This window comes from Staurois parvus, unplaced genomic scaffold (assembly GCF_062004578.1).
Source record: "Staurois parvus isolate SC_StPar_1 unplaced genomic scaffold, SC_StPar_1.0 ptg001146l, whole genome shotgun sequence".
NCBI lineage: Eukaryota > Metazoa > Chordata > Amphibia > Anura > Ranidae > Staurois > Staurois parvus.
The window spans coordinates 46393-185689 of NW_028318942.1; the positions used below are offsets into that span (position 1 = coordinate 46393).

The 139297-nt window shown below is 41.5% G+C and overlaps 2 protein-coding genes across 2 annotated transcripts; both read right to left on the reverse strand.

Annotated features, from left to right (window-relative positions):
- Window positions 1-2206: 2206 nt before the first annotated feature.
- LOC149439206 (uncharacterized) lies at window positions 2207-33788 on the reverse strand. The gene is made up of 6 exons (XM_089659311.1): window positions 33654-33788; window positions 28957-29292; window positions 18364-18672; window positions 8221-8358; window positions 5417-5451; window positions 2207-3543 (listed from the first exon to the last, which is right to left on the reverse strand). Exons 1-6 carry the CDS (start codon window positions 33694-33696, stop codon window positions 3517-3519), a joined length of 888 nt encoding a protein of 295 aa, XP_089515437.1. The 5' UTR covers window positions 33697-33788; the 3' UTR covers window positions 2207-3516.
- A 44735-nt stretch (window positions 33789-78523) lies between these two features.
- Window positions 78524-117347, reverse strand: LOC149439207 (uncharacterized). The gene is made up of 7 exons (XM_089659266.1): window positions 117314-117347; window positions 109794-110129; window positions 104814-105116; window positions 100868-100987; window positions 99482-99501; window positions 79010-79079; window positions 78524-78669 (listed from the first exon to the last, which is right to left on the reverse strand). The coding sequence occupies exons 1-7, from the start codon at window positions 117345-117347 to the stop codon at window positions 78524-78526; spliced, it is 1029 nt and encodes a 342-aa protein (XP_089515392.1).
- Between the last annotated feature and the right edge of the window lie 21950 nt (window positions 117348-139297).

Genomic DNA, 139297 nt, shown 5'->3' on the forward strand with positions numbered 1-139297 from the left:
AGAGAACAGCGATAGTAAATTAGAACTACTTGCAAAATTGAGTGATAATGATTCGTGGGGAAATTCATCATCAGACACTGAAAACGATTCTGCGACTGAGCTCAGTGATGGGCTAACTTGGCGCTATAATTCAAATTTCAGTGTTTTTGGTTTGATTACATATTAAATAAAATGTATTATTATTATATTATTATTTTTTATGATTATTTATTATAATATAATTTATCATTTCGTGTTTCAAATTTTATCATACCCGAGATGTTTACTAGACTCTTGTTAGGACAGATTTCAGTAAGTTATTCCTAAAAATTACAGGCCTACAATAAAAAAACGACATATTTCCATGCAAAAAAATGTACCGCTTTGAGCATAGAAATACTGACATAATCAGACCGCTAGGGAGGTTAATGAGGCTTTCCATCTGCAGCTATTCACAGAAAACCTCCTCAGGGTCTCCCAAAGCTAATAACAAATGGCACCATTCACAAGTGTGAATAGGGTCTTAGCCCTAACCTTTTGTCACTTCTTACACAGTCTGCTGCAATGGACTAATAAGTGATATTAAACCCTTGAAGTGTGTTACTGGTAGGAGTTTCAGAGGAGTTTCACACTCCGTTGGCCTTTGCGGAGTGTGCGGCACTGGATAGGTTTCTGCTTTTTTTCCAACACAAAATGCATCTTAATGCTTGTATAAGTATCTTTATTCTACTTACTCCATACATTGTATCCTTTGTCTGTATGTGGGAATAAATGTACCCATAGACATACTGCACTATTGGCCTCCTTTGCTTTTTTCTGAGCTCCTGCGGGAGCCAGGTTTATTCGGAGAGTGGTGATCATTTAAGGAGAAGGCTGATCGCAAGGTGTTGGAGAAAGAAGGAGACCTGACCAGATTTGACCAGACCCTAGTTGAATGATTGGAGGTCCTTATGTTATAGAAAAGCGCACAAAGGTTGCGCATCTGGTGAGTGCGCAATTTGTACCCCCATTGTTTCACCGTGCACACAGTCGGTGTCGTCTGGAGAGCTATAGATTGTTTGAGACTTTGTTCACATCCTCACGCTGAACTTACCTTTGGATGTAACAATCCTTCCTCACGTCCTATTAGCCACAGTATAGTGGCGTATATCTGTATGCACAATGACACCTTATACTGCATGAGTTTGTACATGTATATTTACTTTTATCTAATTTTGTGTTAGCGCTGCACCTTTTTATATACTATTGTCTGTTGGAAGGTCTTATATGGTGCCTTTGGTGTACAGCTGCTGCTATTTTGGAAGGCGCTCGCTTATTTATATGTTTTAGAAAATTAACACAGCCACCGCATCTAAGGACTGGCAAGCTGCAATAAATTACATTGATGTTCTTGGGTTTAGATGCAGTTTACGAAAATCAGTTACACTTGAACCAATGTACATTGACATAATAGTAACTCATTTTGGCCTTTTTTTTCTGTTTGTGACAATCTAGTCATTTTTAACCTAATCCCTTTAGGTTAAATCTAGTTACATGCTAATTTCACCTAAAGGGATCTGCTGTAATAGAGACATTCTCTGCAGGCTATAGCAGCCAGAGAAACAAGATTACACATATTAGCTGGATAACGAACTTGGGGAGTGAGAATTATTTGAACTGTTGTTATGAAAGTTTAGAATGCAATTAAAAAAATTTTCAAAATAATTTCATGGTTGTAATATTCAATCTACCATGACTGTTAAAAGTTCTTATACTTTAAGGGCATTATAAAACCTAAATAAAAATGTATTGAAACCAAAAAAGGTTATAATAAATTGGAAAGTCAAATATTCTGTAATTCCTATAATGAAGGGGTCTCCAAACTTTCTAAACAAAGAGCCAGTTTACTGTCCTTAAGACTTTAGGGAGGCCAGACTATGGCCATTGGGAGTAGAAAATATCCCAACACCAGTAGGAATTAACCATGCCCCTTCTTTGGTGTCAATGAGATGAATTGTGCCCCATCATTGGTGTCATTAGGCCCCATTGTTGGTGTCATTGGAGGAATTGTACCCCATAAATGGTGTCAGTGGAGGGAATTAAGCCCCATTGATGGTATCAGTGGATGAAATAGTTCTCCAAGAGCCAGATAAAAGCAAGCAAAAGGCTGCAGTTTGGAGACCACTGCTGTAATAGAACATATTGTGCAATTGACTACAAATCTAACCAAAATAAACACACATGCAACTTTGTAGTATATTTTATGTAAGTTTTACCAATTGAAGAATATACAGTATGATTGTTGTATATGTTTATAAAAGCTAAACTTCAGGCAGATATAAAAACACCATAAATGTAGGCATTTACAGGATCTATTAAAATAATGAAATGTACAGTATTTTAAATTCAACTATTGTAAGAGTCTATGACTTGATAATCATCAGGTTCTTGTAATCCTCCATTTAGTAGAACTAAGTCTAAGAAAAGAATGGACTATGGGCCAAGGCTTGTTGAATGCACGTGTGCTAAAAAGAAGCATATTGACTGGCGTAGTGAAAAGAGGGATAACCTTTTCAGTTTGGTGCTGCTCCATCACTGGCCAACCATAAGCTACGGGCGGTAAGGAGACTGAGCTGCATTGTTTACAGAGACTTTCAAAACTACTAACGAGTATGAACTGCAGGCACCCAGCAGTATACCAGCTTTCAGTATCCTCTGCTTCACCTTAATGCCAGGCCATTTTCACTGAGCATTACTTCAGCACAGTGTTCCTCATCTGGGTTAAAATTTGGGGTTGAGCATCTGTTGTGACAATTGGATACAAAGGTGATTACCATTTACAATGCTATCAACAAAAAATGCCTTGAACCAATGCCAGATAATGGAGATGCTATTCCAGGTTCCTATTTGCTCAGATTCAAAGACTCACGCTGAAGAGTGCAAGCTGAAGAAGAGCTTGTCCTGGCTCAATTAACACAGACATGAAAAAAAAGCTGAAGTTTCCATGTGCCGCACATACCGCAAAGTCCAATGGTGTCTATAGTTAAAGCAGCCCCAGACCAGGCTCCATCCAGGCCAATTCCTCCAAGGCTTAAGTCCTGTGGGCAGGGTGAAACATGTTGGGAGTGTGGCCTGGATGGAGCCCGGCCTGAGGCTGCTATAGGCACCGCTGGCCTTTGCGGAGTGTGCGGCACTGGATAGGTTTCTGCTTTTTTTCCAACACAAAATGCATCTTAATGCTTGTATAGGTTTCCAGTTTTTGACTTTTATATCCGGCTAATGAATAATCTCCTTATTCCTATAGCAAAGAGAATTTATTTTACACAAAGCTCTTTGTAAAGGTTTGAGTGGCCTCAGTGATACTTGGGAAATCTCCCATTTTATATGATAGATGAGAGATCTGCTGTTGGAACTTGTTGAGGCAGGTTGAATTTGGAACTTAAATGTCCCCATAATTTGTCTATTTGTTGAGCAGTTGAAAATATCACAATGCAAGTCTGAACATCTAAAAAATGGAAACCCTGCAACCCCAAAGGAACTTCTAGAGGCTTCGAGTGATCATCCTTTCACGGGTGCATAAGTGACCTGCAAAACAAACACAGCAAAATTAAACGAATATGTTAAACAGTGTGCACTGGACTTATGTTCACTTGACCCAGGTAAGTCTGTAAATGTTGAGTGATATTGAACATAATAAATAATACAATATGAAACAAATTGTTTTTGTTGGAGTATTATGGTCGCCACATTTAGTAAATAACATAATTTAGAAACCAATTCTTCAAAAACATACAGGAATTCATATACAACCATTGAAGCCAGGTCCTTGGCAGTACCATCCAATGTTCCGTTGGAACCCCATACCTGCCACCAGCCATTCACAACCAGCACGGTTAATACACAACAGTAATTTTACACCATTATTCACCTGGAATAAACCCTAATAAGTACTTCCTTAATGAAAACCCCATAATCATACATATTTGCGATCATTAAGGTAAACCAGCCATTCAAACATTACAAATGGTCTTACATTTTGGCACCATCAAGGACCTGCTGATGCTACGACAACAGTACGACATATCCCTCAAGACCCCTATTTTCTTCCTGTAACTCAGTTCCCCCAAACATATAAATATAGGTGCAGTGCTAATAAATAAACAAAAACAAATGTGTGAATATTATTCAATATCATAAAGTCCAATATTGTAGTGTCCAATAATGCTGTGTGAATCAATGGTGACCAGCGATATAAAGTGACTTCTGTGGCAATCCTCCACCACTATGCACTCACCAGAAGCAAGATTTAAACAGGCTCTGTATAGAAATCCCTCCAAAAGATGTATCCATCCACTGCAGGAAATAGAGAAATCCCCAGATGACATCCACTACAGTATGGGCTCTTATATGTGCATTCTTGCAAATGAACCTCCCCTGTGCTGGTCAATGATCGATCCAAATATGGCACATTCTAGGAAATAGCCAGGCTGGTCTCTGCAGACTCAGACAGAGGAATCAATCCTGAAGCTACCATGTAGTTGGCTGCAGTACTTCAAAATTTGATTAATTGGTTAATTTACAAGAATGCACATATAAGAGCCCATACTGTAGTGGATGTCATCTGGGGATTTCTCTATTTCCTTCAGTGCAAAGGAGGGATTTCTATACAGAGCCTGTTTATTTCTTGCTTCTGGTGAGTGCATAGTGGTGGAGGATTGTCACAGAAGTCACTTTACATCGCTGGTCACCATTGATTCACACAGCATTGTTGGACACTGCAATATTGGACTTTACGATAATGAATAATATTCACACATTTGTTTTTGTTTATATATTAGTGCTGCACCTTTATTTATGTGTTCTATATAGTGAAATAGGAGGGTTTGCCACTTTGTGCTAGATGCTTGTTTATTTATTATTTATTATTTTATTTATTTCAGGTACTTATATTGTTTATATCTTTGTGCTCACTACACATTTATATTTTTTGCACGTTCCCCAAACGTATGCAGGGTTAATCATATCCATATTCACACATTTACCAAGAGGGTGGGAGGGTGTTTCAAATTGCTCACTATGTCTGTTGCTCCTCAAGGTTTCCTTAAGTTATGACCACCTCCTCACTGCTCCTTATATCATATCCTTAAAACATTCCCCACCCATTCTTAACCCTTCTGCCTTCCAGCCCACCCTGTCCTCCTCCCTTTTTACTATGTGCTGAGGGTAGCCCTTTTTACTGATAGAGAGATAAGGGGAGGTAGAGGAGAGAGAGAGCAAAAGAAAGTGAGAGAGACAAGGAACTAGTCTAAAAAATAGGCACAAAGGAAAGGATAGAGGGCGGTTAAAAAGAATGAGAAAAGAAAATAGAGAACAAGAAATTATAAGGACACCAGCCTCAATTTTTTAATTGTATCTGTTCAGGAAATGAAATACCATTTAGAGATGCTTCTTGACTTACCAATTCATCCTCTGGACAAAATCTCACTGCTCGTTCTAGAAACAAAATTAAAGAAGAGCTTTAGTTAAATAAATAATATTATACAAGTATAAAACCTTACAACCATCCCATCCATCTCTCTACAACTCTATTTAGTAAAAATCATCTGGTCTAGATGCCCATTCTCTATAATACAGTGAACCATTTAAAGTGGTACCTGCACTAAAATGCAAGGTTCGCTTATTATTATTATATCAGGGCTCCCTAAAACCAATTTAAATTGTATGAATGTTTTAGGCTTGTAAAAGGTGATATCACTTTTCTTCTGGTGAGAGCCTGAGAGTTCTGAGGATCCCAAATCTCCTCACTGTGTTGAAGCATTTATTATGGGATTTGGGATTCCCAGGATCTGGAAGGAAATATTTGAAGTTCCTCTCAGACCGTGCTAAAGCCAGCTGTAAAGTAAGTATATTTTCTAACAAACAATAGAGGGCATAGAATTCCTCCAGAGAACAGTAGTTTGAAAGAGAACCAACAGCAGTGTAAATAAAACCAATAGCTTTATTATACTTCACAAAAATTGGTAATAGACCTGTTAGGTCAAAGGATACTCCATTCACATCAATAAAATGGATAACGTTATCACTTTAAAATGGCCCGTGCCACAGATACTCTGAATATAACATAATACTACTACCTTCTGTCTTAAATGAGCATTATTTAGGGGTCAATATACCAGAGTCTTGCATAGTGGACTAGCCACTCTGACCAGCATTGCAGAACCCAAGAGTCTAGGAAAAAGACTCTCCAACTGGGACAAGGTCCACCATGGATGGATGGCCCTTGTAAATGAACAAAAAATTGGGGCAGAATAACTCATTGTGTTTGCCCAGTATATACCACCAACTTGGCAATTTACCTCCCATAAAGAATGGCAGCCACAAAAATGGTGAATATCAAACACATTAGTATAATATCTCGCAGTTGAATACTACATAGTTGGTGACTTAATGGTTTGTTCATCCAGTAAATCCACTTCACATGATCACAGATTAATTGAGAACAATTAAGCATCCAGCTTCAATGGACATCAGTAGGTAACAATGTCAATATTATATGATGGAAAAACGAGGGCTAATGCCCCATTTAACCTGATCACAGATATAGGTGATTTGATTATCTCCAAATCACTATGTTGACATAAATGACATTGATTTCCCACTTGGAATAGATACTAATAGCCTTGTAATGATGAAAGTAGAAGATTGATAACTCTAAGGTTATGAGACCAGTTCAGTCCCATTCAGTCCCAGGTGTATAAATCTCATAGATATTCAAATGAGGTAAAGGCTTGAACAGCCTAATATAAGATGGTTGAAGGGTTTCTCAGTTTTTTTGGCTGAGTCAGGTGCTGCTCCAGACTCTGGGGTGAATCCCGACTTTGAATACGGGTTGCATTAACGCAGAACAAACTGCACTCCTGTGATCCACAGAGGAAGTACAGTCCAAAAAAACATTGGCTGTACTTCTTCTTTAAAGTTGTAAATTTTAGGAATCAGCTTAAGGATCTGAAATAGGTTAGCTGCTCATGGTTATTTACTTGGAATTTAAAGCATATGTAAAGACATTTTTTTAAGTTAGAATATGGAAGGGAGAATCTGTGTCAGGTATTTTATGCTATGACCCCATGGGGAAGATTCACTGTTTCCTTTTGTCATGGTGATTTATGCAAAAAGCAATGGGAAGTCCAAAATTTCAGTTGTCACAGGACAGGAGTTGAAGGGAAATCATCCAATGGGGAAACTTGTTCTGGTGACAGTGATTTAAGCAGGAATATACCCTATCTTTGGGGAGATCTTTTCACTCTCTCCGAAATTAAAAAGTTTTGGCATTACATTTAATTTTTATTGGGTGGTTTAGGTTAGGTGTTAAGTTTAGGGGAAAGGACAGGTTAAATGATAGGGAGACAAATGACAGTGATAAGTAATAGCTTTGGGGAGGGGGGGAGGGTCAAAATGTGTGCAAAAAGTGAAATTTATGTTTATTCTCAGTGCACATTTACCCACTGACAGTCTAACTGGAAATCACAACTTCAGGAAAACAGTTCAGAACACAAAAAAAACAACTTGTGTTTAGCTTTCCAAAAAGCATCCTGCTCAGTGAAGTCCAGGGTAGGTTCTTTAAAAAGGCTGGATGAATCCCAGACCCAAGGACACAAAAGGACCACCCTATTGAAACTAAAGGACTATGGTAGCAATTAGGGAGGCTCTTCCACAGTAGCTGGGTCTTCTAGAGAAACTGGGTGCTATTAGTCTCCTGCCTGGCTGCTCACATACCAGTTTTAACAGAGGGACTATCACCTGGCTTCAGAGAAACATGTCTTCCCTGGACATGTTGAAGAAATTGTGGGAAAATATGGTTTGCAAATAGGCACTTTTTAAACAATTTACTTTTTCAAACAATTCACATGAGCGGTCCGATCAGGTCCACCTGTCTGTTTTTCAGATGGAGCCAATTGAACCCTCTATTCTCCTTTATGGATGAAAATGGACTTGAATCTATTTACACCCACCTACCTCCAATCCGATCCACTGAAAACAAGCAGAAGGGGATCCATTCCCCTCTATCTGGACTGATTGGAGGGCAGTCAAGTGTAAATGAACAGCTGGTCTGTGTACATTCAATCACCCATTGAACTGTCATCTGCCCACTCCAGATTCCCCAGCAAGTGGATTGCAAGCGAATTCTGCCCTGCGTGAAAGGGGCCTTAGTCTCAGTGGCTGCATAAAGATAAATCTAGGTATCTATATTTGGCATAAACTCACCAGATCGAGTCTGCTTGTTTGGACGCTTTTTACACAAGCTTCTCCGTCTTTTGGCAAGGATGATCTGATGTATCACTAGGAGAAGGACCGCAAAGCCTAATCCCACATACAGGATAATATAACATTGACTCTGGTCATCTTGAAAAGTAAAGAAATATAAAGATTACACAGGATGAACTTTGTAGAGATCAATGCTACAGATGACGTGCTAAAACAATGATTGTTTTAAAGAGTTTTTGGATTAGCATACAAAAAAAATAAAATTTAAATTAGAGGTTTAAGTGAGGAGATTGACATATTTATCAGCACAAATCTACTTAAAAAATATAGTGGTAAAAATGCACTGTTTTTACAGTAAACAGCATATTTATGGATAGCAGATAACATTTGCAGGGCTCAGAATTATGTACATTTACTGGCTGTTCACCACCATGATAGTGAAAATCAATGACAGTTCCTAAAAGTGGATGCTAACAAACACAAGACTAATATTCCTGTTTGTAAAGTAGAAACAAAGAAACACAGCGCCTCTAAGTGTGTATTGTGAAGCAGGGGCGGACTGACAACTCATGGGGCCCCCGGGCAATAGGGGATCATGGGGCCCCTGTGTCCTTGCCCAAACACAAAAAAGCCTATGAAAAAGGTACCAGGGGCATCTCATGGGGCCCCTCACTGATCCCTGGCCCTCGGGCAGTGCTCGAGTTTCCAAATGGTCAGTCCACCCCTGCTGTGAAGGTATTTAATAGAAAGATAAGTAGTAACTCACATCTTAGAATTTAAAAATATCAGGCCTGATGAAAGAGCGCGCCTGGACTCATCTCGTCCTGCACATGTTCCCCAACATGTTGCATTTTAATGACGTCAGACGCCACATGTGCTGATCCCGGACGTCTTGGAGACTCTGCCAGGCTCCACCATCCATGCTGCATATGCACAGCACCATCTGCTGGCAGACACTTTAGAGATTCCGCCAGGCTTACCATCCATGTTGCACATGCACAGCACCACCTGCTGACGGACGCAATCAATCTCCTCTCTGGATCATACACACAACAACATCTGGCTACAGACGTCTCACCCTCTTACCCATGAGCCTGTTTTTAAGTTCTAAGATGTGAGTTACTACTTATCTTTCTATTAAATACCTTCACAGTACACACTTAGAGGCACTGTATTTCTTTGTTTCCCTTCTACAGAGTTATGCTTCGCTCCTACTCAGCTTGCCCTTAGTGCCTACTGGACTACCTTCACTCCTGCCCATTTGGAACTCATCAAACATACATGGACTGCCACACCATGTGCCTCTTATCCCTTCTGTTTGTAAAGTACACCAAGGGTGCCTATGGCTGTAATACCCCTGAAAAAGCAAACTGTGACCTAAATTTCTGTTTCCAAAATGGCAAATGCAGATATGCAGTAAACTATATTAATCTGGTGATAGCACAGATGGCAAATACACTTTTGTACACTGGTACTGGCTAGTATTCCAATGTTTTTCCTCTCCCTCAGTTTTTCTCCATCACTGATCTAATGTGACCCCAGCACTGACGGAGAGGGGCAGGGGATGGTCAAACTAGGATGCTGCACAGGCAGATTACATCCTCCTCACCACCTGAAGATGTCATGGGTTGTCAGGACGCCGACAGCTAGAAAGTCAAATGCACATTGAAAACCTATGACTTTATATAACTTGTTCCACCCGTTGGTTTGTATACCTGTTTTGGGCAATTTTTAGCCATTTTGCCAAGGTACCCCTGAAGAATCCTCCAGGCACCCTGGATGAGAAAGGCTGATCTAGATGCTTTCAACTGACCACAAATGTAAGGAGCATTTTCCTACTGACTTCCACACTAACATTTGATGAGCTGTAGATGTAGTAATTATTACAAGGATTCCCTGAGACTGGAAAGTGATTTCAAGGGTTCCTCCATGTTAAACAATGAATGAGGTAAAGGTCTTCTGACTTCCCTCATCCAATCATGTGCAAGCAAAAATGTTCTATCTGCCATGCATGTGATTGGGCATTCTTTGCAAAGTTAAATTTCATCGCATTCACATCACATTTGCATTTATTCAGTCAACCCATAAATGTTCATAATATCTGTGAAGGTTCACAATTACTTCTCATTTTTAAAGGGTAAGGATCAGGGACAGACTGACAACTCATGGGGCCCCTGGGCAATAGGGGATCATGTGGCCCCTGTGTCCTTGCCCAAACTCAAAAAAGCCTATGAAAAAGGTACCAGGGGCATCTCATGGAGCCCCCTACTGACCCCGGGCCCTCGGGCAGTGCCCGAGTTTCCAAATGGTCAGTCCGCCCCTGGTAAGGATATAGTTAGGTAGTCAATTTCAACTTCACTTGTTCTAAAATATTGAAGATATTTCGGCACTTATCCAAGTGGCTTCCTCAGTTCTGTTGAAAGGTACAGTACTTAGATGAGTAGTTAAATGTCCTCCACATAACAGAACAAGTCCAGTTGAATGTAACTACTTGAGCTAACCTTTGTGAGCATTTTATTTATGATTTGTGTCCTCATTTGGGGACATTTTCTTTTTTTATGGGACAGGATATGATGGGAGAATTCTCCAATGGGGACAGAACATCAGCAAAACACATTTTTCAGTACAATGAAGAAAGGTTGGAACCTCTATCAGGCTATAATTACTGTTCATGTTTTCTTGTTCTGGTGCAGTTACAGGGACAGGAAGTGAGGTTAAGTCACCGGTGAGATTTATGTGCAATTTTAGCGCAACTTCAGGAGCGATTTCTGAAGACTTTATTGCTACTTATGAAGATTTTTAACGATTTCTTGCAATTTGTAGTGCGATTTCCATTGTATTCTATGTATGTGAAATCGCAACACAACTGCAGAAATAGTAATGCAGGAACTACTTTAGAAATCACACTGCAGCGTATTGTACATGTTAAGACACTGACATTCACATTCATTAAGTGTGATTTCAATTCACAAATTGCACTGGTAAGGCAGTAAATCTTTGTTACAGTTTGGTTACAGGCTGCAAAAAAAATTAACAGAAGTATTAACCGTAATTTTCACTCCATAAGACACACTTCCCCCCCCCCCCCAAAAAAAAATGTGGGAAACTGTCTGTGCATCTTATAGAGTGAATATAGAGCGGCCAGCCTGGTATTCCCGCCACTGCCATGTCAGATTACCAGGCCGGCCACTTGGCTCTTCTCTGCAGCAGAACCTTACCTGTTCCTCGGTCCAGCTCTGTACTCAAGGTCTTCTCTCCCGGTGCCGGCATCTTTAGTGTGGGCACCCAGCTGTTAACCTTACCTATTCCGCAGTCCAGTGCTGTACTCACGGTCTTCTCTCCCAGCGCTGGCATCTTTAGTGTGGGCACCCGACTGTGTCCGCAGTCTCTGGTCATCTCCTGTACTATTTCCGCAGTCTCTGGTCATCTCCTATAGTATGTCTGCAGTCTCTGGTCATCTCCTGTAGTATGTCCGCAGTTTCTGGTCATCTCCTATAGTATGTCCGCAGTCTCTGGTCATCTCCTGTACTGTGTTCGCAGTCTCTGGTCATCCCCTGTACTATGTCTGCAGTCTCTGGTCATCTCCTGTACTGTGTCCGCAGTCTCTGGTCATCTCCTATACTGTGCCCGCAGTCTCTGGTCATCTCCTGTACTGTGTCCACAGTCTCTGGTCATCTCCTATACTGTGTCCTCAGTCTCTTCTCATCTCCTGTAGTATGTCTGCAGTCTCTTGTCATCTCCTGTACTATGTCCGCAGCCTCTGGTCATCTCCTGTACTGTGTCTGCAGTCTCTGGTAATCTCCTATACTGTGTCCATAGTCTCTTGTCATCTCCTGTAGTATGTCCGCAGTCTCTGGTCATCTCCTGTACTGTGTCCGCAGTCTCTGGTCATCTCCTGTACTGTGTCCGCAGTCTCTGGTCATCTCCTATACTGTGTCCGCACTCTCTTGTCATCTCCTGTATTATGTCTGCAGTCTCTGGTCATCTCCTCTAGTATGTCCGCAGTCTCTGGTCATCTCCTGTACTATGTCCGCAGTCTGTGGTCATCTCCTGTACTATGTCCGCAGTCTGTGGTCATCTCCTGTACTGTGTCCGCAGTCTCTGGTCATCTCCTCTAGTATAAATAATAAAATATGGATGAAGCGCTCTGCTATAATAGTGCTATATACAAAATCAAAATATTATACACATATATAAAATATAAAAGTGACTAGTGCCTAAATAATATATGTGTTAAAGATATATAAAAAAAATTTATATATAAATTGTAATATAACCAGTCTGCCCTCAAGTGGCTAAAACTGGTTATACATGTGCACACACAACTGAATAGAAAGTGACCAAGTGCTTAAATACATAAATAGTGTCTTATTAAATATAATAAAAATCACAGTGAATAATCTTAAAAAGTGCCAAGTGTTTAAACAGCAATCAATATACATAAAGTATAATCATGTGCAAAAAAACATTCTATCACTCTTCTGTGAGGTAATAAAAGTGCTTCTTCATTCAAATAGTGCTCAGACCAAGGTGTCACTCCAGTGAATCAATCCTAAATATCCAGAGTGCCTCCTCACCTCCAACATTCGACCCCTAGAGATCACAAATCATTTATTTAAATGATGTTCCAAAAACGACACCAGGATATAACTTGCCCCACGATTCAAAATCTCAATATATATGATGCCTCAGCCATATGTCCATGGACCATGGAAGATTTAAGCACAAAGAGAGATCTCCATAGCGCAATATGTAGTTTTATTAGGAAAAAAACACAGAGATGGAAAACTCTGGAAAACACAGAGATGGAAAAGTATACAGGCGGTTCCCCCATATCCTATGGGTGTGATAGGAAATTGCGTTTGCCGAAAACCGGAAGTACGTCACCGGAAATACGTCACCGAGCTCCACCCGGAAATGACGTAATTTCCGGGTGGAGCTCGGTGACGCATTTCCAGTGACGTACTTCCGGTTTTCGGCAAACGTGATTTCCTATCACACCCGTAGGATATGGGGGAACCGCCTGTATACTTCTAAGAGCATGTGGGTTTTCCATCTCTGTGTTTTTTTCCTAATAAAACTACATATTGCGCTATGGAGATCTCTCTTTGTGCTTAAATCTTCCATGGTCCATGGACATATGGCTGAGGCATCGTATATATTGAGATTTTGAATCGTGGGGCAAGTTATATCCTGGTGTCGTTTTTGAAATATCATTTAAATAAATGATTTGTGATCTCTAGGGGTCAAATGTTGGAGGTGAGGAGGCACTCTGGATATTTAGGATTGATTCACTGGAGTGACACCTTGGTCTGAGCACTATTTGAATGAAGAAGCACTTTTATTACCTCACAGAAGAGTGATAGCATGATTTTTTGCACATGATTATACTTTATGTATATTGATTGCTGTTTAAACACTTGGCACTTTTGAAGATTATTCACTGTGATTTTTTATTATATTTAATAAGACACTATTTATGTATTTAAGCACTTGGTCACTTTCTATTCAGTTGTGTGTGCACATGTATAACCAGTTTTAGCCACTTGAGGGCAGACTGGTTATATTAAAATTTATATATAAATTTTTTTTATATATCTTTAACACATATATTATTTAGGCACTAGTCACTTTTATATTTTATATATGTGTATAATATTTTGATTTTGTATATAGCACTATTATAGCAGAGCGCTTCATCCATATTTTAATATTTATCCTGTGTGTCCCATGGTATAGGGTGTAGATGATAGCAGCTAGCTATATGTAGGCAGTCTGTGGAGCGCAGGAGGATACTTATATTGTTTATTGTATCTCCTCTAGTATGTCCGCAGTCTCTGGTCATCTCCTGTACTGTGTCCGCAGTCTCTGGTCATCTCCTGTACTGTGTCCGCAGTCTCTGGTCATCTCCTGTACTGTGTCCGCAGTCTCTGGTCATCTCCTGTACTGTGTCCGCAGTCTCTGGTCATCTCCTGTAACGTGTCCGCAGTCTCTGGTCATCTCCTGTACTGTGTCCGCAGTCTCTGGTCATCTCCTGTACCGTGTCCGCAGTCTCTGGTCATCTCCTGTAGTGTGTCTGCAGTCTCCGGTCATCTCCTGTAGTGTGTCCGCAGTCTCCGGTCATCTCCTGTACTGTGTCCGCAGTCTCCGGTCATCCCCTGTACTGTGTCCGCAGTCTCCGGTCATCCCCTGTACTGTGTCCGCAGTCTCCGGTCATCTCCTGTACTGTGTCCGCAGTCTCCGGTCATCCCCTGTACTGTGTCCGCAGTCTCCGGTCATCTCCTGTACTGTGTCCGCAGTCTCCGGTCATCCCCTGTACTGTGTCCGCAGTCTCCGGTCATCCCCTGTACTGTGTCCGCAGTCTCCGGTCATCTCCTGTACTGTGTCCGCAGTCTCCGGTCATCTCCTGTACTGTGTCCGCAGTCTCCGGTCATCCCCTGTACTGTGTCCGCAGTCTCCGGTCATCTCCTCTACTGTGTCTGCAGTCTTTTGGTCATCTCCTGTACTGTGTCTGCAGTCTCCGGTCATCTCCTGTACTGTGTCTGCAGTCTCTGATCATCTCCTGTACTATGTCTGCAGTCTCTGGTCATCCCCTGTACTGTGTCCGCAGTCTCTGGTCATCTCCTGTACTGTGTCAGCAGTCTATGGTCATCTCCTGTAGTATGTCTGCAGTCTCTGGTCATCTCCTGTACCATGTCCGCAGTCTCTGGTCATTTCCTGTACTATGTCTGCAGTCTCTGGTCATTTCCTGTACTATGTCTGCAGTCTCTGGTCATCTCCTGTACTATGTCCGCAGTCTCTGGTCATTTCCTGTACTGTGTCCGCAGTCTCTGGTCATTTCCTGTACTGTGTCTGCAGTCTCTGGTCATCTCCTGTACTATGTCCTCAGTCTCCGGTCATCTCCTGTACTGTGTCCGCAGTCTCTGGTCATTTCCTGTAAAATGTCTGCAGTCTCTGGTCATCTCCTGTACTGTGTCCGCAGTCTCTGGTCATCTCCTGTACTATGTCCGCAGTCTCTGGTCATTTCCTGTACTATGTCCGCAGTCTCTGGTCATCTCCTGTACTATGTCCGCAGTCTCTGGTCATTTCCTGTACTATGTCTGCAGTCTCTGGTCATTTCCTGTACTATGGCTGCAGTCCATTGGTTCAGAATATTTTTTTTGCTTGTTTTCTGCCTCTAAAACCTAGGTGCGTCTTATGGTCAGGTGCGTCTTATGGAGCGAAAAATACGGTACTCTTCTATTTACAGAAGATTATTCAAAACTAACGTGAAGTGAAATTAATAAATATATGTGAAAAAAACGTTCACACTAGATGCGTGCAAATTATACAAAATGAAATAAATACAATACAATATACCTAAATAAAAACTGCTGCCACCTTAAGTGAAATAAATCCTACAAAAAACAAATGAACCCTAAGTTATTCAGTGGCGCTGATAATAAACAAATTAATAAGTGACTAATTAATGAAAGTCCATAAATTCATTCCAACGTGATAATCTTCTATTTTCCCAAACTGGAATCACCACGTGTTTAAGAAAAAGCGTTCCCCTTTCGGGTGTACACTCACCAAATTTCCATGCCTCCCACTCTCATGGTCGGCTTATATAGCGCTTTGAAAAACTCCAAGTAAAAAGGAAGTATGATAATATCAGTATATCCACAACCCTCTTGCTCCTTTCTCCCAGAGACATTACCATGAAAGAGTAAAAAGGTAAAACTCCAATGGTGCAGTACAAATAACACCTTTTAATAAATAAATGAAGACAGCCACTCACAGAATAACTGAAAAAAGCACGCCGGTAGGTAATGCATAATAGTGTGATATGGTGGGTTACAAGCAGTGCTCTCACCACCGCCGGATCCCAAACATTGGCGCTCTTGCATCACTTCAGGCCCCAGGCGTCACTTCTGGTCGCCACACAGCCTCGGTGCATTTATTTAATAAAAGGTGTTATTTGAACTGTACCCCTGCAGTTTTACCTTTTTACTCTTTCATGGTCATGGAGCAAGGAGGATTGTGGATATATTGATATTGGCATACTTCCTTTTTACTTGGAATTTTTCAAAGTGATATATGCTGACCATGAGAGTGGGGGGCATGGAAATTTGGTGAGTGTACACCCAAAAGGGGAACACTTTTTCTTAAACACGTGGTGATTCCGGTTTGGGAAAATAGAAGATTATCACGTTGGAATGAATTTATGGACTTTCATTAAATAGTCACTTATTAATTTGTTTATTAACAGTGCCACTGAATCACTTAGGGTTCATTTGTTGTTTGTATTCAAAACTAATGCTTTTATTTTCTTTTGAATGTTTTGCTTGCACAATAAGTAGTAAAGACTATTTTTTTTAAAACACAGCTAACTACAAAATAACTTTTTTATGTTGCTTTTTGCAAGCACAAAGGCAATAGTAGGGATTTACTAAAACTGGTGCACTCAGAATCTGGTGCAGTTGTGCATAGGAACCAATCAGCTTCCAACCTCAGCTTGTTCAGTTAAGTTTCAGCAAGAATACCTGAAAGCTGATTGGTTTCATTGCAGAGTTGCACCAGATTTTGCACTCTCCCGCTTTAGTAAATAACCCCCATTATTTTTTTATAGCTATCAGTGGTTGTTGGCATTTACACCCGAATACAACTGTCAGGGATGATATAGGTATGTCCTAAGTTCTTAATTGGAAACTCACAATACTTTTAATATACATTCTGGGAAAATTAAGGAAATTTTCAAAACTACCCTAATGGCAGGGCTATCTCCAGATTGCAAGGGTTAAATGCTGTTTTTGTCTAGGGTAGCATTATTGCAGTTTTGCTTTCCCTATCCCTTGCTCTTGCAGATTTCATTCTCTCCATCCAACTGGTCCCCAAAGCCCCTTCTCTTCAGCATTCAGTTGCACTCTTGATGTCATCATGTACAAGAAAGAAGAATAAAGCAACCAAATGCATGTGCTAATGCGCTGGACAGTGGACTCCTCAATGTCAATATCCCCACATGAGTAAGAAAAGAATGCAAGTCTTGCTGCCCTCAACGGACCAGGGAAATCCAAAGAGAACTATATATAAGAAACAAAAAGAGGGCGCACAGGCCTAGTGCATTACCTTTAAAAATTAGATTTATTTATAAATTGTAAAATACTCACAAGAGAAATAAAAGCAGATCAAATGGCAATGTGGTCCAAAAGCCCCTGAAGGTGGACTGGTGGGGGACTGTGAACCTCTGGATAGCTGGTGGCTGACACGTTTCAAGGTCAAACCGCTTCCTCAGAGCCTCGAAACGCGTCAGCCACCAGCTATCTAGAAGTTCACAGTCCCCCACCAGACCACCTTCAGGGGTTTCTGGACCACATTGCATCCTTTGTGACATGCTTTCCATTTGATCTGATTTTATTTCTCTTGTGAGTATTTTACTATAAATAAGTCTAATTTTTTAAAGGTAATTTAAAGAGGCCAGTGCGCCCTCTTTTTGTTTCTTATATACAGTCATCATGTACAAGGCAGAACCAGCAGTCCTATATTGTAAGTGAGGAAGCTGAGGGTTCACCCACTACCCAGCACAATCAAGGGAAGAGAAGACTGCTGATTGGCAGAGAGCGAGGTAAGTAAAACTGTTTCTTAACAGTACCCTAAAAAAAGGTATTTACCCTTGAAGTGCGAGGTAAACCCCACTGCAAGGGCAGTTTTAAATTTTGAGTTTCAAGTATTTTTCTTGGGGTTTCATGGGTTAAATGCTGTTTTTATCTAGGATAGCTTTTAATGCAGTGTTACTCTCCTTATATTGTGAGTGAGGATGATGAGGGTCCACCTACCACTCAGCACATTCAAGAGAAGAGGAAAGCTCTGTCTAGCAGGGAGCAAGAGGCAAGGTAAGTAAAACACTTTTTGAACAGTACTGTAGACAGAAATGAGTATGGGTATGGGGCTGCATTTCAAGGGTAGATTTGAATTTAGAGTTTAAAGTTTTTTTTTCATTTTGGATAGAATGAGGAATAGGGCCTTCTTGTCCTGCTGACAATGCTCTACAAGACAGCACAAACATTATTTTCTAGTGAAGTAAGAGCCGGCTAAAACATCTAAAAATTAACAACAAACAAATAAAATTTAAATATCTGTGACAAAAACCTCTTCGGTACTTACCTTCTGTTGCTGAAGATTCAGACACAGTAGAATAAGAGGCAGAAATATTTATGCTTTCATGAGGGTTTTTAATGTAGCAGATAGCATTTTCAATGTAACTCTTGTGTACAAAAATTAGATTTCTCAAAGTGCCATCTGGATCAAGGGTCAGCCAACCATCACGTTCTTCTCCATTGAACAACCACTTAAGCAGGGTCCAGTTGTTGGACCAGTTAAGTGCAATACACAGTAATACTGTTGTCTCAGGCTCTGCATTTTGTTCTGCGACTGGAGCAAGTAAGGTTAGAGTTGGCTTCTCTGGGTTGGGATCTGTGAAATAGACCACAAAACACATCTGCTACTGAGACCGCATGATAAGTGTCAGTTAATGGGTCATAAAAAAACTTGGACACACATTACAAACTTCCAAAAAATACCCAATGTGCAATTTTTATGTTATATACTGACAATTTAGAATAAAAACAATAAAATAAATAATATATAGGGGCAATGTGTATATAGCTAGGGTTCGTTGCTTTCAACTAACAAAAAAGTCAAATTTTTCATATTAAATTATTATTAATATTAATAATAGCAATAATTTTAGTAGTTCTTGTTTCCTTTTTGTATCAGCCATACACTATCTACTACACTATTATCTACTACACTATTATCTGCTGCTTTTTCAAAATGTATCTATATAAGTGGACTTGTGGTGAGACCATGTGGTGAGACCATAGTTATGCTTTTTTATTAGTATTTTACATATACAATTTATGAATACATTAATTTTTTACCTAGCCTATGCTCACTTTAAATAAATAATGATGGTTTTCTCAAATAATTTAAAAACAAAGTAAAAATGACCCCCTTATAAGTCAACCCTGTAGTGAATTTTATTTAATTTTATTATCTAATAGTTAAAGCGGTTGTAACCCTAAAAAAAAAAAAAAAAAAAAAAGCTTCTGTTCCCTTAAAGCATGATCAATGATCACAGCACTTCTGCAATGTGATTTGTCCAATTCTATGTTCTAAAATACCTGGTTGATTCTGCCTGTTGCTATGTTCCCCTTTCTGTACTGACCACGGTAATTATGGTTGCTGGTCCATGATACTGTGGTCAGTTTACGTATCTCTGTCATCAAGCTCTCTGTTCTGAGTCTCTCCCTTTCTCTCTCCCTCCCTGACTCTCATTTCCTAGTCTGTGTGTGTGAGAGCCAGTCTCCAAACCGCACCCCCCCCCCCCCTTCCCTGTGGCTCTAAAGTAGCATTTACAAATAACTGGCATCCCCTCTGTTTCAATGCCAATCAGCTTTCAGGTATTACTCATATGGAAGAAAAATATATTTTAAATATATTTTAAAAATATTCTTCCCAAATATATTGATATATATTTGAAATACCACTACTTTGGCCATATTCAATATATTCCAATATATATATATATATATATATATATATATACTGTATGTTGAAATACATTTTTATTACAAAATATATGAGAAATATTTTCACAAAAATACATTTCAAATATACTGTATGCCTTTAAAAATACAAATCTACATTTTTGGAATGCATTTACAAATATATTTTCTATGTTAAAAAAATCTGAAGAAAAAATCTATATTAAAAATTTTTTTTTTAATATATTTTGTAATATATAATGAACGCATTTCAACATGCAGTATATATATATATTTATATATATATAAAATGCATCTGCGTTCCAGACTGACTTCAGGCAGTCATTGCCAGTAAAGGATTCTCAACAAAATATTAAAAATTAACATTTTATTTATGATTATTTTAATTTGTCCAATTACTTTTGGTCCCTTGAAAAAGGGGGATGGCTACTCTTAAGAGCTGTAATTCCTAAACCCTTCCTCCAATTTGGATGTACATACCCTCAAATTAAACCTAAGAGTGTACACTTTCAACCCATATCCATTATATAACTATAGCATGAATACGTTTTCATAAATACCTGAAAAATCTAAAATTGTGCCTGTGTCCAAATATAGATGGACCTAACTGTATATATATATTTATTGAAATATATTTTGAAATGTATTGAATACGGCCAAAATTGTAGTATTTCAAATATATGTCAATATATTTGGGAAGAATATTTTTAAAATATATTTCCAATAGATTTTTCTTCCATGTGGGTATTGCCTAAGCTTAACTGAACAATCTGAGGTTAGAAGTTGATTGGCTGCCATTCAAAGCTGCACCAGATTCTGCATAAACCAGTTTTGGTAAATCTACCCCACAGTTCTATATATCTTGCTACAACAGAGAGGATGCCAGTTATTTGTTAATCTGACTTTACAACCACTTTAAGGATTTGTTTGTAGCATTGTGGGTAGAGTAAGCAATACAACAGTTAATGTGAACACAACATGCAAATTATTTCACAGGAAAAAAACTTTTTCAATTAATCTGATGAGGGTAGGGCTGATGTAGAGCATGTGTTTGAGTGGGGATGCACTGGATGCCTTCAGCTGTCATTGTGCTCTTGCTGTGCTTCCATGGCATCCCTGTATCTTTAAGAAGAGGTGGACTCCCTCCAGGCAAATGTGATCTTAATCTATCCATGGGTATATATGCTCCAACTTTTGAGACTTTAACAATCACTGAGTTAGGACCGCTGTATACAGAAGAGCCTTGACATGGGCACTGTGGCTTATGCATATATTTGCAAATGTGTGCAAACAAAACACTCTGTTTTGTGAATCGTTAGAAAGGGCCCTTGCATGTGCACCTTACTGCAAAGACTAGTTATAGGTTGGGTTGGTTGCCAAACTGAAAATTTACTCAAGATAAATATTTAATAAAGGTTATTTAGGTATTTCACAGGGAGATTCCCACCTACCATATCTACAGTTGTCTTACCGTGGACACATGAACATCAAGGCTTTTGGAGATACTTTTGTAACCCTTTCCAGCTTCATGCAAGTCAACAATTCTCGATCGTAGGTCTTCTGAGAGCTCTTTTTTGCGAGGCATGGTTCACATCAGACAGTGCTTCTTGAAACCAGTAAACCCAAAACAGGTGTGTGTTTTTTAAGGGCAGGACAGCTGTCAGCAACACATCCAATATCATCACACTGATTGGAGTCAAGGTTGGCTCACTCCTGGCTCCAATTAGCTCTGGGAGAAGTCATTAAGCTAGGGCCTCACATACTTTTTCCTCCCTGCACTGTGAATGTTTACATGTTATGTGCAATTAAACCATGGCAACATTTAATGTTTGTGTAGTATTATGTTCAGCAGACTGTGTTCTTCTATTGTTGTGACTTAGATGACGTTCAGAGCACATTTTATGCCCAATTCATGCAAAACTCCACGTAATCCCAAGGGGTTCACATACTTTTTCTTGCAACTGTATACTATATCTCTGGTGAGTATCGGCATGGCTGGGCATATTCGCCTTTACTATTCTAGTTAAAACATTGAATGACTGAGAGTGTGATTTTGCCAAAAGAGTAATTTTTATGCTAGTTGGGCAATGTGTGATGAGTGGAATATGATCTACCTAATAATAATAATAAAAAACTTTTCTTAAAACTCCAAAGTCTCAAAACGCACCCCACTTTTATAAACAAATATTCAATAAACAAATGTTCAATAAAGTCTCTTTTATTCTTCTTTTCCACGAAAAAAATCCTTTTTCTCAACACCCGTACATTCTGATGCCCATATACCTCAAAAAGAAAAAACTTAACATAGTGTCATACCTTTTTAGAAATCAAAACACACGTGCCCTTAACAGTGCACCATGCACTACTTGTGAAAACACTCAAGCAGACAAAAGAAAAAAAAAAAAAAAAAAAAAAAAAAATATATATATATATATATATATATATATATAACTCTCTATGTGAATATCAGCATATATTATTAATATAGATATCCGTGTCACCAAATATATGACCAGTGAAGCAAATACAAATCACATCCACTATGTGAGTCTGTGACACTTATGACACTGCAACTTCGTGACACCACACTTGCAATAAGTGATCAAACACACATCCCCAACCAAAACCGTGATCTCCAACTCCTTGTGTAAGATGGATAATTACCCTCTATAACCACAGACAGGGCTAGATATAGATCTCCTTAGCTGTAGAAATCCATCCAATATTAGGTCCAATAAAGTCTTATATCTTCCATTCTCCTCATAAGAAAATCCAAGTTACATATGGTAGATTCAAATAAATGACAGACTTTATTCAACAACTTACATTGCAGTAAGAGTAAAACAGCTTCTCCTCATCAAGGTGTACAAGCAGACAAGCTAGGGAACAACGCTTCTCCTCATCAAGGTGTACAAGCAGACAAGCTAGGGAACACTGGCCACATGTTCCCACTTCCAAGATGGCCGCGATCGCACTTCCTGTCAATGTTAATGCGTCTGACGTCACGTGTTCCTGACGCGTTTCGTCACTTCCGGTGACTTTTTCAAAGGATACAGACGTCTGCGCATCGGCCCCTTATATACTACCCTTCCTCCATGACTAGCGCCACAAATCGCCATCTTGGAAGCTGGAAAACAGCCGCCCATACTAATCTGCCTGCCATCCCACTCTCACCGAATCAAATAAAACATAGGGAACAGTTCATCACAGATTATCCACCTCCATGTGTGCCCTATCTCTAGAGTACATACAAATACTCCTCCACTGAATAGAGTATCGCATACAATATCCCATATCATCAGATAACAATACACCAAAAATATCATACATAACATATACATAATAATACATCTACTCAATCTCCTATATCTATATAGTCACTAGTATCTATATAGTATATACTTCTCTGCATCTAAATAGTATATACCTCTCTCCATCTATAAATACATATCAATATCCCTATATAGTATAACAGAAAAGATCCCACTACTCCCTCTACTGGTCATAATCTAAAATACCTCTAATATTAATAAAATACCCTTAAAATTACAAAACCCCCCAATCTCGTTCATAGCATATTGATATATAAATATATTATCTTCCTATCACAAACATATACATATCTAAATATATCTGACCCCTCTGCTCTTTATTATCAATCACGTTCCCTATTACTATAGTCAAACACCTATCATTTATTTCTCTTTTTTTTAAACACCATCACATTGACTTAAGATACATTACATAAAATCTTATCACTAAAATTAAAAATTAAAATTCATAAAAACAGTTAAAATATACATCAATTCATTACTCCAAGCGATTATTCTCTCACATTTTAAAATCATATTACATTACCTCCATCTGTCCAAATATAAATTTCATAATTCCATATACACTTCCCTTAATAGAAATAGGATTAATATAATTCTCCTATAAGGTAAATAACATTAGATTAGAACTTATCTATAATATTTCCAGTAAAATCTGATTAAAAATCTGAAATGAAACAGTTCAAATCTAATTCTATATTTAAACCATAAGGTCTCAAAGTATTCAGTTTATAAATCCAATAGGTCTCATTCTGTGAAATACTTTTTACCCTATTGCTACCCCTCCAATGAGCATCCACCATGTCTATACCACAAAACTTAATACCCCTAGGGTCAGAGTTATGATATTCTTTGAAATGTTGTGAAACACTATGGTCCTTTTTGCCTTTCATTATATTGGCCACATGTTCCTTTAATCTGATAGCTAGGTTTCTTTTGGTTCTACCTACATATTGTAATGGGCAAGGGCATTCTAACACATATGTAACATACTTAGTGTCACATGTAATAAATTTTTTTATATCAAAATTTTCCCCTGTATATACGGATTTACAACTTGTGATTTTCTTATCCTTAATACCAGTTACCCTACAAATCCTACATTTTTTGCAAGGGTAAAACCCCTGTAAATCAAACATCCTTGTTTTTTTAGGGGGTGAAATAACCCCCTTCACTAGCATACTTCTCAGGTTGTCACTTTTCCTATAAATAAACTGGGGTCGAGTTGGTAACACATTTCCTAATATATAATCTTTTTTCAGAATGGGCCAATATCTTTTAAAAATACCTTCTACCTCCTTATACTGACAATTGAATTTCGAAATAAACGCATACTCAGCTATATTTTTATCCTCTTTGGTCTTATTTTTAGTCTTCATCTTCATTTCCCCTATGTAGTTTTTGCTAATTTTGAATCTTGTTTTTTCCAATTCCATTGGATTATACCCTTTCATCACAAATCTTTGTTTTATCACTTCAGATTGGGAAATATAGTCCTCTAATCTTGAACAATTCCTCATTATTCTTATGAATTGTCCAATAGGGATTCCACGAATCCATTGGGGGTGATGACAGCTGGTAGTAGGAATAAAACCATTCCTATCTGTTTCCTTAAAAAAGGTTTTAAAACAAATTCTGTTTCTATATTTTAAAATAGTCAAATCTAAAAAAATGGCCGATTCCCTCTCAATATTACAAGTAAATCCAAGCCCATATTCGTTATTTTTGATGCAATCTAAAAAAATTTGTAGATTCTCTTCCGTACCATCCCAGATTAGTAAGATGTCATCAATATATCTTCTCCAAGTTTTAAGACCTTCCCATTCCTTTCCAAAAATGACCTTATCCTCCCATTTAGCCAAAAAAATATTCGCCAAACTTGGGGCGAATTTGGCGCCCATTGCCACACCCTTCTTCTGTTCAAAAAAGTCCCCCTTATACCAAAAATAATTCTTTCCCATACTAAATTCAAGTAATTGGATAATGAACTTCCTCTGTTTCAAGTGTAAGTCTGAGAATTCTCTCAGGCCCCATTTGATAGCTTCAATACCATCTTGATGCCTAATATTGGTATATAGGGAATTAATATCTATTGTCACAAAAAGGGTATTGTTTGAGATCTCTGTACCTTCCAAAAGATCTATCACATCTCGACTATCCTTTAAATATGATGGCATCGCTTTCACAATTGGTTGCAGGAAAAAATCTGCATATTCCCCAATTCTTGCATGTATAGACCCAATACCATTAATAATCGGCCTCCCTGGGGGTTTTGTCAGACTTTTATGTATTTTTGGTAGAATATACATGAACGGAGTTCTACAATGTGAGGGTCTATACATGCAAGAATTGGGGAATATGCAGATTTTTTCCTGCAACCAATTTTGAAAGCGATGCCATCATATTTAAAGGATAGTCGAGATGTGATAGATCTTTTGGAAGGTACAGAGATCTCAAACAATACCCTTTTTGTGACAATAGATATTAATTCCCTATATACCAATATTAGGCATCAAGATGGTATTGAAGCTATCAAATGGGGCCTGAGAGAATTCTCAGACTTACACTTGAAACAGAGGAAGTTCATTATCCAATTACTTGAATTTAGTATGGGAAAGAATTATTTTTGGTATAAGGGGGACTTTTTTGAACAGAAGAAGGGTGTGGCAATGGGCGCCAAATTCGCCCCAAGTTTGGCGAATATTTTTTTGGCTAAATGGGAGGATAAGGTCATTTTTGGAAAGGAATGGGAAGGTCTTAAAACTTGGAGAAGATATATTGATGACATCTTACTAATCTGGGATGGTACGGAAGAGAATCTACAAATTTTTTTAGATTGCATCAAAAATAACGAATATGGGCTTGGATTTACTTGTAATATTGAGAGGGAATCGGCCATTTTTTTAGATTTGACTATTTTAAAATATAGAAACAGAATTTGTTTTAAAACCTTTTTTAAGGAAACAGATAGGAATGGTTTTATTCCTACTACCAGCTGTCATCACCCCCAATGGATTCGTGGAATCCCTATTGGACAATTCATAAGAATAATGAGGAATTGTTCAAGATTAGAGGACTATATTTCCCAATCTGAAGTGATAAAACAAAGATTTGTGATGAAAGGGTATAATCCAATGGAATTGGAAAAAACAAGATTCAAAATTAGCAAAAACTACATAGGGGAAATGAAGATGAAGACTAAAAATAAGACCAAAGAGGATAAAAATATAGCTGAGTATGCGTTTATTTCGAAATTCAATTGTCAGTATAAGGAGGTAGAAGCTATTTTTAAAAGATATTGGCCCATTCTGAAAAAAGATTATATATTAGGAAATGTGTTACCAACTCGACCCCAGTTTATTTATAGGAAAAGTGACAACCTGAGAAGTATGCTAGTGAAGGGGGTTATTTCACCCCCTAAAAAAACAAGGATGTTTGATTTACAGGGGTTTTACCCTTGCAAAAAATGTAGGATTTGTAGGGTAACTGGTATTAAGGATAAGAAAATCACAAGTTGTAAATCCGTATATACAGGGGAAAATTTTGATATAAAAAAATCTATTACATGTGACACTAAGTATGTTACATATGTGTTAGAATGCCCTTGCCCATTACAATATGTAGGTAGAACCAAAAGAAACCTAGCTATCAGATTAAAGGAACATGTGGCCAATATAATGAAAGGCAAAAAGGACCATAGTGTTTCACAACATTTCAAAGAATATCATAACTCTGACCCTAGGGGTATTAAGTTTTGTGGTATAGACATGGTGGATGCTCATTGGAGGGGTAGCAATAGGGTAAAAAGTATTTCACAGAATGAGACCTATTGGATTTATAAACGGAATACTTTGAGACCTTATGGTTTAAATATAGAATTAGATTTGAACTGTTTCATTTCAGATTTTTAATCAGATTTTACTGGAAATATTATAGATAAGTTCTAATCTAATGTTATTTACCTTATAGGAGAATTATATTAATCCTATTTCTATTAAGGGAAGTGTATATGGAATTATGAAATTTATATTTGGACAGATGGAGGTAATGTAATATGATTTTAAAATGTGAGAGAATAATCGCTTGGAGTAATGAATTGATGTATATTTTAACTGTTTTTATGAATTTTAATTTTTAATTTTAGTGATAAGATTTTATGTAATGTATCTTAAGTCAATGTGATGGTGTTTAAAAAAAAGAGAAATAAATGATAGGTGTTTGACTATAGTAATAGGGAACGTGATTGATAATAAAGAGCAGAGGGGTCAGATATATTTAGATATGTATATGTTTGTGATAGGAAGATAATATATTTATATATCAATATGCTATGAACGAGATTGGGGGGTTTTGTAATTTTAAGGGTATTTTAATAATATTAGAGGTATTTTAGATTATGACCAGTAGAGGGAGTAGTGGGATCTTTTCTGTTATACTATATAGGGATATTGATATGTATTTATAGATGGAGAGAGGTATATACTATTTAGATGCAGAGAAGTATATACTATATAGATACTAGTGACTATATAGATATAGGAGATTGAGTAGATGTATTATTATGTATATGTTATGTATGATATTTTTGGTGTATTGTTATCTGATGATATGGGATATTGTATGCGATATTCTATTCAGTGGAGGAGTATTTGTATGTACTCTAGAGATAGGGCACACATGGAGGTGGATAATCTGTGATGAACTGTTCCCTATGTTTTATTTGATTCGGTGAGAGTGGGATGGCAGGCAGATTAGTATGGGCGGCTGTTTTCCAGCTTCCAAGATGGCGATTTGTGGCGCTAGTCATGGAGGAAGGGTAGTATATAAGGGGCCGATGCGCAGACGTCTGTATCCTTTGAAAAAGTCACCGGAAGTGACGAAACGCGTCAGGAACACGTGACGTCAGACGCATTAACATTGACAGGAAGTGCGATCGCGGCCATCTTGGAAGTGGGAACATGTGGCCAGTGTTCCCTAGCTTGTCTGCTTGTACACCTTGATGAGGAGAAGCGTTGTTCCCTAGCTTGTCTGCTTGTACACCTTGATGAGGAGAAGCTGTTTTACTCTTACTGCAATGTAAGTTGTTGAATAAAGTCTGTCATTTATTTGAATCTACCATATGTAACTTGGATTTTCTTATGAGGAGAATGGAAGATATAAGACTTTATTGGACCTAATATTGGATGGATTTCTACAGCTAAGGAGATCTATATCTAGCCCTGTCTGTGGTTATAGAGGGTAATTATCCATCTTACACAAGGAGTTGGAGATCACGGTTTTGGTTGGGGATGTGTGTTTGATCACTTATTGCAAGTGTGGTGTCACGAAGTTGCAGTGTCATAAGTGTCACAGACTCACATAGTGGATGTGATTTGTATTTGCTTCACTGGTCATATATTTGGTGACACGGATATCTATATTAATAATATATGCTGATATTCACATAGAGAGTTATATATATATATATATATATATATATATATATATTTTTTTTTTTTCTTTTGTCTGCTTGAGTGTTTTCACAAGTAGTGCATGGTGCACTGTTAAGGGCACGTGTGTTTTGATTTCTAAAAAGGTATGACACTATGTTAAGTTTTTTCTTTTTGAGGTATATGGGCATCAGAATGTACGGGTGTTGAGAAAAAGGATTTTTTTTCGTGGAAAAGAAGAATAAAAGAGACTTTATTGAACATTTGTTTATTGAATATTTGTTTATAAAAGTGGGGTGTGTTTTGAGACTTTGGACTTTTAAGAAAAGTTTTTTATTATTATCTTTAACCTTCAAGGGTGGAGGTAGACTACTTTTCTGGGTTTTATTTGGTGTGCTTTGTTTTTGAGAAATATATATGATCTCTTACCTGTAACAACTAATGTGTTGGCCGCATAAAAGGTCTGGTCCAGTCCAGGCTCGGAGCAGTAATATACTCCAGAATCAGATCTGTCCACATTTTTTATATCCACAGCAAGAACTTTATCTGTGCAGTTTGATACAATTCTTTCTGATGATGGTGATGATGATGATGAGCATGTGCTTCGTGCTACATCCTGTAACCCTCCATCTTCCTTTTCCTTATACCACTGCCAGTGAGAAAAACTACTGTCTGAAGTCTTATTACAAGTGATGGTGACTCTCTCTCCAGCTTTCACAAATTGGACATGAGGAAATTTTTGCGCAAATTCACTTGTGTGTACACCTGGAAGATGAAAGTATTCCATTTATTCATTGTAACATTCCATGTGATCAACAAGCAATTATACAATTAGTCGCTAATAGTTATACAGATAAAAAGTCATAATTCTAATCTACAGACTCAATACCTAAATTTAATTCTTAACATAGGCCCATCTTTATATTTAACCTTTAAACCCTAAATGTGCTCTTTAACCACTTCCCGTCCAGCCCATGTATATAAATGGCCAGACGGGAGCAGTGCAGGAGCATGTTGCCATTCATAAATGGTGCCCGCATTTTCAGCTTGTGCGCACTCCCTGGGAGCACGCGTCACCGCGATCCAGTGCCTGCTGTGTCCGGAGGACAATACCGATCATTGTACGGGACCTCTGTGTGAGGTCCTGATCATGTGATCACTGATTAGCCAATCAGTGATCACATGAATAGTAGTAAGCAAGATGTCACTTCTGACATCATTGCTTATTACGTGTGAAATCTGTGAATGATCACAGAGATCACATGGTACAAGGCTATTCACAACAGCCTTGCACCATGTGACAAGCTGTGACCAATCACAGCTCTCACAGTATTTCTCAATGGCTGCAAGAATGCAGGCAGAGAGAAGGAGAAATGTTTGCTTTTACAGCTTTAATGGGTGTAAAAGAAATCAGTGTAAAAAAAAAAAAAAATCTTCATCACCCCCCACAAGTAGTACAGTGTCACTATGGTGACACTGTGCTGCTAGGGTGACAGTATGTAAAAAAAAAACAGAAACATAAATAATAATAGAAAAATAAAATGAAAATGTATAAAACATTATTTGAAAAATTATAATTTGTTGTTAGAAACTAATTTGGGTTATTTTTTTTTACTAAAAAGATAGCTGAATACATTTTGGTCAAGGTTTATGAAGAAAGATTATTTATTTGCAAAATTTTATAAGAAAAACACTTTTTTTCAAAATGTTTGGAATTTTAATTTATATAGCAAAAAAAAAAAAATCCCAGTGGTAAATAAATACCACCAAAATAAAGTTTTATCTGTCTCAAAAAAATGCTAAAAAATTAATATGGGTACAGTGTTGCATGACCGCGCAATTGTCATTCAAAGTGTAACAGCGCTGAAAGCTGAAAATTGGCCTGGGCAGGAAGGGGGTAAAAGTGTCCGGACTTGAAGTGGTTAACATAACCTAACCCAATAATACTAAACTCTAAATATAAACATTTTTCACTGAGTAAAGAAATACAAAGAAATATCACTATTAGAACTTTACTAATATTTTAGCCGACAGAAGTAAATGAATGATGTATAAAAATCTCATTGTATGTACAAAAAAAGAAAATGGTTCACCACATCTTTTGCTAGGTGCTGAATTCCCATTTAAAAAGGGACTTTATATGTGCCAAAACAATGGAAGACACAAACAGATCAACAGTTTATGAAACCATATATCTTTTTTTAATGCATTTGGTTAAAAGAGAGCCATCTCTCATTAAAAGCATATAGCAAAGTCCTGCCGTTGTGTCATACAATTCCCATAGGTCATAGCAATATACAAAAAGTGTGTAACATTGAAGCGTTTCACAATACTTCCTCAGGATCCATGCTTGAAATGAACAACTAGAAATGAACAAAAATACAAAGTTGATGGGAAGAAGGAAAAAAAAGAAAAAAAAACACCAACTCCCCAATAAATCCCAGGACCTCATATCCCAATCCCATCCCCACCCCCTCCCCCCAACCAAGCCTCAGAGGGAGAAGCTTGGTTGGGGGGAGGAGGTGGGAATGGGCTTGGGATATGTGGTCCTGGGATTTGCTGTGGGGGTTTTTTTTGTCTTCCCAGGTCATCTTTGGTCATTTCTAATGTAATTTATGTAATTTGTATATTTATGTTTGTATTTCATCTCATTTCAGTTAATTTTCAGTTGTTCATCTCAACCCGAGAAAGCAAATATTGTGAAATATTGTGAAATGTATGTTACACACTTGTTGTCTATTGTATGACACAACTGGAGGTCTTTGTTATACAGTATGTTTTTAATGAGAGATGGCTCTCTTTTAACCAGATGAATTAATAAATATATGATTTTATAAACTTTTGGTCTCTCCCATTATTTTGGCACATATAAAGTTCCTTTTTAAATAGGAAACCAGCACCTAGTAATAGATGTGGTGACCCATTTTCTTTTTTTGTACTTATGATTAGTCTTTCGGGTGCCACAATGTGGAGTTGTGTTTCAAGTTCTGCTCACACATCACTTGAATGGGTAGAAAATAACAATCTTTTCATGACACTTTCTTGTAGAACAGATTTGAGGAACCCTCCAGCCGACCACCTGGGCTATCAGAGAGAACCTACCTACTGTACTTGTGACAGAGGTTTTACTCCAAGGGAAACGAAAGTAGTAATTTATATTTTTATAAAATTTTATAAACTCTGCTGTAGAATTTTTCATAGAGTCTCATAGACTGTACTGTGTGGCCACCTGGTATCATTATTGGAGAGCTTCTCAAAGGAAGCTCCTGGTATTGTGATAGTTGCATTGCCTGTTATTTGTTCTGTGCTTATTGCAAACCCCTATTACCATCTTCTATGTATTCTTCTTGAGTTTAGCCTGCATTCATTCAGAAAACTTCAAATTGCACATTGCTGCTTGTGTGATCATTTGGTCGATACATCTACATTACATACTGTATATATTTGTTAACATAAGGATGACTGTGATCGCAATACATACTTTTTTAGGCAATGGAGAACACTAGTGTTATAAAAAGTAAAAGATTTATTTAAAAGATTTGAAAGTATACTTGCTTGCCTTTTCAAATTTGATTAGCTATTGTGAAATCGCTTAGAAAAAGTCAAGTACCCAGCAGGGGCGGACTGACAAATTATGGGGCCCTGGGCAATAGGGGATCATGGGGCCCTTGTGTCCTTGCCCAAACTCAAAAAAGCCTATGAAAAAGGTACAAGGGGCATCTCATGGGGCCCCCTACTGACCCCGGGCCCTTGGGCAGTGCCCGAGTTTCCAAATGGTCAGTCCGTCCCTGGTACCCAGTGTATTATTCAGACACTCTTGGGCTGATTACTAAAGGATTTGAGAATATTCACAAACAATGTGGGAAGATTTCTTTTTCTCCAACCATGTGAACAGAACTTGCCTATTGACACATGATTGGATAATTGAAGCGAATCTTCACACATTTTGTTGTGGGAACATCTTCAGATGTTTTAACCCATTCGCGCCTAAAGGTAAATTAATACCTAAGCACAATTTTGCAACTTTGACATGTGTTATTAAAACCGTACATATCATCACAACTACTTTGTGCAACCAGATGGATTATATCTTATTTTTTCAGGACAAATTGGGCTTTCATTTGACGGTAAATGGTAATGGATATCTCCTAATTTTTATTTTTTTTGTTATTGTCAAAGAAAAACTGGCCCCACAAAAAACACTTTTTAAAAAAAATGTATCTGTATATTTCTTGCTACTACCATAACCATAACCAAAGAAGAACCCAAAATAAATTCTGTTCCTGACGATTGCAGTGATACCACATTTGTGTGTGTCAGTTGTTCTTTGTACCCGTAGTACAGCCCAGAAGCAATAGTGTGCATTTTGCTTTTTTTTTTTTTTAATCCTGCCTAAATCACACTGACATTGATACTAATTTAAAAAAAAAAAATCATAAAAATACTGATCCTGACCTTTGACACTTACCTTGACCTTTGATCTTGAACCGAAAACTAACCCTGGCAATGGTCTAGATCAAACCTTGATCAAGAGTTTCATTTATTATTATTATTATTATTATTGGTTTTTTTTATTTTTTTTTTACACATTGTTGTTTTTTTTCTCTCTGAAAGAGAGGCTATCCCAGCAGTCAGGTGACTCGGAATTGGGAGTTCCAGGTCCCGATCGCTGCTACTGGACCTGGGACTCTCGATGAGGAGTGCTCTCAACACAAAGACAGTTATGCAAATATGGAAAAAAGCCCAGTCCAGTGGAGCCACATATTTGCGTATGCTTGGCGGGAAGGGGTAAATAAATCAGTCTCATGATGATTTGCTAAAGGAGAAATGAACACTTGCATAAGGTATTTAATCATTTTCACGACTGGGTTATTAAATATGAACACAGCTACCATTTATAGTGAATATTCTCAGCCCCTTTAATCAACCCCTGCAAAAGATAGCAAAAAAAGAAAATATAAAATAAAAACTATAAGCATCACCCAATGGAAAGTCTGCAACACAAATAAAGCCACAAACATAACTTTTTCTTTTGTACAAATAGCATTTGCTAAAAGAATATCATACAATCTGTCCATTTTAAAATTCTCACTGGACACTGTTGAATGAAGAAATTAGTTACTTACCATGCAGATAAATATAAAACACTATCAACGTTTTAGCTGTCATGTTTCTTCTGTTGGTCACCAGTAGCAGTTAAGACGACTTGTGAGGTGTGTGTTTAACTTCCTGCCCTTCTCACGTATATATTCTGTGTATTGAACATCCTGTCCTTTACTGGTCACAAAGGGGTTGATTCACAAGTTCTGCAGCTCAGAAAACATAAAATGGATAGTCGCCTGATATATAAACTTACTTTTTAAGTGGCCTTATTGTGGGAAATTCTCTTCAACAACCAACAAACGGGGATGTGCTGAACCCACGCGTCAAACCCGCCATCGTCTGAAACATAACTTTTGTAAAGTGTCTAAAAAAACACATAAAGTAGAAAGTACTATAGGAAAGTCAAACGTTACTAGGTGTATGACCTTAGTGTAGCACCCTCCTAGATAGATTGCTAGGATGTTAGGTAAATTTAATTCTTTTATGGGTCCTCTGTAATCATTGGAGCAACTTTTGAATGCTTTGGGCTGTTCTGGATCTCACAGGCTGCAAATTTACCATGTGCTTTGTTTGACACATCATTACACTTTGCACTGCCGATGAAGACTTTTGAGGCAAAACATGTTGGGTTTAGGGATTTTTATGTTATTTTTCATTTTCTATTTTGATTTTAACTTTAAATAAGCACTACTTTCTGATTGAGTTTAGCTTGGCAGAAGGCTTAAGGGAGATACTTGTGTACTGGCAGAGGCAGAGATAGCATTGCTACAAGGCTGGAATGGATACTGTGGCATGTCAGGCTTTAGGCAGGCAATCAAGCACCTCAGTAGCCACAGTAACCTTTAGCATTAATCCAAGCCTGTAGGTAGAGAGGATTGGTCATTATATTGACTTTCCCTTGTACACTCCTTCATTTCAGACAATTGTATTTTGTAACAGCGGTATATCACAAACCTGCTGGTTGGTGACCTGCTACATTTTTTAGATCTCATTTTGGATGGAGGTACTTTCCAATATAACCCCCAGTATTATGGAGTTTTTCCCCTGCACCACACATATGCTTTCCTACAAGTAAGGATACCTGGCATTTTTTTACTTCCTTATACTTTCTACTTTCAACATCATGTGTTTTTTAGACACTTTATAAAAGGTATGTTTTAGGCCATGGTGGGTTCGATGCATGAGTTCTTCGCATTCCCATTTGTTGGTTGTTGAAGCTTGGAAAACATACACAAATGCCCAACTGGGTTTAAGCCTCTGAATCAGCTGTTATCAACCTGCGTTTCACGACAAGAAAGCTAGGGGTACTTAAACTTTTTTAGATAATGTTGGAAAAAGACCATTAGTGTGGGGAGTCAGGGACTTTTCCTTTACAAAAAAAGTTTAAAAAATTTGTTCTAATATAATATTAAATTATACAATGAAATACAATAATACAATTAAAAACAGCTTCAACTCTTCTGGGAAGGCTGTCCACAAGGTTTAGGAGGGTGTCTATTGGAATGTTTGACCATTCTTCCAGAAGCGCATTTGCGAGGTCAGACATGTCGAATGAGAAGGCCTGGCTCACAGTCTCTGCTCTAATTCATCCCAAAGGTGTTCTATCAGGTTGAGGTCAGGACTCTGTGCTGGCCAGTCAAGTTCCTCCACCCCAAACTCTCACATCCATGTCTTTATGGACCTTGCTTTGTGCACTGGTGCGCAGTAATGTTGGAACAGGAAGGAACCATCCCCAAACTTTTCCCACAAAGTTGGGAGCATGAAATTTTCCAAAATGACTTGGTATGCTGACACCTTAAGACTTCCCTTCACTGGAACTAAGGGGCCAAGCCCACCCCCACACATAATCCCCCCCCTCCACCAAACGTTACACTTGGCACAATGCAGTTAGGTAAGTACTGTTCTGGCAATCGCCAAACCCAGACACATCCATCAGATTGCCAGAGAAGCGTGATTTGTCACTTTAGAAAACACATCTCCACTGCTCTAGAGTCCAGGGGCGGCGTGCTTTACACCACTGCCTCCAATGTTTTGCATTGCACTTAGTGATGTAAGGCTTGGATGCAGCTGCTCGGCCATGGAAACCCATTCCATGAAGCCCTCTATGCACTGTTGTTGTGATAAACTGAAGGCCACATGAAGTTTGGAGGTAATTAGCTATTGACTCTGAAGACAGTTGGCGACTTCTGTGCACTGTGCACTTCCGCATGTGCTAAGCCCGCTCTCTCATTTTATGTGGCCTACCACTTGGTGGCTGAGTTTCTGTTGTTCCCAGTTGCTTGTTATAATACCACTAACAATTGACTGTGGAATATTTAGTAGCATGGAAATTTCATGGATTGTACAGGTGCAACCTATCACGATACCACGCTTGAATTCACTGAGCTCCTGAGAGCGACCCATTTTTTCAGGAATGTTTGTAGAAGTAGTCTGCATGCCTAGGTGCTTGATTTTATACACCTGTGGCCATGGAGGTGATTGGAACACCTGAATCCAATGATTTGGAGGGGAGTCCTAATACTTTTTGCAATATAGTGTGTGTGTAATTTATATATACACTGCTCAAAAAAAGTAAAAGAACACTTTGAAAACACATCAGATTTCAATGGGGAGAAATATCATGCTGGATATCAATACTGATATGGACTGTGTTAGGAACATAAGGATGCCCTATCATTTGAAGAAGATTAAATTTTAAAACAGAGGACTGAATTCAAAGAAACCCGAAAATCAAAGTGAAAAAATTATGCAGCAGGCTCCATTTTTCTGAAATTTCATTGCAGCAACTCAAAATGGTACTTAGTAGTTTGTATGGCCCCCACGTGCTTGTATGTATGCCTGACAATGTCAAGGCATGCTCCTAATGAGACGACGGATGGTGTCCTGAGGTATTTCCTCCCACATCTGGACCAGGGCATCACTGAGCTCCTGGACAGTTTGAGGTGCAACCTGGCAGAGACTGATGGACCAAAACATGATATCCCAAAGGTGTTCTATTGGATTTAGGTCAGGTGGGGCATTGTCGTGCACCAGGAGGAACCCAGGACCCACTGCACCAAAGTAGGGTCTGACAATGGGTTCAAGGATTACATTCCGATACCTAATGGCAGTCAGGATGCCATTGTCTATCCTGTAGAGGTCTGTGTGTCCCTCCATAGATATGCCTCCCCAGACCATCACTGACCCACCACCAAAATGGTCATGCTGAACGATGTTACAGGCAGCATAACATTCTCCACGGCTTCTCCAGACCCTTTTACGTCTGTCATGTGCTCAGTGTGCACCTGCTCTTATCTGTAAAAAGCACAGGGCGCCAGTGACAGACCTGCCAATTCTGGTGTTCAATGGCAAATGCCAATCGAGCTCTATGGTGCTGGGCAGTGAGCACAGCTAGAGGACGTTGGACCCTCAGGCCACCCTCATGAAGTCTGTTTCTGATTGTTTGGTCAGAGACATTCACACGAGTGGCCTGCTGGAGGTCATTTTGTAGGGCTCTGGCAGTGCTCATCCTGTTCCTCCATGCACAAAGGAACAGATACTGGTCCTGCTGAGGGGTTAAGGATCTTCTTTGGCCCTGTCTAGCTCTCCTAGAGTAACTGCCTGTCTCCTGGAATTTCCATCATGCTTTTGAGACTGTGCTGGGAGATACAGCAAATCTTCAGGCAATGACACATATTGATGTACCATCCTGGAGGAGTTGGACTGTTTGTGCAACCTCTGTAGGGTTCAGGAAACACCTCATTCTACCAGCAGTGACACTGACCCTAGCCAAATGCAAAGCTAGTGAAAAACAGTCAGAAAAGATGAGTAGGGAAAAAAAACGTCAGTGGCCTCCACCTGTAAAACCATTCCTGTTTTGGGGTTGTCTCATTGTTGTCCATCTAGTGCACCTGTTGCTAATTTCATTAGCACCAAAGCAGCTGAAGCTGATTAACAACCCCCTCTGCTACTTAACTGAACAGATCAATATCCCAGGAGTTTAATTGCCTTGATGCTATACTCTGATTAAAAAGCATTCTTTTAATTTTTTTGAGCAGCGTATACACATACAGTGCTCAGCATAAATGTGTACACCCCTTTTGAAAAGTAAGATTTGAATCAATACCTCAATGAACACAAGCACAATTTCCAAAATCTTGACAAAATTGAGTTTTACAGAACATTTGTTTAACTCATTACATGAAAGTAAGGATAGTAATTTAACTTAGGTTGCAAAATCTTCAGTTTTACTCAAATTAGTTGATGCAAAAATGAATACACCCTACAACAAAAACTACTACATCTAGTATTTTATGAGACCTCCATGATTTGTAAGGACAGCACCAAGTCTTCTAGGCATGGAATGAACAAGTTGGCGACATATTGCAACATCTTTTTCCATTCTTCAAGAACGACCTCATTTAGAGCCTGGATGCTGGATGGAGAGTGATGCTCAACGTGTCTCTACAGAATTCCCCATAGGTGTTTGATTGGGTTCGGATTATTAGACATACTTGGTCACAGAATCACTTTCACCCAGTTCTTCAGAAATGCAATTAGAAATGCCTTAGATGTGTGTTTTGGATCATTGTCATGTTGGAAAAGTGCACGACGACCAAGGACCAATGATGGTAGCATCTTCTCTTTCAATATAGAGCAGTACATCTGTGAATTCATGATACCATCAATGAAATGCAGCTCCCTGACAGCATCAGCACTCCTCATGCAATCCCACAGAGGGACACTGCCACAGCTATGTTTCACAGTAGGCACCATGCATTTTTCTTTGTACTTGTCACCTTTGCGACGCCATACAGTTTTGAAACCGTCCGTTCCAAAAAACATTTATTGGTTTCATCAATCCACAGTACAGAGTCCCAGTAGTCATCTTCTTTTCCAACATGGGCTCTGGCAAATGCTAGTTAGGCATTTTTGTGCATGGTCTTCAGGAGAGGATTCCTTCGTGGACGACACCCATGCATGTCATTCCTCTGCAGTGTATGCCGCATTGTGTCATGAGAAACAATCACCCCAGTTTGGCTTTCTACTTCAACTGCAGTAAACTTGAGTGGCTATTTTCTTCAGCCCTTCTCATCAGAAGATGCTCCTGTCGAGGTGTTAATTTCTGTGGACAGCCTGGATGTCTCTGTGAGATGGTTACAGTTCCATCGTTGTTAAATGTTTGTATCACTTTTGCTACAGTAATCTGACTGAAAAGTAAAGCTTTTTTGATCCTGTAGACTTCGCCTTTCTTGTGTAAAGTAATTATTTTGTTTCTCAGGCCTTGTGACATTTCTCTTCCATGTGGTGCCATTGCTGACAGCATGAAATGGGAAGGGAATTTCTTTAAGTAATGCCCTTTTATAATCAACTGTCTGCTGGACACGTGTGTAATGAATAATTAGACTCACCTGTAGCTGAATTCTTGTTAATTAGGATTTTGTTGTCTAAATTTCAGCTTTGCTCCTAAGACTTTCATTGTGGATGTATTTGTTTTTGCAAAATCATCTTGAATGAATTTGTTAGGAAAAATACTTTTTTTGTGTAAAAATGAGCAAATCTTGTTTGCAATCAATGGTCCACATTTGTGAGAGTATTTTGTAGTATAGAGTTCCATAGAAAATGTTCATTCTGAAAGGAAAATAAAGGTTTTCTGACAAATCTATTGGGGTGCACTCATTTATGCTGAGCACTGTATATATAAAATGAAAAAAAAAACTATACATTATCTTCAACCACATGCTATATCAGAACGTGCTCATCCATTTGCAATAACTTAAATAAGTCAAATAAGAAACATACTTTAATACAGAAAAGCAAATGGAGACTGTGATATGTTCAGCCTCTGTGGTCTGTGGTTAATAGAATGGAACAATTCATTGCATCATGTCCAGTAATAAACTACTTCTTTACACCAAGCCAAATGCTATTTGGCTTCTGTCATCTCAGTAACAGGAAACTAAATGATACTCTCACTTTCTACCAGTGTTAGACCACTTGTGTAGCTGATAAATAAGTAAAATGAAACCGAACTGTAGTTAAAATGAAACAATTGCTGTCTATTTGAGTTGTATATTCATTAAATCATCATTAAAGAGATTCGGCCAAAGTGACAGGTTTATTTGAAAATTCAGTCCCTCCACCACTGATAGTTATCTTTTCTGCAATCCCTTGCCTCCCCCTTCCTCTACAGTTGTGACCAAAATTATTCAACCCCCAATGCTGTAAAGGGGTTTAGGGACTATAGTGTACATTTGGAATTGTATTCAGAATCAAATCCTACAAGGACGTTGTAACTACCCAAATGCAACTAAAATGACATCAATTGTTTATGTAATACAGTAGTAAATGGTTCTTATGTGGTTTCTTCATTGCCACAATTATTCAACCCCTTAAAGACTACCACTCTGAAGAACAGAGGTTCATACAGGTGCTTTCCATCAGGTATTGAAAACACCTGTGGATGTCACCGAGCAGCAATCAAGCATAATAAGCACCAATTAGGCAGCTTTAAAATGACTGTGATACTCAGCTCCTTCTAGACATTTACTGGTGTGGTTACAAACATGGTGAAGGCAAGAGAATGGTCCAGGAAGACAAGAGAAGAGGTGATTTCTCTTCACAGGAAGGGCAATGGCTATAAGAAGATTGCAAAGATGTTAAACATACCAAGAGACACCTTAGGAAGCATCATTCGCAAATTCAAGGCAAAGGGCACTGTTGAAACGCTACCTGGTCGTGGCAGAAAGAAGATGCTGACTTCGACTGCTGTGCGCTACCTGAAGCGTAGAGTGGAGAGAAGTCCCCGTGTGACTGCTGAGGAACTGAGAAAAGATTTGTCAGATGTGGGTACAGAAGTTTCAGCCCAGACAATAAGACGCACACTGCGTAATGAAGGCCTCCGTGCCAGAACTCCCAGGCGTACCCCCTTGCTGTCTCCAAAGAATAAGAAGAGTCGACTGCAGTATGCCAAAAGCCATGTGGACAAACCACAAAAGTTGTGGGATAGTGTTCTGTGGACTGATGAAACAAAATTAGAACTGTTTGGGCCCATGGATCAACGCTATGTTTGGAGGAGGAAGAACAAGGCCTATGATGAAAAGAACACCTTGCCTACTGTGAAGCATGGTGGAGGGTCAATCATGCTTTGGGGCTGTTTTGCTTCTGCAGGTACAGGGAAGCTTCAGCGTGTGCAAGGTACCATGAATTCTCTTCAGTACCAGGAGATATTGGATGGAAACGTGATGCAGTCCGTCACACACCTGAGGCTTGGGAGACGTTGGACCTTTCAACAGGACAATGATCCCAAGCATACCTCCAAGTCCACTAGAGCATGGTTGCAGAGGAAAGGCTGGAACATTTTGGAGTGGCCATCGCAGTCACCAGACTTAAATCCGATTGAGAACCTCTGGTGGGACTTAAAGAAAGCAGTTGCAGTGCGCAAGCCTAAGAATGTGACTGAACTGGAGGCCTTTGCCCATGAAGAATGGGCGAAGATACCCGTAGATCGCTGCAAGACACTTGTGTCAAGCTATGCTTCACGTTTAAAAGCTGTTATAACTGTAAAAGGATGCTGTACTAAGTACTAAGATTGAATGTCACTTGGGGGTTGAATAAAACTGATAATGCTGTGAGCACAGAAAAGACATTTGTGGTTATTTCATTATAACTGTTATGTTATATTTGTCTGACCTACAAGTGCCTCTTTAATGTAAATGTAAGCAAGATGACTGAATGATCAAAAGCAATGTCAAACTGGCCAAAACACTCAATTTCAGTGGGGGTTGAATAATTTTGGTCACAACTGTATTAGAGACACGAGTCCAAACCCAGTGTGAGATCCATGTCAGATAGTTAGAGCTTACACAGTGTAATATCTTCCATCTCTCCCTCACATGTTTTATATATAATGCAGGAATACTAAATTTTGTAATGATTCGTTATATAGTGGCATATAATTTGGAGGTCCTGGAGGCCACTCTTTGTTAGCCAGGGTATCATGTTGGACCCTGGGAGGAGGTCACTAGCGTTTATGAAAGATGAGGGCGCCACACTGGATTGTAGAAGCCATACACTGCTTACTCTGAAAACAAAAAAGCCACTGTGTTTAGGGGGACTCACATATCCCCTTTCATCAGGCCGACAAATAAAATAAACATTTTAAAATAAACCGAACATGAGGTTCCCTATAATGTCTGATGTTCTTCAGGGAAAACCTATAGCATACAGTATAGGGCGGTCAGAAATTAAAATAAAAATAAAAAATCAGACATCTAGAACTCAACAGAATCACCATATAAACCATGATTCAAAATGAAAAAAAAATAAAATTACAGTATATAAATATCACAATTTTGTTAATTATAAAACTCTCATGTTCTATTTTTTTACATATTTGTTTTATTTGTTGCCCTGATGAAGGGAGGGATGTGAGGAGCAAAAATGTGTTGAATTTTTAGTTTTCAGAAACAAGTTATATGGCCTGTACAGTCCGGTGTGGCACATTCATCTTTCACTAACTCTAGTGATCTCTCCCTGACATGCACTCTGGTGGTTGTACATCCTCTGATGTCATCTAGTACAAAATAAAGCCCTAGCCTTGCAGTGGATTTAAGAATGCCATTGGACAGTCCACAGCCACAGCATAGGAGAGAAGAGCTCAGGCTACCAGCAGAGCAGGTATCAGGTAAATATATTTACCCGACTCGTCCTACCCAGGGAGCACTGAGTTCTAGGCGATCGCGGCGGCTGCGCATGCGCACAAGCGATCGCGGCCGCACCAATGAGAGCACAGGGCGCCCTATTTAAACCTACCCTGTGCGTCTCCAAATTGCCTGATGATCTTGTTCCCTGTACCTGTGTTCCTGTTTGATCCTGTGTTCCTGCTTACCGTGTTGCCGACCCAGCCTGCTCCTGATACTGCTGTCTTTTCCTGCCCTGACCCCAGGCTCATCCTGACTATTCTCTGCCTGATCCTGATTGCCTGATCTCCTGTTAGTGAACCCGGCTTGTGACCCGTTATTCTTCTGCCTACTGCTCCGTACTGTCTGCTCCGCTGTTGCCAACCTGGCCTGTCTGACCACGCATACCTTTTCACATCTGGCTCTTACCTGCACTACGCCATTGGCACCTGCCTCTACCACAGCTGGTGTTTCTCGGGGGTCGCGACCTGGTCTCAGGCTACTTCAAGTCCATCCCCACCATCAGGGGCTCTGGTAAACCAGCAGACTGAGGCTTAGACTCTGCGCCCTGAGGGATCCCGGCCAGTGGGCCGCCAGAGGCTACTGCCAGTCGGCTATTGACAATAGTCCATAAAATAAATACAAAATCCAACAGGGAAAGTCAAAAACCCTCAGAATGGCCACCAGAGTCATGCAGGAACTTGATGCAGAGATCTCATCAATACAGACCCAGATAGTTATTTACAGTTGTGGCCAAAATTATTCAACCCCCACTGAAATTGAGTGTTTTGGCCAGTTTGACATTGCTTTTGATCATTCAGTCATCTTGCTTACATTTACATTAAAGAGGCACTTGTAGGTCAGACAAATATAACATAACAGTTATAATGAAATAACCACAAATGTCTTTTCTGTGCTCACAGCATTATCAGTTTTATTCAACCCCCAAGTGACATTCAATCTTAGTACTTAGTACAGCATCCTTTTACAGTTATAACAGCTTTTAAACGTGAAGCATAGCTTGACACAAGTGTCTTGCAGCGATCTACGGGTATCTTCGCCCATTCTTCATGGGCAAAGGCCTCCAGTTCAGTCACATTCTTAGGCTTGCGCACTGCAACTGCTTTCTTTAAGTCCCACCAGAGGTTCTCAATCGGATTTAAGTCTGGTGACTGCGATGGCCACTCCAAAATGTTCCAGCCTTTCCTCTGCAACCATGCTCTAGTGGACTTGGAGGTATGCTTGGGATCATTGTCCTGTTGAAAGGTCCAACGTCTCCCAAGCCTCAGGTGTGTGACGGACTGCATCACGTTTCCATCCAATATCTCCTGGTACTGAAGAGAATTCATGGTACCTTGCACACGCTGAAGCTTCCCTGTACCTGCAGAAGCAAAACAGCCCCAAAGCATGATTGACCCTCCACCATGCTTCACAGTAGGCAAGGTGTTCTTTTCATCATAGGCCTTGTTCTTCCTCCTCCAAACATAGCGTTGATCCATGGGCCCAAACAGTTCTAATTTTGTTTCATCAGTCCACAGAACACTATCCCACAACTTTTGTGGTTTGTCCACATGGCTTTTGGCATACTGCAGTCGACTCTTCTTATTCTTTGGAGACAGCAAGGGGGTACGCCTGGGAGTTCTGGCACGGAGGCCTTCATTACGCAGTGTGCGTCTTATTGTCTGGGCTGAAACTTCTGTACCCACATCTGACAAATCTTTTCTCAGTTCCTCAGCAGTCACACGGGGACTTCTCTCCACTCTACGCTTCAGGTAGCGCACAGCAGTCGAAGTCAGCATCTTCTTTCTGCCACGACCAGGTAGCGTTTCAACAGTGCCCTTTGCCTTGAATTTGCGAATGATGCTTCCTAAGGTGTCTCTTGGTATGTTTAACATCTTTGCAATCTTCTTATAGCCATTGCCCTTCCTGTGAAGAGAAATCACCTCTTCTCTTGTCTTCCTGGACCATTCTCTTGCCTTCACCATGTTTGTAACCACACCAGTAAATGTCTAGAAGGAGCTGAGTATCACAGTCATTTTAAAGCTGCCTAATTGGTGCTTATTATGCTTGATTGCTGCTCGGTGACATCCACAGGTGTTTTCAATACCTGATGGAAAGCACCTGTATGAACCTCTGTTCTTCAGAGTGGTAGTCTTTAAGGGGTTGAATAATTGTGGCAATGAAGAAACCACATAAGAACCATTTACTACTGTATTACATAAACAATTGATGTCATTTTAGTTGCATTTGGGTAGTTACAACGTCCTTGTAGGATTTGATTCTGAATACAATTCCAAATGTACACTATAGTCCCTAAACCCCTTTACAGCATTGGGGGTTGAATAATTTTGGCCACAACTGTAACACTACCCCCAGTGGAGCTGCTGATTTTGACTATTTCCTTCCAAAACAGTGCAGAGGCCACCAGTCACACAAGCCTCAATCTGTTCACTCTTGTTCTATTAAACAGTCTAAAAGATTTTTTTTCTAAGGTTTATTGCTTAGAGAACTTTAACAGAAGAGGGGTAAGGGAATGGGATAAGCCAAAATGTTTGAAGAACAGAAAGAACAGTTGGCAACGGACACTCCTCTTTTAGTTAAGATAGCACGGTTTAGCTCTCATACTGTAGCTGGAGACCATGGAGTAGTTGGCAGAACAGTCTATTTTTTCATGGCTGGTAACCATGATATAGCTACAGAATAGTTAAAGTCTCATAGCCAGGGACCATGATGTCTATTCCTCCAACTTTGCTGGGGTTTTTTTGCCTTCCTCTGGATCAACTGTGGGTATAGGATTTTAACTTTTTTTATTTTAATGGTTGAACTGGATGGACTTTTGTCTTTTTTCAGCCAGACTAACTATGTAACTGCACTATTGAAGGGAGTCAGTCAGTGTCTCTACTCACAAGTCCTAGAGCAGTCACCATCTCAGATTTCATTAGTAAGCTTCAGGGGGCTGCTTGCCCCTGAGGCACCTTTGGACTGAATGTTGGTCTTCTCTATCAAAGGTTCGAGTCTGAGAAGGTGACTTGGTGATTGTGAGTGCTGCTGTCTGGGTATAGTTTACAATTTTTCACTTTAGTAGGGCGCTTTAGCAAGTTTTTTCTTTCTTTTTATAAACTTCCTTATAACTGTAGTACCCTCCTAGTATAGGATGCAGAGTAATTTTAGTTTTTGCCAATCTGTAAACAGAGGAGCAGTAATTGTTTGCCAAGTGCAGGCCATAGATGGGCTGAAAATCTCAAGATTTTTCGGCCGACAGAAAAATCGTCCGATATTCGAGCGATTTATAACTGTAGTAGCTTCCTAGTAAAGGATGCAGAGTCATTTTAGTTTTTGCCTCTCTGTAATTAGAGGATCAGTTTGCCTAGTGCAGGCCATAGATGGGCCGAAAATCTCAAGATTTTTCTGCCGACAAAAAAATCGTCCAATATTCGAGCCATATGTGGGGCAATTCGTCGTCCGTTTTTCGTGTTTTTTGGTCTTTCTGATTATCGGTCATGCTGGAAAATTTTTGGTAAACGACCGATTTTCAATTCATTGATGGTCAAACCCTACGATTATCTAAACGAAAAATTAATGCGCATGTGCGGTGACCTGGAAAGAAAAGAATCACAAACGAAATTTATTTTCGGGAAGAAATGTTAAAAAGTTCTAGCATGTAAACCAAACATTATTCCATGTATTTCTGTGTTAATAGCTTTGTGTGTGATGTACAGAATAACATGCATCCTCTATGTTTTTTGCACTGTGCTGTAGTACCCCACAAATTAATGAATCTATGTCTTTTTTTGTAATGTGAGGCCCAACCATGGTTAGGAGGAGTTCAAAAGACTGCTGTGACATTCGCAAATAATTTTTTAAGTCATCTGGATTGTTTTCTTTTAAATTAGAAAGCAGGTTCATGTGTGAGAACATGGCCCATTGGAGAAACCAGTCTTTTGACCAAACTCTGCTCTTCCTTGTTTTTTTTTTTGGTTTTTCCTCCTCCGCTGATAACAGACCGAGCATTACAATGGCCATTGTTTGTCTTGAGTTTTTTTTTTGGTGGCATTTTCATCAAAGAAATAGCGAAAATTTGTACCAACGACACGCTGCTGATGTGTACTTCCGTCAGGTTACGAAGAGAGGGAGTGCCACAAAGGTCACAAAATGACATAATTTCCCGTTAGAGAGTACGATTTTCAAGGCTTTATTTGCCGATTTTCATAATAATTAGTGGTAACGTTGGCTTTCAGACCAACCGATATTTCATTTATCAGATGAAAAAACGGGAGATTCTGAACACATCTATGGCCTGCATAAGTCTGCTCATGGTTTCACAGATTGAGAATTTGATTGTTTCCCTCATCAGTAAAAGAAACTTCCAGATCTTAGGGTGGGAAATTCAAATTACTGGCACGAATACTTTCTATGCCCTGGCCAAAATCCGGGGAGCTGTGAAAAAACATCCTAAAGTTCTCTACTAAAAGTTGTAAAATATTCCCAGACAGCAGCACTCAGAAATAACCAAGACACAAAGAGGTTTATTTACTAAAGCTGGAGAGTGTAAAATCCGGCTGACTTCTGCATAGAAACCAATCAGCTTCCAGGTTTTATTGGCAATGCTTAATTGAACAAGCTGAGGTTAGAAGCTGATTAGTTTCTATGCAGAAGGGAGTCTGATTTTACACTTTCCAGCTTTAGTAAATAAATTCTAACATGTCAAAAAAGATAAATAAATGAAATGTGTTGCACAGTCCTTTAAATCTAGGTAAGATAGTTTATCTCTTCAGCATCTACCGAACACAGAAATATCAGCTCTGAGAGGACTGAACCCGTGATATTGATATTGGGTTTCCCGCACTAAACTGGCAAATTAAATACCAAGTTAAAAATAAGTTCTAAAAATCAAATAGGTTAATAACTCAGTGTGAGAACCATAAATAGTACCCAGCTCTAACATTTAGTGAGAGTTTTACCACAAGTCACCTTCAATGTTAAGAATGCATTTATTTTTTTGGCTAACAACTCTGATGCAAATAGACCTTTGTCTGCAAACAGGATACCACGAATGACGTCCAGTATTTCCATGGGTATGTAACACACATCATGAGATCACACTGAAAATTGCATTGAAATGCTAAGAAAACAAGACCTTTATTCTCAATCCTTTTTCATTTTTAAAATGTTTTAAAAAGTATCCCTTGCCTCTTTTGTCTCTATCTGAAGGCATCATTTTTTTTTTCCCAAAAACAAATGCTGCTGTCATGACTGCCCACGCAAAGGCTTTTGGGAGATGGGGAACACAATGCTTTCGCCATCATCAACTGATGCAATCACATTTTAAAATAATGCTAACAATTTACGCAAATTTTTATTTCCTCTTTCAAATGTATCAGAGTTGATTCACTTGGATTAAAGCTCCCAAAGGAAAACACATACATTCACGTTGGGCTTTTCCATCACTGCTGTTACATAAAAGTCACACTAATGTAATATTTTTTTTTCAGACTTTGTTGCTCATATTTAGAAATAAACAGATGGAAGTGTGCAAATAATGTAAATGTTGTGCTGGGAAAAAATGACAGGAAATGCATTTTTTCCACTTTGTTCAAAATAAAAATGAAGGAAATAAATCTATATATGAGTCTGTACTGCACAGACATGGCCAGGAAAGAGTGGACTTGTGGCACTAGATGTAAACAATCCCCACAGACTGTGGGCATGAACATGGTATACTTGCATACTCTGTGCAATGGTTTTGCATTTAGCAGCCCCAATCCTCTTCTTCTGGGGTCCCCCTCTGGTGCTCCAGGCTCCTCCTTTTCGATGGGTGCCCCCATGGAAAGCTGATTTCTATGGGGGCACCTGTGTGGGCTCTCTCCCGAGCAGCCCACACAGGTGCCCCCATAGAAATCATAGAAGGGGAGGGGGACCCTGCAGCACAAAAGGTTAAAATGCACTTAGAATGCATTAAGGCTTTAGAACTACTTTAGGTGAAGAGGGTTTATGATAAATAAGTCTATGATTGAGTCCATATACTATACAAATATTTTACTTTTTCATGTTTCAGGGTAGTTGGAAGTGCAAAAAAATACCCCCCAGCATTTTAAATGTTTGTATTTGTTATTGTAAAATGAAAATTATCATGTTGTGTAGTCACCATACATACAAATAGATATTATGACAATTATCTACAATTTATTTTAGGAGGATCTCCTTTCTGTTTGGCTTCCTTGCCTATAGAAGCATATGACTCATTTTGGTGCTTCTACTCGACTTCCTTTTCAGGTGATTCAATTGTAGATATGCATATTCGGTTCTATAAAACAATATAAATAAAACATTAGCTAACAGTTGGTCATCACTTTGGAACAACCTCCCCAACTATCAAAATAGATTTGTCAATAATAAAAATGGAGGTAATGAAAAAACTAGTGCAAATATTGTGCTAGTTTTCTTTAAAGTCCTTAAAGTTTAAAGCCCTCTTCCTTCCACTTGAATTCACAGTATTGCCTGTGTTGGAGGCTGGAAGACGTGGTGAAATTACTCCTAGGTCATGTGACAGTGCATGGGCATAGTGATTGGCTGTCATGTACATGCCCTATCAATGGGAGGAATTTCTATGCTCCCCTATGCTGGGAAGCATCAGGCTTCCTGGAGCAGCATGGGATCATTGGCAATGTGGACCTACCTGGGGAGGGGGTCTCACTTTTGAAATACTCTGTCATCTTGCCTTGAAATAATAAAAAATCCCAGCATCTATAAAGTAAAACAAGCAGCTCTGGCTGCAATACCCACCCTATCTCTGGTGCTGCCCCCTGCAGTAAACCTTTTTCACCACTAGATGATGCCTCCCTTCTGGATTAAATGACACCCAGTGCCAATCAACCCAGTTTCTATGAGTCCTGAAAGACCTGCAGCATTCAGGACCAGGCCAAAGCAGGAGGTAGAAAACCCCTGATATTGCCCAACTGGACCAAAGATACCTAGAAAATGGTTATGTATACTTTTTTTTAATTTTAAATAAGGGTGCAGGGTGCCCAAAGGGAAGAGAGAATGCAGCAAATTGAGGGAAGAGGGAAGCTCCTGGGGAGGAAAGCTCTGTCTGACATCTGTCAACAAGGACGTGGTGGGAACATTTCCAAAACGGGATGAAGAAAGCAATCAAATGTCAACAGAGGGTCTACAAACTTAGTAATGTACCTCGGTCACAGAGTTTCTCTTCCTGGATCTTTGATACTTTTCATCTTAAAAGAAGAAAAAAAATGATTTTCAACAAAATACTTCTCTTGTTTTGTACCATTGTTCACCCTCACTGGTAGATGTCCCAACTTTAAATTATTCTAATAACTCTCAGCATCAGTTTGGATTTAGTTTTTGGTTTCTCCAATTAATTGGATGTATGTTTGTTTGCCAAATAAGTTTGCCTGGGGTCTGTAAACTACACTACTTCACTTCTACATATACTACTTTACTTTTTTAGCTTTACATGGCTTGTTGCTAACAGACACTGAACACAAACACATCTGGCACACAGCTGTGTCTGGGCCTTAACACATCCCTTATCTATACCCAAAAATAAAATGGCTATATATTGCAGATCACGAATCCTCAGATGTGGGGGCTGCATTATTTTTCTTTTTTTTTTACTTGTTTCTTTATTTTCACTTGTTATCCAGCCTGTAACACACTTCTTATCTTAGTGTGGCTACACTCACTCTTCTGTGGAGAAACTTTTATTGTGCGGCTCCAAGCTTGAAATAAATAGAAGTCATCTCGCTAGCATAGGGAAAGGAGGGAGCAGCGTCCCAGTATTATTCCAGTGATTCCTGTATGGTGAAGGGATGGATGCCACTCCGACCGACCTAAGGAGTCAGATGTATAGGATGGCCTCAGCCACTGCTCCAGCCAAACCGGCACCTTCTCCCTCTGTCCTGTTGACCCTTATTAACAAAAGTGAAAGGGAATCCCACATTTTGAGTGGTCACTAATGAATAAGTGGAAATCTTCCAAAGGGGACATTAGTTCAGATGACAACCCTCATTTTGGAAGGATTTCCTCTCACTCCCTGTTTTGATTATGGGACAGGAATTGAAGGGAAAGTTTTCCCAATGGGTGCAGTGGGCAAAAAAAAATCACAGGGCTTATAGCAATCCCTTACTTACCTACTACCAAAAATGAAAAGAAAAACTGTTTATCTTGGGTTGAGACAGACAGGATGGATATGTTACTCTTCAAGAAACCTACTGAACACCCATTTCACTGTAAGCACCCGACTGGACATTCTGTATCTGTAATGTGCTTGGACAAAGAAAGAATGGTAATACAAAGTAGAGAAGGTGCTTGGTATCATTGCATAGTCTGCTTGTGCAGCTACGGCTGTCCTTTCTTACGGCTGGAAAGGAACTGAACCACTCTTCAAAAGTCATGATTCGCAGAACCCCAGGTGATGACTCAGATTCTAACATTCTTGGAGTGTCGGATTCCTGGTTCACAGCTGTTTGCAGCAGTTTGATCTGCAAGCCCGTATGTCACTACCAGAGGCGGACTGACCATTTGGGTACTCGGGCACTGCCCGAGGGCCTGGGGTCAGTAGGGGGCCCCATGAGATGCCCCTGGTATCTTTCATAGGATTTTGTTGGGTGTGGTTTGAGTGTAGATGAGGACACAGGGGCCCCATGATCCCCTATTGCCCGAGGGCCCCATGAGTTGTCAGTCTGCCCCTGGTCACTACAAGACACAGTAGTGAGATAGGGGATGGTGAGAGGAGCCACAGAGTATGACAGAGCACCAGGAATCTGACACTCCAGCAAGTGTGCAAGTTTCTGAAGATTCTTCAGGCTGCTGTTTCTTTTAATTACAGTGGACATCGGTGGTTTTGTTGGTGAGAGTGGTGAATATTTACTGTTATTTTCTTTTACACAATTGGTGTTAATGGTTGTTTCTGACCTTCTAATTTATGCTAGTTAAGGCAATCCTATAGCCACATTTCTCCCTACCCTGATCCATACTACTTTTATCTTGGCAGCAAGGTCACTTTAAACATAAATTAGAACTACCTTTAGCTGGCATATCCCAGTGGACCTGAAAAGGAAAGGAACTGAACCACACTTCACAGGTTACATGATCTCCAGTGCTCCTGGGAAGAGAAAGGAGATTGAGAATAGTCCAGGTGCCACAAGGCTCCTTTACAGAAATCATCTTGCCTTTCTTGAGTGTTCCAGAGATGTTCCAGGCAGGGGCGGACTGACCAGTTGGAAACTCGGGCACTGTCCGAGGGCCCGGGGTCAGTAGGGTGCCCTATGAGATGCCCCTGGTACCTTTTTCATAGGCTTTTTTGTGTTTGGGCAAGGACGCAGGGGCCCCATGATCCTCTATTGCCCGGGGGCCCCATGAGTTGTCAGTCCGCCCTTGGTTCCAGGTCATATGGATTGCGTGATGAGCTGAACAAGACAGCTACATGGGGATTTTAGGAGGAAAAGTCTTCAGCTGTGCCTGGAGACAGATGATGCTGGTAGATGTGGAGCCCCCTGAGAATAAAATGGGTTACTAATGTATAAAAATATTATAATTTTACTAATGAAAAGTCATTTATCATATTATATTTTTTTCTAAATTCACCTTTTTAAAATAATGACTAAATGCTCATCTTTTTGCAGTTAGAAATGTTCATTTATTAATTTTTACAGTGGAGCCTGTAATGCATTAAATACTTTGTAAACCAGTGCTGCGCAATACAAAATATGCAATTTATAACATACTGTATGTGCAATCCTCAAAATAAAGTGCCTGCGCAATTTCCCATATAAGTCCTTAAAAAGTGCATACAAACATCACAGTGCGTTACATAAACAATGTGTTCATCTTGCGACATAGAAGTCCCATATAGTGTAGCGAGTCCTTCTGTAATACATACATTCTTCTTAACAGGATCACTCAATTCTTGTAAACATCTGTACACCTTCCTGCCATGTGCAAAATCACCATTATGTGTTTCTCCTCCACCAACACATATATGTACTCTCACCTCCTTATTTTGACCTATAAATGTCTAGGTCAAACAGCGCCTTTCCTTTTAACCCGGGTAGGTATAATTCCTTTATTGCTCCACCTCCACTCTCCTCCACATTCTAATCCAGAATGGTCTTCCTATTTCTTATCCAGCATATCCTGATTTACATAACTATATGTTGGTTAAAAACAAAGGCTTTACTGGCAATCCTCTGGTGTCCCGTGAGCAAAAGGAGCCCTTGGTGATCCGCATACAAAGAAACAAAAAGAGGGCGCACGGGCCTAGTGCATTACCGTTTAAAATAGAAATTTATTAATAAAAAGTATTATACTCACAAAGGAATAAAATCAAAAGCATGTCACAAGAAATACAGCATGGTCGATCTCCCTGAGAGATGTCTGGTGGGGGACCAGGGGCAGACTGAAAACTCATGGGGCCCCCAGGCAATAGGGGATCATGGGGCCCCTGTGTCCTTGCCCAAACTCAAAAAAGGCTATGAAAAAGGTACCAGGGGCATCTAATGGGGCCCCCTACTGACCCCGGGCCCTCGGGCAGTGCCCGAGTTTCCAAATGGTCAGTCCACCCCTTTGGGGACCGTAGACCTCTTAATGACTGATGCGTTTCGAGGCAAGACCTCTTCCACAGAGCCAGACATCTTTCAGGGAGATTGAACCATGCTGTATTTCTTGTGACATGCTTTTGATTTTATTTCTTTGTGAGTAAAATACTTTTTATTAATATATTTCTATTTTAATAGGCAATGCACTAGGCCCGTGCGCCCTCTTTTTGTTTCTTTGAATGCAGTTCTTTTGGATTTCCCTGATCCGTTGAGGGCAGCAAGGCTCGCATTCCTTAAACACTCCATGTAGGGCTACAGACATTGTGGAGTTCATGTCCAGCTCAGGAGTTTAGGTATTTCGTAGCTTTTTTCTTTTTATAAGCCCTTGGAGATCCCTCTGAGCAGGTGGAGGATTAGCTGCAGAGTACAAACATGTCAGTTCACCATGGCCAGATCATGCAAATGAGAGCCTTCTGTAAAGGCATTGCACACACAATCAGCAGATCACGCATGAAAAGCCAGGCTCCTGCAGACACTCAGTTGTCTACTCATATCACCCGTATGGACAGGCAAGAAGAATCAATGAACTACGAGAGCATTCACCAGTGACCTCCTAGTTCATTGAGAACTACAAGCTGTCGGCCATGGAGGCTGACAGTACTTGTAGTTTATTCATTCACAAAACTCTCTGAAAGAATGACATGGCAGTGTGGCAGAGATCTGCACAGATGCGCTTGTTTTAAATTGTGACAGCGAGTGCAAGGAGAGGATCCCCCACCTGCTGTTACATAGAAGGGGGATCGGGGGAGGCAGGAGCTGGACCATGTTACATGTTCCACCCTAAATATCGGTGGAACATGTAACATGTTCCAAATGTGAACTTATCTTTCAAACTCAGAAGTATAGTTACTTCAATATATTCCATAGGTTTTTGTTTGCTTTTTATGAAAATACATAAACGTTTTTGGATGCTTGGATTATGTGGATTGCTATTTTAGATGGCTATGGTTATGCATAAGGTTTTTGTTTGCTTTTTAGAAGGGTACTGTTGTTTTCATATACTCAAAATTTCTGCTTTTGTACACCACTACTCTGGACCGTATGCACTGTGACCAGTGGTGTATTTAGGTTTTGTGCTGCCCTAGGAAACCCAAAAAAATCTGCTATCCATGAAAATACATAAAAGTTTTGGATGCTTGGATTAAATAGATTACAATTTTACACGGCTATGGTTATACAATTGGGTTATACAATTGGTAATTTCCCTACTTTAAATTTTTTGCTACTTAAGGCAGATCTATATCCAAATGGAACCCTGTCTGTACACTGACTACGCTGCTTTCTTATATAACAAATACTAAAATAAAAAATGAAATAACAAATACTAAAATAAAAATAAAATAAAAGAGGTCTTTTAAATATGGACATACATTATGTTACTGTAGCCTGGTGCAGCCAGCTGCGTGTTCCGCCTGCCTACCCCCTAGCTACTGCAAGCTGTGAGGGGCTGAGGGGAGCATTGGGCTATGTGTGCACAGCCAGCTCTCACCCTTCCCTACTGCACCACTGAAGTGGCTCTATGTGTGATCCCCCCTCACTCCTGCTCCCCCCTCCTTTATGTAAACAGTGGCATAGAGCCAATCAGAGCACCAGGGAGGTTGTGAGATGACACTAAGGATTATGGGATATGTAGTCCTTAAAGGGGCACAGAACAACAAAAGTGAATGCAGGCTAATGGGTTGTGGACTACAAGGGACACAAATCACTGCACACAGGGGAGGAAAGCTTCACACAGCAGAGGAAAGACAGGACTTTTCCCAGGCAATCCTGGTGAGACCAGTGCTGTAAAGACCTATGGTCTTTGTTGGGACTGTGCAGAGACCAGGGATCAAAGGGGAGAGAGAGAGTGCAGAGAGAGTGTTTGTACCCACACCAGAGACCAAAGGACTGAAGCAATGAGACTCCATTTACACTTGTGTAACTCCAAAGTTGCAGAACTGCCAGTGTGATGATTTCCAGTGCAACATTAAGTTCTCTGGCACTCAAGTCGCATCAAAGTAGTAAAGGAACCTTTTCAAAGTGCTGCAACTTTAAGCCACATAGATCCAAATGGGTGCCATTGAAAACACTGGGCAGTGACTTGTCATGTGACTTTGTGTCCAAAGTCTCATGACAAGTTTCACTAGTGTGAACAGAGCCCGAGACTTCTGCTGTGCTGGAACCTAAAGCTAGATGGACCCATTGCCATATGTGCCTACAGTCATTGAGATCCATTGAGGACCTGGTTGTGAGGACCGCATCGGGAGAACCTGATTGTGAGGGCTGAGACTTCTGGAACAGCAGACTGTCCAGTGATCTGTACAGGATTCCTGTGTACCAGGAGGGTTGAGCTGATTCATCTTTGCTAACACTGACACAGTAAATGCAATAGAGACTGTTCTGAGTTTAGCAGCCCATCACCCATCTGTTGCATGCTCTTAAAGGGACAACTACATGTGTACCATCTTACAGAAGGGCCCCAACAACAGCCAGCTAATATTGACAGGTGGTAGGTAGTTGTAGTCGCCTGCAGGGGTAAACACAGGAACGTATACATCCACCCATCATTGGGGCTGTAAACATAGAGTGTACATGAGAACCTTTATTTTTCGGTTAGTTGATGCAGGTACTCTTAATCCTGCTCTCGATGGTTATAATTTGGTTTAAACCTGTTCAGTTGTCTGTTCATTGATTCATGCATTGTTACTGCATTGCCATGATACAGCTAATTCATCTACCACCAAGTTGTTTGTGGCCTATTTCATGTGTGTTGTTATAAGGTGGTAGCATACCAATGCTTAAATTGCACAAGTGTGTTGGTGGGGTCTTAGCAGCCTAAAGAGTTGTGGCAGAACAGAGCACCCATCATATCCAGCTGCTTCACTAAAAATATTGCTATAATATTAGCTATAAGGCCAATCTTCCAGTGGGGATACTTGTTCTGGTGAGAACTGTGACACATGAGTTTTCTTCTCATTTAGAGGAGATTTCCACTCAATCACTGTTGTGGAGAAAGTACAGGAACAGTTCCATGATGGGTCATATATCTATAAATGTTGCACTCCTATTATCCAACCATATAAAGTGTGTGAAATATACTATTATATATACAAACTGACAAAAAATTTTCAATATATCAATAAAGTGATCATAATAAAAAACAAAAAAAAATCCATTATCCAAAAAAAGTCCAAATTTGTGATAAAGTGATTAAAACATAATACAGTGACTTTCCGTGAATCCTTCAGTGAAAATAGATGTGCGCTCACCTCCTTCTATGCCTATTATACAGGCTTAATAAGCTTTTGGTTCACATATCCTGGAACCTACTAGGATTGCTGCAGTATATGATGGATGTTGGGTACTTCTTGCAAACACCTTTCCCCTTTAAACGCTGTATATCTCTGCAAGGATTTCTCCCTCCTTCAGCTGCTTTGAATCACTAGCACAATCCTCCTTATACGTTCCTCAGTGTGAAAGGAGACAATAGGAACATAGTGCTTTATCCTTAAAACAGACTTTATTTTATTCCACAAATCTTAATCAATGCACTCACATTGTTAAAATAAAAAAAAACGCTTTCAGTGATAAATGCCTGTATCAGCCGTTGGCATATGTACTTGCCGCTTGTTCTCTCTGAAACCGAGTGACTTCGTAGCCCCACCCCTACGCGTTACGCCATAGGACACATGGCTTCATCAGGGGGTTATGATTGGGCAGTCACTACACACAGAATCCTTTATATATGCTGTCTCCATCATTTTCTTGGAGATCGCATGGGAGCGGCCATCTTTTTGGGGTCAAACCAAGCTTGCTAACCACACAGGATTTGACACATGTTTCAGTTATAAATATTTTAAATATAACTACGTTGCACCTCGGCCAAAAGAGATACTATAGCGATATCTTACGGCTCACACAGGTTCACACATATTACAAACCCTCTCAAAACAACACAAAATGTTTTATATATTACATAAAATACACTGAAATATAAAATAAAATAACAATCAAAAATAAAAGTCCACAATACTAATATAAAACTAAATCTAAAATTGAATCCCATTAATCATATTCCTAAAATAAAGAACTAGTCTATACTATAAACTAAAAATCATTAATAAAACATGACAGATCAAAATCCTTATTCAATCCTCCTGGGGTCAGACTACCCAATTCATATATCCAAAATGATTCTTTTTTACTTATTTCCCTAATTAAATTATCACCCCTCCAATGTGGGGTATGTTTAACTATACCCCAAAATTCAATCTTATCTACTTCTTGGTTATGAAACTGACGAAAATAAAGAGATAAATGATGATATTTGAATCCAATGCTAATATTATGTATATGCTCTTTTATGCGTTCTTTTAAACTTCTTTTTGTGCGACCTATATATAACAGGTTGCATGAACATTTCAGAGCATATACTACACCTTTGGTGTCACAAGATATAAATTGATCTATTGTATAATTTTTTCCATTTTTTGGATTAATGAATTTTTTCTACATTTCGGATTATTAAACGTTCTTTTACAGCTGTAGCAACGGCCGCATTTATAAAATCCAGTGCCCTGAAAGAAACTAAGTGTACCTTTTGTTGTTTTCGGGGGTTCTTATACATTTTTAACCACACGATCTCTAATATTTAATGCTTTTTTATATATGAATCTGGGTTTTTCTTTGATAATAGTTCTTAGATCCTTATCCAATTTCAGTACATCCCAATGTTTAGTTATTATTCTTTGGACATCTTTATACTGTTTATTATATGGCATTACCACAGATATCTCATATTCTTCTAACTTACTGCGCTTGTTATTTACTAACAAACACAGTAAAAATATCCCTGGGGGCCAGTTTCTCCGCTTAAGAAGAAACTGCACAAATATAGAGGATTATAGAGAACAGAGTGAGATATTAATTCAGAGGTTTACAGCTATAGGATATAAAAAAGAAATAATAGAAAAAGAGAGTAGGGCAACAGAAGTGGTGGATAGAAATAGTTTGTTAGTAAATAACAAACACAGTAAGTTAGAAGAATATGAGATATCTGTGGTATTGCCATATAATAAACAGTATAAAGATGTCCAAAGAATAATAACTAAACATTGGGATGTACTGAAATTGGATAAGGATCTAAGAACTATTATCAAAGAAAAACCCAGATTCATATATAAAAAAGCATTAAATATTAGAGATCGTGTGGTTAAAAATGTATTAGAACCCCCGAAAACAACAAAAGGTACACTTAGTTTCTTTCAGGGCACTGGATTTTATAAATGCGGCCGTTGCTACAGCTGTAAAAGAACATTTAATAATCCGAAATGTAGAAAAAAATTCATTAATCCAAAAAATGGAAAAAATTATACAATAGATCAATTTATATCTTGTGACGCCAAAGGTGTAGTATATGCTCTGAAATGTTCATGCAACCTGTTATATATAGGTCACACAAAAAGAAGTTTAAAAGAACGCATAAAAGAGCATATACATAATATTAGCATTGGATTCAAATATCATCATTTATCTCTTTATTTTCGTCAGTTTCATAACCAAGAAGTAGATAAGATTGAATTTTGGGGTATAGTTAAACATACCCCACATTGGAGGGGTGATAATTTAATTAGGGAAATAAGTAAAAAAGAATCATTTTGGATATATGAATTGGGTAGTCTGACCCCAGGAGGATTGAATAAGGATTTTGATCTGTCATGTTTTATTAATGATTTTTAGTTTATAGTATAGACTAGTTCTTTATTTTAGGAATATGATTAATGGGATTCAATTTTAGATTTAGTTTTATATTAGTATTGTGGACTTTTATTTTTGATTGTTATTTTATTTTATTTTATTTTTCAGTGTATTTTATGTAATATATAAAACATTTTGTGTTGTTTTGAGAGGGTTTGTAATATGTGTGAACCTGTGTGAGCCGTAAGATATTGCTATAGTATCTCTTTTGGCCGAGGTGCAACGTAGTTATATTTAAAATATTTATAACTGAAACATATGTGTCAAATCCTGTGTGGTTAGCAAGCTTGGTTTGACCCCAAAAAGATGGCCGCTCCCATGCGATCTCCAAGAAAATGGTGGAGACAGCATATATAAAGGAGTCTGTGTGTAGTGACTGCCCAATCATAACCCCCTGATGAAGCCATGTGTCCTATGGCGTAACGCGTAGGGGTGGGGCTACGAAGTCACTCGGTTTCAGAGAAAACAAGCGGCAAGTACATATGCCAACGGCTGATATAGGCATTTATCACTGAAAGCGTTTTTTTGATTTTAACAATGTGAGTGCATTGATTAAGATTTGTGGAATAAAATAAAGTCTGTTTTAAGGATAAAGCACTATGTTCCTATTGTCTCCTTTCACACTGAGGAACGTATAAGGAGGATTGTGCTAGTGATTCAAAGCAGCTGAAGGAGGGAGAAATCCTTGCAGAGATATACAGCGTTTAAAGGGGAAAGGTGTTCGGGGTGGAAGGCGAACCCGGAGAGCCGGAGATGGGAGCTGATCTGAGGCTGCAGGGTCACGCCGGATCCCCCGGCGCAGTATGAGTGGGAGATCCGTGCGGCTGAGAGGAGAGGAGACGCTGCTGAGCACGTGACCTGCCGCGGAGCATCACTGGGGGAAAGAGGCGGCCGGCCGGCTTCCTGATGTGACAGGGAGCCGTTGGTCCACTGTTGCAAACACCCCCTGGCTGACTGTCTGATCCTGGGTCAGGGAGACCCATGAATATCAAGAGATCCATCCTGCTTCCCTGGGACGAATCAAAATGAAATAAAGTATGGAAACCCAGAGGAATCCCCCCTCCAGGACTGTGCAGCAGTGAAGGCCCTCCACATAATCCTGGAGCCACAAGCCTGGAGTCACCGACCTGGGAAGGGTGAGTGAGTACTGCTGGGGGCTTATTGTGTTGTGGACCCTTGAGAGACACAGGAGACCAAGGGGTGAAAGAGGAGAGGGGAGGATTCCCAGGGGTTGGAAGAGAAGAAGAGAGGAGGCCCAGGTGTTTTAGGAGAGTAAAAACACATAGGAAAAACAGCAAGCCTGTCTGGTCCATAAATCATAAAGAAGCGGTAAAATCCCATCTTGAGAATATGAAGAATAAAGGTTCCAAGGGAGCAGGGCTCAAAGGGTCCCAAACAGGAACAATAAAGAAATTTACATCATATGGAAATATTACGCCAGAAAGGGCCCAAGGCGCAAGCGCAAAAGGGGAAATGGACATTAGTCTAGGAAGCAGTCCTAGATTATCACTGGGCATGAATAGCAGTTGTAGCCAACAAATAGTAGATGGCTCGGGAAAAAAAGAATCTGATGGTGAACTACAAGTACCAAATAAGAAGGAGATGATAGAAATGTTTCAAAATTTGGAAAAAATGATAAAACATGAATTGACAGCTATACGAAAGGATTTAGGGCATCTGCTAACAAGAATGGAAGAATCAGAGGAGAAAGTCAAAATCCAGGCCCAAAACATAGATAATCTAAGGAAAAAAATAACCCATTTGGTAACCTCTCAGAAAAAATTGACCTATAGGATGGAAGCTCAAGAAAATAAAGAAAGAAGGTGTAATCTTAGAGTACGAGGAATCCCAGAGACTGCAAAAGGCGAAACGCTATACGATCTAGTTAAAAAAATTCTGCACTCCATAAGAGACAGACCTGATACAGATGGGATCAAGTTAGACGGAGTGTTCAGAATAGGAAAGTTCAAACAGGCTACTGAGAAGGACAGGCCGAGAGACATAATTGTCCAGTTCCAAAAATTTGGGGCCAAAGATGAGATTTGGAAGAAAACTAAGGGAAGATCATCAATTAAGTATGGAGATTGGACTATCCAAATTTATGCGGACTTAACAGCAGAGACCCTAAGGAGAAGGAGATCCCTGAGACCCCTGCTGGAGCAAATGAGAAAACAGAATGTGCAGTATAGATGGGGTACCTCAGCAACTCTAATTGGCTGGAAAAACGGGGCCACAGCTTATTTGAGATTCCCGGAGGAACTAAGGGATTTTTGTGATAGACTGGACTTGCAAAGAATGGAGATTGTTGGGTGGGAAGAAGAGGATAAAGGAGATACAGAGAACACAAGAAAAGAGGACTGGCAGCGGGTCAGGGGAAGGGGGGGGGGAGGCTCTGGGGCCGGGGAGGGAAGGGAGGGAGAATTAGGTAGAAAATAGTTTTTTTTTTTTTTTTCTCTCCCTCCCTCTCTCTCTCTCTCTCGCCCCTGGTCCCCCCCCCCCGAAAGTTGAGGCCCTCCGGGAAGCTCCGGTTAGGAGAGAAGTAAAGATACTTCCTGAGCCTGGCTGATAGAGAGAGGGGACCTGGGGTGGGGTCGGAGGAGAGGTGAGTCGTACATGGGCGGAGCTTACGCCCTAAATTTTAAATCAAAAGGTGGAATCAGATCCACAAATGATTTGTAGGCAGTTTATAAGCCTAAAAATGGGTAGGGGAAAAAGAAGAGAGGGTGGGGGGTGGGAGAAGGGGGTTGGGCGGGAGGGAGCCGAGGGAGGGGAGGTTGGGTTGATATGCTGCAAGATAGTAGGGGGGCCTAATAGGAAGAGACGAATCAGAAGAGAGATAGACAGAATCAAGAAAGATGGAAGAAATACAGTTTATAACATATAATGTGAATGGGTTGAACTGTTCTGGGAAAAGATTTAAGTTGTTTAAAGAGTTACACCACAGGGCAACGTCAGTGGTATTTTTACAGGAGACACATTTTGAGATAGAATCAAATGTGAAATTAAAATCCAAATATTATCCAACATGGTATTATGCTGACTCTCCAATTAAAAGAGCAAAGGGGGTGGCAATAGGATTGGCAAAGAATATGAGATTTGAGTTGGAAGATAGAAAGACTGACCCGGAGGGGAGATTCCTGTTCTTGAAAGGTAAACTACAGGGAATTGAGTGTACACTAGCCAATATAAATTGCCCCAACAAGAAACCGGAGATCTTTTTGAAGGGTTTGTTGAAAAAATTGATAGATTTTAAAAAAGGGCGTTTGATAATAGCAGGAGATTTTAATTTTTGTATGGACCCACAAAAAGATGCAACCTCCCTTGTGCGGAGAGAGGGGGGTAGGTCTCTGAGAGCTTTGAAGAAGGTGATCCATGAGTACCAACTGGTGGACACCTGGAGAATGATGCATATGAAAGACAGAGACTATACCTTCTTCTCTAATGCACATGAGATATACTCGAGACTGGACTACATTCTAATAGATCATCAACTCATTGAAATGCTGGTTAAAATAGAAATAGAGACAAGAACTTTCTCGGACCATGCCCCAGTTGTAATGAAAATAGGATGGGGAAAAAGGTGGACGGGAGGTTTAGGATGGAGGTTAAACGAGGCTCTTCTCTTGGATGAAGATATTGTGCAGAAGATCAGGGAAGAGATTAAGGTATTTTTCAAGGAGAATGAGACAGAGGAAGTAACGACAGCTACAGTATGGGAAAGTCATAAGGTATATATAAGAGGAATTTTGATTGCGATGGGAGCAAGGAAGAAAAAAGAAAGAAGAGAGAGGGTTAGTGGACTCTTAAAGGAAATCCTGGATTTGGAGCAGATACATAAGAAGAAAATAACAATAGAAACAAGACAGAAGTTAATGGATAAAAAAGACGAATTAGAGAGATTGATGGAAGAGGAGAGGAGAAGGGTATATAACAAAGTATTAAGTGAAAGATATAGATGGGGAGATAGACCAGGAAAATATTTAATGAGAGCCCTGAATAAAAAGAAAAACAGGAATTGTATAGAAAAGATAAAAAGCCCTAAGGGGGAGTTGGTCCACTCAACTAAAGAAATCATTAAAGTATTCACGGAGTATTATAGAAAGTTGTATAACATCAGTCATCAAGGTTCACCAAAAAAAACTAGAGAAGGTATTAACGAAAAAAGGAAGATATATTTAAAAAATGCTGGATTACCAAAGCTTAGTGAAGCACAATTGAATTCCTTAGATGCGGAAATTTCCCTGGAAGAAATAGAAGTAGCATTAAGAAGTACAGGGGGAGGGAAAAGCCCAGGCCCGGATGGTTATACAGTTAAGTACTATAAAAAATTTTGTGAAGTACTGATACCAAAGTTAAAGAAGTATATGAATGACTTGGGAGGGGGGATGGAGGGGAGGAGGGAATCCCTTCAGGCCCATGTCGTTCTCATTCATAAAGAGGGAAAAGATCCTTCTCAGTGCTCTAGTTATAGACCAATTTCATTATTAAACACTGATACCAAGTTGTACGCAAAGGTCTTGGCAAACAGGCTAAAAGATCTAATGCCCGAATGGATCCATGGAGATCAGGTGGGGTTTGTCCCGGGGAGAGAGGGTAGAGACAATGGGTTGAGAACTTTGATGCTTATCCAGAAAAGTAGAAAAGGAAAAGCCCCGGTGGTGCTCTTGTCAATTGATGCCGAAAAGGCGTTTGATAGAGTGGACTGGGGCTTTATGATGGACAACTTGGAAGTGTTGGGGATTGGAGAGAGAATGCGTGAGTGGATAGGTAAATTATATAGGGAGCCCACCGCAATCATCACGGTAAACGGGGAGAGGTCGGAATCCATTGGGATGTCCAATGGAACAAGACAAGGCTGTCCACTGTCCCCCTTGCTGTACGTTTTGACATTGGAACCCCTTGTTATCAATAATAAGGAATAGCGGAGCGGTAAAGGGAATCCAGATAGAAAATATAGAACATAAAGTAGCGGCCTTTGCGGACGATCTATTGTTTTATGTAGGCAACCCCCGAATAACACTACCAAGTATAATGAAGACCCTGAAGGAATATGGTGAACTATCAAATCTAAAAATTAACCCAACAAAAACAGAGATTTTGAACATCAATATACCAAAGAGCGAAAAAGAGAAGCTACAAAAAGAATTCCCCTTTATATGGAGAGAAAAAGATATAAAATACCTGGGAATAAAACTTGCTACCTCATGTAAACAACTGTATAGATTAAACTATATTTCCCTGATAAATGAGATTAAGGACGAACTAAAAAGATTAGAAGGAGGAAATCCATCATGGTTAGGACGTATAAATCTAGTTAAAATGGTAATTATACCTAAAATACTCTATAGATTTCAAATGATTCCAATAAAACTCCCAGAGGCATTTTTTAAGATAATGAGAAGAATGATAACAAGATATATATGGAGGAATAAAAAACCAAGAATATCATATGAAACACTGAGTAGGACTAAAGAGAAAGGGGGGATGGGACTACCTGATGTCAAGAGATATTACAAAGCAGTAATTTTAGCAAGAATCTATGATTGGACTTTTAACCACAAGGGGAAAGGTTGGGTAAAAATAGAAAATGAACTGAGTGGAATTAGTTTGAGTAAGATGATATGGGTTCCAGCACATTATAGAAGAATTAAAGAAAGCACAAGCACCTTCACTTTAAACGTTTTAAGGACATGGGATAATTTACACAAACACATGAAATGGGAATTCAACTCTATATTAATGCCTCTTGCAAACACGGAGTTCTTCCCTCCAGGAAAAGATGAGATATCAGGGAGATGGTTTAAAAAGGAAGATATCCAACTGAGAGACGTATTGGTAGAGGGGGAATTGAGAACATTTAAAGAATTAAAAGAGAGGGGAGGAGATATGTTTACTAAAATAGATGAGTGGAAATATCACCAATTAAAATGTTTTATTGGAAATCTCCCAAAGCCCTTGAGATTAAAAAAGGAGTGGAATATGTTTGAAAGGCTATTAGAAACACGTAGAGATGGGAAACATGGTGTTACAAAAATTTATAGAATACTCACAGAATTAGACACAGACACAAAGTTAATTTTTATAACAAATTGGGAAAGAGATATGGAGGTGGTGATAGATGAAGATCAACAGAATAAGATATTTAGATTAGTTCACGAGAGTGTTAGTATGAGAGACGTTGAGATTAATTATAAATGTCTGACACGATGGCATATTACACCGAGCACTGAGCACAGGATGAGGGGGGAGAATTCAAAAATGTGTTGGAGAGGATGTGGGGAGGAGGGCGCGGCGTTTCACATATGGTGGCAATGTCCAAAAATTCAGGTTTTCTGGAAGACAATAGTTAAATCAATAGAAATAATAACTGGAAATGACATAGGGCTAGACCCAACCATGTGTCTCCTACATAATGTTGAGACAACCGTAAATAAATATAAAGAATCAGGCGTATGGTACTACTTAAGTGCTGCAAAAGGGTTGATTCCCAAGTTTTGGTGGAAGACGGAGGTGCCGACGGAGGAGGATTGGATCAATAGGGTAAACCAGATTAGTAGAATGGAAAAATCTTATTATACTCAGGAAGACAGGTTGGATCTATACTATTCGCGATGTGAAAAATGTGAAAAATCAGGATTGAAAGAGAAATATAGAAAACTCTAAACTAGGAAGTTATTTAAAGTTATTGGGCCTTGAGAGATTGGAGATCTTGCAGAGGGGAGGGAGGGGGGAAGGGGGGTAGAGGTGGGCTGGGAGGGTAGGGAAAGAAAAGAGGTAAAATAGAAGGGGCAAAGTAGAAATGTATTGATTATTTATATGTATTGTGTCTCTTCTTGTGGAATTTTTGTAATAACATGAAAAATTAATAAATATTTAAATTAAAAGGAAAAAAAATAAATAAATAAATAAATAAAGGGGAAAGGTGTTTGCAAGAAGTACCCAACATCCATCATATACTGCAGCAATCCTAGTAGGTTCCAGGATATGTGAACCAAAAGCTTATTAAGCCTGTATAATAGGCTTAGAAGGAGGTGAGCGCACATCTATTTTCACTGAAGGATTCACGGAAAGTCACTGTATTATGTTTTAATCACTTTATCACAAATTTGGACTTTTTTTGGATAATGGATTTATTTTTCTGTTTTTTATTATGATCACTTTATTGATATATTGAAAATTTTTTGTCAGTTTGTATATATAATAGTATATTTCACACACTTTATATAGTTGGATAATAGGAGCGCAACATTTATAGATATATGGTTTAAATTGCACAGTTGGAGTATGTGTTAATTGTTAGCGATCCCTAAGGTTTTTTTTTTTTGTTTGGCTCGCAAGTTACACACACCTGTATTTTGTAATAGTTTGTAATAGTTTGTAATAGTTCCATGATGGGGACACAAGTGGCAATGGAAAAGCTTAGAAAGCTTTAACTTTTTCCCAATCTATCTGTGCTTTCAATATGTTCCAAAGGTTTACCAAGTTTGTCTGCTACTATTGCTAGTGTGTATAGTTTCTCGCTGAAGAATCCACATTTGAGGAAAAATAAAAGTTAGCAGCTGCAAGTACTGTAGCTGGTAAACTTTAAAGAACATATCATGTTTATACAAGAAAACTTATTCCTGCGCCAAAACTTTCCAAATAACACTCTAAAAATGCTGCTGTGCCAATCGTGAAAACACAAACAATATAAATATAAATAAACAGCGCAAATTTAGATGATAAATCAATATAATAAATAATATAAAATAGGTGCATAAATTAATCGTGTTTGTCCTTAATCTTAAACAAAAACACCCAAAAGTCCATGTGCTGAAAACATAATTAAATTGTTGAAATAAAAGTGCAAACTTCTTTTCTTCAAAAAATACTTTCACCTTCCACCCGTGCACAAACCAACATCGAATACACTCACCAGAACTTGGTGAGTAAAAGATCTTTAAGGAATTTTTAGGGATCCTAAACCCTCTTTGGTGCCACGCTAGGGAAAATCTTCACCCTCCGAATAGACTCCACCATCCAACCAAAAGAAAAAAACTCACAGTTTATTTATATTTATAAAGAACATATCAGCCCACTAAGTCCAGTGATGTCTTCCTTACACCCACAGTATTCACAGCTTTTTTTGTTCCTGTGCCACCATCTTGGATTCAGGAGCTGGCAGAATGTCCACTTTATGCTGATTATAGCAGATTAAGAGAGCACAGTTATAGTGTACACAGTTTGGAGTCTAGCCAATTTTATTATGGGATCTGTCTTTTCACTCAAATCTGAGTACAACATGTAGAGTCTTACCTCTAACAATCAGAGATGCTCCATTGCCCAACTTCAAGGATTGATCAGAACTGTACGCACAATGATAAACTCTGTGTTCTGTTCTGTATATCTTTAGTCTTGCTTCAGTAATTGTCACATTCGTATTTCCATTTGTCCTTGTCACATAAACAGGATTTCACAAGGAGGTTTCCAGTTATCCAGGTCTTCCAGTACCATTGGAGAAGTTCCAGCTTTTAAGGGGTCACTAGATACACAACTGATCTTTGCAGTGTCACCGATGTTAACTGATACAGTCTTTAGAGTTAGATACAGGATGACCTGAGCAAGAACCACTTTAAAAACAACACTGTAACATGCTTACTTAAAATGATAAAATAATACTTACATTAAAAGTAAAAAATGTTCCACAATCACTAGTCTGTCTTGGAGATAGCAAACATCAAATTAGGAATAGGAATTTAGTGTAATAATTTGGGGTCAGCAGCCAAAAATTTGTTTTCAAAATTTGATATATTACAGAACAGTTAGACTTTTACTGCTGAATTAAAAGTAATTATAGAGAGCATTCAATTTATTAATCACACTTAATAACCAAGAGGTAGACAATGCAAGTATTTTGTACCAAATATTGAAAAGGATTTTTAAATGGTGTCACCATATGATCAAATACCACAATGTTGTAAAAACTATAACAGTTTTATTGACAGCATATAAAAACAAACACCAATGGACATGGTATTAACCGCCTCCTGCCCGCCATATAAGGAAATGACAGGTGGGTGGTGGCTCTCTTGTTCTGGGAGGACATCATAGGACATTCTCCCACTTTAGCTGCGCATGCACGCCCCCTGAGGCACGTGGTGCGGTGATCAGTAGTGTGCTGCGTCACTGGGACACAGCTCATCACCAATCACAGTAAAGAGGCGATGAAACAGGCTCTATCATGTGATCAACTGTGTCCAATCACAGCTGATTGCATGTAAATAGGAAATGCCAGTTATTGGCAGTCCTCTCCTCATGTTAACAGCGTGTGAGGAGAGGAGAGCCGGCAAGCGGCATTCCTCAGATGGGACATCTACACTGATCATCAGTGCCCCAATTATCAGTGTGGCCCCATTAGTGCTGCCTTTCAGTCACCATCAATGCCACATACCAGTGCCCATCAGTGCACATAAATGCCACATATCAGTGCCCTGGATACAAATGGAGAAACAGAAAAAGGGTGCACCGACCTAGTGCATTATCGTTTAAAATAATTTATTGAAGAAACAAAATAGGTATCATACTTACAATGGACATAACACAGGCATGTCAAACTGAACAAGATGTATGATCCAAGCAACATCTGAGTCCATACGATGGAACCCTGGATGATCAACTGGCTAACGCATTTCGAGGACACAACCTCTTCCTCAGAGCCGCGAAACGCGTTAGAAATTTGGTCATCCAGGGTTCCATCGTATGGACTCAGATGTTGTTTGGATCATACATCTTGTTCAGTTTGACATGCCTGTGTTATTATGTCCATTGTGAGTATGATACCTATTTTGTTTCTTCAATAAATTATTTTAAATGATAATGCACTAGGTTGGTGCACCCTTTTTCTGTTTCTCCATTTGTATCCAGTGTATTTGGACCACCCCGGTCTGTTGAGAGCAACAAGCAGTGCATATTCCAGAAAATTCCAGAACATTCCTATTGGGTCTACTGAGTCCTTTCCTAGCGCAGGAGTAAAGTGTTTGTTGTGTTGGATTTGACATATCAGTGCCCATCAGAGCTGCCTATCAGTGCCACCAAACCGTGCTGCCTATCAATGCCATTTATCAATGCCAGTAAGTGCCGCCTATCAGTATCATATATAAGTGCTGCCTTTTGGTGCCCATCAGTAATGCCTGTCAATTCCCACCAGTGATGCCTGTCAATGCCCATCAGTGCTTCCTCATCAGTGCCACCTATCAGTGCCCATCAAGGCAGCCTATCAGTGCCCATTACTACAGCCTCATGAGCACACATCAGTGAAGGAGAAAAATTACTTATTTACAAAATTTCATAATAGAAACTAAGAAAAAACTTTTTTTTTACATTTTCAGTCTGTTTTAAATTGTTTACAAAAATAAAAAAACCCAGAGGGGATTAAATACTACCAAAAGAAAGCTCTATCTGTCTAAAAAAAAATAAGAAAAATTTTGTTTGAGTTCAGTGTTGCATGACCGCGCAATTGTCATTTAAAGTGCGACAGCACTGAAAGCTGAAAATTGGCCTGGGCAGGAAGGGAGTAAAAATGCCCGGTAGGCAAGTGGTTAATAATAACATAATTTCTCAATTACATTTGAAGTCAAGACGACTCTGAGTACTTTTGCAGTAGCTTCTACTCAACATGTTTCACCATAAATTGGCTTCTTCAGGAGTTTTAATGAGCTTTGCACTTGATGTCACCAAGCGTACAGGGGATCATATTGCACACTGTATCATGTTTCAAAAGCTTCCATGACAAGGCAGGGGACCCAATAAGGGCGATATCACTAGCCATAGGGGGACAAGGTATCCCAAAGTCAATCCTTTAAGGCGATAAATGCAATACTCCCACCAGGGGCGGACTGGCAACTCATGAGGCCCCCGGGCAATAGGGGATCATGGGGCCCCTGTGTCCTTGCCCAAACTCAAAAAAACCTATGAAAAAGGTACCGGGGGCATCTCATGGGGCCCCCTACTGACCCCAGGCCCTCGGGCAGTGCCCGAGTTTCCAAATGATCAGTCCGCCCCTGACTCCCACACATCATGTCCAACCAAGATCAGTCAGCATAAACCCCAGTTTTTTCTGGAAGAAATGTTAGACTTCCTCTGCCTTAAAACAGTAGAGAGATAGACAGTACACCCACAGTTAGGACAAAAGTATTCTCCAGTTCCCGACAGGAGCGTGTGTGGCACATCTGGTGTCCTGGCACATCTGGTTAGTTCCCATACAACTGCAGGCAGCGCCATCCTGATGCTGGACTCTACCCTCCCTTCGTTAGGCAAATTAGGTGGCCACGAGGCCCTTGTAAGGGTGAGGCCTTAGGCGACCACCTAATTTGCCTAATTAAAGAGCTGTCTCTGAATCCCATCTGCCACTGCAGAAGATGGCTTGTAGTTCTCAAATGACTATGAGCATGCTGATCAGTGAGCTTGAAGTCTATGCACTCATCCTGCAGCTCTGAAACAGACAGCCTGATCTACTGATCGCCAGTGCAATGCTCTGCAGGTCTGAGAAAAAAAAAATAAATGCATATTTTTTTTTACCTCCAAAAACATGTGCATTTATTATCTTTTTACAAAGGTGAACTTAGCCTTTAAGGGCTCTTGAAAGCAGTACAGGTTGCTGTGATATTTTCAGGAAGCCCCACCAGTCATGATCTGCCTGCCATTCCATTGCGAAATACAGACCCAGTGATGAGGGCACTGTCTAATGAAAATGGAAAGGTTTAATTTAATATTTTCATTAGCATGTTGGTGATGGGGGAAATGAGGGACCGGGGAAAGCATACTGTGGCAAATTAGATAAAACTTTTGTTTTGAGATGTATGATATTGATCTCCTTTGTCTTTAGGGTGATGAGAAGTGAATTGAAATACCCCCTAAGTCTTAACAATTCCCTATTCTATCCAAAACTAAAGAAAGTTGGGACTTTATCAAATTTCCCTATAAAATGTTTTTAAATCCAGTAAAAGACTATAGTACGCAAATCTGTGAATGGCAGATTCAGGTTTTTCGGCAGCAAAATAGAATTTAAAACCCACAAAAGAGTTTAACTTGACCAGCCCAACAACAGTATATTTCAATATAGAAGTAACCAGTAATGCAACTGTGTATTATTTCATTTACAAAAAGGTACTATTATAAGTAAAAAGGCATATTGTACAATTCTGTAAGTCAGTATTTCGTACATGATATAAACTTGCAACTCACTGCAGGAACATTCTCATGTGTGTTATTTTATTTGAAGACCGCTCTCATTTTCATTTAACACATTTATCAGGTAACAACAAAAATATGTGCCATTGTAATTTTTTAATATTATAAAATGTGTTTCTCAATGTAATGTGGTTCTTTGAGAACAATAATTATACATTTTTATTGGAATCTAATTAACCTCCCTGGTGGTATTCCCGAGTGTAGCTCGGGGTAAAGTTTCAGCACCACAAGCAGTAACCCCGAGCTACACTCAGGAATACACTGCAGCGCTGCTCCGGGATCTCTTCTTCACTTACCGTGTCCTGCACTCCCGCAATGTCCCCCCTGAAGTGTCCCCTGTAATGTCCTCCAGCCGCTGCCGGCATCTGTCTTCCGGGTTCCGTTCCCTGCGACGTCGGGACGTACGGGGGACGGTACGGCGGGAAATATAAAAATGTGAAAAAGTGACATTCACTAAATACACTAAAAACCACATAGTATAACATTCCTGTATCAAACCATTTCACATACATTTTGTCCCGAGTGCTTTGTCCTGCGCCCTGCCTGCATTTTTACTGTTCTTTCTGCCTGGAAACTGAGAAACATCCATGGCATCCAAAAAGCATCCCTTTAGGTCAAAAGCGGTTTTAGACCAGCTAGAGAACAGCGATAGTAAATCAGAACCACTTGCAGAATTGAGTGATAAATTTAATTCATGAGGAAATTCGCCATCAGACACTTAAAACGATTTTGCGACTTTGCTCAGCGATGTGCGAACTTGGCGCTATATTTCAAATTTCAGTGTTTTTGGTTTGATTATATTATTGAATTAAATTTATTATTATATTATTATTTTTTATGATTATTTATTATATTATAAGTTATGATTTCATGTTTCAAATTTTATCATACCCGGGATGTTTACTAGACTCTTGTTCAGACAGATTTCAGTGAGTTATTCCTAAAAATTACAGGCCTACAATAAAAAAAAATCATATTTCCATGCAAAAAAATGTACCGCTTTGAGCACAGAAATATGAACATAATCAGACCGCTAGGGAGGCAACCAATTTTATAATTTCACGGACAGCTAGTCTAGTATGCCTTTCCTCAAGTATCTCCATTATTTAGGTTAACTACACAAGACCTTATCACCCGTAATGTTTCAGGCTAGTATACCTTCTTCATGTGTACAAAATGTGCAACTGTAAGTTGGTTATCATATACAGTCATGGCCGAAATTGTTGGCACCCTTGATATTTCTCCAGGAAATCATGTATTTCTCACGAAACGTATTGCATTAACACATGTTTTGCTATACACATGTTTATTCCCTTTGTGTGTATTGGGACAAAACAAAAAAAGGGAGGAAAGAAAGCAAATTCGACATAATGTCACACAAACCTCCAAAAATGGGCTGGACAAAAGTATTGGCACCCTTTCACAACTGCGGATAAATAAGAATGTTACAAGCATGTGATGCTCCTGTAAACTCACCTGGGGCAAGTAACAGGTGTGGGCAATATAGAAATCACACCTGAAAGCAGATAAAAAGGAGAGACGTTCACTTAACCTTTGCATTGTGTGTCTGTCTGTGCCACACTAAGCATGGACAACAGAAAGAGGAGACGAGAACTGTCTGAGGACCTGAGAACCAAAATTGTGGCAAAATATCAACAATCTCAAGGTTACAAGTCCATCTCCAGAGAACTAGATTTGCCTTTGTCCACAGTGCGCAACATTATCAAGAAGTTTGCAACCCATGGCACTGTAGCTAATCTCCCTGGTCGTGGACGGATGAGGAAAATTGATGAAAGATTGCAACGCAGAATAGTCCGGATGGTGGATAAGCAGCCCCAAACATGTTCCAAAGACATTCAAGCTGTCCTGCAGGCTCAGGGAGCATCAGTGTCAGCGCGAACTATCCGTCGACATTTAAATGAAATGAAACGCTATGGCAGGAGACCAAGGAGGACCCCACTGCTGACACAGAGACATAAAAAAGCAAGACTACAGTTTGCCAAAATGTACTTGAGTAAGCCAAAAGCCTTCTGGGAAAACGTCTTGTGGACAGATGAGACCAAGATAGAGCTTTTCGGTAAAGCACATCATTCTACTGTTTACCGAAAACGGAATGAGGCCTACAAAGAACAAAACACAGTACCTACGGTAAAATATGGTGGAGGTTCAATGATGTTTTGGGGTTGTTTTGCTGCCTCTGGCACTGGGTGCCTTGACTGTGTGCAAGGCATCATGAAATCTGAGGATTACCAAAGGATTTTGGGTCGCACTGTAGGGCCCAGTGTCAGAAAGCTGGGTTTGCGTCCAAGATCCTGGGTCTTCCAGCAGGACAATGACCCCAAACATACGTCAAAAAGCACTCAGAAATGGATGGCAAAGAAGCGCTGGAGAGTTCTGAAGTGGCCAGCAATGAGCCCAGATCTAAATCCCATTGAACACCTGTGGAGAGATCTTAAAATTGCTGTTGGGAAAAGGTGTCCTTCCAATAAGAGAGACCTGGAGCTGTTTGCAAAGGAAGAGTGGTCCAAAATTCCGGGTGAGAGGTGTCAGAAGCTTATTGATGGTTATAGGAAGCGACTGATTTCAGTTATGTTTTCCAAAGGGTGTGCAACCAAATATTAAGTTAAGGGTGCCAATACTTTTGTCCAGCCCATTTTTGGGGTTTTGTGTGACATTATGTCATATTTGCTTTTCTGCCTCTGTTTTATATTTGTTCCAATACATACAAAGGGAATAAACATGTGTATAGCAAAACATGTGTTAATGCAATACCTTTTTTGTGTGAAATACTTGATTTTCAGGAAAAATATCAAGGGTGCCAACAATTTCGGCCATGACTGTAATTAGATAACAAAGGGAAAATGAATTAGCCCAAACTGTTGAACCCTGTAAATCTATGAGGTTAATGCTGGTAATTGGTATACCTCTAGGAAGTCACCAAAGCAGTTGGAGTTGCTATTTGTCACTGTTAACATCTCCTTGGTTTTGGTGGACCTCTCTACAGGATCGATTTCACTAAGAGTTAAATAATTAAAATTGTGCTAAAATAACGCATGGAGTAAATTTTTTGCAAATGTGCGATTCACTAAGAATTTTGTGATAAGTAACTCTTGCGGTAAAATATCTGTATTGCGATAATTACTGCATATTTTCATACTGTAATTTATCGCACGGTAGCTGGTTGTTAAGGAAGCCAGCCGCAGTGTCCTTAACAACGAATAACTCCGGGGTGCCCCACTGACAGCTGAATGTAAAAAATAATGCACATGCCAGCAATTACAAATGAGGAAAATAACAGTCCCATCCATACCAGGCCCCTTGGGAAAAACCCACACCAAATTAAAAAAAAAAATGGTATGAATTTTGGGGGAACTATACAGTACAATTAAAAAAAAAAAGGCATGCGGGGGACTCCATGCCCTTTTTCTTAAAAGTTTGGCGTGGGTTCAACTTAACATCCATGCCAGACCCCTAGGGGTTGAGGGGAGGGACCCACTTTCTGCATCTGAAAAAATAGCACGTTATACTGCCAGCAAAACCCTGGTGATAAATATCACTTTTTTTACTTTCTTTTCTGTTTGTGAATTGGACTTAACAGCTTTTTGTTTTTTTTTGCGGGTTTACCAGCACATTTTTAATTTTGCGTTAAATACCGCAGGATCCTTATTTTTTTTTGTGAATTGGACATTTTGTTACCGCATGTGATAATTTATGCAAATGAGTCACATGGAAGTGTTATCGCATGTGATTACCTTTAGTGAATTAACCCCCACTTCTGGTATGTACCTGGCCTACTAGTCACTTGTGGTTTTTTTTTCTTTCACAGTTTAGAACTGCTTGTATAACCAATGCTGATCTATTAATTTTTTTTATTCTGAATATATTTATAGTGCATCCTTTTATTTTTTCATTCTAAACTTATTTATCGATCAATTATCAAAATCCAATTCATATTGTTCATATGTTACGTATACTATTTTAGCCATTTAAAGCTCTTTCGGCCCTACGTCTCCTGTGGGTCACAGAAGAACACTTAGTTCTGCACTCTTGTGACCTGTATTCAGCCAACAGTGAGCTAAAGTCCAATGTTCAGACTCATTAACTAGTTGCCGACCGCAGATAGCCGAATGACGGCTGCACTGCGGCCGGCCAGTTCTGGGTGGACGTCATATGACGGCCTCCCAGAACGCGCTCTCCTGCGCGCCCCAGGGGGCGAGCACCCGGCGATCTCCGTGATCGCTGTGTCCTAAGGACACAGCTGATCACGTGATGTGGTAAAAGGCCGATCACAGCGGCCTTTTACCACGTGATCAGCGGTGTCCAATGACACGCTGATCAGAGGGAAATGCAAGTGCCGGTTCTCGGCTGCACTTTCCTCACGCTGTCAGATCGTGAGGAAAGTACTGCCGAGAACCGCAGTTGTCAGAGCGGGGATCGGCACCGATCATCAGGGCACTGATGATCAGTGCCCTGATGATCGGTGCCCAGCAGTGCCACCCGCAAGTTCCGCCCACCTGTGCCCAGCAGTGCGCCCACTAGCTCCGCCCACCTGTGCCCAGCAGATCACCCACCTGTGCCACTCTGCAGTGTCACACACCTGTGCCCAGAAGTGCCACCTACCTGTGCCCAGCAGTGCACCCACCTGTGCCACTCTGCAGTGTCACACACCTGTGCCCAGAAGTGCCACCTACCTGTGCCCAGCAGTGCCACCCACCTGTGCCCACCAGTGCCACCCACCTGTGCCCACCCACCAGTGCTGCCCACCAGTGCAGCCCAGCAGTGCTGCCAGTCAGTGCCACCAGTCAGTGCCCAGGGGTTGTGCCAGTCAGTGCCGCCAGTCAGTGCCCAGCAGTGATGCCAGTCAGTGCCGTCTATCAGTACCCATCATCAGTGTCACCTATCAGTGCTGCCTATCAGTGCTGCATATTAGTGCCGCCTATCCGTGACACCTCATTAGTACTGCCTATCAGTGCCCTTTAGTGCTGCCTATCAGTGCCCATCAGTGCCACCTATCAGTGCCGCCTCATCAACGTACATCAGTGAAGGAGAAAAAATACCTGTTTGAAAAATTTTCTAATTGAAACAAAGAAACGTTTTTTTTTTTTCAAATTTTTTGCACTTTTTTTATTTATAGCGCAAAAAGTAAAGCACCCAGCGGCGATTAAATACCACCAAAAGAAAGCTCTATTTGTGAGAGAAAAATGATCAAAATTTCATATGGGTACAATGTTGCATGACCGCGCAATTGTCAATCAAAGTGCGGCAGCGCTGAAAGCTGAAAATTGGCCTGGTAAATAAGGGGGTATAAGTGCCTGGTAGGCAAGTGGTTAAAGTTGGGATCCACCCAGATGCCTGACTGGCAGTTGACTCAGCCTCTGAGTGAGCTGCTGAGAGCCTGAGCCAGCTGCTTGCACCCCTTCACAACTCGGCGTGTCAGTGAGTGCAGGAGAAGCAGAGCAAAGAGCCAGTGACTGAAAGAGAACCGAGCAATCAGCGGTCTTTGATCGCTTGGTTCTTGGTTTTACAGGTAGTGGGGGACAGATGTAGCATTGGACTGATGCTACATCCACCTAGGTAAGTATGTATGCTTGTGTCCTATTTTTTTCATTCCCATACTTCTCTTTTAAGCCTCTAATAATTACATAAGATTTTAAAAAATGTTATTCGTTACCCCCTTCTTTATAATATTAGTCAGTAAATAGTAATGTTGATAAAAAAAATAAAATTAAACATCCTACCTTTAAAAATGAAGATTAAGGTGACAGGTTTCATGTCTGTTTGCCACAGGAAGGTTTCTCATGTCTTCTGTGTCTCACTCTAAACTGTTCTTTAAGTATACTTTATTACTATTAACGGAAAGTTTCCCACCCTCTTCAATAGTGAGTACCACTGAAAAAAAAAAACCTCATACTATGCTTTAAGAAATTCACCACATTACAGAATTCAGTTCTCATAAGACTTTGTGTTTTGGTGTTAATCATTTTTTTCTGGGTTCATGCTCTGGGGAATATTGCTTTACTGGAAAATATACATTTTATCCACTTTTTTTTTTTAAAAAAAACTAACTTTAATGGTATGACACACATATCATTCATTCATATACAGTGGGGCAAAAAAGTATTTAGTCAGTCACCAATTGTGCAAGTTCTCCCACTTAAAAAGAGGAGAGAGGCCTGTAATTGGCATCATAGGTAGACCTCAACTATGAGAGACAAAATGAGAAAAAAAATCCAGAATGCTGAGTTGCATCCAAAGAACACCATACCTACTGTGAAGCATGGGGGTGGCAACATCATGCTTTGGGGCTGTTTCTCTGCAAAGGGACCAGGACGACTGATCCATGTACAGGACAGAAAGAATGTTGCCATGTATCGTGAGATTTTGAGTGCAAACCTCCTTCCATCAGCAAGGGCATTGAAGATGAAACGTGGCTGGGTCTTCCAACATGACACTGATCCCAAACATACCGCCCGGGCAACGAAGGAGTGGCTTCGTAAGAAGCATTTCAAGGTCCTGGAGTGGCCTAGCCAGTCTCCAGATCTCAACCCCATAGGAAACCTTTGGAGGGAGTTGAAAGTCCGTGTTGCCCAGCGACAGCCCCAAAACATCACTGCTCTAGAGGAGATCTGCATGGAGGAATGGGCCAACATACCAGCAACAGTGTGTGCCAACCTTGTGAAGACTTACAGGAAACGTTTGACCTCTGTCATTGCCAACAAAGGATATATAACAAAGTATTGAGATGAACTTTTGATATTGACCAAATACTTATTTTCCACCATAATTTGCAAATAAATTCTTTCCAAATCAGCCAATGGGATTGTCTGGATTTTTTTTCTCATTTTGTCTCTCATAGTTGAGGTCTACCTATGATGCCAATTACAGGCCTCTCTCATCTTTTTAAGTGGGAGAACTTGCACAATTGGTGGCTGACTAAATACTTTTTTGCCCCACTGTATATAATTAAAAAGTCTAAATAGAGGTGGCACAATGTAGTTTAACATGTAACCATGTAATGTGCATAGACCAAGCACATTTATTTCATACAAATTGGCAGTATTTAGATAGTCTATCATGTTCATACATGTACAGATATCTCTTGGATGTATATGGCAGCTTCTGACATATTTGCCAGATTTGCCAGCCCCATTTCAGGTTAAATGAAAAAATATTTTTCACCAGAACCAAGCAGCTCTGATCTCCAGTGTGCTGTCACAGATGGAGAGATTGGGATAACTGGAAAACGCACAAACAAAACGTTACAAATGTTATTTTTTTTTATCATTGTGTCTCAATTTTTTGTTGTTTTGCTAGTGTTCAGCTCCATTTTAAACTCCCCTATCCTGGGGCTTGCTAAAACAGGCTGTCTGTAAGCTGTGTGTCTCTGTCATCCATGGCATTATCCATTGAAATTGTGTCATCATTCAGCAAGATCAGAGGAACTGTCGGGACACATTATAAAGGAATTTTGAGCAGCTAAGGACAGAAATTAGGATTCCTGTGGACACCTTCAGACCTCAATACGTATGGCCAATGCTGCCAAAGGAAACATTTGTAAGCCAAAGCTGCATTTTTTTAAAGGACTTTCAAGAGTCCTAGTGTTGTTCCAGAGTAGTCAAGGCCAACAGGGGACTTTAATTACAGCTAAAAATCTTAGAGTAGAACTTTGGTCGGGGCTGCTCTAAGGTCAAGATGATGTAGCAGCTGGGGCAGAGAAGCTAGAAGATCAGTAGAACCAAACCAGTAGGACCAACACTCCTGGAAGCCCTGGTTTCTTTTTAACTTCACAATGCTGGTAACTACCAGAATAAGGAGCAGATTAGAGAGCAAATGAGGACAAAATGTAATATTTGTACTGTTTGAAAGAAAATTTCAGACTAAATTTTGTAAAGAGGAGACTGTCTGAAAACATAGCATGACTAAAACTAAAGTGGTTATATTTCCTCCATCTAAATTTGCATCTTTCCTTGAGATGACAATCACCGTTAAAATGACTATGTCTCATCCTAAAACAAAATCTAAAACAATGATTCTGAATTCTACCTCTCTGGCAAGCAGCATGTCTGAACTTCTCTGCTTCCGAACGCAAAAGCCTCCAGCATGACTTTCGCATTTGACAGGTGGACACTTCCTACTGACTGTCCAGTAGCTTGATGACATTCCATGTACCCTGTGCTGGATCCACCTGAAATGGCGGCAGCACGACTGTCTGAAAAGACAAGGAAAAGGCATCGCCTACATTTATGTTCTGACAGGTTCCCATTTAAAAAGTCTGTCTTGTGGGAAATGTGTCAAGTTGGAAACCAAAGAGAACAATGCTGATAGTGAAGCTTTGAGATGTCTCCTTGGTGGCTGCAGAGAATAAATGATTCCCTTTAAAAAGAGTCAGCAGTGTATGTTGTGATTTTCAAATAGGAAGGTAACAGTTTATAGGAAAATATCTTCTCCTCAATTGAGACAATAAAACAATATTACATTTTCTATTACATAAACCCTTTAATACTGCATAGGACAAAAAAAACTTTTATTAAAGAAATAATTACTAAATCCTGCTGCCAGTGATATAAAGATAAAATAGAAATCAAACAAAAGCTGACATTTCTGTAATGGGTTATAATGATATTACCAAAGAGACATTTATTTATTACAGGTACTTATATAGCACTTTACATATATAGTACAGTCACATCAGTTCCTACCCTCAAGGAGCTTACAATCTAATATTTCTAACTCTGCAACTGTTAAAAAACAAAAAAAAACATTCTAACTCACATTCATACATACTAGAGCCAATTTAGACAGGAGGCAATTAACTTGCTGAATGAACATAATGAGTGGTGCCAATCACTCATTGTGTTCATTCAGGAAAAAAGGGGGGCTGGTAAATGTGACATATTTACTGGACTCTTCCTCCACTCTTCACCCTGAAGGATCCTATCGTGTGGTTGATGCTGCCAGTGGAAAGGAGAGAAGGGAAGCTGGCAGCACTGCAAGAGTGAGACATACAAGGGGGCCTAGGCCACAGGGTGAACCTATGGGGCACAGGCAGGGTGATGGGTGTAAACTGTACCCTCCTGCCCCCTGTACTGTGTCCGCTTACCACCCCCCTGTACTGTACCCTTCTAACCACTGTACTGTACCCTCCTCCCTCCCGTATACCATGGGTGGACTGACCATTCGAGCACTCGGGCACTGCCCGAGGGCCCGGGGTCAGTAACGGTCTCCATGAAATGCCCCTGGTATCTTTTTTATAGGCTTTTTTGGGTGTGCTTTGAGTGTGGGCAAGGACACAGGGGCCCCATGATCCCCTATTGCCCGGGGACCCCATGAGTTGTCAGTCTGCCCCTGCCCTACTGAGCCCTCCTGCCCCCTGTACTATGCCCCCCATAATGTACCCTCCTAACCACTGTACTGTACCCTCCGGCCCCCCCTATACTGTTCCCTCTTGTCCCCCCCCCCCATACTTTTGTAAGTTATGTTGTGTTTGTGTCCATTAATAATGATTTTTGTGTATTTTTAGTGAAAATATTGTTCTGACATTTTTTAAGGGGGGGGGGCTGTCACGTGGGCTGTACGAGGCCCCATGATTTCTAACAGCAGCCCTGCCTGTACTGGTGGACTGGTGATACCCCCTTATACACGGCCCTGATACCACCATTACATTTACAGAGCGTACAATGGGTATTACTTAGTGTAGGTCAGTGGAGGCAGCATTTCTTCACAAGTCCTGATTTCTATAATATCATTCTACAAACAGACAGATTCACAGGAGCCAATGCTTGAGCAAACATTCAAACCAGTAAATGCCAAAGAATTATCCCAAGAATTAAAAGAAAAACGGTCCAGCTGCATATTTTTAAAATGGCTACAGTTCTGTTTAAAAAAATGCATAAAAATGTTTCAACAGGTAGAATGACACCCCCCTTGTGAAGCCTATGATGGGTAGATATATGTAGAATCTCAAAGTGGTAATCTTGATGTAAGGGTCTCTCAGAGATAAAAAGACTCAAGTCATTTAACTCTCCAAAAGCTTCTAGAAATTAAAATATCAGTTTTAATCAGTGAAAATGTCCTTTAAGAAAATAAAATATGTTCCATGTATGTATTTTTAATATATAGCTTTTATGTTCTTATATTGAAAAATAGTTTTCAGCAGTTGATTGTAAAGGTGAGGGCTACTTCCTCTTAGATGACTCATATCTAGCCGTACATACACAATGTCATCCTACATAAAAATATAAAGTAAATGAAACCTGATATAAAAATAGCTGTAGAAGATATTTTTAAATATTGTTTTTACTGTCACCTTAAAACTGAGATTTAGACAAACCGCTAAATAGTCTGTGGCAATTCATATTTGTGTTCTGTCTTTAAGTGGAATTCCAGGATTAATTTCACTTTAATTAGTTTGTGTGGGCCAAGCTGACCAGTGTTTCCATTACACAACGATGTGGTCAGTGAGTGGGCTGTTACTGAATGTAGTATCACTGGCTACATACACTATTCAGTATTGCATAGTTACATAGTTAGTCTGGCTGAAAAAAGACAAAAGTCTATCCAGTTCGACCATAAAAGAAAAAAAAAAGTTATAATCCTACATCCACAGGTGATCCAGAGGAAGGCAAAAAACCCAGTAAAGCATGATCCAATTTGCTCCTGCAGGGGAAAAAATTCCTTCCTGATCCCCGAGAGGCGGTCGGATATTCTCTGGATCAACTTTACCTATAAATGTTATATCCAGTTATATTCTGTGTATCCAAGAAAGAATCCAGGACTTTTTTAAAGCAGTAGTGCTAAGTGCTGTAGTTCAGCGACTTCCTGCCTGCTGCTAGAATTAAAGAGATTTAGGCGGGGTGCTTCTCCACCATTTAGGAGAAGCCTTGTATTTTTATCATTAAATAAAATTCCCTGATTGGCTGAGGGGGAAAGGCAGGCAGTTGATGTCATGATTTCTACCTCTGTCAATCAAGGGGAGCCTTGTACTCACTGAGAAAAATACAGGGCTTCTCTTAAATGGTGGAGAGGTACTTAGTCCAAATCTCTTTAAAGTGGTTGTAAACCCTTAAATATACCCAATGAAGTGACTGGCCTCAGGTGATACACAGAGATGAAACAAATCCTCCTACATACGTTGTACCTGTTTATCTATAGCCATCTATCCCCCAATATCCATTCAAAGTGCAGAATTTACACCACACCTCTCAGCTCTGAAAAGCAGGGGGTGGGGAGCTGAAGTTACATCAGTGAGGAGAGCTGATTGCAGGAACGGGACATACCTCCTTCACACAGCACACGGGAACAGAGTTGAGGCTGTCAATCACAGGCAGTGCCCTCCTCTGTCATCATTTTTCTCTTGGTGTCAGGAAAATTCATCAGAAATCACTCATGCTTGTAGCACAGGAACTGGGAAGCAGACAGAAGTGACAGTTGCTCTGGATTGAATCAAGTACACACTATAGAGGGTTATGCTTTGTTCTAATTTCATGTCTGAGGTTCACAACCACTTTGATTCTGACAGCAGACAGGAAGACACCTATACAGCTGCCGGAACACAGCTAATGCTCAGGGGTGGACTGACCATTTGAACACTCGGGCACTGCCCGAGGGCCCGGGGTCAGTAGGGGGCCCCATGAGATGCCACTGGTACCTTTCACTGGCTTTTTCATAGGCTTTTTTGAGTGCTGGTGAGGACACAGGGGCCCCATGATCCCCTATTGCCCAGGGGCCCCATGAGTTGTCAGTCCGCCCCTGCTAATGCTATTACAGTTTAATACAGCACATCCAGCAACCGCATCATTCTATAATGGACATAGTTTGCTTGAGCCAGCTTGGCCTAAACAAATTAGGAATTAAACCTGCAATTCTATGTTTAATATCAAAAGATTTGTAATTTTGTTTAGTTAGCCTTGTAATCCATTCAGGTAGGTTTGTGACCTAAATTTTCTCTACTGTTTTTAGGTAACAAGGCTTGGTCACAGCCTGCTCATTGAACTATAAAAGAGCATCCCACATCAATAAGGTCATTATTTTGCTCAATATGCCCTCTCCTCCTATCAGCAAGCTTACCTGTGGTAGGTTGACTGCACTGTGCCAGCAAATCCAAATCAGCTTACAGCTCTGGTCTTCCTATGCCGATCTGAATTCTGCTGTGCAGAGGATCAGAGAAAACTAGTACAATGGCAGATCCAACTACATATTCTAGCTGCACTTAAAAATTGTGTTTAAAGTGTTAATAAACCCAGGGCCCTGCATTCATTCTATCTGGTCTCCCACAGTACACACAACATGGAAATGCAATTATTTTAGTAAATATTAATTGCTAAATACCTTTTCTCATCAGCAGTTAGAGCAGTCTTGTGACTTCTATCAGTGTTTAGCTGAGCACTGGTTAAAGCTTGTAGGAGCAGTTTTCTTTATGCTCTAGGACAGGGGTCTCCAAACTATGGCCCTCCAGCTGTTGAAGTACTACAACCCATCATGCCTCTGCTTCTGGGAGTCTTGCCTGTGGCTGTCAGAGTCTTGCAAGGCTTCATGGGACTTGCAGTTCCTCATCACCTGGAGGGCCATAGTTTGGAGACCCATGCTCTAGGAGGATGCAGAACCCCTGACCCTCTGTCTGGAAAGTGCTGACTGGCCCTGTGCTGATCACATGCACTCTCCCCCCCACACACACACAAAAAAAACCTCTCTAGCAATACACATAGTTAGTCTGGCTGAAAAAAGACAAACGTCCATCCTGTTCAAGCATAAAAAAAAAAAAGTTATAATCCTATACCCACAGTTGATCCAGAGGACGGCAAAAAAATCCAGCAAAGCGCGATCCAATTTGCATCTGCTGGGAAAAAAATTCCTTCCTGATCCCCCGAGAGGCAATCAGATATTCCCTGGATCAACGTTGCCTATAAATGTTAGTATCCAGTTACGTATATTCTGTGTATCTAAGAAAGAATCCAGGACTTTTTTGAAGCAATCCACTAAGCTGCCCAGAACCAACTCTTGAGGGAGTCTATTCCACATTTTCACAGCTCTCACTGTGAAGAAACCTTTCCGTGTTTGGAGATTAAATTTCTTTTCCTCCAGACGTAAAGAGTGCCCCCTTGTCCTCTGTGATGACTTCAGGGTGAATAGCTCTACACCAAGTTCACTATATGAACCACTGATGTATTTATACATGGAGATCATATCCCCCCTTATGTATTATACATGGAGATCATATCCCCCCCTTATGTATTATACATGGAGATCATATCCCCCTTATGTATTATACATGGAGATCATATCCCCCTTATGTATTATACATGGAGATCATATCCCCCTTATGTATTATACATGGAGATCATATCCCCCCTTATGTATTATACATGTTAATCATATCCCCCCTTATGTATTATACATGGAGATCATATCCCCCCTTATGTATTATACATGGAGATCATATCCCCCCTTATGTATTATACATGGTGATCATATCCCCCCTTATGTATTATACATGGAGATCATATCCCCCCTTATGTATTATACATGGAGATCATATCCCCCCTTATGTATTATACATGGAGATCATATCCCCCCTTATGTATTATACATGGTGATCATATCCCCCCTTATGTATTATACATGGAGATCATATCCCCCCTTATGTATTATACATGGAGATCATATCCCCCCTTATGTATTATACATGGAGATCATATCCCCCCTTAACCTCCCTGGCGGTATTCCCGAGTGTAGCTCGGGGTAACATTTCAGTACCAAAAGCGGTAACCCCGAGCTACACTCGGGAATACCATGCGGCGCTGCTCCGGCATGTGTTCTTCACTTACCTTACCCTGCGCTCCCACGATGTGTCCCCTGCAGCGTCCCCGGCCATCTCCTCCGGCCGATGCCGGCATTTGGCTTCTGTGTCCTGTCCCTGTGACGTCGGGACGTACGGGCGCCGCCGCCGGCGGCGGGAAATTTAAAAATTTTAAAAAATGTCATTTTTTTTTCTTTCATTTTACACAGTAAAACATTGCTGTTTCAACCTATTTCACATACATATTGTCCCTAGTGCTTTGTCCTGCGCCCTGCCTGCATTTTGTCTGTTCTTTCTGCCTGGAAACTGAGAAACGTCCATGGCGTCCAAAAAGTGTCCCTTTAGGTCAAAAGCGGTTTAGATCAGCTAGAGAACAGCGATAGTAAATCAGAACCACTTACAGAATTGAGTGATAATGATTCGTGGGGGAAATTTGTCATCAGAAACTGAAAACGATTTTGCGACTGAGCTCAGCAATGTGCAAACTTGGCGCTCTATTTCACATTTCAGTGTTTTTGGTTTGATTATATTATTGAATTAAATTTTTTATTATTTTTATATTATTTTTATGATTATTTATTAAATTATAATTTATGATTTTGTGTTTCAAATTTTATCATACCCGGGATGTTTACTAGACTCTTGTTCGGACAGATTTCAGTGAGTTTTTCCTAAAAATTACAGCCTACAATAAAAAAAATACATATTTCCATGCAAAAAAATGGTACCGCTTTCAGCACCAAAAATCTGAAATAATCATACCGCCAGGGAGGTTAATCTCCTCTTCTCAAGAGAGAATAAATTCAGTTCCTCTAATCTTTCCTCATAGCTGATCTCCTCCATGCCTCTTATCAGTTTGGTTGTCCTTCTCTGTACTTTCTCCAGTTCCCCAATGTTCTTTTTGTGAATTGGTGCCCAAAACTGAACTGCATATTCCAGATGAGGTGTTACTAATGATTTGTACCGGGGGAAATGATATCTCTCTCTCTGGAGTCTATACCTCTTTTAATACAAGAGAGGATTTTGCTTGCTTTAGAACCCGCAGCTTGGCATTGCATGCCATTATTAAGCTTGTGATCTACCAGAACCCCCAGATCCTTCTCCACCATTGATTCCCCCAGTTGTACCCCCCTAGTATGTATGATGCATACATATTCTTAGCCCCCAAGTGCAGAACCTTACATTTATCAACATTAAACCTCATTTGCCTCATAGTTTCCCAATTAAACAGAGCATTGAGGTCGGCTTGTAAGTTGGAGACATCCTGTAAGGACGTTATTCCACTGCACAGCTTGGTGTCATCTGCAAAGACTGAAATGGGATTTTTAATCCCAGACCCTATATTGTTTATAAATACATTAAAAAGTAAGGGTCCCAACACTGAACCTTGGGGTACACCACTGACAACCCTAGACCATTCAGAGTATGAATCATTAACCACTACTCTCTGAATACGATCTTTTAGCCAGGTTTATATCCATTTACATTTTTTAAATATTGGCACCACATTGGCCTTACGCCAATCCAGTGGTACTATGCCAGTCATTAAAGAGTCCATAAAACCACCAAGCTGAGCATGTGAAGAGTGACTCCACATGTTACGTCTTATCAGGAGATAAGAGGGGGACACTGGAAGAAGGGGAGGATCAGAGAAGACAGGATCAAACAACCTTTTTACACAATGCAGAGGATTAACCCCTTAGATTCCAAAGTGATAATAACTCCTTTACTGCATATACAGACTGATTTTACTGTTGTGGGTTTAGTAATACTTTAAGTATTAAATACATTTTAATTTTTTTTGTGTATTCATTAAAAAAAAAATTGGGGGGGGCACTTTTTATTTTGAAGATGTCAAATTTTGCTATCTGCGCTGCTTCCTCCCTTGATTGAGACGGTTGATATCCAGATGTGCATACACAATCCCTTCCTAAAAAAAAAAAAAATATATATATATAATATTGGTTAATATTTAGTTGATACGTTTTTACATAAGACATTTTGAATTCCCTCATCACTGGAAAAATGTATATCATATGCCTCATGCACACGGATGCGATGGAACATCTGACATAAATTGTGGGCATATTTTTGCACCCAAGTGTGACAGCTGCAGCACATAGCCGCCCATAGTAAAGAATGGCTGTACACAGGTGTAGGCCTTGTTCGAGTAAACTCACACACATACTGTACATTTGTTTAATGTGCAAACGCCATTACTATTTGCTACTGCATCCCTGTAAAGTCCAACTTCATAAAAATATTTTACATTTTGGATAGAATAGAGCAAAAAGATTTTGTCATATTTTTTAAGTTTTTTTTTTTAAATAAAGAGGGGATCCAACGGTCCGCTGGAAAGATTACCAGCACACCCTATCCTAGGGTGGAGGGAAAGGTATTCTGCCCCAGTGTGGAAATAAAGTTAAGGTGCACAATGCCACACTTGGAGCCTTTGCAGCCAATTGCAAAGCCATGTCCATAATTACCTGGGACATGTCAGGGGTGTTGGTGATTGAAGCAGCACTAAAGTTAACTGTAGTCACTGGATGGTGCCAAACACATGGCAGGAGTTTAGGTTTTTCTTTTGGTTTATATAGGATATAGGGTTTTAGCATTTTAGTAAAAAAATATAATGTCAACTGGTCAAACTTTTGCCTGTACACAATGCCATGCTTAAAGCCATAACAGTCAGTTACAAAGCTATATGTTGTTAAATTTGGAGCTTGGAGCATACCAAAGAATAAGCACCAACTCCGGAAAACGTCCATAGATGCCTGCAACTTGTTGGGGAAATTGCTGGCTGAAGAAGCACTTAAGGTATGCTTAGGCATTGGAGGGTGCTAAGCACATGGCAAGAGTTTAGGTTTGGAACTCAATTTATTTAGGTTGTAAGCTCAAAAGAGTAGGGCCCTCTAACCCCTCGTGTGCTGTTTGTTGTTGCTGTACTGTTTCATGTATTGTCCCCCCCCCTCTATTGTACAGCGCTGAGCAAACCCTTTGGTGCTATATAAACTCGTCGTAATAATAATAATAATAATAATAATTTAGAATATTACTGGTTATAGCATTATAGTATAAAAATATAATGTCAGCCAATCAAGTATTTGTAAATGTATTCATGCTCAAATAAGATTTTACCGGATCTCTGTCTTGGTGCTTGACATCTTGAGATTTTTTATCTGAAATATAAAATTAGATTTTGTTTAATTTTCAACTAGAAATAGCAAAAAGTATGGAAGTAGGAGATAAACTAAAGTCATCAACAATACAGTCTCTATGGGCCAGTGTTTCCATAACTATAGGCCAAAATTAGGACAGAAAAAAATTTAAATTGGTATTAAAAATTGTATATTTTTGTAAACATTTGTGCTGGCTATATATAACTAATTCATATCAAGGATAAAAGTAAAATATGATCATAAAAAGCTAGAGATTGGGGTTTTTATGACACTTGGTACATAGACAATAGACTATTGTACTGTCATATAGGCACCAAAACCTGCATCAACATGTTTTACGGCATTCTTCTTCTTCAGAACCAGTATTCTGACTATAGATACATTATATTGCCAAAGGTACTGTATTTGAACATCCCTCAAAATCATTGTATTCAGGTGTTCCAAACATTTGTGAAAGAATTGGTTGCTCTCAGGAGCTCAGTGAATTCAAGCGTGGTACCATGATAGGTTGCCATCTGTGCAATAAGTGACATTTCCTGGCTACTAAATATTCCACGGTCAACTGTTAGTGGTATTATAACAAAGTGGAAGCAACTGGGAACAACAGCAACTCATCCATGAAGTGGTAGGCCACGTAAAATGACAGAGTGGGGTCAGCGCATGCTGAAACACACAGTGCACAGAAGTCGCCAACTGTCTGCAGAGTCAATACCTAAAGACCTCCAAACTTCATGTGGCCTTCAGATTAGCACAACTACAGAGTGTAGAGAGCTTTATGGAATGGGTTTCCATGGCTGAGCAGCTGCACCAAGTGCAATGCAAAGTGTTGGATGCAGTGGTATACAGCACGCTGCCACTGGACTCTAGAGCAGTGGAGAGTGGAGTTCTCTGGAGTGATAAATCACATTTCTCTGTCTAGCAGTCCAATGGACGTGTCTGGGTTTGTCGGTTGTCAGGAGAATGATACTTGCCTGACTACATTGTGCCAAGTTTGGTGGAGGGAGGATTGTGGTGTGGGGTTGTTTTTCAGGGGTTGGGCTTGACCCCTTAGTTCCAGTGAAGGGAACCCTTAAGGCATCAGCATACCAAGACATTTTGGATAATTTCATACTCCCAACTTTGTGGGAACAGTTTGGGGATGGCCCATTCCTGTTCCAACATGACTGCGCCCCAGTGCACAAAGCAAGGTTCACAAAGACATGGATGAGTGAGTTTGGGGTGGAGGAACATGATTTGCCTGCACAGAGTCCTAACCTCAACCTGACAGAACACCTTTGGGATAAATTAGAGCGGAGACTTCTCGTCCGACATCAATGTCTAACCTCACAAATGTACTTCTGGAAGAATGGTCAAACCTTCCCATAGACACACTCCTAAACCTTGTGGATGGCCTTCCCAGAAGGGTTGAAGCTGTTAAAGCTGCAAAGGGCGGGCCAACTCAATATTAAATCCTACGGACTAAGACTAAGATGCCATTAAAGCTCATGTGTGTGTAAAGGCAGGCGCCCCAATACTTTTGACGTTATAGTGTATTAATATTAAACATTAGTTTCCATGACAACAGGTTGAAATTCCAATAAAGGCATAAAAAATACTGCTCCCTCCAGAAAGTTTGGTTCCTCATACCAGGCTAGGGGATTTGATTATTTCTGTGGCTTCTGGTCCACAATTAGGACTGACATTCTTGTTGTCCAGAAGGGATTGGAGGCTTGTTCACTTTTAGATAAGACCTGAGTGTGTTCAGGTCTAAAAATGCTTTTTCCACCCTGAGAACAATGACAGACTCTACTCCACTGGGCTCTCACTCCAGCTGATGCTACAGGACATATAAGCTGTATTTCAAATACTTATTTTTATGGCCTTTTAAATAGTCGCCCCCCACTCTGACATGCTGCTAGGCATTATGCATAGGTAGTTCTGTGCATTCTTTTAAGAATCACACACTCATCATCAGGGGCGGACTGACAACTCATGGGGCCCCCGGGCAATAGGGGATCATGGGGCCCCTGTGTCCTTGCCCAAACTCAAAAAAGCCTATGAAAAAGGTACCAGGGACATCTCATGGGGCCCCCTACTGACCCTGGGCCCTCGGGCAGTGCCCGAGTTTCCAAAGAGTCAATCTGCCCCTGCTCACCATTGGACATATGATGTGATCTCCTTTGACAAGCAATGTGTAACTAGATCTTCATGCCTATGTTCCATTGACTGGCTCCCTATATCATGTAACCATCAATTACCTCTTCAGATTTTTCACTTGTGAAAGATGCAAAGCGGATAGTGGATTCTAGAACTGATAGCCAGATGAAAGCAGAGGGGTGGCTGCCCGGGCAAGGAGTAGGAAAGCTGTACAGCTGATCTGGTGCTGGGCCTGTCCTGAAGTGACCTGCCTGGGGAGGACATAGAAGGATAGGGAAAATGGGGAGGATGAATAAGGATAGAGAGCCAGAATCAGCTGGAGTGAGAGCCCAGTGGAGCCCAGTGGAGCAGAGCCTGTAATTGTCCCCAGTGTAGGAAAAGCATTTTTAGACCTGAACACACTCAGGACTCATCTAATGGTGAGCGCATATGTGAACAATATTGGGACATACTGTATATGTCAAGATTGAACCATGGATGGTGAATTTGGTTGGAATTTCTTGGAAGAGTATTGCCATTTGAGCACAACACTTATGAACTGGGACATTGCACATTTATTTGTTTTATGTATTGTATTCTTCACAGAATATGTAGCACCATATTACTGTAGATGTACACCAAGGATACGTCCTGGAGGGGCATTATTTTCATTCCTTTTGAGAGGTTCTCAGCCCTAGCTGAGAGATTTCAGGGAAATACCAACAAGAGGGGAAATTGGTCAGCAGTTCCACATGTTTTTCTTTAGTTTGTTATGGGTCCCTGGAGTCTGGAGACTTTAAGAGTTAATGGGAGGGATGAGTCTCCAACCTCTCACCCCAGAAGCCGCAGAGGCAATGGCCTCATCTGGGAGAAGAGGTGTGTTAAGGGCATAGCCCTCACCTAGCAGGGGGGCTGTGTGAGCTCTGTATGGGAGAACACAAGGCTGAAAAGCAATGTCTGCTTCTAAACTGCTGAGCCATTTTGCTGGAGTTGCTATGTGTGTTTGACCCTCAGAGAAAGGCGAGAACACAGCCCTGGAGTGACAGTTCCATGGAAGGACCTATTCTGTGTATGGTGGTAAGCCCCGAAGATTATTTTGGGTTAAGGACTGTTTTTTTGTCTGCTCCAGACTTGTGTTTGAGCCCCTATAGAGGCTGAAGGACTAATACCCTGCTGTTGGGTTCAAACCAAGAATCAGAATATTGAAGAAAGGGGATTTAAGTGACTTTGAAAGTGACATAGTTGTTGGTGCCAGACTGGCTGGTCTGAGTATTTCAAAAACTGCTGATCATTTGGGATTTGCACACACAATTTGTCGGAGATCGTCGCGCCGCTGGTCCCGGCGCAGGCGCAGTACACCTCCCTGTACGCGAGCGCCGGGACTTGGCCGACCGCGGCAATCAGGTTCGCGCATGCGCAGTAGTGACCGCGGGCGCGCGCCTGGCACCAATGACAGCGCAGGGCGGGATATTTAAACGGCCCTGAGCTGTCATTCAGTGCCTTTTGGTCTTTTGTATCCTGTGAACCTGTGAACCTGTCTGAAGTAAGTTGCTGACCCGGATTGTGCCCTGACCTTGCTGTTTAATCCTGTTTTGACCCTTGCTTGCCTGACCTCTCTCCTGAATGCCCCCTATTGGATCTGACCTGCTGTTGCTGACCTGGCGTGTGACCCGACTATTCTCTGCCCGCTGCTCTGTACCGCACCGTCCCCATAGTTACCGACCCGGCTTGTATGACCCTGCTCCTGCTCAGCCATCCATCCATCCATCCATCCGTCCCTCTCTACGGGGTCTCCAGACCTCCTCATACCTGGCTCTCTCCCGTGGGAGCCCCTGGCGAATACCCCTACCACTGACGGGTGTCCTCAGTAGTCACGACCTGGTCCTAGGGTACTCCAAGTCCATCCCCACCATCAGGGGCCCTGGTGAACAAGTACCCTGGGGCTTAGACTCCGTGCGCTGGGAACATCCGACCAGTGGAGTGCTAGTGGTACCGCCGGGCGGTCCCTTACAGTACCAAAAGGCCATGACTGAGCCTAGAGGAGGGCCCTCCCCGTTAGAGGAATTTGCAGGCACCTAGCTAATTTGACGCAGGCCGTAACGGTCCTGCAGGACAGATGCATGCAGCTGGAGAATCGCATCCAGACTGGCTCTATTTCTGATCCTGCCCCACAGGCCCCGGTTTCTGCACCCCCGGCCCTGGTAGCTCAGGAGCCAGTCTCAGGGGCTTCCGCCCCTCTCCCTATGGTAGAACCCCGAGTACCCCTACCGGAGCGTTTTCACGGGGACCGCACACGTTTCCGGTCATTCCGCGACTCCTGTCTCTTTGAGCTACAACCCCGTACCTTCCTGACCGAAAACGTGAAGGTAGGATTCATTATCTCACTACTACAGGGTGAACCCCAGGATTGGGCCCACCGGCTAAGGGGAAACAATGATCCTCACCTGGGATCTAGTTTCTTTGAAGCAATGGCCATCTTGTATGATGACCCACAGCGGGCAGCCTCTGCCGAAGCGACCTTATATGCGCTCCGACAGGGCCGGCGGGCGGCAGAGGAATACGCCTCTGATTTCAGGCGGTGGATGGGGGACACACGCTGGAATGAGTTCGCTCTATTGCACCAGTTCCGTATGGGACTCTCCGATCCCTTGAAAGATGAGCTGGCCCGGGTGGAGGTTCCCGAGTCTCTAGAAGACCTTATTGCCCTGACAATTAAGATTGACCGAAGACTGCGGGAACGCAGGCTTGAGAGGTCCGGCCAGGGTCGCGGAAATACCTGGGGTCCATTCCTAGGCCCCAGCCCACCAACCCGACAAAGCATCCAGAACCCACCACCAGGAGATGTTCCGGAACCTATGCAGCTAGGTCTGGCACGGCCTAAATTATCACCGGAGGAACGCCAGCGCAGACGAGCCCAGAACCTCTGCCTTTACTGCGGTGAAGCTGGTCATATGGTGCGATCCTGCCCTCAAAAAATGAGTAAGTGCACCCGTTTTTCTTCCTTGTCTATTAGCAATACCTGTCCTTCGCAATACTTAGTAGTGCCCCTCTCCTTTCAGCTTCCAGGAAAGATCGTGGAGGTGACAGCCATAGTTGATTCGGGGGCATGCAGCTGTTTCCTGGATCTAGAGTTTGCTCACCAACAGGGTATCCCTCTCCAACACAGACAGAAGGGCTTCAACATCTTTTTGGCTGATGGTTCCCAGATAAAATCGGGGGTAGTTAATCAGGAAACTCCCCCCATTGCCACTATCATTGCCAACCAGCACCAGGAGTTCCTCCGCCTGGACGCTATTGCATCACCTCTTTTCCCAGTCATTCTGGGACTCCCATGGTTACGGGCCCATAACCCCCAGATTGACTGGGAGACCGGGTCAATCTCGTTCCCTTCCCCATACTGTCGGGAACATTGTCGCACTTCGGGCCCTGCGGGGCCCCGAGTTCTCCTTTGCTCCGAAGGAGACTCCGACTTGAAACAGGTTATTCCCGCAGCCTATCATGGGTTCCTGGATGTGTTCAGTAAGCGGGGAGCCGACACTCTGCCCCCCCACCGCCCGTATGACTGTCCAATCGACCTGTTACCAGGCTCTGAAATCCCTTTTGGGCGTATTTTCCCCCTATCTGAGCTTGAATTGGGGGCCCTGAAGGAATATATCGAGGACAGCCTCCAGAAGGGATTCATCCGCCCCTCCACTTCTCCAGCAGGAGCGGGAATCTTCTTCGTGGAGAAAAAAGACAAAACCCTGAGACCTTGTATTGACTACCGGGAGCTGAACAGGGTCACGATAAAAAATCGTTACCCATTGCCATTGGTACCAGAACTGTTTCAGAGCCTAAAGGCTGCGGCTATTTTCACAAAGCTTGATTTAAGGGGGGCCTATAACCTGGTACGCATAAGAGAGGGGGACGAGTGGAAAACTGCTTTCCGTACCCGGTTTGGCCACTTTGAATACTTGGTCATGCCATTTGGGCTGTGCAATGCACCAGCCACCTTCCAACACTTTGTGAACGACATCTTCAGGGACTTTTTGGATGTCTTCGTTATCGTCTACTTGGACGACATACTAATTTTTTCACCCTCTCTAGAGGATCATAGGATACATGTGGCAAAAGTTTTGGGGCGATTGCGGCAGCATGGGTTATATGCTAAGGCGGAGAAATGTTGCTTTGAGCAAACTAGCATCACGTTTCTAGGCCTGATTATCTCCACTGCGGGGGTCGCGATGGACCCCCAGAAGGTCTCTGCAATTTTAGATTGGCCTGAACCCACGGACAAAAAAGGTGTCCAACGGTTTATAGGGTTCGCGAACTTTTATCGGAAGTTCATCAAAAACTTCTCGGGTCTGGTCTCCCCCATTACCCAACTAACCAAACTTGGAACCCGGTTCAAATGGACACCAGAGGCTCAAAAAGCTTTCGAAGCTCTGAAAAAGCTGTTTACCTCGGCACCCATCCTGGGCCACCCGGACGCGGCCCTGCCCTACATCTTGGAGGTAGATGCATCGGAGAATGCGGTAGGATCCATCCTGTCTCAGCGGAAAGGCACCAAAGAGTTACTCCATCCCGTAGCATTCTTCTCGAGGAAACTCACCCCAGCAGAGAAGAATTACGATATCGGGGATCGAGAGCTGCTGGCTATCAAAGCAGCGCTAGAAGAATGGAGATACCTGCTGGAAGGTGCCTCACACCCTATATTGATTTTCACAGACCACAAGAATCTGGAATATCTGAGGACTGCCAAGCGTCTACGCCCACGGCAGGCAAGATGGGCCCTGTTCTTTTCCAGATTCAATTTTCATATTACTTACAGGCCCGGATCTAAAAATACGAAGCCTGACGCGCTATCTCGTATGTTTGAGGACTCCGAAGAAGAACTGGTACCCGACACTATCTTGTCCTCAGGGAACTTCTTGGCGCTCCAGACGGACCTTCGCTCCAAGTTAATAGAAGCATCTACGGCCACACCAACCCCAGTTGGGGTATCCCTCCAGAACAAAGGGGGACTCCTGTGGAAGGAGGATTCTATCGTGGTACCTGAGGAAGTCCGGACCCTGGTTTTGGGGCATTGCCACGATCACCCGCTGGCGGGTCACTTTGGCCCAGTCAAGACTCTGGAGCTTCTCCGGCGCTCGTTTTGGTGGCCAAACATGGCTAAGGATTGCAAGCGCTACGTGAGATCCTGTACCATCTGCCAGAAGAGCAAACCGTCAAGGAGCAAAGCCTGGGGGCTGTTGCGACCTTTGCCGATTCCCGAACGGCCTTGGCAGAAGATCGCGATGAACTTCATAGTCGAGCTCCCACCGTCACAAGACCACACAGCAATTCTGGTGGTTATTGATCGCCTATCCAAGATGGCTCACTTCGTGCCACTAAGGAAGACTCCGTCAGCAACTGAGACGGCGCGAATATTTATCCGGGAGATCGTTAGACTTCATGGAGTACCCGAGGACATCGTCTCTGATCGAGGGGTCCAGTTTACATCTAAGTTTTGGAGGGCTCTGTGCAAGGCCCTGGACATCAAGTTGTCCCTCTCCTCCGCGTTCCACCCTCAGACCAACGGTCAGACCGAGAGGACGAACCAGACCCTGGAGCAATACTTGCGTTGCTACACGTCTTTCCTGCAGGATGATTGGCTGTCTCTTTTACCCTTGGCGGAGTTCGCTTATAACAACGCAAGCCATTCGGCAATGGGGCAGTCCCCATTCTTTTCGAATTATGGGTTTCACCCTGTCTTTCTCCCTGACTTGGTCTCTGAATGCCCAGTTCCAGCCACGCAGGATGCGTTGACCTTCTTCTCCGTCAATAACAAATTACTCCAGGAAGCCATCGCTCGGGCCCAAGAGGACAATAAGAAGGAGTTTAACAAGAAACGAAGAGGGGATTTGGCGTTGCGGCCTGGGCAGAAGGTGTGGTTGGCCACAACCAACTTAAAGATGCTTTGTCCCTCGAAAAAATTGGGACCTAAATTTGTGGGGCCTTTTCAGGTAAAGCGGATGGTCAACGAAGTGGCATATGAGCTGATCCTTCCGGCCACGTTCAGAATTCATCCAGTTTTCCATGTATCTCTGCTGAAGCCAGTGATCCCAGATGCCTTCCCAGAACGAGAATCCAGACCCCCTGAGGCCATAACGGTCGAAGGACAAGAGGAATTTGAGGTGGAAACGATCCTTAAGTGCCGAAGAAGGGGGGGCCAGACCCAATTCCTAATTAAGTGGAAGGGCTATGGTCCTGAGGACAATTCCTGGGAACCGGCTCATAATGTCCATGCACCTAGACTAGTCCGGGAGTTTCTTCGTGATCACCCGTGGTGGAGAGATCGGGTGGGCATCCGGAGGTTGCCCGTAGGGGGGGGGCAATGTCGGAGATCGTCGCGCCGCTGGTCCCGGCGCAGGCGCAGTACACCTCCCTGTACGCGAGCGCCGGGACTTGGCCGACCGCTGCAATCAGGTTCGCGCATGCGCAGTAGTGACCGCGGGCGCGCGCCTGGCACCAATGACAGCGCAGGGCGGGATATTTAAACGGCCCTGAGCTGTCATTCAGTGCCTTTTGGTCTTTTGTATCCTGTGAACCTGTCTGAAGTAAGTTGCTGACCCGGATTGTGCCCTGACCTTGCTGTTTAATCCTGTTTTGACCCTTGCTTGCCTGACCTCTCTCCTGAATGCCCCCTATTGGATCTGACCTGCTGTTGCTGACCTGGCGTGTGACCCGACTATTCTCTGCCCGCTGCTCTGTACCGCACCGTCCCCATAGTTACCGACCCGGCTTGTATGACCCTGCTCCTGCTCAGCCATCCATCCATCCGTCCCTCTCTACGGGGTCTCCAGACCTCCTCATACCTGGTTCTCTCCCGTGGGAGCCCCTGGCGAATACCCCTACCACTGACGGGTGTCCTCAGTAGTCACGACCTGGTCCTAGGGTACTCCAAGTCCATCCCCACCATCAGGGGCCCTGGTGAACAAGTACCCTGGGGCTTAGACTCCGTGCGCTGGGAACATCCGACCAGTGGAGTGCTAGTGGTACCGCCGGGCGGTCCCTTACACAATTATCTCTAGGGATTACAGAGAATGGTCCAAAAAAGAGAAAATATCCAGTGAGCTGCAGATCTGTGAAGGAAAATGCCTTGGAGAATGGGTAGACTAGTTACTCTGACATTCAGATGGTAGGGTCAGAATTTGGAGTAAACAACATGAAAGCATGGATCCATCTTGCCTTATATCAACAGTTCAGGCTGGAGGTGGTGGTGTAATGGTGTGGGGGAGATTTTCTTGGCAGTAGCAAGGCATACCTAATAAAGTGGTCGGTGAGTGTATGTCACGTAAATGGTATTGATACACAATCACTAATATAGAGTGAGGGAGGGTGCAGCAAGATTTATTTATTTTAATACTGTAGATTGTGAAAACACGTTCACTTGTTTGCAGCCCCCTAGTACACATTATGGAGGTAGAGTTAATACATTGTTGATATCACATGTGGTAGCGCGTGATAATTTACTTTTCACATGCGTGGGTATTGATTTTGACGTCATTTTTAGTGTTCATATGAGATTACAAATGTCTTATATCTATGTGGCAAATGTTGTAAATATTCTGATCTAGGGCTTTTTATGAGTTTATTTTGCATGTCCTATCAATTATTCAAAAATGGTATAGTTTTGCATACATTTGTGTTGATATACAGTATATAATTCTTAATATCAGATCTGCAAAGTTTTTGGACAAAAGTGCATGATTTGCAAAGCCAGCAAATTCAAGCGATCTACGTACAACCCCTGGTGGTGAACAGAAACCTTTACTGGAATCCCAATGTCAACAGAACAGGGTTATAACTTTTGATAAAACCCTTGAAATTTGCTACGCTATCCTTAAGGTGGAGTTTTTTTTAATGATTATTATTTATATATTTAAATACATTTAATATATAAAAAATATTTAAATATATTTAAAGAGTCAGCCCACCAAAACCAAATGATTTACACTTCTCAAAAAATTAAAGGGACACTTTGAATACACATCAGATCTCAATGGGGAAAAATATCATACTGGGTAATGTGTTAGCAATGTAAGAATGCCTCATTGTTTGATGGAAATTAAAATTATTTGATGGAAATTAAAATTACAGAGTGCTGAATTCAAATCACCCCAAAGATCAAAATGGAAAAATTATGTAGCAGGCTAGTTCATTTTGCTGAAATTTAATTGGAGCAACTCAAAATGGTACTCAGTAGTTTGTATGGCCCCCACGTGCTTGTATCCATGCTTGTATGAATCCTGAATACGTTAGGGCATGCTCATACTGAGACGATGGTGGTGTCCTGAGGTATTTCCTCCCAGATCTGGACCAGGGCATCACTGAGTTCCTGGACAGTCTGAGGTGCAACCTGGCAGCGTCGGATGGACCAAAACATGATATTTCAGAGGTGTTCTATTGGGGCCGGGCATTGTCGTGCACCAGGAGGAAACCAGGACCCATTGCACCAGAGTAGGGTCTGACAATGGGTTCAAGGATTTCATCCCATACCTAATGGCAGTCAGGGTGCTATTGTCTAGCCTGTAGAGGTCTGTACGACCCTCCATGGTTATGCCTCCCCAGACCATCACTGTCCCACCACCGAAACGGTCATGCTGAACGATGTTACAGGCAGCATAACGTTCTCCATGGCTTCTCCAGACCCTTTCACATTTGTCACATGTGCTCAGGGTGAACCTGCTCTCATCTGTGAAAAGCACAGGGCACCAGTGGCGGACCTGCCAGTTCTGGTGTTCAATGGCAAATACCATTCGAGCTGAATGGTGCCAGGCAGAGAGCACACGGCCCACTAAAGGATGTCGGGCCCTCAGGCCACCCTCATGAAGTCTGTTTCTGATTGTTTGGTCAGAGACCTTCACACCAGTGGTCTGCTGGAGGTCATTTTGTAGGGCTCTGGCAGTGCTCATCCTGTTCCTCCTTGCACAAAGGAGCAAATACCAGTCCTGCTGATGAGTTAAGGACCTTCTGCGGCCCTGTCTAGCTCTTCTAGAGGAACTGCCTGTCTCCTGGAATCTCCATCATGCTCTTGAGACTGTGCTGGGAGACACATCAAACCTTCTGGCAATGGCATGTATTGATGTGCCATCCTGGAGGACTTGGACTGCCTGTGTAACCTCTGTAGGGTCCAGGTATTGCCTCATGCTACAAGTGGTAACACTGACCCTAACCAAATGCAAAACTAGTGAAAAACAGTCAGAAAAGATGAGTAGGGAAAAAAATGTCAGTGGCCTCCACCTGTAAAGCCATTCCTGTTTTGGGGGTCATCTCATTGTTGCCCATCTAGTGCATCTGTTGCTAATTTAATTAACATCAAAGCAGCTGAAACTGATGAGCAACCCCCTCTGCTACTTAACTGACCAGATCAATATCCTAGGAGTTTAATTGAGTTGATGCTATACTCTAATTAAAAAGTGTTCCTTTAATTTTTTTGAGCAGTGTAGTTAGGTGCAGCTTGGTGAGGTACCCTGTGACTTCTCTGGTGGTTTAACTCACCAACATCTTCTCCTCTGGAGCTGGAAGACACAAAGTAGGGGAGAAACAACAAAAACTCATACAGAGTCATAAATTCTCCCAGGGATATCTCCTTGTGAAGTATACAAGAAATGTATAAAGTCAGGGGCTCACTCGGTAGGCAAAACTCTTCCTCTAGCTAAAGTTTCATTGCTGGGTGGACTCACACATTAAGATATACTCTGCCAGATCAAAGACACTTTTCTATACAATAGTTTACTAAAGTCTACTAATAGAAGTTCAAGTACAAGTAGATTTCCTGGCCATTCATGAAAACATTTTAACCCAGGGCGGACTGACAACTCATGGGGCCCCCGGGCAATAGGGGATCATGGGGCCCCTGTGTCCTTACCCAAACTCAAAAAAGCCTATGAAAAAGGTACCAGAGGCATCTCATGGGGCCCCCTACTGACCCTGGGCCCTTGGGCAGTGCCCGAGTTTCCAAATGGTCAGTCCGCCCCTGGTACCCAGTGTATTATTCAGACACTCTTGGGCTGATTACCAAAGGAGTTGAGAATGTTCACAAACAACGTGGGAAGATTTCTTCTTCTCCAACCATGTGAACAGAACTTGCCTATTTACACATGATTGGATAATTGAAGCGAATCTTCACACATTTTGTTGTGGGAACATCTTCAGATGTTTTAACCCATTCGCGCCTAAAGGTAAATTAATACCTAAGCACAATTGTGCAACTTTGACATGTGTTATTAAAACCGTACATATCATCACAACTACTTTGTGCAACCAGATGGATTATATCTTATTTTTTCAGAACAAATTGGGCTTTCATTTGATGGTAAATGGTAATGGATATCTCCTAAATTTTATTGCCCGAGTTTCCAAATGGTCAGTCCGCCCCTGTTTTAACCCTTCAACCAAGTGTCCTTTTGAGAAGTAAAGAAGCAGTGAAATGTTTTGTAGATTGATTAGCAAACTCAATTGTGTTTAATGTACTATCACAAGACACTCTATAGATGACTAAAAGCCTCCATAGATGCACTTATCCTAAGAAGTATCCTACTAAAGAATCATAACACTTTCAAATTAGAGCCTTGATGTCACACAAGAGACACCCCATCCTTTGGTCCCAGGCATCCTTTTAGAGATGGGTCATTGCATATTCAAAAAATCTAGGTGTACTTGTACCTGAGTTTGCTGATCAAGCAAATTGTTGCTTTTTAGTAAGCTTCAGCTCAGAGTGACCCAGACGGATTTGCGGCCAGTTATAAATTAGTCAAATAAATTTCTTTATCTCTAGTCTCCAAAACTGTGACATTGCCAATTTTTATCCTCTAAAAGGAACATTGTATAATTTGAGCTTTTGCACCCTCTTTTTGGAATGTCAGGACTCGAATGATACTTTACCTATTTGCTTGTAGGCCCAAAAGAGATGAACTGTGAGAACCAAAAGCAGAAGAAGACCTCCACAAAGAACAAAGGCCAGGTAACTTTTACATGATGCGGCAAAATCTCCTTTGGATTTATCTACAGGATAATAACACATATGTGAAAAAAATGTTACTTTAATTGTATAGGCTTTTTTCCCTCTGTTTTCACCTGGTGATCTGGCCAATAACACACCTTGTGTATTGAAGTGCCTCCACTCTGAATGAAGGAGCACAGGGGGCACCTTTGGACAGCAGTATTGTCAGTCTGCGGGGGCAGGAGTGTTAGATGTACTAACAGATTGAGGCTGAACTTCAGCTCACACTGCAGTCATACAAGCAACATTTTTTTTCTTTTGGGATAAAGGTTTTAAAAAGAATAAATAAAAGCAGGTCATTGTAAGCACTTCTGTCAATGGTAAATTGTTTGTCTCATTCCTTTAACTGCTATATCTGTAGCACAGCTTGTTTTGTTTAAAAATAACAGACTTACTTGCCAGAGCACCAGATGAAAATACAAGAAAGAAAGCCTAAGAAAAGGAAACAAATACAGCCATCACATAATAAGAATTGATCAATTGCAATATAATGTTTGTTTGGGTTTAATATCGCTTTAAAGCCCAGTTACTACTTGATCTAGCAGCTGCTGTAGATGTGATACCCTATGTCCCCCAAAGACAGCCTGGTTCAGCAAAGCTACATTTCTCCTCTTCTGGTTAAGTGATGCCCAGCACCATTCAATCTACTTTCTGTGAACCCATGGTTTCAAGGCTCAAGCCTCCACTTTGAGTTCATTGGAGGAATGATGCAGAGAGCAGGGCCATGTTATTATATGGCACAACTCTGCAGTACTTAAGATTTTCTCCCACCACTAGAAAAAGAGGGTAAAGAGGAACATGTCATCATACCCCACTGAATCCACTTTTTAGGGATGCAGGGCTGCTCCATGAGGAAGAGATGGATACGAGATGGAGGACCAAAGGCAAGGTTTGTGAGTCTAAAAAGTTAGAAACTTCCCTTGCAGATTTGTATGTCATGCTCCAGGTTTGACTGATCCTAGCTTTACTTACCAGTCAGCCACTGACCTGAAAAAAGGTAAACAGGAGAGGAATTAAAACTGTTTACATTCCACTGGGCAGATTTGAGCTTGTTTCAAGTCAATGGACTACTAGGTAATGCAGCAAGCCACAACTGTTATTTCTGTTTCTGGAGTTGCATACCTCAGTTGAAACCAATTAGTGATGAGATCTCTGCATGTAAAGTCCAAGCAGAGGAGGACAAGGCTAGAGGTAGAGGTATATTTGCCTCCCAGGACAGTGCAGATCAGGGGGGGACTGAGAACTCATGGGGCCTCCGGGCAATAGGGGATCATTGAGCCCCTGTGTCATTGCCCAAACTCAAAAAAGCCTATGAAAAAGGTACCAGGGGCATCTCATGGGGCCCCCTACTGACCCCGGGCCCACGGGCAGTGCCCGAGTTTCCAAATGGTCAGTCCACCCCTGGTGCATTGTTGGCCTGGTGGCTCTGAATGCTGATACTACCCCATTCAGACTTCATTCAGAGTGGGAACCATAGCCATTGACTGCTGCTCTGTGTTATCTAGCAATCTGCATCCCTTTCTGACCTGCTATAATAGCACCTGGCAGGAAGAAATCTTGCAGGATCAAATACCTTTGCAGCTGTGAGATGTAGTGACCAGATGCCAAGAGATGCAATGCAAGTCAATGCTGGAAGAATGCAAACATGTGAAATGTGTTGTGCTTATTTTTACGAATGCTGAATGATAGGGATTACATGTAATGATGGTATGGAATTTTTTTTTTATATTTTAATAAGAAAATTCCATATTTTCACAGATCAGCCGTTATCTTGTGCAACTCATGAAGTACCTCTTCATTTATAGTTAATCGCTTGCAATCCCTATTTTTTGGATTTTGTGTTTTACAACAAACCATGTTTTCAACACCTGCCTTTACAATAGTCACAATCACCATGGCACACTTTTTGTGTTGCATGTTTTTTATCTTTTAGTTCCTATCATAAAGGAACCAGCTAGCTGTGTTTGTCTCTCCGGCCAACGGTCCCTAGTCTTCCTCTGATTCCCAGGTCTGTACACGTGACACAGACATTGAAAATGGGGAACTGCTCTCCCTTACGGATAAATCAGAGCTCTAATTTCTGTGAAATTGACTGCAAGGTAAGCATAATATGGAATTTACATTTACCTCTGTTCTGATCTTTTCCACAAACGTGCCATTAGTTCCATGCTTCTGGTCCCTACTATTCTCTGAGTACAGAAAGTGAAAATCTTGGACGAACTGAGTATGGCAATTGTGCGTATAGATATGGACGCTGACAACCATATTTGTATCATACGCTACAAATATCATTCTCACTCCGTCCAGTCCCCCCTCCCCTTTGAATGGAATGTGGTCTGTGTGTGCACTGGGGTGTGGGCACAGCTGAATAAGCTTCATGGTTGTAACCTGGTTCCAGAATGCTTGATAAACACTTGCCTCGGCTCGGTCGCAAAGCCATAAACTCAGTCGGTCACTTGACATGTAAACATTCCAGAGGGCCATAAAATGTACATCCCACTTGAGTCACTTTTTCATACAAATTCATAAACTTCAGCAGGAACTGCGCACATTGATATAAAGCATATATTCAGATAGGTCATTTTAATACGAATCACCTGACACCTTACACCCGTAGGTAGCATCTACAGGAGAGTAGAAAGCAATATATTTTTATCTGGAATGGCAGGATATGCCATTTTTGGTGTCGGAATATGATTCTGCATATTAATCTGCCAGTGACTAGGATGCTACATGTACCTATTGAAGGTTATTGACCATAGTATAAACTTGTAAGGGATTTGGTCATAGCACGTGTCCCCGCCTAACTCCCATCCCCAAATGAGGCGATTGGCCCTTGGCTTCAGGAGACACCCCCTGTTGGGATGCTAGAAAAAAGGCTGACATGCCTGGAGAGAAAAAAGGAGAGATTCTCCCTTTTAACATCAGCAACATCTTTGGGAGAAAGGCAACCTTTTTTGTTCGGACGTTTGGACTCTGCTTAAACCAAGGACTTTTTGCAAGAATCCTACCTTCTGAAACTTCGTTCTTTTATTTCTCTGTTGTTTTATTGCTCCCTCTCTATTTATATATATATATATATATATATATATATATATATATATATATAAATATATATACTTGTTACATCTTTTTCTGTAAATATTTTAATTGCACCATTTTGACCTTTTTTAGTAATAAATCCTATTTTCAAGTGTTGAACTGTTTCTAAAGCTCTTAATGCAAACTTAGAATCCCTGTCTCTGAAGAGTGCTACTGTATTAATCTTCTGTATACATCTGTTTGCGGTGGCAGTGTGTATACAGACGCTTATTCAAACATCACAGTGTTACTGCTAAGATTTGTGAGTTTCCTCCTTCTCTGTAAAAAGGTGGTGGTGGCAGTGTGAAGGGTTAATTGCGTAACTAACCAGTAACAATCGCTCTCAGGCTGCTGGCACATAGATTGTGGTCCAGGGAGCTGAAAAATCTTCGTGCAAGGCGCAGCTGAGAGTGGCATTGTTATGCAAGTGACAGCACGGTCTGAGATCGGTTGGTCCTTCGGTCACAGTTGGTGAGAAGCTGGGGTCTGACGCCGCGCCCCATCACACTGAGCGAAGAGTATCTAAGAGTTCCTGGTAACAGTTTCAAAGAGCTGAATATTGAAAAGGACAACATGGAGGTAAGTGTAATTAACAAAATATATTTACCTCCCTCTGTTCTTTCCATAGATAATTCACAGGCTTCTTCTTACCATAATAGTGAATATTCCTAATTTATTTAAATGATTGAATTATATTCAGTTTTACATATAATTGTGAATACATACCCTGCAAACATATATTGTTACCTCTTTCTTTTATTGTCCAATTTATCCGGATAGTAGAAGAACCGGCCCACACTTCACAGACCACATGATCCCCAAAGTCCCAGGTGTCTCTAGGTAGTGAGAGATGGTTCTGGAAGGACCTGGTGCCAGCCGATACCTCCACAGAGGTCATTCTGCCTTTGTAATGTGTTCCAGAAACAGTCCAATTGATGGGAACTTCATAAAGAGAAGTATTGACTACACAAACCAGCTGTACGTTAGCATTTGGAAGAGGAAATTGGAGTAAAGCCAAGAGATGGATGGATATGTTCATTGTGGAATTGTCTGTAAATAAATATTATATGTAGTATACGATGTCTAATTTATACAAGACACAAACAGAATCAATACTGGCATATATTGAACAGTGCATTCCTAAATATAGATACTATAGATAATTAGGTACACTGTTCTATATAATGTATGTAATATAATTTACAGTATGAAATGTATTATCTGAGTGAGATTAGGTTCAGAATGGCATTTTTTTTTACCTGTTATCACTGGAATCTAGCTAAATAACTTCACATGCATTTGGTATACAATATTCCAGTAGTACAAGGGGTCTTAAAAAAATATCCATATATATATATATACAGTTGTGTTCAAAATAATAGCAGTGTGTTGAAAAAAGTGAATAAAGCTCAAAATCCTTCTAATAGCTTTTATTTCCATACACACAAATGCATTGGGAACACGACACATTCTATTCCAAATCAAAACATGAAGAAAAATATATCAAAGTTGTGTTGTTCCTCTAAAAAACTTGAAGAAAAGTGAATATTAGACTGTTCAAAAAAATAGCAGTGTTTGTATTCTTCTTTACAAACTCAAACTTTCACTATATAAACTGAAAAATGTTTGAAGATTTTGCTTTCCTTTGAATCACTTAATGAATATTTGGTTGTAGTCGCACTGTTTCTGAGAACTGCTGTACATCTGTGTTGCATGGAGTCACCCAACTTCTGGCACCTGTGATCAGGTATTCCAGCCCAGGATGATTGGACTACATTCCACAGTTCTTCTCTATTTCTTGGTTTTGCCTCAGAAACTGCATTTTTGATGTCACCCCACAAGTTTTCTATTGGATTAAAATCCGGGGATTGGGCTGGCCACTCCATAACGTCAATCTTGTTGGTCTGGAACCAAGATGTTGCATGTTTACTGGTGTGTTTGGGGTCGTTGTCTTGTTGGAACACCCATTTCAAGGGCATTTCCTCTTCAGCATAAGACAGCATGACCTCTTCAAGTATTCTGATGTATTCAAACTGATCCATGATCCCTGGTATGCGCTAAATAGACCCAACACCGTAGTATGAGAAACATCCCCATATCATGATGCTTGCACCACCATGCTTCACTGTCTTCACAGTGTACTGTGGCTTGAATTCAGTGTTTGGGGGTCTTCTGACAAACTGTCTCTGGCCACTAGACCCAAAAAGAACAATCTTACTTTCATCAGTCCACAAAATGTTGCGCCATTTCTCTTTAGGCCAGTCAATGTGCTCTTTGGCAAATTGCAACCTCTTCAGCACATGTCTTTTTTCCAACAGTGGGACTTTGCGGGGGCTTCTTGTAGATAGCTTCGCTTCACATAGGCGTCTTCTAATTGTAACAGTACTCACAGGGAACTTTACACCTTCTTTGATCTTCCTGGAGCTGATTGTTGGCTGAGTCCTTGCCATTTTGACTATTCTTCTATTCATTCCAATGGTAGTGTTTTTGCTTTCTTCCACGTCTTTCAGGATTTGGTTGCCATTTTAAAGCATTTGCGATCATTTTAGCTGAGCAGCCTATCATTTTCTGCACTTCTTTATATGTTTTCCCCTCTCCAAGCAACGTTTTAATCAAGGTACGCTGTTCTTCTGAACAATGTCTGGAGCGACCCATTTTCCTCAGAATTTCAGAGAGAAATGCACTGTAACCAGCATGTACAACATTTGCTGCCTTCCTTCCTTAAATAAGGGCAATAATTGCCACCTGTTTTTGAAAGAATGAATGACCTCACTAATAGAACTCCACACTGCTATTATTTTGAACATGCCCCTTTCAATTAGTGATTCAATTACACAGAATCAGCAGCATGCATGTCATGACTGTTGGGTCTGTTGGATTTCTATTACTCTACTACACCTGCTAGGAAATTATTTGCCATGTAGAAATATCATTTCTACCAAAAACAGTGATTGATCCGGTTAGTGATGTCTGACTGCTATTATTTTGAACACAACTGTATATGTATATATTTAAAAAAGTGCAGAAACTTTTTGAAGAACCCTTGTACAAAACACCCATTGCTGCTAATAAGGCAACTTGTAGGATAACATTTTATCCAATTAAAATGTGGAACAGGCACAAGTGTAAATTGGTTGGCCTGATCCTAATGATGCGATGATTTTCTCAGCCTTAGGCATGTAGGAAAGTCATTGATAACAGTCTATAGCTCACTAAAAAAAATAATTGTTAAATTAAATCTAAAACAAATTGCTAAAATCTCACAAAAGATTTAACAATGTAATTTGAATAATTTTTTTATATACACTGCTCAAAAAAATGAAAGGAACCCTTTTTAATCAAAGTATAGCATCAAGTCAATTAAACACCTGGGATTTTGATCTGGTCAGTTAAGTAACAGAGGGGGCTGTTAATGAAGGAATTAATACCACTGAATGGCCCCCACGCTCGCCTGACCTAAATCCAGTAGAACACCGGATGTCATGTTTCAGTTCTTCCGACGCCACCAGGTTGCACCTTAGACTGTCCAGGAGCTCAGTGATACCCTGATCCAGATCTGGGAGGAAATCCCCCAGGACACCATCCGTCATCTCATTAGGAGCATGCCCCGGCATTGCCAGGCATGCATACAAACACGTGGGGGCCATACAAACTACCTAGGACCATTCTGAGTTGCTGCAATGAAAGTTCAGCATAATGGACTCGCCTGCTGCATGATTTTTTCACTTTGATTTTTGGGGTGTCTTTGAATTCAGTCCTCTGTAGGTCGATCATTTTCATTTCCATCAAACGATGGGGCATCCTTACGTTCTCAACACATTACCCAGTCCATATCAGTATAGATATTTAGTATGTTATTTTTCCCCATTGAGATATGTGTTTTCAAAGTGTTCCTTTAATTTTTTTGAGCACTGTATATTTTGTTTTTAAATCTGCAGTTTTTTTTTTTTTAAACAACACCTGACCCTCCTTTAAAGGTCCTTGCTTAGCTAGCCACTTCCTGTTATAAGGTGACAACTGTCCCCCAATAGTAGTCACTTTGAGCTCTTGGCGGAGACTACAAGTAGCCATGCTGACACAAATTGCACAGGCATGGTCCATCATTGTATGTTTCAGGAAGGTGGTCCAGAGCAATGATGTACAGCTGAGTGCAGGTAGACAGGACGTGGCTGAATTAAGCTGCAGTAGAATGGCAGTACTAAAATGCAACAAACAGGATTAAAAAACGATAAAAACAGTATTCTATTAAAGAAAACAAAAATATGGCAACTGTTTATCAAACACAATGGGGTTGATTTATCAAATAACCTGTTCACGTTACAAGGAAATTTGCACTTTACTTAGGAAGTTGCACTTTGGAAAGGAAATTTCCTAGAGTATATGGACTGTGGTCATTTTCACTTTGCGAAGAATACCCAATCATGTGCAAGGAAAACTTAAAAAAAAGCATTTTTGTTTGTACATGATAGGGTGATGCAAGTCAGCACATCTTCCTCTCATTCACTGGGGAAAAGTTTCTTGCAAAGTTAACAACCTGTTTGCCTTTACAAAATCAACCTCAGTGCCTTATAATACTAAATGCCAACTTGGTAACATTTAGATCTATTTAAAAATACTTTAACCGCTTTTACCGCAGCCCTATAGCAGGAATACTGCTACAGGGCAGCAGGGGTGCGCAAAATCGTGTGTGTGTGTGTGTATATATATATATATATATATACATATATATATAATTTAGCATTTCCGGGTAGGTGGCCATTCGCGGCCTCGGCTGTCAATCACTGGGTCCAGGCCGGTGATTACTCGCCAGCACCCGGTGATCGCTGAGTAATACCGACGGGGGGAGAGAACTGTATGTAAACAATACAGTTCTTTCCCCTGTCAGCTCCTGCACACTGCTTTGTATGGCTCTGCATAGCAATGTGCTTACAGTGAAGCACACACACAGCCCCCATAGTAAAAAAACAAACAATTAACCCTTTGATCACCCCAAATGTTAATCCCTTCCTGCCCAGTGCCATTAGTACAGTGTCAGTGCTTTTTATTAGCACTGATCACTGTAATGGTGTCACTGGGGATGTCAGTGACACCAAGATAGTTCCCCCCAGTGTCAGAATGCCCGCCGCAGTCCCGCTATAAGTCACTGATCGCCACCATTAGTAGTAAAAAAGAAAACAATTCCAGTATCTATACCACCATTTGTAAATGCTATAACTTTCATGTAAAAAACAATTAATTTACACGTATTAGGATTGTTTTTAGCAAAGGCATGGAGTACATTTTGCCCTAAATTTATGACATTTGATTTTTAAATTTTTAATTGAACATGTTTAATAGCAAAAAGTCAAAAATATATTTTTTTTCTCAAAATTGTTGGTCTTTTTTTTCTTATAGCGCAAAAAATAAAAAACACACAGGCGATCAAATACCTTCGAAAGAACGCTTTATTTGTGGGAAAAAAAAGACGTAAATTTCATTTGGTGCAGTGTTGCATGCCCGCATAATTGTCAGTTAAAGTAACGCAACGTTGTAACGCAAAAAATGTCCTGGTCAGAAAGGGGGGTAAATCCTCTGGAGGGCAAGTGTGTCAGCCATTAGCACCGATAACTGCCAAAGTCAGTGGCTGAAACATTTGCGTAAAGTATCTTTGTATATAAACTGAGCTATAAATGAAGTATTCATGTTACCTTGTCATAAAAGTTATGGTTTATAAAACGAATATCTCACCTCTTATGATTAGAACTGTCCCCTTACTAAATTGTAGCTGATTCACAAAATGAAATGCACAGAAATAAATTCCGGAATCGATTATCTGTACATTATAAATCTCCAGGTCTGCCCTGTATGCAGAGTTTTTACATCCATATTTATGTGTATCATTATCATTATTACAGGCCTTCACCCGTACAGGAGTTCCTGCAGGTCTGGAGCTCTTTTTGTACCAGTACATTAATGCTCCATCTTCTATAGTTGCATTGGACACACAGCTGATCACTGCGGTGGCACCAACATCAGCCGTCACAATGTTCTGAGGATTATACAGAACCATCTGGGAGACAACCACTGGAAAAAAAGATGAACCAGAATTTACCATTGAACACCCCCTATTTAAATTACTGTCAGATTTGGTGTTAGTTAAAATTTTAGGAAAAACTTTAAAGAGTAACTCCACTTTTGTTGAGAAAAAAAAAACCATTCCCCTCCAGGTGATCTATGTACATTGCAAGGATTTTAACAAACTTTGTTGCAGAGTCCTACCTTTTGTTAATCTGAAGAAAAAGCTGTTTGCTTGTGTCAATGTGCATAATGAATCGGTATGGGAGTGGTTTCATAATTATCAGTCAGCTGCAGCACCTGCAGGTCTCTAATGAGGAAATTGCAGGGTCTGCATCCCTTGAAATTGAAATTGCACCTGAAATCGCATCTGATGTATGTGAAAGTCAGTGTCTTAGGGCTCGTTCACATTTGGCTGTTTTACCAGCGCTTGCCAAATGCCCTTATAGCGTTTGGCAAGCGTTGGTCCAGCGTTTTTTAACGATCGGCAAACAGCGCATGCGCGGTTTAGTGGCAGTTGCTAGGCGTTTGCCGAGCGTTAAAAACGCCCCACAAACACCTATAATGCAGTTTGAATGGTGTTACCGCTCCGCAAACGCCCCGCAACAGCGTCGCAACCGCACCGCAAATGCCCGGCCGGCACCATGGACTAGAATAGGAGGCTTCAACGCCTCCTGAGTCGACCAGAGGCAACGCGACGCAAACGCTCCCGTTAGAACAGCACCATGTGCTGTAATGTGCAGAATTGGCAGAGGCGTTTGGGAAGCGTTTTTACTGCTTTACTGCCACCTGCACACAACGCTAGTGTGAACGTAGCCTTAACATGTGCGATTTGCTGCAGCGCGATTTCTAAAGCATTACTTTTTCTGCAGTTTTTGTTGAGGTTTCACATAAATAGAATATGATGGAAATCGCACTGCAAATTGCAAGAAATCGCTGAAAATCTTCACAAGTAGCAATAAAGTCTTTTTTTATTATTATAATACAGGATTTATATAGCACCAACAGTTTGCTCAGCGCTTTACAATATAAAGGGAGACAATACAGCAACAATACAGTGCAATACAAGAGGGTTAGGAGAGCCCGATCCTGGGAGCTTACAATCTAAGAGGGAGGATCTGGTGGTAAGAAGGTAATAACTGTGGGGGATGGACTGGTAGGAGGAATAGAAGATTCTGTTATTAGCTGAAAGTAGGCTTTTTAGAGATCGCCTAAAAGTGGGCAGAGTAGGCGATAGTCTGAAAAATTGGGGAAGAGAGTTCCAGAGGATGGGGGAGGCTCTGGAGAAGTCCTGGAGATGAGCATGGGAGGAGGAAACAAGGGAGCTAGAGAGCAGGAGGTCATGCGAGGAGCAGAGAGGACAGTTTGGGTGATATTTGTAAACAAGATTGGTGATGTAATTTGGGGGAGAGTTATAAATGGCTTTATATGTTATTCTTAATGTTTTAGAATTTTATTCGTTGGGCAATTGGAAGCCAGTGGAGGGATTGGCAGAGAGGGAAATTGTGCTGAAATTGCACACAAATTGGCAATTTTAAATCTCAGCCAAGTGATCGGTGACTTAGTACCTGGTCATACCAGTGCGATTTGTGAATTGAAATTGCACCTGAAATTGCATCTAATGAATGTGAATGTCAGTGTCTTAACACTTGCGATTTGCTGCAGCGCAATTTCTAAAGCATTACTTTTTCTGCAGTTTTGTTGGGATTTCACATGGATAGAATATAATGGAATTTGCACTACAAATTGCAAGAAATTGTTGAAAATCTTCACAAGTAGCAATAAAGTCTTCAGAAATCATGCTGAAATTGCACACAAATCACGCAATTTTAAATCTCAGCGGTGTGACCGAAAACCTCATGCCCGGTCCCACCGGTGCGATATAAGGTGCGATTTGTGAATTGATATTGCATCTGAAATTGCATCTAATGAATGTGAATGTCAGTGTCTTAATATGTGTGATTTGTTGCAGCGTGATTTCTAAAGTAGTTCTTGCATTGATTTTTCTGCAATTTTGTTATGATTTCAGTTACATAGAATATAATGGAAATCGCACTGCATATTGCAAGAAATTGTTGAAAATCGTCAACTGAAGTGCAATAAAGTCTTCAGAAATCGCAACTAAAACCACGCTGAAATTGCACACAAACCGTGCGATTTTAAATTGCAGTGGTGTGGCGGGTGACTAAGATGTGATTTCTTATTGACAATTGTGACATTTTTGTTATTATTATTGTTATACAGTATTTATAAAGCACCAATAGTTCGCTCAGCGCTGTACATTACAAAGGGGGACAGAACATGTGACAGAACAATACCAATACAATGCAAAACATGAGGGGATTGAGGGCCCTGCTCTTTGGAGCTTACAATCTAGGAGGGAGGGGATGGTGGCACAGGAGGAGATAGCTGTGGGGGACGGAGTGGTAGGAAGAGTGGAGGAGGTCGGCAAGTTAGCAGCGGGTGGGGTAGGCTTCCCTGAAGAGGTGGGTTTTCAGGGGGCGCCTAAAGGAGAGGAGAGTAGGTGATAATCTGATGGGTTGGGGCAGGGAGTTCCAGAGGATGGGTGACACCCTGGAGAAGTCCTGGAGGTGGGCATGGGAGGAGGAGACCAGGGAACTAGAGAGAAGGAGATCTTGTGAGGAGCGGAGTGTGCATGCTGGGGGGTACTTGGATATTAGGTCAGTGATGTAGTTCGGGGCAGTATGGTGGACAGCTTTGTACGTCAGTGTTAGCATTTTGTATTTGATCCGTTGCGCAATCGGAAGCCAGTGGAGGGATTGGCAGAGGGGGGTGGCGGAGATGGAGCGGTTGGAAAGGTGAATGAGTCTGGCAGCCGTATTCAGGATGGACTGAAGCGGGGATAGCCAGCGGCGAGGCAGGCCAGTGAGGAGGGAGTTGCAGTAGTCGAGTCGTGATATGATGAGGGAGTGGATGAGCTGTTTAGTGGTTTCTGGGGTTAGGAACGTGCGGATTTTGGCGATGTTGCGGAGGTGGAGTCTGCACGAGTTTGTTAAAGATTGGACTTGGGGCTGGAAGGATAGGTTGGAGTCCACAATGACACCAAGTACTCTGGCCTGCGGGGCGGGTTTGATGGTGGCGTTGTTGGATGTGACGGAGAAGTCAATGGGGGGTGGTGTCCGGGCTGGGGGGAAGACAAGAAACTCGGTTTTGGAGAGGTTCAGTTTAAGGAAGTGGAGCGACATCCAGTCAGATATGTCTTAAATCTCATTGGTATCTTAGTCTAGACTTCTGGGAATATCAGTAAGACAATCATACAAGCAGGAAATTATGTTGCTGGGGGTGTTATGTACAAATTCTGTGTACAGAATGTCTCCAGGTAGCCATATTGCATTTTACAAAAAAATTACAGCACTGCAGATTGAAAAGAAAAGGTAATTTTTAATAACATTCAAGTACAATATGACTTGTGTCGCACTTGTACATGCCAGCTTATTTTTTTTTTGCTATTTTTTCCCCCCATTAAAGTGGAGTTACCCTTTAAGGTTAACATTTAGTAAGCCACTATATATTTAGAAGGTGTGTAAATTGAAGGTGTGATTGTGATAAATGTATAACACATTTAATAAAATTATTTGAGTGAAAAATTTGTAAGTGACATTTCTGGTGTTAAAATTCTGCCAAGACAGTTTTCAGAAACGCAACTATTTTTTACCTCTATTTTTTATAAAACAAAATCTATCACCATACTAATTTTTCTGCATTACATTTTACTCCATGGGGGGGAAAAAGCACAGGTTACAATGTTATAACTGGATAAAAAAATACAAATATCCATGAAGCTGAATTTTTTTAGGTGCCATGTACACTGCAGCTGATAAACTTACGTTCAGGAGCTTTTCTGCGTTTTTTTCAGCAGTCCCTGAACTCTCCCTAATGTTTTCCTGTGTGTCCATCTACACATCGTCGTTTACAGGCAGTTGAGTTTACAGTTGTTTTTTTTAACTCACCAAACTTGCGTTCAAGAGTAGATTTTATCAGCGTTTCAAACGCCAAATGCTTGTAAACGCACGTAAACACGGCTAACTGCATTCATAAGTATTTGCAATTGGAAAATGTTTTTAACTCTTCCATTTCCAGATTGTCAGCAGTACCGTAAGTTTAAAGATCTCTGGGTAAATAACTCATGGACTGCAGCATAAACACAGCAGGGTTCTAATCTCTTTCCAACCTATCCAAAACTAAAAAAAAAAAATTCTGGACATACACTTTAACCTTTTAAAAATGTTGCTTTGATTCATAGGAGGGAAAAATAAAATAGCTACCATCTTATGCGTGAATATACTGTAGTCACATAGTTACATAGTTAGTCTGGCTAAAAAAAGACAAAAGTCCATCCAGTTCAACCAGAAAAAAATATATAATCCTACACCCATAGTTGGTCCAGAGGAAGGCAAAAAAACCCTGCAAAGCATGATCCAATTTGCAGCTGCTGGGAAAAAATTCCTTCCGGATCCCCAGAGAGGCAATCGGATATTCCCTGGATCAAATTTACATATAAATGTTAGTATTCAGTTATATTCTGTGTATCTAAGAAAGAATCTAGGACTTTTTTGAAGCAAACCACTGAGCTGGCCAGAACCAACTCTTGAGGGAGTCTTTTCCACATTTTCACAGCTCTTACTGTGAAGAAACCTTTATGTGTTTGGAGATTAACTTTCTAACCATTTTTCATAAAAATGATTGCTAATATCAATGAAATAAATTGGTATAAGCAATCGAAATATGATAAGAAATAAAATCCTGATCCCTTGCCCAGAGTAGTACAATGTTACTATGGTAATGCTGTATTTGTCTGGTCACAGCGTAAAAAATGTTTGAAAAAAATAGTAAAAAAAAAAACTAAAATTTAATGATAAAGAAAAATAGGAAAAATTTTTAAAAAATATTTTTTTTTTTCTTGTTTTACATACTGTCACCATTCAGTGCCCCTGATCTCCACCACACCAGTTATATAATAACACTGTACTAGATTGGTGACATTATGTTAAAAAAAAATTGTGAATTTTTATTTCTATATTCTTTAATTTGTGATAAAAAATTACAACTTCAAAAAACTCAAAATGCCTCTTACTAAATACCTTGGACTGTCTATTTTCCAAAAATGGGTCATTTGGGGGGTATTTGTACTATCCTGGTGTTTTCAGGCCTCAAGAAATTAGATTGGCCGGCAGTACATCAGAATTCATTGATTGTCCAATATATATACCATAGTTTGTGGACTCTATAACTTTCCACAGATTAAATCATATACACCAAGTTGGGTTATTTTCATCAAAGAAATGTAACAGAATACATTTTGACCTAAATGTATGAAGAAAGGGTATTTATTTGCAGACTGTTAACAGAAACGAAGAAAAACACATTTTTTTCAGAAGTTTTGGTCTTTGTTTGTTTATTTAGCAAAGCATAAAAAACCCAGTGGTGATTAAATACCACCAATAGAAAGCTATATTTGTGTGAAAAAAATGCAAAGTTTTTTTCCTGGGTACAATGTTGCATGACCGCTCCATTGTCAAAGTGCGACAATGCTGAAAGCTGAAATTTGGCCTGAGTAGGAAGGGGGTAAAAGTGTCCGGTATTGAACTGGTTAAAAATCCCATATGGGGTAACAGCAATATTTTTGAAGAATCATACCATAACTGTTTTTTTTACCAAATTTTATTGCAATCTACTATATTTTAATAAGGCATTTTGAGATCAAAAAAGTTGCATGGTTATTTAGACACCCTGCCATTTGTGAACATAATTCATTGTAATACAGCATCTTCTCTTCCTCTGTCTAATTAATATTATATTATTATACAGGATTTATATAGCGCCAACAGTTTGCTCAGCGCTTTACAATATAACAGGAAACAATACAGCAACAATACAGTTCAATACAAAATGTTTGGTAGTTTTACTTCCTTTCCTCAGTACTGATCCAGTTTGCCATGCATTGTCACTTACAAATTGCAGCAACCAGTTTGCTCACTTACCATTTTTTAGGTGTTCCCTCCTTTAGGCATATGACAGAAAATAATTGGCGATCACATTCCAAAAAATGGCAAATGTAGAAATGGTGAGCAAATTTTAATATCTGTTTTGAACATCCTTTTCCCCTAAATTTTTAAAATAATTTTCCTAAAAAATAAAATAAAAATAATTGTCCCTGAAATATTCATAAAGCAGTGTATGTGACATCTACAACCATTCCTAGATTGTAAGCTCGAAAGAGCAGGGCCCTCGAACCCCTCGTGTAGTGTTTTGTTACTGTCTTTTCTCATGTTCTGTCCCCCTTGCTACTGTACAGCGCTGAGCATACCCTTTGGCGCTATATAAATACTGTATAATAATAATAATAATTCAATGCAGGTGAATCAGTTCTTGTATATTAAAACATATACCTGGAAGAAAATGTTTGGTAAATGTCGCAGTCACTGCTTTATAAACATATGCCTAGTGTTTGAGAGACAATTTTAAAAAAATGAAGTCAGGCAAAATCCACCCAAAAAATCGCTTAAAATGTGAAAACAGTTTCAGAAAGATGTATATTTATCAAGTTCCATGTTTCAGTTTTATTTCTCTTCTGCAATCCAAATCCTATTTTTATTTATTATTAATTAGTTGATATTAGTATATTGTGTGACATGCATTGTTTTTGTAGCTTTTATCCTACAGTAGTGTTCATTAGACATGGTAGATAATAATTCTAATATGTATTAAAATTCCTAAATATTTATTATTAAATTGGTAAACAAAAGGTATTGTTTTCAGGTCTTGTAGTATTCCAATATTTCCATGAAAAAGTATAGTAAAAAATCACAGAGAACCCAATGGGGTTGATGTACTAAAACTGGAGAGTGCAAAATCTGGTGCAACTGTGCGTAGTAGTCAATCAGCTTCTAAGTTCAGCTTGTTCAATTAAGCTTTGGATATAAAAAAAATGGAAGCTGATTGGTTTCAATGCAGAGCTGCGCCAGATTTTGCACTTTCAAGTTTTAGTATCAACTCCAATATCTACTTAGAAAATAAAATGCAATTTCAACCAGAAATCAAACTTTTGTGGCAATTGATTTCTTTTTTACAGGGTACATTCTAAACAATTTTTCTTTTTTTAGTTTATTAAACAACAAACAACTAATTTTAATTTAGGTAATACCATATTTTGAGAAATAGAAATGTCTTACCTTCAGAGAATAGGAGAAAACCAAAAAGCTTCATGTTTGTTTCCTAGTAGTGGTGGTAGTGATAGTGGTAGTGGGGATACTGGTCTCTGGTTTATGCTGTTACGTTAATACGTATTTCTTGGAAAACCCTCCTCCTTTCAGACCCTACCTCCTGCATTGCTGTTAGTTCTAGAAACTCATGAAACCAATGCAGTATGATTTATGCAAATGTGGTATTATAAATGGAAACATTAAATTTGTGGGTACTTCTCCTTTTTGCTTCCTTTTGGCCTGTTAAATATACAATTGAAACCATTTCCAATATCTGTTCTAATAGTGCATAAAATACTTGCTGATCCTGCCAGAAATGCAGAAAATTTTATTAGGAAGTGTTATAAGACTACAGAACACCCCCAACTATGTTATGGACATGAGAAGAGAGTGAGATACACAGCGTGCAGTGAAAACAGAGTAAGAAATATCAGTACAGGATAGGATGCTGTTCAACTGTGCAAGACTGAAAGTAAGGCTGGTATTCAGCTTTATATTTTTTTTATTAATAGAAATCTCATAATTGGCCGACTAATATTGAATCATTTGGAAACTTAGAATTCTTGGCATTTGAATATACATCATCTGGCAACAGGTTCTACCTGCAGGCGACCCTTCAAGTAAAATGTAAATTTGTAGCTCATTTTTACTGCTATGTGTACACCGCAGTAAAGTTATGGACAAACAGGACACTTATTTTTTTTAATTTAATCTTTTTTTGCATTTATTTCCAAAAACAATTTGTTTTGAAATAAACTTCCATGGGGGTGGTGCTTCAGTTTTAGACTCACTTTTCCTCATTACAACCCAAGATGATCGTGGTTATCCTTCATTGTATAAATATTGCTTGCAGATGCAAAATGGATAAATAATAAACCCGAGCATTCCAGAGCCATTAACCCACTTTCTTCACAAGCTTGGACAAAGCAGGGGAAGATTGAAATGCTCTGTCAGCTTTTAGTTCTTCTGTTAGCACTGCTAGGGAGATTTCTCTTTGTTTTTGCCTTGGTGTTCATGTCCCCAGAGCTAGATATCAAAGGCACAGACAACAGAAAGATGAGAGATGGCGGTAGTTGATCCCACGATGAAGCCAAAAACTGTATTGAAGTGTACAAAGCACTCCAGCTGGCAGCTTATGGACAGAAAGAGGTTTCTAGGGTGAAATCCAAGGGGTACATAAAAAACAGGGCAAGAGCAAGTGCAGTGAGCATGTGAAGTTTAATTAAATGACTTCTAAGATAGATTCTGATAGAGGACATCCAGGTATATCTGGGACTTTTTGGGAGAAGTAGCAGTGTTTCCTTGCCCTTGAGTCTGACTTCTCACCAGACAAAATACCTGAGACCAAGGGGAAAAGATCGTTCTTCCTTGGTCTAGACTGCAGCTTCTACTCAGTTCCTCCATGACCCTCTTCAGATAGGAGTATCTCTGCTCAGCCCCATTGCATTTCAGTGAGTGGCTTACTATCCAAGGCCTTTTTCACATGGCATATGAGGACGCCAGGCCCTGACAGCATTTCGTCACACTGGCCAACACTCAGGGAGAAGCCCAGGGTTTAGAGTATTCTAGAAAAAATGCTTCTAAACCTAAATCTCTTCAAGTCTAGCCTTTTAAGGTAGCTATTTGGGGATTGACTGAGTTTGATAAATATTAATAACCCAGAGATAAATATTAGTAACCCAGAGATTAACCTTCACAAAATAATTCCTCGAGCCTTCTCCCAGTAACAGATAGAAGCAAAGAATTCCTTAAACTTAGGGAAATCCTGTAGAACCCATAAAAAGGGGTAGGCATCAGCTCAGGCTAGTTACCTAATAAGCAGTAAGACATTCTAAATGATTAGAGACACAACTGCATAGGTCAGGTTTATTACATAACCAAAAAAAAGGTATAAACCTTTAACACCTTCACAACTCTATCCAAAGCTAGCAATAACATTTAACTTTAAATAGATTTCACACAAAGCATGTTTCCTATGATAATAGAGATGTAAGGGAACAGCAACACATTATACTGTGTAGACCATTGGTAATATTGAAGACTCAGGCCTTTTTATCACACATCCTCACTCTGTACCTTTATAGGTTATAGACATAACACTACAAGGTGACTGGGCTGGCTAATAAAGAAGTGGGTTTCTTTACAGACGTTATTTCTGAATCATTCATCTTATCCCATTCCACAGGTTGGTGGTCCTTCTCTACTATTTTCTGTAATGCTAAAATGGTAAGGAGGTGGAACTCCCTTCCACAGTTGGTGGTGTCAGCAGAGAAAGTGGATAAGTCCAAAATAACTTTTAGATGTGCTTCTTAGTGAACACTAGCTCCGGAGTCCCACTCCTGTCCTATCTCCTCCAACTACTCTATAATGTAACCCTCTTTTTTTCTACGAGAAAAGTAGCCAAATTGTGAATGGTACCAACACCCCCTTACATTCAGATCACCAGGGCACCATTGATTAAGACTTTGTATTGTTATATTATAGCCAATAGCAAGGTTAAAGGCTGCATTTTGTTATCTCTATAAAGTGCCTAAATAAAGAGGGTTTAGTCCTTTTGAGCAAAACTAAGGATGAAGGCATTGTAAGAGGTAATACCTTTATGTATATTTTTATTATAAACATATGTTGGATGCCACAGTAAGCGAGAGACTCAACAGTGGAAGGAACAAGCCAGAAACTGAATTTTTCTGTTAACAAAAGAAGGCAGGTGATATATCTGCACCCACATCTGAAGCATTAGTTTTGGAGACTATTCATAAAATAAAGCAGATGCACAACGACTAAGAGGTAAGGAGTTAGCCTTATAATGCTTTTCTGTATTCATTGGCACCATTTGCACAGAGTTTATTTGGGATACCTGAAAGTAATATGGTTTCTTTCTAAAACAACATGGCAGAATTAGTCCATGAGCTTTGGAAGCAAAGACAGATGTGAATGCCATGACACAAACCTTAATGTATATTAACCTGTTTACTTTTATTCAGATCACTGAGGGATTAAATTCTAATTTGCTGTTCTTTACAGAACAATTTAGAAAAGGGCTCCCAATGAAAAAGTTTAAAAACTCATCACAAGAGAAAAAGTTCAAGTTTGGGTGAAAGGGTTAATAGGCAACTAACCTCTGCTTTAGGCTCACTAGCTTTTTGTTCCCATGAACAGTAGGTTATCTGGAGAATGTAATGCTGTTATCTATGTCTCTAGGCCTTGAAGAATTGTAGAAGTTGCTATCCTGTCTATGATAGCTTATGACATGCCCACATCATTGTTTATGGTAACATCTACAACATATTCTGATTGCTGCTTTATGGAAACCACCTAAAATATTCAGTGTTATCACTATACTTAAGCTCAAGCCACAATAAAGTTCTCTGAGTTCTGCATCCCAAACTTTCGTGTTTGACTTGCATTATTCCCAAAGTACTTTGAACCTGGAATGAGTGGATGGAGAGAGCCAGCATAAAATTGATATTCCTTGCAACTAGAGAAACTGTTAAGTAGATGTATTATAAGCCTATGGATGCACCACTTACTCAGCGAGGAGATTTCTCCATTGACCTGGGAAAGGTGAAAGCATGGTGGCAGTCTGAAGGAGTCAGAATAGGGGTGTATTTTGTCCATGTGCTTTTAGGATTGGAAGCGCTTGTGCAGTTGAGAAGAATTTAGCTGGAGCTCTATGTGAGTTCAGTACAGCTTCACCCTGCACAAAGAGTAATCACCAGAAAAGAAACACATAAGCCTGCTTGCATAACATTGCTTCTTTGCTTTGCAGTGGCAATGGGTAACTCCCAAGGTAAGGGGAAGTACCCAGATCCTCCCAAGCCACCGCGTAAAATGTTAAGAGAAAGGAAACTGGTAAAGACGTTCATTAAATAGAACGGATCAGCTCTAGAAAAATGCCAGCCACCAGTTAATGAGACATGTAAAGAGAATGTAGCCCGAGTGTCGACTTGGGATTATTATTACGTTAACCGATGGGTGGACAAGATGGCAGAATGTTCTGAGACTATGGGTAATGCCAGTCCTTTTCCTAGAAATGAGACAATGATGATTTTCACATGGATATGATAAAGGGTTTATGTTTAAGGGATAAAACTGCCTTTCCCTATTTTGATCCAGATCCTGATTGGGATATGAAATGTATGAGAGGGGGAGTATGCTCCAGTATATAAGTGCCCGATATCAATGCCTTCTGTCCCAGTAGCTAACAGAGTAATAATCCTTTTCATGACACTTCTTTGATGCCTGCCTCTGCGCTGCCTGATTATACTCAACTGTACCCTCAGCACCGTAAAGATGAGGATTATTTGCTGTCATATAATTGGAGGAGATATTCATTACATTCTTCCCCAGCCCAAAAGCCGCCGCCCTCTCCCACCAATCAAGGAGGCCGTTTGGCATTGATCGATAGTGATGGGGAGGATTCTCCGGAATAAGTGTCAGGTCCAATTTTATCAATGCGTGGACTATATAAAGAAACAAAAGTTATACTGGGGAGAACATTAGACCAGATGCAGCAAACTGTGGCTGCTATGATGCCCAGGACCAATAATGAGGAAGTAAAAATGGCAAAGTGGTAAGCAAGGCAATGAAATCAGGCGGACAGACATCAATGGTAAAGGAACAAGCAGTACAGGAGAGGGACGCAACCTGAGTTCTGCATCTCAAACTTTCATGTCTGACTTGCATTATTCCCAAAGTACTTTGAACCTGGAATGATTAGATGGAGAGAGCCAGCATAACACTGAGTTCCTAACAATGGGTTCAAACCATATACTGCAGGTTCCACATTTAAATAATTTTTGTGCAGATTCCAGAGAATTTTGAAATAGTGCCAGTAGACTTAAAAGTACAAATAAGCATTATTTTGAAAAAGCCATCACCTCACTATAAAAGAGGGGTGCAGAGTAGCCATAGTGTCATTGTATTGAAGAACTCTGTAGGGAAAGGTGGCAAGCTGCATAGAGAGAAATAAGGCCATTTGGGAAAATGTCAAATTGCTAGCTCTTTGGGAAATCCGCTCCTTTTATGCTTTTTGGGTTTTTTTGTTTTTTTTTTTTATGTTGAATGAACCTTTAAGTTTGGGGTACTCTGGAAGTATACTGTTCTATGGTACCACATTTAGCTTTAGGGCATCCCTCTAGCATGTTACAGAAAGGGTTTGTGGATTTTCAATGTTGCCCTTGAAACCACATAAGACCCTCTCCCTGCTGTACATTATTTATAAAACATGTTTTTTCTCATTAATACTTACAGTATGTCCATGGCATGGCACAGCTTCTCATGTCTTTTTCTGGACAATAGTTTACCTAAAATGGACAGAGTTTAGTCTATGGGGATTTACCACCATAGACTTCAATTGGATTATTGCTAAGTTCGGGTTTGCCAAATTTCAATTATGTATTTCAAACTCTGTCAATGTAGTGCTCTTGCAAATTCTGTAAAGTCCTGATCTGACATCCAGCAGTGTTACTGAGCCACAATCCGATACCCTTTTAGTGCTAGCATCTCTTCTTCCTGCTACCTGTAGTGTTAGAAACCAGCTTCTTCAAGGCTCCTCCTCAGCAATGGTGTGTCAAGATGAGGAGGAGCATAGGTTGAAGGGTATCAGACAGCCATGTGCTGTGCAGTATCTGAGGTCTGTGTTTGTGAGGGAATGAAGACTCGCACTGGGGACAGGTGGGGGGAGAGATGATTTGGGAGGACAGATTTGCGCTAGGAGGGGGGGATTTGGGGGTGATGGGTTAAGATTTGTTCTAGGAGGGGAAATTTGGGGGTTTGCTAGGAGGGGGGATTTAAGAAGTTGGTTATGCTGGAGGATGGCAGGAAGATTTATGTAAGAAGGGGGAATTTGGGATCTTGTGCTAGAAACTGTGATTTGGGAGGGGGGATTTGTACTAGTAGGAGAAATTTGGGGAGATTTTGTTTAGGGGGAATTTGTGCTAGTAGGAATGATTGGGGGATATTTGTGCTGGGGGAATTTGAAAGGGTGGATTTGTGCTGGGAGGGGACATTTTTTTTATTGGGGGGGGGGGGGATGTGCTAGGAGGAATGGTTTTGGTTTTTTTTGCTGGAGGGAAGGGGGGAAGAAGATTTGCACTAGGAGGGGGAATTTGGGGGGTTGTGCTAGAAGGGGTGATTTGGGAGGAGGGGTTTAGGGATTTGTGCAAGAAGGAGTAATTGAGGGGGGGTTGTTTTAGGAAAGGGGCAGGATTTGTGCTAGTAGGAATGACTGGGGGGATATTTGTGCTAGGAAGGGAAATGTGGAGGGGGGATTGTGCTGGGAAGGGGGGATTTGGAGAGGGGGAGGATTTGTGCTAAGAGGGGAAATTTGAGAAGTGAGGATGTGTGCTAATAGGGTGCTTTATTGGGGGGGGGTTGCTATCAGGGGAGATACAGTATGAGGAGAGAGAAGATTTGAGCTTAAATGGGGGATGGGGTGGAAGGTTTTTGCTGGCAGAGGGGAATTTTTGTCTGGGGACAATTTTGGTTTGCAAAGAGAATTTATGCCTAAGGGCTTAACGTGCCAATTAGTGCTCAATTTTTTGGGGAGAGAGGGACTTTTTGCTTACACATGATGCCTCATACATCTTTGGGGTAGGCGCAGTTTGGCATCTTCGCTCTGGGCACTAGTTGACCTTGTCCTGGCACTGGATACACCCATCCCTATCCATCACTGACTTCTTACTGTAACTGGAAGGGTTAAATTCTTGTTATGTCTTGGGGTACAGGGACATACAGTATTACCTACCCTATTCCCCTCTTCTTCCTGAAGTTCCAGTCTGTGGACAGTTCCTCAGTGTCATCACGTACAATGTAGGCCTATTGACCCTAAATTGTAGGTAGAAGAGACTGGAGTGTGACCCTGATCAGGAGTAGCTTCTGGAGGGAACATGTTGGAGTGCAGAATGAGATAAGTATTTCTGTGGCACCCCTAGATAATAAACATTTATCCCTTGCAGTGGTAACCCCCTGAAATTTGATTTTGTTCTAATTCCTGGAGTTGGACTTTAGGGCAAATGTGAAGCTCAGGTCACAAACAACTTAGAGTCACACGCACAGTATAATGGGTATACCTATACTGTGTATTGTGTATTATGTATTATGTTTACTGGTCACCAGGATGTGGTTTAGGTTAAATACCAGATGACAACCCTCATATGTGATGCAGTTTCCATTATAAGCGTGTTTACTAATTCAGGTAATTCTAACGACTGAATACTCACATAAACAGGATGCTGTCTGTTATCAGAGTTTCCACAGTTACTGTCCAACCAAAGACAACTTTTAGAGTTGGGGATAACAAGGTAGATCAGTGGTTAACTGCTTTATCACTGCAGTGCTGGGGGTCCTAGTTTTAATGAGCATTGACTGAGAATGCATGGAATTTGCATACTCTCCAACTGATTGTGTGTGGTCACCCCCCAAAACATGTAGTTACACATACTGAATATTTAAGTTAAATGTTTAATGTGCACTTATTTTACCTGCTTACTGTATATGCAGCTTTCAAATTATGAACCACAATACAGAACGCATATATGACTCCATAGTGAATCAGAATAAAAAATGATATGTCCATTGAGTTAAAAAAATGTTTTGCATCCTTGGAACCTTTAACCCAAAGTGGATCTGCAGCATGGGTGCTCAATCTGTGGCCCTCCAGATGTTGCAGAACTACAAGTCCCATGAGGCTTTGCAAGGCTGACAGTTACAAGCTTGGCATCCAAACACTGAGGCATGATAAGATTTGTAGTTTCGCAACAGCTGGAGGGCTACAGGTTGGGCACCCATGATCTAGAGAGCAGAAGCCAACTATAAGATTATAAAATGATACCCCATTCTCTTCAATAAGGGAACCGCATTCCGTTAACTTTGTATCAAAACTTTCACTAAGTGTTAGTATTATGGAATAACGTTTATGTGTTAGCACCCCTTGTGGCTGGAGGCCAAAGCACTATACTGAACACCACACTGGAAGGATAGGCTTTTCACCTGCTAGAGACACCTGTCTCTTTACTGACTACAAAGTTATTTTGAGGGAAATAGCGTGAAAAACTGATTTTCCTTCATCAGTTCTTTTAATAAACATTACACTTTACAGTTCAGCCTGAAGGCATAGAGGAGAACCTCTGTATACTTTGTGAGGCCTCACACACTCATAGTTCAAGCCAAGTCCATAGGAGAGTTTTGATGTGTAGCGGGCTCTGACTGTAGGTCCTTGCCGCTAGATGGGTAGACCATACAGCCACCAATCCACCCCTCTGAAAGAGCCTCCATCACCAGCCATCGCTCCTCCTCTCCCAAAACTGGTTGCTTCTCCTAGTTTTAGCTGTCACACTCCATTATTTAGAAGGTTAACATGAACATTTTTGTACTTCGTTCACTGTTCCCATACACTGTAGGACTTCTCAAGCAATTTTCTTTACTGAATAAAGTTGGCCTAAGCATACAACACTCTTCAACAATTTTCCATTAAATACACAGCAGTGCAACCAGTCTCAAAGTCATAAATAAAGACTGGGTGCAGCGCTAAAAATGGAAGAACGTATCAATAATACATATAAATATATAAAAATGTACTGATATGCAAGTGCTAAACAAATACTTCAATAGTAATGTGACTCAACGTGTTCACAAGTGATTATCAAGACTATACATTCAGAAGTGCATATATTAAAGTGCAAAACGTAAAAGTCCACTCCTATGATATCCAAGTCACTGTGTCGTGACTAATCCACAGTGAGTATGCATGTGCTGTCCACGATATCCCAGTGGGTAAGGTGCATAAACAATTTCAAAATGCTCAGTAATGTGGTGAAGAGTGACAGTGTATCCAAATTGGTAGAAGACTGTGTACTCACCAGATGCGCAGACAGTATGTGCATGTAAGAGATACCCCTCTTAAGGTTAAACAGGATCCCCTCTGGTGTGTGGTCTGGTCTGTTGCCGCTCTCCGCTCATTCAAATGATCAGCATGGCTCTAACCATCTAATGCGTGGCTCTGTGGGTAGTGGGAAGCTCTCACAGAGCCCCAAAAGAGGAGGCCAAATAGCGTGATATCATTTCAAAATTCCATTTATTGTATCCAACAAGCAGAGATAAATTAAAAACAGCCACTGACCAGATAATGAATCCAAGATGACCGCCGGGGCCCACGTGTCGCCGGCACCATGACGCCTCTGTACTGTAGCTCCTCTCTGACGCGTTTCAGGCAAACCACACGTATTCATAGAGGGTATGCTCCTATGTCTCAAGTTCATAGCATCGCTCTTTAATATTTGGCAGGCTCTTTGGGCTATGCTATGGTGTCTCATACCTTAAGCTTGTGATAGCTCCCAACCAATAGTAATTTGCTTATTATTCGGTCCTGTTTCAGGTCATACAGCATACTACAACATGTTAACACTTACATCACCAGATAACAACTATTTAATACAAAACATGAATGAGACAGTTGGCACCTGCCTACAATCCCACCTCTTAATCGGATGCAATGCTAAAATTGGGATTCTACTGGATTCCACTTAGGGCTGGTTTGCACAGGTGCAAAGAGGTAACACATGGTAAAATGCGAGGATTACCACAGCACATGCAAATGTTGGTATGTTGCAGTGCCATTCATTTTCATTTTTCTTTAGAATGGTACACCAATGACCACCATAATGTTCCTGCAATTCATCGCAATAGTGTGCATTGTGGTGTACTGCAAAATAATGCAGCACTAAATTTGTATTCATTGAAATGTGCTACACCCAAATAATTTCAAAACGGCTGTCTAAAACAACATGCCTCAGTACATTAATATGTATATGGTGCAGTGCGTTATTGTGTGAATTAACCCCAAGTGCCCATGCTCTCTTAGGATTTTGGGGAGGGGGGGTACACTGGTCAAATTAAATATTTGCCTAGTGGAGTTATGAACTCTATTCTTCTCATTACTCTGCTCTAATATATTTACTATTGTTTGTTTCAAAAGTAGTACTGTAAAAAGAGCAAATACCTTGTCTTCTGTATAGTTCCCCACAGAAACAACTAGTGCAAGCTCTATGGACAAAGCAGCCCAGCATAAATATAGGGACAGTCTGGCCCATCCAGAGTCTTAGGTTTTCCAATGAGCAGTAATTATGCACCAAAACAAGCAATTTTTAAAACTGGACTGATGGCTCCCGGCAGAAAAGTCCAGTTTATATAAAAGCATTTTCATAGGTCATGTTTATGTGGCCTAAACACTCCATCTCCTCTGCTCTGCTGATAATATCCCTTCCAAGAGAAATTAATTTGAGCCAATATCAGTATAATGTGTGACTGTACTTGAAGAACCTAAAATACCAGAATACACATTGAGGTCAGGTAGGAGTACATTGTTGAACCAAATTATCATTCATCAATCATCGCCAATGTTTGGTGAAACTGTCCTGAATCTGAAATTGGTGAATCTTAAGCTGGTCATACATGGAGTGAATTTTGGACGGGTCCCGTTGAACAGAAATTTACTCTGTGGGTGGCCCTATCAGAACCCATCCACCTGACATCGCTTGATTGAAAAATTGTCTGTGAAAATTTTTTGGCTGAACAGTGACTGTACCTATTCAGGTGATCCACCTGAATGCCTTTGGGTAGATACAGTGGACAGAAAAAATCTGAGCACAGGAGATGCCTTCACAATCTGACAGATTTGGGGTGTTTTTGCAAGGAAGAGTGGGCAAATATTGCCAAGCCAAGATGTGCCTTGCTGATAGACTCATACACAGAATGAGTGCTGTAATAAAATCAAAAGGTGCTTCAACAAAGTATTAGTTTAAGGGTGTGCACACTTATGCAACCATATTAGTTTAGGGTTTTTTTATTTTTACTTCCCTCCACCTAAAATATTTCAGTTTGTTTTCAATTGAGTTGTACAGTTTATAGGTTACTTTGAAGGTGGAAAAAGTTCTGAAATTATTTATCTTTGTCTCGTTTTTTTGCATCACAGAAACCTGACATTTTAACAGGGTTGTGAAGACTTTTTATATCCACTGTATATAAGGGCTCCCACAGAAAGTTTTTCACTGCACAAAAACTGTGAAAGCGCTGTAGGTGTTATTATATGGGGTATTGTTCCTTGGTAAGCCAGCCAGAACCAATGGTACTTATTAATGCTGTAGGAGTAAAGAAACATGTATGGTAACTCCAACTTGGGATTTCTGTGACAAGGAATGTAAGCTCACCTGACTGGTTTTGCTGTTCCTTCTTGGCTTCATTAGGAGGGTTTAAAATGTTATTAACCACCAATAGTTTGGCACCGTGTGTGTGTGTGTGTGTGTGTGTGGGGGGGGGGGGTTAAGGTGCTGAAAACTACCAGTGGTGAGGGTTGGAGTGTTTTCAAATGCCATTGAGATTGTTTGTAGGTTAGGGGAGGCTAAAGTGCCACTGACCACCAATAATTGTAAAATTGTTTATGTTTTGTTTCTATTTTTTTTTTCTGGGGGGGGGGGTGTTAAAGTGTTTTGGGTTTATCCGTGACTCTGTGGAGTTTATTGATTTAAAATATAAGATAATTTCCATAAGAAGAGGAAATCCCAGCACCAGAAAATGCACATTATACAGTATGTACAGTATGTATGCAGGTGCTTAATAAGGTATTACTCTTTTGCTTGTGTTAATTATTTCTTTGGGTCAGTGTATTTTCCACTGTGTTAGTTACACTACAGTTGCAAGAAAAAGTATGTGAACCCCTTGGGATTACATGGAGTTTTGCATGAATTGGGCATAAAATGTGCTCTGAACGTCATCCAAGTCACAACAATAGAAGAACACAGTCTGCTGAACATAATACTACACAAACATTAGATGTTGCCATGGTTTAATTGCACATGACATGTAAACATTCACAGTGCAGGGAGGAAAATGTATGTGAACCTTTGGACTTAATAACTGGTTGACTCTAATTTGGCAGCAATAACCTCAACCAAACATTTCCTGTAGTTGCAGATCAGACCTGCACAATGATCTGGAGTAATTTTGGAGCACTCCTCTTCACAAAACTGTTTCAGTGTAGCAATATTCTTGGGATGTCTGGTGTGAATCGCTCTCTTAAGGTCATGCCACAGCATTTCAATTGGGTTGAGGTCAGGACTCTGACTGGGCCACTCAAGAAGGCGTATTCTGTGCTGTTGCAGCCATTGTTTTGTTGAATTACTTGTATGCTTTGGGTCATTGTCCTGTTGCATCACCCATCCTCTGCGGAGCTTCAGTTGGCGGACAGATGGTCGTACGTTTTCCTGCAAAATGTCTTGATAAACTCTGGAATTCATTTTCCCATCAATGACAACAATCCGTCCAGGCCCTGAGGCAGCAAAGCAGCCCCAAACCATGATGCTCCCTCCGCCATGTTTTACAGTGGGGATGAGGTTTTGATGTTGGTGTGCTGTGCCTTTTTTTCTCCACACATAGTGTTGTGTGTTCTTCCCAAACAACTCAATCTTGGTTTCATCTGTCCACAGTATATTTTGCCAGTAGTGCTGTGGAACATCCAGGTGCTCTTTTGCAAACTTCAAATGTGCTGCAATATTCTTTTTGGACAGCAATGGCTTCCTCCGTGGTGTCCTCCCATGTACTCCATTCTTGTTTAATGTTTTCCTTATTGTAGATGTGTCAACAAAAATGTTAGCATGTGCCAGAGATTTCTGTAGGTCTTTAGCTGACACTCTGGGATTCTTCTTTACCTCATGCAGCATTCTGCACTGTGCTCTTGCAGTCATTTTTACAGGACAACCACGCCTAGGGAGAGTAGCAACAGTGCTAAACTTTCTCCATTTGCAGACAGTCTGTCTTACCGTGGACACATGAACATCAAGGCTTTTGGAGATACTTTTGTAACACTTTCCAGCTTCATGTAAGTCAACAATTCTTGATCGTAGGTCTTCTGAGAGCTCTTTTCTGCGAGGCATGGTTCACTTCACATCAGACAGTGCTTCTTGAAACCAGTAAACCCAAAACAGGTGTGTGTTTTTTAAGGGCAGGACAGCTGTCAGCAACAAATCCAATATCATCACACTGATTGGAGTCAATGTAGGCTTACTCCTGGCTCCAATTAGCTCTGGGAGAAGTCGTTAAGCTAGGGCCTCACATACTTTTTCCTCCCTGCACTGTGAATGTTTACATGTTATGTGCAGTTAAACCATGGCAACATCTAATGTTTGTGTAGTATTATGTTCAGCAGACTGTGTTCTTCTATTGCTGTGACTTAGATGATGTTCAGAGCACATTTTATGCCCAATTCATGCAAAACTCCATGTAATCCCAAGGGGTTCACATACTTTTTCTTGCAACTTTATATGGTTAATGCTGCTCAGCAGAAATTGTGCTGCCGGAGAGGTAAGGGGTAAACTTGCTGTTCAGGCTTTCCTGGGCTTTTCTGAGAAGCACCGCCCTCTGCTAGACAAAGCGTATGAAAAATGAAACTGTATCTTGGTAAAAGGTCCTGTTTGCTTTCACAAGCAAAAAGGAGAGTGCTGCTGAGGATTTAATCTCCGCCTTGATACCCCTTGTAGGAACCCAGCTGGGGTTCCAGTAAAAATGGACGTATGCTGCTAAATGGACTTATGCTGCTAAATGGACTTATGGACTGATGGAATTTTCCAAAGAAGTATGACTATTTCATGGGACAGAAGGCAGCACCAAAGGCATTACTAGAGCATTAAAGAGCAGAAACTAATGGGGCACCTAGAAGAGCATGTACAGGAATGTGTAAGGAAGATGTTGCTGAGAACTGTTCATTGGTAAAGAACTCTTATGGTTAACCTAATCTGCCTGGTCTGAAGACACGGGAGAGGTGCATGCATGGTATATCAAAGAACAGGGCTTAGGAGGGGGATGAAGAGAAGACAGTGCAAACACATTACAAGGGTCTAACCTGCAGTGGAAGAAGAGGCCATATTGCCTGAGTTATTGGTAACCGGAGTAATGTCGGTGCTTAAGCAGGCAGCCAATGGCAGTCTTGGTGACGTGGCATGGGTGACAGAGGGCTCTGACAGAGAGGGGGTTTGCAAGCTTCTCTAGAGATCAGTTCCCTATATGCAGGGACCCATTCACAGCACGGAGAGACCCTATGTACATAGCCACAGAAAAGGAGATGTTTGGAAACGTGAAGAGATGAACGCTACGTGGTTCCTGGAGAAGTCTCACTGGATGTGAGGTGACATGTTCAGCTACGCTGGTGGAGTGGGTACAGGCTCCGCAGTACCCATACAAAATTGCTGCATCCATTGGGAGAAGCTACAGAACAGCCAACTGAGGTGTGCACAAGGAAGAAGTGACACATACACATCAAGTTAACTGTGCAAGTAACTAGAGATGAGCGAAGTATTCAAAAATTCGATTCGACTGATTCGGTGAATTCGTGGAAAAATTTCGATTCGAGTCGAATATATTCGCTGTGAATTTAACTTAAAAAAGGGTGTTTCTAGGCTTCAGAGAGACTTAATATTAGTGCTGAACACTGTACCTTTAATTTAAATGCCCTTGGAGTCTGCTGGGGAAGAGAAATAATACTGTCAGGCAGTATGACATGCAGATGAGTGCCGTCGATCTTAGAATCACCGCACACTTCACTCATTTGGGCAGTCACGGGGCCAAAACCAGAGTGTGGAGCCACAGTGTGGCGGTGGAGGCAGCAGCAATGGGAGGCCATACAGCACCCTATGACAAAAATGGAAACCACCAGCAGTGTGAGGAGACCTGAAAGTGGCACATGGCAGAGTGTGGCGATAGAGACAGCAGCAATGGGAGGCCGTACAGGGACCCATGACACACTCTGGACCTGGCAGCAGCATGAGGAGGCGGTACAGGGGCCCATGGCAGATTACGGGCCTGGCAGCAGCATGAGGAGTCGGTACGGGGGCCCATGGCAGATTACGGGCCTGGCAGCAGCAATGGGAGGCCGTACAGGGACCCATGACACACTCTGGACCTGGCAGCAGCATGGGGAGGCGGTACAGGGGCCCATGACAGATTACGGGCCTGGCAGCAGCATGAGGAGTCGGTACGGGGGCCCATGACACACTCTGGACCTGGCAGCAGCATGAGGAGGCGGTACAGGGGCACATGACAGATTACGAGCCTGGCAGCAGCAACTTGGACAGGAGGACGTTCAGCTTCTGCACCGTCTGGTGCGTGCTCGCAAACTGTTGTCTCTTGGAAACGGATTCCAAGAAAGACTGCTGACGGAATCCGTGAAGAGGAGTAGCAGGAGAAGGAGCATCTGAACGAGCGGAATATGCCAACAAGCGACAACAGGGGCCCATGACAGATTACGGGCCTGGCAGCAGCATGAGGAGTCGGTACGGGGGCCCATGGCAGATTAGGGGCCTGGCAGCAGCTATGGGAGGCCCGTAATCTGCCAGCACCCTATGACAAAAAATGGAACCCACCAGCAGTGTGAGGAGACCTGAAAGTGGCACATGGCAGAGTGTGGCGATGGAGACAGCAGCAATGGGAGGCCGTACAGGGACCCATGAGAGACTCTGGACCTGGCAGCAGCATGAGGAGGCGGTATAGGGGCCCATGGCAGATTAGGGGCCTGGCAGCAGCTATGGGAGGCCCGTAATCTGCCAGCACCCTATGACAAAAAATGGAATACACCAGCAGTGTGAGGAGACCTGAAAGTGGCACATGGCAGAGTGTGGCGATGGAGACAGCAGCAATGGGAGGCCGTACAGGGACCCATGAGAGACTCTGGACTTGGCAGCAGCATGAGGAGGCGGTATAGGGGCCCATGGCAGATTAGGGGCCTGGCAGCAGCTATGGGAGGCCCATAATCTGCCAGCACCCTATGACAAAAAATGTAACACACCAGCAGTGTGAGGAGACCTGAAAGTGGCACATGTTTGGGGCATGATTTGATGGCGGATTTAGTCAGTTGTGTCAGGAACTGGTGGTTTGAAATCCAGACTAATCCACGCCTGATTCATTTTCACAAACGTCAGTCTCTCCACACTTTGGGTGGACAGTCGTGTCCTCCGCGGAGTTACAATACCTCCTGCCGCACTAAACACGCGCTCCGATGCCACGCTACTGGCCGGGCATGACAGCCTTTCAAGGGCAAATTCAGCTAGTTGGGGCCAAAGGTCAAGTTTCGTTGCCCAGTAGTCAAGGGGATTGTCTACCTCGGTTGGCAGGGTGCTGTCCAAGTAGGCCTAAGCCTGTTGTTTGAGGTCCTGCTCCAGGTCCACCTGATGCTGCTGCTGCTGCGGCTGGTTAGTAGTTTCCTCACTGCGCTGGTGAAGAAAGCTACTCATCATCGACTGCAGACTGAGGCAGCCGCTGCTGGTGGAGCTGCCACTGCTCCTACCACCCCACCCCTCCCCTGCTGCCATGGCAGCGGAACGCGAGCGCACAGGGCCCACAGTGTCTGAGGATGGACGTTGGCGCAGACAGGCAGAGACCAGCTGACTACATAGGTGGTTTTTATAGTACGTTATTTTGGCCTCCCTCTCAGCAGGTGTGAAAAAGGCCACCATTTTTGAACGGTAGCGAGGGTCCAACAAGGTGGACAGCCAAAAGTCATCCCTCTGTCTGATGGTTATTATTCGGCTGTCGCTACGCAAGCAACCGAGCATGCTATGGGCCATTTGTGCCAAGGAATGCGAGGGACTCCCTGCCTCCATCTCCACAGCATACTGCCACGGTGCGTCTGGGTCCTCTGTCTCCTCCTCCTCCTCCTCTACCAGATGCTCCTGCTCCTCCACTCCTGTCCGCTGAGTGGAAAAACCACCCATTTCACTCAATAATTCCTGAGCACCAATGTCCTCCTCTACCTCCTCCTCTTCTTCCTGTCCTGCCCCCACAGGGGTCATGTGGCGTTGAGATCTGTGCGCCACGTCTACCGCACCCTGACCAGCCATTGTTAACAGCATTTGTTCCAGGACGTGCAACAGAGGAATGACGTCGTTCATCCCATAGTCCTGCCGACTCACGAATAGCGTGGCCTCCTCAAAGGGCCTGAGCAAGCGCAGGTGTCACGCATGAGCTGCCAATGGCTGACATCTAAGTTACACAGGGAGTACCTTTATCCGCTTTTAACATCAGGAAATCTGTGATGGCCTTTCGCTGTTCGTAAAGGCGGTCTAACATATGTAGGGTTGAATTCCACCTTGTTGCAACGTCACAGCATGAGGAGTCGGTACGGGGGCCCATGGCAGATTACGTGCCTGGCAGCAGCAATGGGAGGCCCGTAATCTGCCAGCACCCTATGTCAAAAAATTCAACACACCAGCAGTGTGAGGAGACCTGAAAGTGGCACATGGCAGAGTGTGGCTATGGAGACAGCAGCAATGGAAGGCCGTACAGGGACCCATGACACACTCTGGACTTGGCAGCAGCATGAGGAGGCGGAATAGGGGCCCATGGCAGATTAGGGGCCTGGCAGCAGCTATGGGAGGCCCGTAATCTGCCAGCACCCTATGTCAAAAAATTCAACACACCAGCAGTGTGAGGAGACCTGAAAGTGGCACATGGCAGAGTGTGGCTATGGAGACAGCAGCAATGGGAGGCCGTACAGGGACCCATGACACACTCTGGACTTGGCAGCAGCATGAGGAGGCGGTATAGGGGCCCATGGCAGATTAGGGGCCTGGCAGCAGCTATGGGAGGCCCGTAATCTGCCAGCACCCTATGTCAAAAAATTCAACACACCAGCAGTGTGAGGAGACCTGAAAGTGGCACATGGCATGAGAGACTGTGGACCTGGCAGCAGCATGAGGAGGCGGTATAGGGGCCCATGGCAGATTAGGGGCCTGGCAGCAGCTATGGGAGGCCCGTAATCTGCCAGCACCCTATGTCAAAAAATTGAACACACCAGCAGTGTGAGGAGACCTGAAAGTGGCACATGGCAGAGTGTGGCGATGGAGACAGCAGCAATGGGAGGCCGTACAGGGACCCATGAGAGACTCTGGACCTGGCAGCAGCATGAGGAGGCGGTATATAGGGGCCCATGGCAGATTAGGGGCCTGGCAGCAGCTATGGGAGGCCCGTAATCTGCCAGCACCCTATGTCAAAAAATTCTACACACCAGCAGTGTGTGAGGAGACCTGAAAGTGGCACATGGCAGAGTGTGGCGATGGAGACAGCAGCAATGGGAGGCCGTACAGGGACCCATGAGAGACTCTGGACTTGGCAGCAGCATGAGGAGGCGGTATAGGGGCCCATGGCAGATTAGGGGCCTGGCAGCAGCAATGGGAGGCCCGTAATCTGCCAGCACCCTATGTCAAAAAATTCTACACACCAGCAGTGTGTGAGGAGACCTGAAAGTGGCACATGGCAGAGTGTGGCGATGGAGACAGCAGCAATGGGAGGCCGTACAGGGACCCATGAGAGACTCTGGACCTGGCAGCAGCATGAGGAGGCGGTATATAGGGGCCTATGGCAGATTAGGGGCCTGGCAGCAGCTATAGGAGGCCCATAATCTGCCAGCACCCTATGTCAAAAAATTCTACACACCAGCAGTGTGTGAGGAGACCTGAAAGTGGCACATGGCAGAGTGTGGCGATGGAGACAGCAGCAATGGGAGGCCGTACAGGGACCCATGAGAGACTCTGGACCTGGCAGCAGCATGAGGAGGCGGTATATAGGGGCCTATGGCAGATTAGGGGCCTGGCAGCAGCTATAGGAGGCCCATAATCTGCCAGCACCCTATGTCAAAAAATTCAACACACCAGCAGTGTGAGGAGACCTGAAAGTGGCACATGGCATGAGACACTGTGGACCTGGCAGCAGCATGAGGAGGCGGTATATAGGGGCCCATGGCAGATTAGGGGCCTGGCAGCAGCTATGGGAGGCCCGTAATATGCCAGCACCCTATGTCAAAAAATTCTACACACCAGCAGTGTGTGAGGAGACCTGAAAGTGGCACATGGCAGAGTGTGGCGATGGAGACAGCAGCAATGGGAGGCCGTACAGGGACCCATGAGAGACTCTGGACCTGGCAGCAGCATGAGGAGGCGGTATATAGGGGCCTATGGCAGATTAGGGGCCTGGCAGCAGCTATGGGAGGCCCGTAATCTGCCAGCACCCTATGTCAAAAAATTCTACACACCAGCAGTGTGTGAGGAGACCTGAAAGTGGCACATGGCAGAGTGTGGCGATGGAGACAGCAGCAATGGGAGGCCGTACAGGGACCCATGAGAGACTCTGGACCTGGCAGCAGCATGAGGAGGCGGTATATAGGGGCCTATGGCAGATTAGGGGCCTGGCAGCAGCTATGGGAGGCCCGTAATCTGCCAGCACCCTATGTCAAAAAATTCTACACACCAGCAGTGTGTGAGGAGACCTGAAAGTGGCACATAGCAGAGTGTGGCGATGGAGACAGCAGCAATGGGAGGCCGTACAGGGACCCATGAGAGACTCTGGACCTGGCAGCAGCATGAGGAGGCGGTATATAGGGGCCTATGGCAGATTAGGGGCCTGGCAGCAGCTATGGGAGGCCCGTAATCTGCCAGCACCCTATGTCAAAAAATTCTACACACCAGCAGTGTGTGAGGAGACCTGAAAGTGGCACATGGCAGAGTGTGGCGATGGAGACAGCAGCAATGGGAGGCCGTACAGGGACCCATGAGAGACTCTGGACTTGGCAGCAGCATGAGGAGGCGGTATATAGGGGCCCATGGCAGATTAGGGGCCTGGTAGCAGCTATGGGAGGCCCGTAATCTGCCAGCACCCTATGTCAAAAAATTCTACACACCAGCAGTGTGTGAGGAGACCTGAAAGTGGCACATGGCAGAGTGTGGCGATGGAGACAGCAGCAATGGGAGGCCGTACAGGGACCCATGAGAGACTCTGGACTTGGCAGCAGCATGAGGAGGCGGTATATAGGGGCCCATGGCAGATTAGGGGCCTGGTAGCAGCTATGGGAGGCCCGTAATCTGCCAGCACCCTATGTCAAAAAATTCTACACACCAGCAGTGTGTGAGGAGACCTGAAAGTGGCACATGGCAGAGTGTGGCGATGGAGACAGCAGCAATGGGAGGCCGTACAGGGACCCATGAGAGACTCTGGACTTGGCAGCAGCATGAGGAGGCGGTATAGGGGCCCATGGCAGATTAGGGGCCTGGCAGCAGCAATGGGAGGCCCGTAATCTGCCAGCACCCTATGTCAAAAAATTCTACACACCAGCAGTGTGTGAGGAGACCTGAAAGTGGCACATGGCAGAGTGTGGCGATGGAGACAGCAGCAATGGGAGGCCGTACAGGGACCCATGAGAGACTCTGGACCTGGCAGCAGCATGAGGAGGCGGTATATAGGGGCCTATGGCAGATTAGGGGCCTGGCAGCAGCTATGGGAGGCCCGTAATCTGCCAGCACCCTATGTCAAAAAATTCTACACACCAGCAGTGTGTGAGGAGACCTGAAAGTGGCACATGGCAGAGTGTGGCGATGGAGACAGCAGCAATGGGAGGCCGTACAGGGACCCATGAGAGACTCTGGACCTGGCAGCAGCATGAGGAGGCGGTATATAGGGGCCTATGGCAGATTAGGGGCCTGGCAGCAGCTATAGGAGGCCCATAATCTGCCAGCACCCTATGTCAAAAAATTCAACACACCAGCAGTGTGAGGAGACCTGAAAGTGGCACATGGCATGAATACGCTGTAGTCCCAACATGGGCCCCCTGGCCACGCTTGACTTTCTGGCCACATAGTCGACATACGGCTACGTTTACTTCCTCGGGCGGCTTGATGAAAAATTGCCACACCGCCGAGTAGGAAACTTTGCCCCCGATACTCCTCACTGGCTGACTGCTGCTTCCTCCGTGCACACCGGCACCACTACTGGCCGTGGTGGTAGGCTGCAGTGGAGCTGGTGCTCTACTCCGTGGCCGTTTGGCTCCACTGACACTGCTTCCACTGACACTGCTGCGACCCTGTTGCTGTCTCCTGGGCAACCCACCGACTGTTTCGCTCACTGCCAAGCTGCCACCCTCTTCTCCTGATGATGCGGAAGAAATTGCCTGATGACGACGAGGCTGCCAAGTGCGATCAACCTCCTCATCATCAAGTAGGGTCTCCGCCTCACTACTAGCCCCCTCGGCTGCGTCTGGGTCAGGAGACAGATCTTTCTCTAGACCGGCTACCGGGCCACTCTCCTCGCCACTACTTCTTCGCCTGGCTGCTGAAAAGGCGGATGTCTCCCCCCGTTCCTGACCGCCCTCTGTTAGCTCTTCCTCACTGTACAGTGGGGCTGAGCCCACAGCATGCGATACTTCGCTTGGTGAGGGAACACCAAAGGACAGGGGCAGGTAGAGGACACGTGATTTCAGTGGGCTTGGTCCCGGGCCATGCCAACTAACGGTTGTGTCTGACGTACCCACCGACCGTTGGCTGTAGGTGTCAGAGGTGACCTGGGAAGAGGAAGACGACCGAGCCAACCAATCGATGACGGCAGGGTTGTCGGTGGAGACACGACCGCTGGATGACACCGGGAGCACTGGCCTCTGGCTGCGAATAGTGCTGCCTCGACCCCTTCCTCTGCTGCCACGTCTGCTCGCTCCTAAAACATTGCCTCCTCTGCCACTCCTCTGCATGTTGTCTGACATACTCTTTAATTAAACGATTCTGTGTCCCTGAGTAACAATTCTGTGTCCCTGAGTAACAATTCTGTGTCTGTGCGAGTAACAATTCTGTGGCCCTAAGTAACAGTTCTGTGGCCCTCAGTAACAATTCTGTGTCCCTGATTAACGTTTCTGTGGCCCCAAGTAACAGTTCTGTGGCCCTCAGTAACAATTCTGTGTCTGTGCGAGTAACAATTCTGTGTCTGTGCGAGTAACAATTCTGTGGCCCTAAGTAACAGTTCTGTGGCCCTCAGTAACAATTCTGTGTCCCTGATTAACGTTTCTGTGGCCCCAAGTAACAGTTCTGTGGCCCTCAGTAACAATTCTGTGTCTGTGCGAGTAAGAATTCTGTGTCTGTGCGAGTAACAATTCTG

Bases quoted from the DNA above. Each gene is read 5' to 3' on its own strand.
- LOC149439206 (XM_089659311.1), bottom strand. From the start codon at position 33,696: ATGACAGCTAAAACGTTGATAGTGTTTTATATTTATCTGCATG. The intron at 29,293-33,653 runs GTAAGTAACTAA...TTCATCTTCCAG, and splicing joins GTTTTATATTTATCTGCATG to GTGTACACACAAGTGAATTT. The intron at 3,544-5,416 runs GTAAGTCAAGAA...TTTGTTTTGCAG, and splicing joins TTTGTCCAGAGGATGAATTG to GTCACTTATGCACCCGTGAA.
- LOC149439207 (XM_089659266.1), bottom strand. From the start codon at position 117,347: ATGAAGCTTTTTGGTTTTCTCCTATTCTCTGAAG. The intron at 105,117-109,793 runs GTGAGATATTCG...ATTTATTTACAG, and splicing joins GACAGTTCTAATCATAAGAG to ACAATTCCACAATGAACATA. The intron at 100,988-104,813 runs GTAACAATATAT...ATTATCCTGTAG, and splicing joins TTGGACAATAAAAGAAAGAG to ATAAATCCAAAGGAGATTTT.